Raw genomic sequence first — 144,179 nt, forward strand, 5'->3', positions numbered from 1 at the left:
CAGCAACACCCACAAATCCACACTTCCTTCAAAACAACCACAACCTTGTAGCCATCATGTGCATCAATAGGGCCAGAGCCACTCGCACCACATAGTAGACAATGCTAGCAATAGAAAAGTTGGCATGCCCATATAGACTTATGAGCTGGATCTTGCCTTTAAATAAAGCTTGTTGTGCTAGCTTGAAAACATCACATGGGGGAGTTCACACACCATTGAACTTCATGACCTATGTACATCTCGGTCACATGCCTTCATAATCGCAAAGTACACATGGCATTCACTCATAGGTGGCTGTCATCCACGTGGCCTTCGCAACTGCCCATCACACGTGGCTCTCATCCACGTGGCCTTTGCAAATTGCCCATCACATGTGGTCTTCATGGTGGCATCGTATATGCATGGTAGCCTTTGTTGTACCTTCACAATGTTAGCTGGCTTTCCATGCAAGGAAGGCCATAACGCTCTCTCATGGACGTGGTCCATTGGACTTGTAGCTTCACCATAACGTGGTCTTTGTGCTCCTCCAAGGTGGCCTTCACAACTTTATCCCTTGTAACACATGTAGCAAGTAGAAAATTTCTACTCCAAAAAAAGGGGCAAAGTGCCCTCTAGAAGCCAGAGGGCACTTTGCCCCCCCTTTTGTTTTTTCTCATCACACGTGGTCTTCATGGTGGCATCGTATGTGTGGTGGCCTTTGTTGTACCTTCACAATGCTAGCTGGCTTTCCATGCAAGGAGGGCCATAACGCTCTCACAGACGTGGTCCATTAGACTTTGTAGCTTCACCATAACATGGCCTTTGCACACTCCTCTAAGGTTGCCATCACAACTTCATCCCTTGCAACACACATAGCAAGTAGAATACTGTTGCTCCAAAAAAAAGGGGCAAAATGCCTTCCAAAAGCTAGTGCATGAACTGCCTTTTGGAGGGCAGTTTGCCCCTTTTTTTAGTCTTGTGTTGTATGGACAACACACAAATGGACAAGATATGGTTTGGTCTTGTCTTTAATAGTAGTCATCAAAGACATGGTGTAGCAAGTGTAGAATATTGTCGCTCCAAAAAAAATACTACCACTCCAAAAAGAAAAGGTGTCTCAAGTGTCTCATACATGGTGTAGCAAGTAGCAGACTACCGCTCCAAAAAAAGGGGCAAAGCGCCCTCCGAAAGCCAACGCATGCACTAGCTTTCAAAAGGGAACTTTGTCCCTTTTTTTGTGCTCTTAGTATAGGTAGAAAAAGTCTCCACCAATGAGACATGTTGGCCTTACACAATACAAGTCTAACCGATGCATCATGTCGTTATAGCTTCATGAAAAAAAGCATTGGTGGTGGTGACTCAATGTACTGAATGGCCTCGCTTCTCATGATGATAAGCATTTGTAAGAAATTTAGGGTGGCCTTTTTAGGAGACATTGACTTTGATAAAAAGCTTGCAACTACTATGAGCCTTAGCTTAACAATATCAACCCTCCAAAAAAGGGGCACTTTGCCCCCTTTTTTTATGCCCTTCTTTTTTAGGCCTAACATTTCATCCTGCATATGAGAAATGCCCCGGTGTTGTACAACTGATCTGTTAGTCTTTAGAGTTCTCTATGACTATGGTAGCTTGCATATTCATCCTATATAAGAAAAAATCCCCTGTGTCATGTAGCCAAATTGTTGGACTTTTAGGCCAAATTCTGTACTAATGTCGTGGTGTTATACACTAAAGTATTTTATGAGTATACAATTGCTTCAATGTCTGACTAATCAACATAAAGTTATGGGTTATTTTTTTCCTCTTGGCTATCTTCCATCTTTGCCACTATTTGTTTTTATTATCACTTATTTATGATAAATCAATAGTATGTATGTGGGACCTTGTATGCGTGGTCTGAAGAGTACGTGTGAGAGTATATGTATGTGGTTTTCTATGTATGGGAGAGTACTCACATGTTTGTGACCTTGTATGTGTATCTTGTGACCATTTTTTATGGATGGTTGTTGGCAACCTTTACCAAGAAGGATAACTTAGCGTTTGATATGCTGTGGGATGTGGACGCATGGCAAGAGTGTGGGATGTGGACGCATGGCAAGAGTATGTGACCTTATGATGTGCTTTTGTATGTGTGTCGAAAAACTTAAGGAAATTTATAATAAGTGTCTCGAGAGGGAGATTTAAAGTGGTGACACACATAATCTCAAGAGAAAGAATCGTCCAAGCCTTAGCACAAGCAAACAATTTGGATTGTTAGTCATGTGGATAATATTTTGTTGGGATTGTTAGTCATGTGGATAATGTCTTTTTGGGATTGTTAGTCATAAGGGCATTGTCTTTTTAGGATTGTTAGCTTGGATTCAAGAGATGGGATTGTTATTTTTGGATTGAGATTTTCATTGAATTAAGCAATGATATGTTGTGTTATCAATGTCTATTAAACACACTTCATCTTGAATGAGCTTATCATGCATGTTATGAGAATTCTATGTTATTTTGCTTTTGATTTGTTATACACAAGACTAGTATTATGATTTATGGTTGATCATATTACATTTACACACCATTGTTGATCATATTGCATGAATATTTTAATCATATTACATTTATGGAGCGTTGTTTTTAATAGTGGGAAATTAAATAGTAAGTTGAAATGTAACCATTTATCTAGTTTTGAAATGTAATGATTATAAATAGTCTCCTTGTCATGGTATGTTGTATGCCTTTTACTTTTTATTAGATTTTTTTGTCTCAACTGCTAGTTCACTTATATATTCTTTTGCATACAATGGACTGGGTGCGATGAGATTTTTAAGCACACAACGAGGCATGAAACATCCAAAAGCTTGCCATTTTCAATATATGGTATAGCACACAATGGACATTAGTTCACTACTACTAACTCAAGCATGAAGATGACCTATATATGGTATTGAACACCATTTACATTAGTTCACTACTATTAACTCAAGAAAATGGAGGCTAGAGGTGATGATTTGAGTTGAAGTAATTGAATTTGGTTGGCTAGGGTGGGCTACACTAAGGTTTAACTCATGCATGAGCCACCATGCACTAATGCAACTAAGAGAAGGGAGCTCGATACCACCCATGCTATACCATTTATCAAATACCACTAGCAAATGCCAGTAAAAACCATTTACAAGATTATCAATTACCACTCATCCTTAATCCACTATGGGTTCTAGTAAACCATGATTTTTGGACCTTAACCATTTAATCTTAGACCATTTAATTTATGTGCACACATTAGATCCTTTTGATTAATTATTTCTTTATATTGCTAACCTCATTATTTATGACCGTGCATATGACCTTAGAGTGATTTTTATACTCTCGACATCAACCATTAACGTACTATAATTACATTTTCTCTCATTAAAAAGGAGACATGATTTTGGCATGGTGTAATAAAGTACACGAGGGATCTTACAAAGGGCATTGGAAAAAAGCATCCCAATTCTTAAAAAGAGATTGAAATTTTGAAAACTATAAAGTCCTTACTCAGAGAGATGCAAGGAAAGTTAGAGTTGTAAGGCTATTGAGATAGTGTACCCCTGTGATGATTGAGGAGGTAATTGGATATCCCAGAGCCAATTTGAGAAAGAGAAGAGTAGAAATGGGCTCTTAAATTAATTATTTTTCTCATAAATTTTCTAAACCACCCAATTCTAATTTATACATTTTGCATTGTTTACGTGCACACACATAAGTCTTATATAATTTTTTGTGCATGCAAGCCTTAATATTTAGGGTCAAAACTAATGTTCCCAGTTTAATATAATTTTTTCTAAGGCTTTTACCCTATTAGGAGTAGTTTTTCCATAGGTACATCTTATTTTTTACATTTTCCCTCTCCTTAAAAAAAAAAAGCACAATTTTACCTATTTTAAGCCAAAAATTCATTTCTTAATATTTTTCTTTTATAAGGGCAGGAGGGATCTTATACTTGTATTGATATTATTAGTACTGTAAAAGTAAACTAAAAGTACTTATTTAAGTATTTAACAAGTATACTAAACTTCTAATAATTAGAGCTTGTTTTGATGAAAGCATTTGTGAGAATAAGGACATAACTTGGCAGGCTCTAGGTTAGGGGTGGAGATCAAGGGGTGGCTAGATGTGAAGTCCGCCAAGAGAGATTATTTTGCGTCATTTAATATTTTCATAAGAAAGATATTACATTACAAACTTGATTGTATTTTCACTTGGTGGATCTCATTCCAAAGTAAGGATTTTTTGATTGGGATCCATGAGATACTTATATATTATTCAAAAAATTGTGCATAGATGTAACTTACAAATTAGGAGTAATGACTTGTGTTAGTTCAAATATGTGATAAGTTAAATAAATGAATAATATAATTTCATTACATTGAAACAATTAGTTTTCCTTTATAATTTTACCTCCTTTTTGATACTTTAGTTTGTTGAGACTAGCTAACAAAACTAATGGATAATTTTCTTGTCTTTTTTACATTATTTTTTCCCCATGAAGAAATAGAGATGATTGCACCACTGAATTCGATATTAAAATTTCGAGACAAACAAAAAATCAAACACTTCTACCATTCTTACATATTGTAGTTATTTTCGCAAACCAAGACAAAACACTACAATAATACCTCACATAAAGCCCTTCAGCATTTTTTGAAATTGTCTTAACCACCCCTTCCCATTGATGGACTTACATAGAAGTTTCTTTGCATTGTAGGTGTTGAAGGATATTCCATGAGCCAATGTGACCTTCTCCACACATCTTGGAGGAGGACACCTACATGAAAACACATCTTGGAGGAGGACACCTACATGAAAACACAATTTAAGAGAACCAAAATGGTGGTCCAAATTCGAAGCCGTACATACCTTTTCCAACAAAATCTCTACACTTGTAGCATAGAAAGCCAAAAGAAGTGTTAAAGTCAGTAGGAAGGTTACAATTGTGGATTTGCGAGACGACGAGAAAACCTTTCTTGAAGGGTATCTATTGCCATATTTCATTATTTAAGCACCTTGAGAAAAGGGATCTAAGGGCCTTACACATATGTTTCGCGGAGTTTGGGCTCCCAGTGTGAAAAATGGGTGGGCAAGGAGATGGACGACAGGGACTCCTCGTCCACGAGCATGGGCAGGGGAGATCTCCCCTGATTTCAGGGATCCAATGCACGTTTCCCATGAAAACCCAATTCCACCACATATGTGTAAAGGTAGCTAGCTAGCCCATTATGCAAGAAGTGCATATCCACCACCCATTAAACTGTGTTGTCCATCCTCTTTTTCACACATGTGGGGGTGTTTACACACTTGGCCAGCTGACCATCAACCACCGATGAAAAGGCTTTAATTTTTGTCAAAGGTTTATGTGATTCAAATTAAAATGATCATTTTCCTCCCATATCCTTTGAGAGGATAGCTGCAAGCTATGGCTGTGTTGATCACTTCCCAATGGCAGCTTGCATGCGACCTCAGAGCCCAAGGTGCCAATCACTCTCTTAGTTTTCATACTGCGTGTGGGTTAAGGTCGAACAGTGTGCATTGGGCGGCGGCGGCGGCTCCCAAAACGAGCTATGATGTACTCCGGGCGGAGAGCAAGATGGGCAGGCTGGTGAGCGTGAAGGCCTCCTCTACAGACCTCGCTGGGGCTGCCGACTGGGGCGAGCCCGTCTCCTTGGGCACAGTAAAGCTGCCCTCGGACGTTAACTTGCAGAAACTTGAGGTTTTAATATACCAGGTAAGCAGCAGAGAACCATTAAAATTTTTGTTCTCCCAATGGGGCGTTTGGGCTAGTGAGCCTGTGTGTGTGTGTGAGAGAGAGAGGAGAGAGAGAGAGAGAGAGAGAGAGAGAGATATGAGCCTTTCATTAGCATTATAGCCAAGCCAGCAGACCACATATGATCCATATGATAGCAACGGCCCAGAGAGCTCTCAATTAGGAGCTTGATGCGTGAACTACCAAGCTGAAGAGAAAGAAAGAAAGTAATATTGACATCTCCAAAAGACTCCAAGGGTCTATGAGACCATGACTGATACCACGATACCTGCGGAAATTGGCATCTACAAAAGAGTCTATGAGAGCATGAGTGATACAACGATACCAGGGTTATATACTATACTGAGCCATGGGAAAAGTAACTGAAAGAAAATGAAAAATAACTATTGCTCTAGTGTATATACATGTGATATTGGCATATGACCCTGTGTATGAGGTAAACTAGCCATGATCAACTAATGGTAATGCCTGACTCAACCAATATTGATCCGATGGCCAAGAGAATATCAGGCCAGGCCTCTATGATAGAAGCATTGAGGATGGAGACAAGTACGATATCCCAAGGTGCTAATGAGATTTGAAGTGATATGCCTAGCTGCACAACCAGTCTCTATATCAAGACTACAGGGGTACATAGGCGGCTGTTGATCTCTTCTTTTTCGCTCCAAATACTGAATCTTCCTTGTATCTGCCAAAGAGATTTGAGCTGTGTGTCTCTCCTGGTGTGCTCTCAATAATCCGGGCTTCCTCTGTATTCTATGTGTGTGATGGGTGCAGAACTATGCCTCCTTAGTCTCCTCGATGCTCTGCGAGGCTCCAAGATATTTCCGATGGGTCCTATCATGTGCTAGTTTTGGCTTTGGCGTGGCGGTCTTGAGTGAATGCCATCAGTTTCGTGGTCATTGAGTGACAATATGGATGAGAATTTGCACATTGTTAGTGTAGGTGCATATCTATGAAGGGATAATGAGTATTGAGAGGCAAAAGGCCTATGAAAATGTGAAGGGATAACGGGTGCCAGGAAGCAAAGGTGAATGAAAATGGACCGAGTAATTCTTTTCTGCGGGAAGTAACTTATGGGACATAAAAGCTACTAGATGGCCATTCTGTTCTAAAACAGCTCCAATTGCGATGTTACTTGCATCGGTGATTACTTGGAACGGTTCGTCCCACGAGGCAAGCGCTAGACAAGGAGCTTCTGACTAAGCCACCTTGAGGTTCTTGAATGTCTCCAAAGCTCGTGGAGTCATTCGGATCCGTTGCCTTCTGGTCTCGACTCATGACACCCTTAAGAAGATCTGTAAATCTGTCGAGAGGTCAGAGAATATATGGATGTGGGTGGTTCATGCTTAGTACATGTCCACAAAGGATCGGATATCGCCCACAAAGGATCGGATATCGTAAGTGGTCTGTGGTATCTCCTAATTGACTATCTTGGCCACCTTGGCTGGATCAAGTCGGATGCCCTTGGCATTGATTATGTATCCAAGGTAGTGAACCTTGAACAAATAAAACTCCGTCTTCTTATCATTGATATAGAGCTCGTTGCTTTTCAGTAACTTCAAGACTTTCACCACATCAATGTCATGTTGCCTAACCATAGCTGAAAATACTAGTATGTCGTCCAAAAATATGAACACATACTTTCCAATCAAGTCCTCGAATATCTGCATCATTATGCGATTGAATGTGGCTGGGACATTCGTCAAGTCAAAAGGCATGACCACAAATTCATAGTGGGCCCGTTCCGTACGAAAGGTTGTCTTGGGGATGTCCCCCTCAACAATCCTAACCTGGTGGTATCCACTCTTCAAACCCAGTTTCGAGAACACCTTGGCCCCATTTAGTCTCTTGAGAATGTAATCTATTTGAGGCATCGAGAACTTTGAAGGGAGCTAAAGAAGCTCAGCTGAAACAGTTAGGGTTTCATGTGGGAGACACACACAGAGAAGAAGGGAGAGAGAGAGAGAGAGACGTGTGGGGATAAGTCAACTCACAAAAGTATGAGTGTGTGACTCCCCTATCACACATGTATATTTGCTCTAGTACACATAGTGCACTTAGTACATTAAAAGTACTAAGTGTACTATGTACTATAAAACTTATGGGCTTGTACACACTATAAGGGTGGGCATAATGCCTTTACCCCAACAACCTCCCACTTAAAGGCAAAGTGCCCTTAAATGAAGGAAAAGAAAAATCAGCATGTACATGATAATATACAAGGCCATATCAAGGCTGAAACTGGCCTCATCCAATGCCCATCAAGTGTCTGCAATGAGCAAACCGCTCTGGAGGCAAACTCTTTGTCAACAGATCAACCGGGTTGTCATCCGTATGAATCTTGACAAGCTGAATCAGCTTGTTCTCTATCACCTCTCTGATGAAGTGATACTTCACATCCACATTCTTCGTCTTTGCATGAAAGGCAGGGTTCTTTGCCAACTGGATGGCACTCTGACCGTCACAATGCAACAATGGAATATCCCTTGTATAACCCAAATCAACCACTAACCGAGATAGCCATAATGCCTCCTTGCAAGCCTCTGTGGCTGCAATATACTCGGCCTCTGTAGTAGATAAGGTAGTGCACTTCTGCATCCTGGATATCCATGACACAACACCTCCTGTGAATGTAAACACATAACCGGTAGTAGACTTCTGGTTATCTGGATGACCGGCATAAGCCGAATCCGTGTAACCATGCACTAATGCATCTTGTTTGCCAAAGCAGATGCACATATCCTGTGTGCCCTTCAGGTATCTCATGACACCTTTCACTGCTTCCCAATGCTTCTTGCCAGGGTTGGCCATGTATCTAGTAACCACTCCCACTGCAAATGCAATGTCCGGCCTGGTGGCAACCATGGCATACATGAGACTGCCACCACAAGCTGAAGCATACGGAATCTTGGCCATATCAGCCCTGTCACTATCCGACTGTGGGCTGTCCATAGCACTGAGTTTCACATATGGAGGCAAAGGAGTACTAGTCTTCTTCCCCCCATCCATATTGAACCTCTGCAAAACTTTGCCAATGTATTCCTTCTGAGACAAATACAACACATGCTGATTTCTGTCCCGAAGTATCCGCATACCCAAAATATGATTTGCATCCAAAGCTTAGTGGTGCTTCGAGCCACAACACTTCATGCAAAGATGTATTTCAGCACTTGGTTTATGCCTCAAATGGCCGCACTGTATCATGTGCAGATCATACCACATATCCAGTAAAGGGAATTGGTAATGTCATACTTATTGCAACCAATGGTGCCAATATATGTATGAAAAATGTATTGTATGTTCCAGGGATAAAGAAAAATCTGCTCTCCGTCTCAGCCATAAACGACCAAGGTTTAAAGGTTGAATTTGAGGACGAGAAGTGTTTGGTAAAAGACCCATCAAAGGGTTATGAAATAGTCACTTCTGGAACACGATAAAAAGGCTTGTATAAGCTGGACAGCTATGACAAGCGCACTTATGATGCAAATACAGTGGCTGCCCACACTCCTGCTATGCATGATGCAGAGCTATGGCATGCTCGTTTTGGGCATGTAAATTTTCAGAGTTTGATGCTTTTGCAGAAGCATCATATGGTTGATAATATGCCGCCTCTTGAGTCTCCACCAAGACATGTATGTGAGGGGTGTATTTTGGGAAAGATGCAACGAAAACCATTCCCCAAAGATGGAGCTGTTAGAGCTGAAAGTAAATTACAGCTCATACATAGTGATGTATGTGTGGGAGAGGATTAGGGTTAGAGTAATTCATGTGGGAGACATACACAGAGAGAACAAGGGAGAGAGAGTTGTGGGGATAAGTCAACTCATGGGAATAGCATGAGTGTGTGACTCTCCTATCACACATGTATATTGCACTAGTACACATAGTGCACTTAGTACATTAAAAGTACTAAGTGTACTATGTACTATAACTTATGGGCTTGTACACACTATAAGGGTGGACATTATGCCTTTACCCCAACAACCTCCCACTTAAAGGCAAAGTGCCCTTAAATGAAGGAAAAGAAAAAATCAGCATGTACATGATAATATACAAGGCCATATCAAGGCTGAAACTGGCCTCATCCACACCACAAGTGTCTGCAATGAGCAAACCGCTCCGGAGGCAAACTCTTCGTCAACAGATCAGCCGGGTTGTCATCCGTATGAATCTTAACAAGCTGAATTTGCTTGTTCTCTATCACCTCTCTGATGAAGTGATACTTCACATCCACATGCTTCGTCTTTGCATGAAAGGCAGGGTTCTTTGCCAACTGGATGGCACTCTGACTGTCACAATGCAACAATGGAATATCCCCTGAATAACCCAAATCAACCACTAACCGAGATAGCCGTAATGCCTCCTTGCAAGCCTCTGTGGCTGCAATATACTCGGCCTCTGTAGTAGATAAGGCAGTGCACTTCTGCATCCTGGATATCCATGACACAGCACCTCCTGTGAATGTAAACACATAACCGGTAGTAGACTTCCGGTTATCTGGATGACCGGCATAAGCCGAATCCGTGTAACCATGCACTAATGCATCCTGTTTGCCAAAACAAATGCACATATCCTGTGTGCCCTTTCACTGCTTCCCAATGCTTCTTGCCAGGTTTGGCCATGTATCTAGAAACCACTCCCACTGCAAATGCAATGTCCGGCCTAGTAGCAACCATGGCATACATGTTGTAATGGCTGATTTACAGCCCTTTGTTGTTGTCCATGATGTCCATCATCATCAAAGATGACTCTGCCAGGCTCCTGTTGCCTTGCAGGCTCCTTATACATGCATGTTTCATCAAAAATGACATCATTGCTGCGTATAATCTTTCTATTCACGGGATCCCAAATTTGGTCTATACCCCATTTCACCTCTGTCACCATATCCTAGGAATATGCATTTGTGAGACTTAGGATCAAGTTTGGTGCGCATTTCCCTGCGTATGTGCACGTACGCAATGCAACCAAACACTCTCAAGTGCTTGTATGACGGAGGCTTCCCTGTCCATACTTCTTCTGGCACTTTCCCACCAAGCCTCGTGTTAGGTGACCTGTTTATAAGATGAACGGCTGTCATAACAGCTTCAGCCCAAAAACCATGAGGTAATGCAGCATGTGACAACATAGAACGGACCTTCTCCTGAATGGTCCTGTTCATCCTCTCTGCTGTCCCGTTTTGTGGAGGATCATAAGGAGTAGAGAGCTCCCTCTTGATGCCTTTAGCATCACAAAAGTCCTGAAACTGTTTGGACATGTACTCTCCACCATTGTCGGAACGCAAAGCTTTCAGTGTTTTGCCAGTTTGATTCTCAACAAGAGCAACAAACTTCTCAAACACTGAGAATGTATCACTCTTCAAACGAAGAGGATAAACCCACACCTTGCGTGTGGCATCATCAATAAAAGACACAAAGTATTTTGCCCCTCCCAAAGAAAGCTGAGGCATCTCACATACATCAGTGTGCACAAGCTCTAACTGAGCATCTTTCTGTCCAAGATCTTTCTTGTGGGGGCACTGTAGTTGCCTACCATATATACAATGCTCACAAAACTGAAAACTTGAAAACTTTAGAGAAGGCAAGTAACCCAAACGAGACAATTGCTCCATTCCCTTGACACTCGTGTCCCAACCGGCTATGCCACATAGAAATTTCCGGCAGCTTGGTTGCATTTACATTAGCTTGGTGACAAACACCTGCATGCATGAAGTAAAGAGTGTCCACCTTAGAGCCTCTGGCAACAACCAGTGAGCCCTTACTAATTTTCCACTTTCCACGACCAAATGTGGTAACATAATCAGCATCATCAAGCTGTCCAGTAGAAAGCAGATTCTTCTTGATCTCAGGCACATGCCTGACATCATGGAGCATAAGCTGTGAGCCATCTGAAAACACAAGCCTCACATCACCTCTGCCAAGAATCTTGCATGCATGGTTATCACCCAAATAAACCACTCCTTCATTGCTAGCAGTATACCTGACAAACAAGTCTCTGCAACCTGTGACATGAAAGGAGGCACCTGAATCAATGATCCATGAGTGCATACCATGACCACCTGTAAGAAGTGAATGGGCATCAAGTGAAGACGTAAATAGGACCTCATCCTCACTGTCACCTGCATGTGACACATTGATTTCTTCAATCTTGACTCCACTTTTGCCCTTTGGCTTTACATCTTTGGCTTCATCTTTCTCTTTGTCTTTGCCTTTTCCCTTTTCCTTTTGATCATTTTTCCATTTGTAGCATTGCTTTTTAATGTGTCCCTTCTTGCCACAATAATGGCATTCCAAATCCTTTTTGGAGCGAGACTTGCTCCTTCCCCTTTCTTGGCTTTTTCCCCTTTGTTGGGATCTCCCACGTGCATTCATTGCATTGGACTTTCCAACAGAGTTGTTTTTCCTGTTCATCTCTTCTTGAAGAAGAGCACCCTCAACATCTGCATATGACAGCATAGCATTCGAATTGCTAGTGGCTGTCCTGAATGTGTCCCAACTCTCTGGCAAAGTGCATAACAGAAAAGTGGCTTTGAACTCATCGTCCATTGCCAACTTTTGATTAATGACCTGGCTGACAATACCATTAAACTCATTTAGATGGGCTGTCATAGACGCCCCTTCCTTCATCTGAAGACCTATGAGTTTCTTCAACCAATACACTTTGCTTGAGGCACTTTGTTGGGCATACAAGTCCTGCAATCTCTGCCACATTCCCCAAGCTGTCTTCTCTTCACGAATGCTGAAAAGTAATGAGTCTGACACAGACAACATGATAGTAGATCTTGCCAGCTCATCCATATCTTCCCACTCTTCAGCAGTAAGAGAAGCGGGCATTACACCCCTTTCTTTGATAGGCTTGTGCTGCTTTTTCTGGAGCAACACATTGTAGCACTGGGTTTGCCAAATATCATAGTTATGCGAGCCTTCAAGCTTCTTAATGTGAAGCAATGAAGAGCTCTCACCTGTGGTTGCCATAGCAATATGCAACCTGTCAATGCCTGACTCCCTGCAAAATGTGCAAACACTGCACCAAAAGCACACAAAGTGCTCACAGTTGTTCTCCCAAGCTTTATCTCCCACTGCGGAAGCACAAATGCAACTTTTCTCCCACTGTATGTGATGAAAACACCAAAATCTGGTTGCTGCAGATTTAGGACAGCACCTTAAATGTGCTCTGTTCCCCTTCCAAAGTACTGTACAGCACTACTAAGTGCTCACCAATGATGTACCAAACCTGTACTGGCAAGTACAGCAGCTGAAATCGAGCCTTTTCCTCACTCAAATCAGTGTACAGCCATGCCAAAACTTGTACAAAGCTGTACCAAATCTGTACCAACAGGTACAGTAGCAATAAATGCTCTCCTGGCTGTCCAAATGAGTGAAAATCAGACTTTTACAGTCCCGAACACTGCATACAACAGTCCCGAACAGAAATTGGGCAAAAGCCCCTTGACTGCAAGCTGATTTCTAAGGATTCAAGGCATAAATGTCTTGCCTGCTGCTTTGCCAAGCTCAACAAGCATAAAATCTTGAAAAGCCCCTTGATTTAAGATCAATTTCTGATCATACATGGTACATTGACGCACATGAAGGCATCCAGAGTGTTCACGATGCTTCCCCCTGGCCACATATACATCAAATACATGAAAGCCCCTTGATTTACAGGCACATTGAGTGCTTGTAAGGCATCAACACATTGCCCAAAGCATCAAATGCGATTTGCCTGCATGCAAATCAACCCAATCGGCACAAAAGCCCCTTGATTTGCACTGCAATTTGCTGCAATTTTGCCCAAATGTGCGATTTCTCACATCATACAGCATGTATGAGTGCTTAATTGCACAATTACATCAAAAGCCCCAAATTTTGACATCCAATTTCCTGCAAATTAATCTTGATTGTGACCAATTTCCTGCAAATTGATCCTGATTGTGACCAATGTCACCCAATTTTGCCAATTTTGCTCAAAAATTGAGCAATTTGGCACCTACACCTGCTCAATTGCAAATTGGACACGCAAATTCCAAAAAATTGAAACAAGTACCTCAGGTAATTTTTTGATTTTTCTCTGATTTGCAGGCTGAATTTCTGATGATGCTGTTGCAGAAATCTGATGCAAAAAAAAGGGGGGGGGGCGCTTCTGGTGAATTCAGGCGATTTCTGATTGCAGTGGGGTCGTGATGATGCTGTTGTAGCAGTTCGTGTACGGATGGTTGGCTGCGCTTGGTTGGCTGCTTTGTAGTCGAGCTTCGCAGGCGTGGGGTCGAGCCGGTGCTGCTGCTGGCGACTCAATGTTGCCGCCTCCGTTTAGTGGCTTGCGCTACACGCGTTGGCCCTCACCGAAGCTGGCGCGTTCGATGGATGCCCGCCTCCGACTTCGCCTAGTTCGCTCGCTGCTGAGCGCCACTCGCCGTGTCGAGCTTGCCTTCGCCGTCTCCGCCTAGCCGGCGCTACACGCGACAAGCATGTTTTTATTGACGTCGCCTCTTCGCTCACGCCCAGCAGCCAGCCTACGCCCAACGCTCACGCCCAGCAGAAGCTTGTATGTTCGCCTTCATTGGACACCTGGCTCTGGTACGCAGCCTGTGTTCGCCTGCCTCCCCTTCGCACTAAACGTGTAGACGCCTGGCTGTGTGCAAGGCGATGTTGGGCAGACCAGCGTGGCTGCTGGGCAGCCCACGCTCACACTGACTGGGTCACACCGACAAGCTACTTCAGCCCTCCAGGTTCCATGGAGCTACACACACACAGCCTGCATAGCAGAATTTGAGCCACGCTTTTCTCTTTGATGGCAGGGCGTTTTTGAAGAAACTCAGCTACAGAGGATCAAGACAGCAACCTATGCTCTGATACCAGTTGTGTGGGAGAGGATTAGGGTTAGAGTAATTCATGTGGGAGACATACACAGAGAGAACAAGGGAGAGAGAGTTGTGGGGATAAGTCAACTCATGGGAATAGCATGAGTGTGTGACTCCCCTATCACACATGTATATTGCACTAGTACACATAGTGCACTTAGTACATTAAAAGTACTAAGTGTACTATGTACTATAACTTATGGGCTTGTACACACTATAAGGGTGGGCATTATGCCTTTACCCCAACAATGTATGTGGTCCAATCAGGACACCATCCATAGGGGGGCATCTTTACTTTGTCACATTCATTGATGACTACTCCAGGTTTGCTTGGGCTTACCCTTTGAAAGCGAAAACAGATGTGTTTACATGCTTTCGACACTTTGTAGCAATGGCTGAAAATATGTGTGGATGTAAAGTCCAAACACTCCGCTCAGATAGAGGTGGAGAATACATGTCAAATGCATTCAAGGATTATATGCTTCAAAAGGGCATCAAACACCAATGTACTGTGCCTTATACACCGCAGTAGAATGGTGTAGCTGAACGGAAAAATAGATCTCTCATGGAGATGGCAAGATGCATGGTGAAAGCACAAAAGTTGCCTCACAAATTTTGGATGGAAGCTATAATGTGTGCAACTCATGTGTTGAACAGGTGTCCAACAAAAGCTTTGAAAACCATAACACCATTTGAGGCTTGGTATAGCCGAAAGCCAACAGTGGATTATATGCGTACATTTGGGTGCCAGAACAACTCCGAAGAAAGCTAGATGACAAAGCAATTAAATGCATTTTTGTGGGCTACAGCAATGAAAGCAAAGGATACCGTCTTTATAATCCAACTACACGAAGGATTTTTGTCAGTAGAGATGTGGTATTTGCTGAAAATTCAGAACAGCCCATGTACAGCTTGTATAAAAGCAATGATACAGGCATACAGGACATGTTTGATGGACTTTTACCCATTGCAATTAGGGGAACAGCCAGCCATTCAGCCCCCTTCTATCGAAGAAGTGGAAGATCTTGTCAGGGAAGAGCAAACAGCCATAGACACAGCCAAGTCAGTGCCAAGATGGTTGCTGGAAAGCAAACTTGCAGCTCCACTCACAGGTAGAACAAGGGCTAGTTCCAGCCATGCTTTGAATGTACATAGTGGGGAGTCTGCATTCGCAATGGGTGGTCTCTTTGATTCAGAAGAACCTTCTTCTTATGAAGAAGCACATGAGAATGAGGATTGGTTGCAAGCTATGCAAGCTGAAATTTCTTCTATCATGAAGAACAATACATGGGATCTTGTGGAATTGCCTAAAGGCAAGCATGTAATTGGAACAAAGTGGGTGTACAAAGTCAAAAGAAAGTCTGATGGTACTATTGACAGGTACAAAGCAAGACTTGTGGCTAAAGGCTACTCCCAGAAAAAGGGAATAGATTATGAAGAGACTTTTGCTCCTACTTCGAGAATGACCACAATAAGATCAGTGATTGCATTGGCTGCCCATAAAGGATGGAAAGTGCATCAATTGGACATCAAAACTGCCCATAAAGGATGGAAAGTGCATCAATTGGACATCAAAACTGCATTCTTAAATGGGGATTTACAGGAGGAAGTATATGTAAATCAGCCCATTGGTTTTGTAGTTCCTGGTGAGGAACATAAAGTATGCAGGTTGCACAAAGCATTGTATGGGTTAAAGCAAGCTCCAAGAGCTTGTTATGATAAGATACATGCTTTGTATGTAGATGACATGCACATTACAGGTACTAGCAAAGCACAAATTTCAGATTTTAAATCTGATTTGAAAGCTGAATTTGATATGTCAGATTTGGGGCCTTTACTCTACTATCTCGGCATACAGTTTATGCATACAGATGATGGCATTGTTATGCAACAAACTAAGTACATAAAAAGTTTGCTAAAAAGGTTTCACATGGATGAATGTAAGCCCATTTCTACTCCGGTAGAACCAAATGTACGGCTTACTATACATGATATTGGAGAGCCTTTTGAGGCCGGCATTTATAGCCAGGCAATGGGATGCCTCATTTACTTGTGTAACACGAGGCCAAATATATCTTTTGGGGTGTCTTTGTTGAGCAAATTCATGCATAGCCCAGGCACAAAGCATTGGCAAGCAGTCAAACGCATCTTTCGTTATCTTAATGGTACCCTCGATCTTGGTTTGTTCTATCCCAGGGGGGGGCAGCTTGCAGCTTTATGCATACAGTGATTTAGATTGGGCTGGTGATTATGATACCAGGCAATCCACCAGTGGGAATTGTTTTTTTCTTGGCAGTTCATGCATATCTTGGTTGAGTAAAAAGCAACCCACTGTTGCTACATCTACTTGTGAGGCTGAGTACAGGGCAGTCTTTACAGCTACTGTAGATTGTGTATGGTTGAGGAGACTATTGGCTGATCTTCGTGAGTGTCAGCAGACACCCACCACCATTCTCACTGATAGCCAGAGTGTTATGGCCGTGGCACGAAATCCAGTATTTCATGCACGTACCAAGCACATAGAGATTCATTAGCACTATGTCAGAGAGAGGCTACATGCAGGGGAGATCAGTTTATCTTATTGCCCTACACAGGATATATGGATGTGGCACACATGCAAGGGTTTACTTGCATTTTGTGGATACCACACTTTTGGCTCTCTCTCTCTCTCTCTCTCTCTCTCATTTCTGTGTGTGAGCTTCTCTACCCTGCACCTAACCCTAATGTGCAGGTTTGTGTGAGTCCAACACCCAACACAGTTGCTTTAAGGGTTGTTGCTTTTGGGTTTTTTGATACACAGGTACAGCATTGTGCACATGCATAATGGCAAATCAACAGCAGAGTGATGTGTTCACGTACTTGTCTAAGGAAGACAAGCTGGATGGCATGAATTACTCCTTGTGGAGTTTTATGCTGAGAAATGTGCTCGTGGCAAAAGGTCTTTGGGATTTTGTTAGTGGTGATGAACCACGTCCAGGTCCATTGGCTCCAGAGACTCCTCCCCAAGGGGGTGCTCGTGGAAGAGGACAACAGGCACAGGCACCAGGTCAGCCACTGCCTGTTCAAAGAACAAATGCTCAAAAGACATGGGATGCCAAAGATGCACAAGCCTTATCACTTATTGCATTGTCAGTACAGAGGTCTATTATACCTCATATTCGTTCAGCTGGCTCTTCACGGAATGCATGGGTGACTTTGGAGCAAATGTATGCTGCTCGTAATGAGGCACGGATCTCATTTTTGAAAAGAGAGCTGGAAAATCAGAAGATGCATGAAGGAGATGATATGTCTAGCCACTTGAACAAGCTGCAGGATTTGAGAGAGCAACTCATCAATGTGGATGAGATTATTCTTGAGACACAGCTTGTGTCCACCATCTTAAACTCTTTGCCAAGATCCTACTTGGCTTTCCATACCTCTTTGAACCTTAGCATGAGGAATGCTGTTGAGCCCCTAAAGTATCAGGAACTTGTTGCTCTCTTGTTACAGGAAGAGCAAATCAGGAAGAACATGAACATGAACACAAGTGCTGAACAAGCATTTGTGACAAGTCAAAAAGGGAAAGGCAAGTCTCAACCAAAGAGTTCAAATCAGAATTCAGGTGATGGTGGTTCATCTTAGGATACCAAGAAAGGTGATGACAGCCCAAGAAGAAGGGCAAATGCCATTACTGTAAGAAGCCAGGTTACTACATCACACAGTGTAGGAAGAGGATTGCCAAAGAGAAGGCGAAGGAATCTGGAATGTCTGTAAACGATGCCTCTAAAGCTCCTCCGAAGACTGCTTCCTTTGTTGAAGACAGGGATTACTGTTTCTACACATGCAGTTATGATGCCTCTTGGTCTTCACAGGCACTCAGTGTGACTGAGCATGCATGTACATGGTATTTTGATAGTGGCGCTTCAAAGCATATCACATCTCGCAGGGATTTGTTTTGTAATGTATGCCCTGCCCCTGTTGGCAAAACTGTTCAGTGTGCCAATAATGCTTCATATCTAGTTCGTGGCATTGGGGAGATTCAGCTCACAACCATTGATGGCTCTATTCTTCTCCTTACAGATGCCTTGTATGTACCAGGGATAAAGAAGAATTTGTTGTCCATTTCTTCTTTAGCACAGTGTGGTATGCAAGTCAACTTTGATGATGACAAATGCATGGTCAGAGACAAAGCTAATGCTTTGACCTTGATGCTTACTGGTACATTATGTCATGGACTCTATCAGTTGGATGCATTTCAGCCAGTGGATCAGTCTGCTTATAATGCATTCACTCTTACTCCAGCTATGGCTGATGCGGAGTTATGGCATGCTCGCATGAGGCATGTAAATTTTGGTAGTCTTATGCTTATGCAGCGACATAACATGTTGACAGACCTACCTCTTATGGAGAAGCCTCCAGATCACATATGTGAAGGATATATTTTGGAAAAAATGCATCGGTTTTCCTTTCCACGTGATCAAGCTCTACGAGCAACTGCAAAGTTGCAGCTTATACACAGTGATCTTTGTGGTCCCATGCAGACGAAGTCATTAGGAGGTTGCTTCTACTTTTCTACATTTATTGATGACTTCTCTCGTATATGCTGGGTCTATCCGTTGACACAAAAATCACAGGTATATGATGCATTTTTGGTCTTTGTTGCACTTGCTGAAACAGAGTCAGGATGCAAGGTTAAGACTCTCCGTTCTGACCGAGGGGGGGAATATGTGTCACACATGTTGAATTCCTTTCTTGAGAGTAGAGGTATCAAGCATTAGTATACTACTCCTTATACTCCACAGCAAAATGGGGTTGCAGAAAGGAAGAATCGGTCACTCATGGAGATGGCCAAATGTATCTTATGGCGCCACATATCTTTTGGGTGGAAGCTGTTATGTGTGCTTGTCATATTTTGAATCAATGTCCCACGAAGGCATTGGTTTCCATTACTCCTTTTGAGGCTTGGCATGGCCGCAAGCCTTCGGTATCACATTTTCGTACTTTTGGGTGTCTAGCATATGCACACATACCCAAAGAGTTGAGGAGGAAGTTGGATGTTAAAGCCACAAAATGTATTTTTGTTGGGTATAGCCGTGAGAGCAAGGGCTACTGGTTATATGACCCACTGTCCAAGAAGATATTCACTAGTCGGGATGTGATTTTTGATGAAAAATCAGAAATATCCATGGCTGGTTATGATGTAAATTAGGCTGAAAATGATGTGTTTGAAGGTCTACTACCTATGGAGTTTCATTCCACAGTTGGTGATCCAACCCATGAGGGTGCAGGACAGCCAGCAAATCATGAAGGTGGTGCAGAAATTCAGCAGGAGATTGAGCCAAAAGTTGAGCCAAATTTGGGGCAACAGGCTCCACAAGTCAGACATATACCTAGATGGTATTTGAGGACATTACAAGACAGCCATCTAGAGACTCCTCTTGCTGGCCGTACTCGTAGGGAGACACGGACCAATGAGCATGCACACATCATGGATTTAAATATGGTTATAGTAGCCAGTTTACAGGATGATGATGAGCCTGATTCATTTGTGGATGCACGAGACAATGTGCATTGGAACAAAGCCATGCAGGATGAACTTGATTCTATTAAAAAGAATCAAACATGGGATTTGGTTGATCTGCCCAAAGGCAAGAAAGCCATTGGTACTAAGTGGGTCTATAAGTTGAAAAGACATGCAGATGGATCCATTGACAGGTACAAAGCCCGTCTAGTTGCAAAGGGCTATGCACAGAAGAAGGGCATTGATTATGAGGAGACATTTGCACCTACATCCCGTATGTCGACACTTAGGAGTGTCATTGCATTGGCTGCACATCGTGGTTGGGTTGTTCATCAGTTAGACATCAAGACTGCTTTCCTACATGGGGACCTCGAGGAGGAAGTTTATGTACATCAGCCCATAGGTTTTGCAAAACATGGTCATGAAGGGAAAGTATGCAGGCTGAAAAAGGCCTTGTATGGTTTGAAACAAGCTCCACGAGCTTGGTATGCAAAGATAGATGCTTTCTTGCTCACTCAAGGCTTTGTGAACAGTCCATTAGAAGCCACTTTGTATGTAAAGAAAGAAGAGAAAGATCTGCTGGTCATCAGTCTTTATGTAGATGATCTATTGCTCATGGGATCAAATGATGACAAAATTGCAGCGTTTACAGAGATACTGCAACAGACATTTGACATGTCTGATTTGGGGCTCGTACACCACTATTTGGGCATACAGTTTGTGCAGGATAACAGAGGCATTGTGTCATGGCCCTGTGAAAATGGAGCAGGACAAGTGTGGGCATGGTGGTTGCAGAGTCAGAATATTTTATGATTCACATGGGGGGTGCCCGGACAGTGTTTAAGATGTGTGGACATCCCTAGGTGTGAAGGGGGAAACTAAAAACATTAAGTTTTAATGTTTATTGAAGTTTGCCCCTAGGCCTTAGTGGCCCTAGGAACTTATTAAGTTGGGGCCCTAGGGATTAAATTGGGGAGGAGTTTTCTCTCTCTTCTCTCTCTCTCTTCCCTTTTTGGGGAATCGTGTAGCAAAAGAGGAGTGTTTCCTTCATGCGCTTGAATACTAGCGTGGAAAAGCACAGGAAGAAGGAGGCGGCTGTTTTGCTGTGTGCTGTAGCTGTTTTTCTGAGTAGAATCAGCCGTACAGCACTGTACGGCCAGAACTGGGCAAACACTCTCTCTCTCTTTCTCCTCTGTTGCTGGCTGCGCACAGAACTGCTGCTGGAAACTCTGCGCAGAAGACCTGTACAGGCTGTACAGTCTGTTTTCCAGCAAGTACACATTGTACGGCTGCCGTACAGTGTACGGGCAGCAAGGTACAACAAGTACAGTCGCTGCAGCGGTGCTGACAGGTGGCTGGACAGACCTGAATACACAGATTCAGGCAGGTACAGAAGTGGACAGCAGGCTGTTTATGCAAGTACAACTCCTGGCACGTATCCCGAGGCGGTACAGACGGGTACTGTGCTGATTTTCAGATCTGTATTTTCAAGGACAGCATAGGAGTGAGCATCAGGAGGAGGATACAGGCAAGTGCAAGCACACGTGTGAAGCAGGATTGTGGATTCAAGTGCCTGCAGGCACAGATTGGTGCTGTTGCTTCCTCCAGTGTTGTTTCACGAGCTGAACTTGGTAAGCTCTGTTTCTGTTCATCCATCTCTCTTTCTACTGCTTGATGTCTGCTGCAGGTATGTGTTATCTGGCTCCTTGTGAGAGGAGGGGTATGGCAGATTGACAAGGGATTAAGACAGAGATTGGGCAGCACATGTATGTTTGAGCTGAGAAGATGTATCATGCTCTTGAGTTATGCCAGATGTATGCCCATGGCTGGCCTGCTTTGTGATCTTGGCTGATCAGAGGGAGGCACAGTGTGTTGCTTGAGGACACAGATCTGTGTGCATAGATCCTCTGTGCTGAGAAGGATTTGTGGGCCGTCAGATTGGACTTACAGGTGTAAACTCTTGGCTGGTCTTTGTGTTGTACTCAGCCATACATATTATTTTAATTGAATAAAGAAATACCGCAAGGGGCGCCAAGCTTTGGGGCCAACAGGTGTCGCTGTGTTTTCAGATTTGGGCACTCTAGCCCCAATCTGTGTTTTGTTTCTCATCTAGACTACAAGTGGACGGGTGGTTGCTCCTACCGCACTCTGGTTTTCTATCAGAGGCCGGTTTCAAGGTTCCGTTGCCGGGACCAATCATCAACTTTCTGAAGGGGGTGAGCTCGTGGTTGCTTTGAAGAAAGCCATCGCTGAAAATTCAGCAATCATGTCTGATATAGAGGAAGAGTACTTCTATCAAGAAGAAGAAGAGCAAGAGTCTTCTCCTGAAAGAGATGTATCTGAGGATATTTTTGCAAGAGAACAGGCTGCAGATGTAGAGCCTTATGAGGATGTAACACAGCCAGAAGATGTGCATGGTAAAGAGGATGATGATGCTCGGTTCAAAGATCGCTTGGCTAGTGTTATGGATACTTTTATGCAGCTCACACAGAGTGAGATTTGTTGAATTTTTGAGATCTCGCACAGAACCCCGCACAGAGCCCCAGAAAAAGAAGAAGAAGGTTCGTTCGAAGAATCTTTCTCAAGGTCATAGTGGTACCACTCCACAGGATCCATCTCCTGCACAGTTTCCGAACATGCAGCATGCTTTTGGTGCTAACCCGCAGAGTTCCTTCTATGGACAGCCACCTATTCCTCAGCAGAACATGCATCCAGGGTACTTTGGTGGTGGCTCGGTGTTTCAATCCATGACTGGGGGTTATCCTCAGGGAGGCATGGGTATGTATGGGCCTTTTGGAGCCAATTTTCAGCCTGGCATGCAAGGGAATATGTATGGTGGTATGCAGTCCGGTATGGCTGGAAATATGTTTGCAGGCATGCAACCTGGGATGCAAGGCAATATGTTTGGTGGCATGCAGCCAGGTATGCATAATGGAATGTATGGAAACATGGCTGGGATGTATGGTATGCCTGGTGTTGGAATGGGAAATGTTGACCCAATGATGGGTATGAATGTTGGGGGCAGCAATCTTACGAAACCACTTCCATATGATAATCTAACGCCTATGGGCAAGGCGAAGGATTACAAGGAAGGGGGAGCTGCAGTGAAGTTTGACACTTTCAGTGGGGCCAAGGATAAATTGAAGGCACTTACCTTTTTACAGCAGTTTGATGCTGCTTTTTCTGGTGGGAATTACACAGAGTCCTCAAAGGTGAGGAAAGCTGCCACTTTTCTCAAGGGCAATGCTTTGCAGTGGTGGTCTACTCTTCTTTTGCAGGGCATAGCACCCACCACATGGGTTCAATTCAAACAGGTTTTCTCTTCCGTATGGCTCACATCTACATTTGAGGTGGATGTTATGACTGCATGGCACAAGCTGGATGCTTCAAAGTGTGATAGTTTGGAGGATTATAACAAGAAGTTTTGGGAAGCTCTACTCCCAGTGACTTCTTATCGTGCCGTGCCATTATCTGAGCAGGTTGAGAAATATTGTTGTGGGCTGCCCAAGGAGGTACGAGATTATTGTATAAAGACAAGAGTAACGAACATGTCACAGATGATTGAAAATGCTATGACAGCTAATGCGTTACTCACAGGTGGTTCATCTGGATTTAAGGGCAGTAAGAAATTGAGCAAGAAAGCTGAAAAATTTGGGCATGCTTCTCGTGATGCTAAAGGGTCTACAGAGACAAAGTATAAGAAGTTGCCAATGCCCAAAAGGACTTCTGAGGAAAGACAGGCTTTGAGAGATGCTCAAAAGTGTTTTTACTGTACTGAAGAGGGGCATATGTCATTCAATTGTCCCAAAAGAACGTCCAAGAAGGACCCTGACAATAAAGGAGAGCCCAAGCCAAAGAAACCAAAGCCTTCTGCAGGCTTAGTTCCTGATCTTGTGGGGGAGCAGCTAGGTGGTGAAGCTACAGAGTTGTGCAGGGCATGGGGCAAAGTGAGAGATCAGAATGCTTTGATCTTCTTTGACACAGGTGCTAGAGCCAACTTCATTTCACCAGATTTGGCTGGCCGATTGGGGATTCGCGTAGAGGAGATGGGGCCGTTACATGAGGCAAATATGGCTTGTCCAGGGTATGCAGAACCCGTTACTCCTATTATTGGGAAGCTTCGGCTTCATTTGCAGGGTTATGTGGACAGCGAGGAGTTCTTCATCATGCCTTTGGATGGCTGTGATGTTTTGTTGGGGATGCCATGGTGCCACAGGGTACATGCGGTGGTGGATACTTACAATAGGAAAATTACTCTGACTCATAGAGGGAAAGAGCATGTATTGGATGTAAAACTCAAAGGGGAATCTGTTCCTATTGTATCCGCTTCGGCGATTTCATCAGTAATGAAAAAGCATCTTTCCGCGTACTTGATTTATGTAAAGGATGCACAGGATGATGAGTCTAAGTCTAATTTGTCAATGTTAGATAAGGACAGGGCTGATTTCTTAAGTGGGTTTCAAGACTGTTTTTCCGAGTCATTGCCAGGAGAATTACCTCCTGAGAGGCCAGAAGATCATGCCATAGATCTGATTCCTGGTAGTACTCCAATAGACCGCCGTATCGTGTTAGTGCAGCCCAACAGGAAGAGATTATGAGTCAGGTGCAGGAGCTTTTGAATAAAGGGTTGATTCAGCCTAGCTCATCACCCTTTTGCTCACCTGTGCTCTTAGTGCAGAAGAAGGATGGTTCTTGGCGCATGTGTATAGATTACAGGGCGCTGAATAAGAATACCATCAAGAATCGATTCCCCATACCGAGGATCGATGACATCTTGGACCGCTTACAGGGCTCCACAGTTTTTAGTCGTATTGACTTGAAAAGCGGGTATCATCAGATACGCATTAGACCCGAGGATGTGCATAAGACAGCATTCCGAACCACGTTTGGGTTGTATGAGTTCTTGGTTATGCCCTTTGGTTTAACAAATGCGCCTGCCACATTTAACAGAATGATGGACAGGATTTTCAGGCCTCATAGAGAGTTTGTGGGCACATTCTTTGATGATATGATTGTGCATTCACGAACTGAGGAAGAGCATAGAAGGCATTTGGCCATTGTGTTTGCAGAATTCAGAAACCATAGATTGGTGGTTAATGGCAAGAAGAGTGAGTTTTTCTTGCAGGAGATACATTTCTTGGGGCATATTGTGTCTGGTCATGGAGTCCGTATGGATCCAGCAAAGGTGGAAGCAATACTTAATTGGCCAGCTTTGAGGACCGTGCATGATGTACGCAGCTTTTTAGGATTGTGTTCCTATTACAGGCGTCACATACGGCACTTTGCTGAAATTGCTTCGCCTCTTCATGCTTTGACGAAGAAAGCAACTCCGTTTAGATGGGCTGATCGGGAAATTACAGCATTCAAAAAGCTCAAAGAAAAGCTTACTTCGGACCCAGTATTGGTGTTACCGGACCTCCGAAAGGCTTTTGTTGTCCAGTGTGATGCATGTGGAAGTAGCATTGGTGCAGTTCTCATGCAAGAGGGACATGTCATAGCCTATGAGAGTAGAGTTTTGCAAGATGTCGAGAAGCATTTACAGGTGTATGAGAAAGAGATGTTGGCTGTAATTCACGCTCTTTCTACATGGAAACACTACTTGCTTGGGGCTGATTTCACTGTGCAGACAGATCATCAGACCTTGCGATATTTCCTCACGCAGACTAAGCTTTCAGAGAAGCATATGCGTTGGGCAAACTTTTTATCAATGTTTCACTTCCAGATTGTGCATGTGGAAGGCAAAAAGAATGTAGTGGCAGATGCTTTGTCACGCAAGCCACAGGTCTCTGCAGTTTCACTTGCTTATCATCATGAGCTTGATGAAATGAAAGAGCAGTATGCCCATGATGAGGACTTTGAAAGGTTGTATGATCAGATGTCTGAGGGTCAGTGGCATGAGCATTACACTCTCAGAGATGGGTTTTTATTGATGCATGGCAGACTGTGTGTTACCAGGCCATTGCGATTCAAGGTTATGATTGAAAGTCATACTCCACCGTATGCAGGTCATAGAGGAATTGACGCCACGGTCAAAGCAGTGGAGACTTTCTTTTATTGGCCAACCTTGAGAAGAGATGTTGATGCCTTTGTGAGGCAATGCATCGTATGTCAGAAGGTAAAGTTTGACCGTCAGAAGACACCAGGGTTATTACAACCTTTACCTATTCCGGATAGACCTTGGGAGAGCATTGCCATGGATTTTGTATTTGATCTTCCACGGACATAAACGGGAAATGATGGCATCTGGACTATCATATGCAGGTTCAGTAAGCAGGCACATTTCATTCCCGTACGGAAGACAATTAAAGTGGATCATATGGTGAAGTTGTTCATGGCGAACATCTTCAAGTATCATGGCTTGCCTACGTCTATCATTAGTGACCGTGATCCACGGATGACGAGTTTGTTTTGGAGAGGGTTGTTTGACAACATGGGTACAACTCTCAAGTTTTCATCGTCATTTCATCCACAGACAGATGGTCAGTCAGAAGAGGCTAACTCTACAGTGTTGGATCTTCTCAAGTGTTATGTGTCAGAGCACAAGCAACAATGGGAAAAGTATCTTCCTTTAGTGGAGTTTGCATATAACAACACTGTACATAGCTCGACAGGCAAGGCGCCTTTTGAGATTGTAGAAGGAGGGAAGAAGGTTCCACCCATTTTGCATACAAAGGATAAGATCTTTGAGGCTGATCAGTATGTGGAGAGCTTGGATGAAGCTTATCGGAGAGTTAAGTTGGCCCTCCAGAAAACTCAGCAGAAGCAAAAGAAAGCCGCAGACCGTCACAGACGTGATTTGCAGTTTGCATTGGGTGATTGGGTTCTTTTGCGTTTTGAAAAGGCTAGACTCAAGAAGATGAAGGGTAAAGAGCGCTTATTCCCTAAGTTGAGCATGCGATATTATGGGCCTTTTCAGGTTTTGGAAAAGATTGGTGAGGTAACCTATCGTTTGAAGTTACTAGATCACTGGAGGATTCACAATGCTTTTCACGTGAGTCTTCTTAGACCTTTCCGTGGGGATGTGCCTGAGGATGTATCAGATGAGGCTCAGCCGGAAGTTGAGGAACTTGATGAGGTTCTGACTCCAGAGCAGATACTGGCACATAAAGAAAGGAAGGTACGAGGTAAAGTTTCCCGTCGCTATCTTGTGAAGTTCAAGAACTATTCACCGATGGATGCGAAGTGGATGGAGGAAGGTGACTTAACAGATTCACCTCAGGTTTTGCAGCTTTATCTCGATGCCTTTGAGTTAGAGCCGACTCTTGTTGTGGCTCATTCAGGTTCAGCAGAGCATGGGTCTGGAGCATTACCTGATGCTCAAGAGGGGGGTAGCACCTCCACTCCCTTGATACAGACAGGCTCAGATGACATCTAGAGGTCGCTTGGTGCAGATTTTATCTCATCCGAAGGTACTGAGGCTGACAGTACATCTGTTTATGGGACTTCTATGATATATGTGTACTAGTCACATGGAGCTTTTTGTGGATATGTATGGTTCACAGTGGTATACAACTTGGACTATTACTATGCCATTGGTTTGCAGTGAATGATGATACATGTGTATGGCTCAGAGAGATTGGGACGCTGATCTTGCCATATTGTATATTTCACTTTGGATATTTTGATGCATCACCAGAATGCAATCGAGGACGCTTGCCATCTTTCAAGAGGGGGGTATGTCATGGCCCTGTGAAAATGGAGCAGGACAAGTGTGGGCATGGTGGTTGCAGAGTCAGAATATTTTATGATTCACATGGGGGGTGCCCGGACAGTGTTTAAGATGTGTGGACATCCCTAGGTGTGAAGGGGGAAACTAAAAACATTAAGTTTTAATGTTTATTGAAGTTTGCCCCTAGGCCTTAGTGGCCCTAGGAACTTATTAAGTTGGGGCCCTAGGGATTAAATTGGGGAGGAGTTTTCTCTCTCTTCTCTCTCTCTCTTCCCTTTTTGGGGAATCGTGTAGCAAAAGAGGAGTGTTTCCTTCATGCGCTTGAATACTAGCGTGGAAAAGCACAGGAAGAAGGAGGCGGCTGTTTTGCTGTGTGCTGTAGCTGTTTTTCTGAGTAGAATCAGCCGTACAGCACTGTACGGCCAGAACTGGGCAAACACTCTCTCTCTCTTTCTCCTCTGTTGCTGGCTGCGCACAGAACTGCTGCTGGAAACTCTGCGCAGAAGACCTGTACAGGCTGTACAGTCTGTTTTCCAGCAAGTACACATTGTACGGCTGCCGTACAGTGTACGGGCAGCAAGGTACAACAAGTACAGTCGCTGCAGCGGTGCTGACAGGTGGCTGGACAGACCTGAATACACAGATTCAGGCAGGTACAGAAGTGGACAGCAGGCTGTTTATGCAAGTACAACTCCTGGCACGTATCCCGAGGCGGTACAGACGGGTACTGTGCTGATTTTCAGATCTGTATTTTCAAGGACAGCATAGGAGTGAGCATCAGGAGGAGGATACAGGCAAGTGCAAGCACACGTGTGAAGCAGGATTGTGGATTCAAGTGCCTGCAGGCACAGATTGGTGCTGTTGCTTCCTCCAGTGTTGTTTCACGAGCTGAACTTGGTAAGCTCTGTTTCTGTTCATCCATCTCTTTTTCTACTGCTTGATGTCTGCTGCAGGTATGTGTTATCTGGCTCCTTGTGAGAGGAGGGGTATGGCAGATTGACAAGGGATTAAGACAGAGATTGGGCAGCACATGTATGTTTGAGTTGAGAAGATGTATCATGCTCTTGAGTTATGCCAGATGTATGCCCATGGCTGGCCTGCTTTGTGATCTTGGCTGATCAGAGGGAGGCACAGTGTGTTGCTTGAGGACACAGATCTGTGTGCATAGATCCTCTGTGCTGAGAAGGATTTGTGGGCCGTCAGATTGGACTTACAGGTGTAAACTCTTGGCTGGTCTTTGTGTTGTACTCAGCCATACATATTATTTTAATTGAATAAAGAAATACCGCAAGGGGCGCCAAGCTTTGGGGCCAACAGGTGTCGCTGTGTTTTCAGATTTGGGCACTCTAGCCCCAATCTGTGTTTTGTTTCTCATCTAGACTACAAGTGGACGGGTGGTTGCTCCTACCGCACTCTGGTTTTCTATCAGAGGCCGGTTTCACATTGGGTTGTTGCAATCTCGGTATGTTGCTAAACTTCTGGAGAAGTTTAAATTTCAGGATTGCAAGCCTATCAACACTCCTATGGAGCCTGGGATGAAACTGTCACTACAGGATGACAGTATTTTATTTGATGCCACTACATATGCTCAGGCTATTGGGTGCCTTATTTACTTGTGTACTACACGGCCAGATATTCAGTATGCCGTATCTCAGTTGAGCAGATTCATGCACAGCCCGCGATTGTCACATTGGCAAGCTGTGAAGCGTGTATTTCGGTATTTGCAGGGTACCTTGTCTCTTGGATTGCTTTATCCTGAGGGGGGTGACATGCAGCTATATGCTTACAGATTGGGCTGGTGATTTTGATACGAGACATTCCACTAGTGGAAATTGTTTCTTTCTTGGCTCTTCATGTATTTCTTGGCTAAGCAAGAAGCAGACCACAGTGGCCACTTCGTCTTGTGAGGCAGAGTACAGAGCAGCCTACACTACTACCGTTGAATGTGTCTGGGTGCGTCGTCTTATGAGACTGATATGGATATTTCAGTGGAGGAGCCTACATCTATCTATACTGATAGTCAGAGTGCCATTGCCGTGGCCAGGAATCCTGTGTTTCATGCTCGCACGAAACACATTGAGATTCACTATCACTTTGTTCGGGAGAGACTCCAGGCAGGTGATATCAGTCTGATTTACTGCCCTACAGATCAGAATGTGGCAGACATCTTCACCAAGGCATTACCACGTCCGAAATTCGAAGCATTCCGCACTGCTTTGAATTTGTTTCCTTTTGGTGGATGATGTACAGTGATCACATATCACTCCAGGGGGGTTTGTTGGGTTTTATGCTGTGTATGCACCCAGGGGAGTGCTAGTGATCATCAGTAGGTTACTGGGGGACTTTGTACTTCAGTTAGTGGAGGTTTTTTTTCCCCAGTTTTAGCTTGGTTTCACTTATAAAGGTTTATAAGTGATTTGGTCCACCTGGCACTATTTATGGCCGGACCATGTGAACACACTATTAGGTCACATCCTTTTATGTGGCTATTGTACTTCATTTTATCACAATCAATACATGAGCAGTCGTGTTCCTCTCTGTCACTCTCACGCCTCCTGTTGAAGTACCTTCCAAACCCTAACCCTAACAGCTCAAACCCTTCAACTCTACATAAAAGACTTTGATAAGTCTGGAATAATCAACACTGGTTCTTTGCTAGCATAAAACTTTAATGCTTCAAAGGATTCTTTTTCAGCTTTGGTCCATTGAAATCCCACAGCTTTCTTTGTCAAATCATGTAGTGGACTAGCTACCATGGCAAACCACTTGATGAAATTCGTGTAGTAAGAGCATAAGCTAAGGAAACTTTGAACTACATGCACACTGATGGGGAGAAACAGTTAGGGTTAGAGTTCATTCATGGGAGACATACACAGAGAAGCAAGGGAGAGAGAGAGAGAGAGAGTTGTGGGGATAAGTCAACTCATAAGTATGAGTGTGACACTCCCCTATCACACATGTATATTGCACTAGTACACCTAGTGCACTTAGTACATTAAAAGTACTAAGTGTACTATGTACTATAACTTATGGGCTTGTACACACTATAAGGGTGGGCATAACGCCTTTACCCCAACAACCTCCCACTTAAAGGCAAAGTGCCCTTAAGTAAAGGAAAAGAAAAAATCAGCATGTACATGATAATATACAAGGCCATATCAAGGCTGAAAATGGCCTCATCCAATGCCCATCAAGTGTCTGCAATGAGCAAACCACTCCGGAGGCAAACTCTTCGTCAACAGATCAGCCGGGTTGTCATCCGTATGAATCTTAACAAGCTGAATTTGCTTGTTCTCTATCACCTCTCTGATGAAGTGATACTTCACATCCACATGCTTCGTCTTTGCATGAAAAACAGGGTTCTTTGCCAACTGAATGGCACTCTGACTGTCACAATGCAACAATGGAATATCCCCTGTATAGCCCAAATCAACCACTAACCGAGATAGCCATAATGCCTCCTTGCAAGCCTCTGTGGCTGCAATATACTCGGCCTCTGTAGTAGATAAGGCAGTGCACTTCTGCATCCTGGATATCCATGACACAGCACCTCCTGTGAATGTAAATACATAACTGGTAGTAGACTTCCGGTTATCTGGATGACCGGCATAATCCGAATCCGTGTAACCATACACTAATGCATCCTGTTTGCCAAAGCAAATGCACAAATCCTGTGTGCCCTTCAGGTATCTCATGACACCTTTCACTGCTTCCCAATGCTTCTTGCCAGGGTTGGCCATGTATCTAGAAACCACTCCCACTGCAAATGCAATGTCCGGCCTAGTAGCAACCATGGCATACATGAGACTGCCACAAGCTGAAGCATACGGAATCTTGGCCATATCAGCCCTGTCTCTATCTGACTGTGGGCTGTCCATAGCACTGAGTTTCACATATGGAGGCAAAGGAGTACTAGCTTTCTTCCCCCCGTCCATATTGAACCTCTGCAAAACTTTGCCAATGTATTCCTTCTGAGACAAATACAACACATGCTGATTTCTGTTTCGAAGTATCCGCATACCCAAGATGTGATTTGCATCACCCAAATCCTTCATATCAAAGGTTTGATGCAGCCTCTGCTTCAAGGCATCCATCTCTTTACGAGATTTCCCGGCAATCAACATATCATCAACATACAAAATGAGAATCAAGAGACTGCCATCCAAAGCTTTCTTGGTGTACAAGCAGTGATCTATGTCACTTCTCCTGAATTTCTGAGATTTCATGAATGTATCAAATTTATGATACCATTCTCTTGGTGCCTGTTTTAGCCCATAAAGACTCTTTTTCAGCTTGCATACAAGCTTCTCCTTTCCACTCACTGCATAACCCTCTGGCTGCTGCATATATATCTCTTCATGGAGATCACCGTGAAGAAAAGCAGTCTTCACATCCATCTGAATCAAGTCCAGATCATCATGCGCAACCAAGGCTAACACAGCTCTAAGTGTGGTCATTTTGACCACTGGAGAGAAGATCTCATCAAAGTCCACACCATATTCCTGTTTGAAGCCCTTAGCCACTAACCTGGCTTTGTATCTTGGCTTTGCATCTGGTGCAACTTTGAGCCTGTATACCCACTTGCATGGCAAAACCTTCTTGCCTGCAGGCAAATGCACCAACTTCCATGTTTCATTTTTATGCAGAGAATCCATCTCTGACTTCATGGCACGCTCCCATAGAGCCTTGTCTGCCCTCTGTAAAGCCTCTTTATAACATGAGGGCTCCCCACAGTCAGTGAGCATCAAGTAGTCAACCCCTGGAACAAACCTGTCAGGGGCTCTGGAGGGTCTTGTGGACCTCCGTACCCAATGACCATCATTTGCAGGTTGCTGTCCAGCCTGCATATCACCCATTGGTGGCTCCTGTTCCATGCCATAAGGCTGAAAAATCATGCCCGGTATCTCCTCCAACTGTGGTATATCCATAGGGATATCTTCTGCCATATCTGGCTGTCCATTTGGACCATTTTCAGCACCATTTAAGGGTTGGTTTTCCTGCTGTAATGGCTGATTTACAGCCCTTTGTTGTTGTCCATGATGTCCATCATCATCAAAGATGACTCTGCTAGGCTCCTGTTGCCTTGCAGGCTCCTTATACATGCATGTTTCATCAAAAATGACATCATTGCTGCGTATGATCTTTCTATTCATGGGATCCCAAAGTCTATACCCCATTTCACCTCTGTCACCATATCCTAGGAATATGCATTTATGAGACTTAGGATCAAGTTTGGTGCGCATTTCCCTGCGTATGTGCACGTACGCAACGCAACCAAACACTCTCAAGTGCTTGTATGACGGAGGCTTCCCTGTCCATACTTCTTCTGGCACTTTCCCACCAAGCCTCGTGTTAGGTGACCTGTTTATAAGGTGAACGGCTGTCATAACAGCTTCAGCCCAAAAACCATGAGGTAATGCAGCATGTGACAACATAGAACGGACCTTCTCCTGAATGGTCCTGTTCATCCTCTCTGCTGTCCCGTTTTGTGGAGGATCATAAGGAGTAGAGAGCTCCCTCTTGATGTCTTTAGCATCACAAAAGTCCTGAAACTGTTTGGACGTATACTCTCCACCATTGTCGGAACGCAAAGCCTTCAGTGTTTTGCCAGTTTGATTCTCAACATGAGCAACAAACTTCTGAAACACTGAGAATGTATCACTCTTCAAACGAAGAGGATAAACCCACACCTTGCGTGTGGCATCATCTATAAAAGACACAAAATATTTTGCCCCTCCCAAAGAAAGCTGAGGCATCTCACATACATCTGTATGCACAAGCTCTAACTGAGCATCTTTCTGTCCAAGAGCTTTCTTGTGGGGGCACTGTAGTTGCCTACCATATATACAATGCTTTAGAAGGCAAGTAACCCAAACGAGACAATTGCTCCATTCCCTTGACACTCATGTGTCCCAACCGGCTATGCCACATAGAAATTTCCGGCAGCTCGGTTGCATTTACATTAGCATGGTGACAAACACCTGCATGCATAAAGTAAAGAGTGTCCACCTTAGAGCCTCTGGCAACAACCAGTGAGCCCTTACTAATTTTCCACTTTCCACTACCAAATGTGGTAACATAATCAGCATCATCAAGCTGTCCAGTAGAAAGCAGATTCTTCTTGATCTCAGGCACATGCCTGACATCATGGAGCATAAGCTGTGAGCCATCTGAAAATACAAGCCTCACATCACCTCTGCCAAGAATCTTGCATGCATGGTTATCACCCAAATAAACCACTCCTTCATTGCCAGCAGTATACCTGACAAACAAGTCTGTGCAACCTGTGACATGAAAGGAGGCACCTGAATCAATGATCCATGAGTGCATACCATGACCACCTGTAAGAAGTGAATGGGCATCAAGTGAAGACGTAAAGAGGACCTCATCCTCACTGCCACCTGCATGTGACACATTGATTTCTTCGATCTTGACTCCACTTTTGCCCTTTGGCTTTACATCTTTGGCTTCATCCTTCTCTTTGTCTTTGCCTTTTCCCTTTTCCTTTTGATCATTTTTCCATTTGTAGCATTGCTTTTTGATGTGTCCCTTCTTGCCACAATAATGGCATTCCAAATCCTTTTTGGAGCGAGACTTGCTCCTTCCCCTTTCTTGGCTTTTCCCCCTTTGCTGGGATCTCCCACGTGCATTCATTGCATTGGACTTGCTAACAGAGTTGTTTTTCCTGTTCATCTCTTCTTGAAGAAGAGCACCCTCAACATCTGCATATGACAGCATAGCATTCGAATTGCTAGTGGCTGTCCTGAATGTGTCCCAACTCTCTGGCAAAGTGCATAACAAAAAAGTGGCTTTGAACTCATCGTCCATTGCCAACTTTTGATTAATGACTTGGCTGACAATACCATTAAACTCATTGAGATGGGCTGTCATAGATGCCCCTTCCTTCATCTGAAGACCTATGAGTTTCTTCAACCAATACACTTTGCTTGAGGCACTTTGTTGGGCATACAAGTCCTGCAATCTCTGCCACATTCCCCAAGCTGTCTTCTCTTCACGAATGCTGAAAAGTAATGAGTCTGACACAGACAACATGATAGTAGATCTTGCCAGCTCATCCATATCTTCCCACTCTTCAGCTGTAAGAGAAGCGGGCATCACACCCCTTTCTTTGATAGGCTTGTGCTGCTTTTTCTGGAGCAACACATTGTAGCACTGGGTTTGCCAAATATCATAGTTATGCGAGCCTTCAAGCTTCTTGATGTGAAGCAATGAAGAGCTCTCACCTGTGGTTGCCATAGCAAAATGCAACCTGTCAATGCCTGACTCCCTGCAAATGTGCAAACACTGCACCAAAAGCACACAAAGTGCTCACGGTTATTCTCCCAAGCTTTATCTCCCACTGCGGAAGCAAGAATGCAACTTTTCTCCCACTTTATGTGATGAAAACACCAAAATCTGGTTGCTGCAGATTTTGGACAGCACCTTAAATGTGCTCTTTTGCCCTTCCAAAGTACTGTACAGCAGTACCAAGTGCTCACCAATGATGTACCAAACCTGTACCGGCAATTTCAGCAGCTGAAATTGAACCTTTTGGTCACTCAAAACAGTGTACAGCCATGCCAAAACATGCACAAAGCTGTGCCAAATCTGTACCAGCAGGTACAATAGCAATAAATGCTCTCCTGGCTGTCCAAATGAGTGAAAATCAGACTTTTACAGTCCTGTACACTGCATAAAACAGTCCCGAACAGAAATTGGGCAAAAGCCCCTTGACTGCAAGCTGATTTTTGAGGATTCAAGGCATAAGTGTCTTGCCTGCTGCTTTGCCAAGCTCAACAAGCATACAAACTTGAAAAGCCCCTTGATTTGAGATCAATTTCTGATCATAGATGGTACATTGACGCACATGAAGGCATCCAGAGTGTTCACGATGCTTCCCCCTGGCCACATATACATCAAATACATGAAAGCCCCTTGATTTACAAGCACATTGAGTGCTTGTAAAGCATCAGCACATTATCCACAGCATCAAATGCGATCGCCTGCATGCAAATCAACCAAATCGGCACAAAAGCCCCTTGATTTGCATTGCGATTTGCTGCAATTTGCTGCAATTTTGCCCAAATGTGCGATTTCTCACATCATACAGCATGTATGAGTGCTTAATTGCACAATTACATCAAAAGCCCCAAATTTGACATTCAATTTCCTGCAAATTGATCCTGATTGTGACCAATTTCCTGCAAATTTATCTTGATTGTGACCAATGTCACCCAATTTTGCCAATTTTGCTCAAAAATTGAGCAATTGGGCACCTGTACCTGCTCAATTGATAATTGTACCTGCTCAATTGCAAGTCCCAAAAAAAAATTGAAGCAAAATACCTTTCAAATTTCTGATTTTTTTCTGATTTGCAGGCGGGTTGATGAATTTGGTGCTGAAGATCCTGTTGTTCTGTGTAGGCATTGACAGGTTGCAGGTTAAGGCTTCTCCCACACAGTTGTGTGGGATGATGATGCTGCTGCTGATTAGTAGTTAGGGGCTTGGGCTGGCCGACTACATGCTCCACGAAAGCCCTGCTCAGCAGCCTCCTCTCCAAGCTCCAGCACTTGCAAGCTTTTACGCTGGAAGCTATTCGTGAGGAAGCCTGCTCCGCCTACGATGCGCTGAGCTACTCCATCGCTTGGTGGTTCAACGCTCACTTCGCTCCACGCTGTGATTCACCGCTCAGCCGACGACTATGCCCAGCACTTGTTGACGTATTCGCCTAGCGCCTACACGATTAGAGTCGCTCACGCTTCGCCTGGCTGCTGTGCGCTTCACTCGCCTAGCGCCTTTACGTCCAGCGCTAATGCGCTTTGCAGCCACTGCTGGGAGTTCAGTGCGTCGGCGCTATTTGTTGCACAGAACCCGCCTCTGTGTGATCCTTTCGCACACGCACCCGCTTATGCTGCCTTGGCTCACGCCTGAAGTTGACGGTCTATCCTCTTCGTTTGTTGACGCTTCTGCCAGGTGCTCGTTTCTCACGCTGAAGGAAGGGCCAGCGCTCCGGTAGAACCAAATGTACGGCTTACTATACATGATATTGGAGAGCCTTTTGAGGCCGGCATTTATAGCCAGGCAATGGGATGCCTCATTTACTTGTGTAACACGAGGCCAAATATATCTTTTGGGGTGTCTTTGTTGAGCAAATTCATGCATAGCCCAGGCACAAAGCATTGGCAAGCAGTCAAACGCATCTTTCGTTATCTTAATGGTACCCTCGATCTTGGTTTGTTCTATCCCAGGGGGGGGCAGCTTGCAGCTTTATGCATACAGTGATTTAGATTGGGCTGGTGATTATGATACCAGGCAATCCACCAGTGGGAATTGTTTTTTTCTTGGCAGTTCATGCATATCTTGGTTGAGTAAAAAGCAACCCACTGTTGCTACATCTACTTGTGAGGCTGAGTACAGGGCAGTCTTTACAGCTACTGTAGATTGTGTATGGTTGAGGAGACTATTGGCTGATCTTCGTGAGTGTCAGCAGACACCCACCACCATTCTCACTGATAGCCAGAGTGTTATGGCCGTGGCACGAAATCCAGTATTTCATGCACGTACCAAGCACATAGAGATTCATTAGCACTATGTCAGAGAGAGGCTACATGCAGGGGAGATCAGTTTATCTTATTGCCCTACACAGGATATATGGATGTGGCACACATGCAAGGGTTTACTTGCATTTTGTGGATACCACACTTTTGGCTCTCTCTCTCTCTCTCTCTCTCTCTCATTTCTGTGTGTGAGCTTCTCTACCCTGCACCTAACCCTAATGTGCAGGTTTGTGTGAGTCCAACACCCAACACAGTTGCTTTAAGGGTTGTTGCTTTTGGGTTTTTTGATACACAGGTACAGCATTGTGCACATGCATAATGGCAAATCAACAGCAGAGTGATGTGTTCACGTACTTGTCTAAGGAAGACAAGCTGGATGGCATGAATTACTCCTTGTGGAGTTTTATGCTGAGAAATGTGCTCGTGGCAAAAGGTCTTTGGGATTTTGTTAGTGGTGATGAACCACGTCCAGGTCCATTGGCTCCAGAGACTCCTCCCCAAGGGGGTGCTCGTGGAAGAGGACAACAGGCACAGGCACCAGGTCAGCCACTGCCTGTTCAAAGAACAAATGCTCAAAAGACATGGGATGCCAAAGATGCACAAGCCTTATCACTTATTGCATTGTCAGTACAGAGGTCTATTATACCTCATATTCGTTCAGCTGGCTCTTCACGGAATGCATGGGTGACTTTGGAGCAAATGTATGCTGCTCGTAATGAGGCACGGATCTCATTTTTGAAAAGAGAGCTGGAAAATCAGAAGATGCATGAAGGAGATGATATGTCTAGCCACTTGAACAAGCTGCAGGATTTGAGAGAGCAACTCATCAATGTGGATGAGATTATTCTTGAGACACAGCTTGTGTCCACCATCTTAAACTCTTTGCCAAGATCCTACTTGGCTTTCCATACCTCTTTGAACCTTAGCATGAGGAATGCTGTTGAGCCCCTAAAGTATCAGGAACTTGTTGCTCTCTTGTTACAGGAAGAGCAAATCAGGAAGAACATGAACATGAACACAAGTGCTGAACAAGCATTTGTGACAAGTCAAAAAGGGAAAGGCAAGTCTCAACCAAAGAGTTCAAATCAGAATTCAGGTGATGGTGGTTCATCTTAGGATACCAAGAAAGGTGATGACAGCCCAAGAAGAAGGGCAAATGCCATTACTGTAAGAAGCCAGGTTACTACATCACACAGTGTAGGAAGAGGATTGCCAAAGAGAAGGCGAAGGAATCTGGAATGTCTGTAAACGATGCCTCTAAAGCTCCTCCGAAGACTGCTTCCTTTGTTGAAGACAGGGATTACTGTTTCTACACATGCAGTTATGATGCCTCTTGGTCTTCACAGGCACTCAGTGTGACTGAGCATGCATGTACATGGTATTTTGATAGTGGCGCTTCAAAGCATATCACATCTCGCAGGGATTTGTTTTGTAATGTATGCCCTGCCCCTGTTGGCAAAACTGTTCAGTGTGCCAATAATGCTTCATATCTAGTTCGTGGCATTGGGGAGATTCAGCTCACAACCATTGATGGCTCTATTCTTCTCCTTACAGATGCCTTGTATGTACCAGGGATAAAGAAGAATTTGTTGTCCATTTCTTCTTTAGCACAGTGTGGTATGCAAGTCAACTTTGATGATGACAAATGCATGGTCAGAGACAAAGCTAATGCTTTGACCTTGATGCTTACTGGTACATTATGTCATGGACTCTATCAGTTGGATGCATTTCAGCCAGTGGATCAGTCTGCTTATAATGCATTCACTCTTACTCCAGCTATGGCTGATGCGGAGTTATGGCATGCTCGCATGAGGCATGTAAATTTTGGTAGTCTTATGCTTATGCAGCGACATAACATGTTGACAGACCTACCTCTTATGGAGAAGCCTCCAGATCACATATGTGAAGGATATATTTTGGAAAAAATGCATCGGTTTTCCTTTCCACGTGATCAAGCTCTACGAGCAACTGCAAAGTTGCAGCTTATACACAGTGATCTTTGTGGTCCCATGCAGACGAAGTCATTAGGAGGTTGCTTCTACTTTTCTACATTTATTGATGACTTCTCTCGTATATGCTGGGTCTATCCGTTGACACAAAAATCACAGGTATATGATGCATTTTTGGTCTTTGTTGCACTTGCTGAAACAGAGTCAGGATGCAAGGTTAAGACTCTCCGTTCTGACCGAGGGGGGGAATATGTGTCACACATGTTGAATTCCTTTCTTGAGAGTAGAGGTATCAAGCATTAGTATACTACTCCTTATACTCCACAGCAAAATGGGGTTGCAGAAAGGAAGAATCGGTCACTCATGGAGATGGCCAAATGTATCTTATGGCGCCACATATCTTTTGGGTGGAAGCTGTTATGTGTGCTTGTCATATTTTGAATCAATGTCCCACGAAGGCATTGGTTTCCATTACTCCTTTTGAGGCTTGGCATGGCCGCAAGCCTTCGGTATCACATTTTCGTACTTTTGGGTGTCTAGCATATGCACACATACCCAAAGAGTTGAGGAGGAAGTTGGATGTTAAAGCCACAAAATGTATTTTTGTTGGGTATAGCCGTGAGAGCAAGGGCTACTGGTTATATGACCCACTGTCCAAGAAGATATTCACTAGTCGGGATGTGATTTTTGATGAAAAATCAGAAATATCCATGGCTGGTTATGATGTAAATTAGGCTGAAAATGATGTGTTTGAAGGTCTACTACCTATGGAGTTTCATTCCACAGTTGGTGATCCAACCCATGAGGGTGCAGGACAGCCAGCAAATCATGAAGGTGGTGCAGAAATTCAGCAGGAGATTGAGCCAAAAGTTGAGCCAAATTTGGGGCAACAGGCTCCACAAGTCAGACATATACCTAGATGGTATTTGAGGACATTACAAGACAGCCATCTAGAGACTCCTCTTGCTGGCCGTACTCGTAGGGAGACACGGACCAATGAGCATGCACACATCATGGATTTAAATATGGTTATAGTAGCCAGTTTACAGGATGATGATGAGCCTGATTCATTTGTGGATGCACGAGACAATGTGCATTGGAACAAAGCCATGCAGGATGAACTTGATTCTATTAAAAAGAATCAAACATGGGATTTGGTTGATCTGCCCAAAGGCAAGAAAGCCATTGGTACTAAGTGGGTCTATAAGTTGAAAAGACATGCAGATGGATCCATTGACAGGTACAAAGCCCGTCTAGTTGCAAAGGGCTATGCACAGAAGAAGGGCATTGATTATGAGGAGACATTTGCACCTACATCCCGTATGTCGACACTTAGGAGTGTCATTGCATTGGCTGCACATCGTGGTTGGGTTGTTCATCAGTTAGACATCAAGACTGCTTTCCTACATGGGGACCTCGAGGAGGAAGTTTATGTACATCAGCCCATAGGTTTTGCAAAACATGGTCATGAAGGGAAAGTATGCAGGCTGAAAAAGGCCTTGTATGGTTTGAAACAAGCTCCACGAGCTTGGTATGCAAAGATAGATGCTTTCTTGCTCACTCAAGGCTTTGTGAACAGTCCATTAGAAGCCACTTTGTATGTAAAGAAAGAAGAGAAAGATCTGCTGGTCATCAGTCTTTATGTAGATGATCTATTGCTCATGGGATCAAATGATGACAAAATTGCAGCGTTTACAGAGATACTGCAACAGACATTTGACATGTCTGATTTGGGGCTCGTACACCACTATTTGGGCATACAGTTTGTGCAGGATAACAGAGGCATTGTGTCATGGCCCTGTGAAAATGGAGCAGGACAAGTGTGGGCATGGTGGTTGCAGAGTCAGAATATTTTATGATTCACATGGGGGGTGCCCGGACAGTGTTTAAGATGTGTGGACATCCCTAGGTGTGAAGGGGGAAACTAAAAACATTAAGTTTTAATGTTTATTGAAGTTTGCCCCTAGGCCTTAGTGGCCCTAGGAACTTATTAAGTTGGGGCCCTAGGGATTAAATTGGGGAGGAGTTTTCTCTCTCTTCTCTCTCTCTCTTCCCTTTTTGGGGAATCGTGTAGCAAAAGAGGAGTGTTTCCTTCATGCGCTTGAATACTAGCGTGGAAAAGCACAGGAAGAAGGAGGCGGCTGTTTTGCTGTGTGCTGTAGCTGTTTTTCTGAGTAGAATCAGCCGTACAGCACTGTACGGCCAGAACTGGGCAAACACTCTCTCTCTCTTTCTCCTCTGTTGCTGGCTGCGCACAGAACTGCTGCTGGAAACTCTGCGCAGAAGACCTGTACAGGCTGTACAGTCTGTTTTCCAGCAAGTACACATTGTACGGCTGCCGTACAGTGTACGGGCAGCAAGGTACAACAAGTACAGTCGCTGCAGAGGTGCTGACAGGTGGCTGGACAGACCTGAATACACAGATTCAGGCAGGTACAGAAGTGGACAGCAGGCTGTTTATGCAAGTACAACTCCTGGCACGTATCCCGAGGCTGTACAGACGGGTACTGTGCTGATTTTCAGATCTGTATTTTCAAGGACAGCATAGGAGTGAGCATCAGGAGGAGGATACAGGCAAGTGCAAGCACACGTGTGAAGCAGGATTGTGGATTCAAGTGCCTGCAGGCACAGATTGGTGCTGTTGCTTCCTCCAGTGTTGTTTCACGAGCTGAACTTGGTAAGCTCTGTTTCTGTTCATCCATCTCTCTTTCTACTGCTTGATGTCTGCTGCAGGTATGTGTTATCTGGCTCCTTGTGAGAGGAGGGGTATGGCAGATTGACAAGGGATTAAGACAGAGATTGGGCAGCACATGTATGTTTGAGCTGAGAAGATGTATCATGCTCTTGAGTTATGCCAGATGTATGCCCATGGCTGGCCTGCTTTGTGATCTTGGCTGATCAGAGGGAGGCACAGTGTGTTGCTTGAGGACACAGATCTGTGTGCATAGATCCTCTGTGCTGAGAAGGATTTGTGGGCCGTCAGATTGGACTTACAGGTGTAAACTCTTGGCTGGTCTTTGTGTTGTACTCAGCCATACATATTATTTTAATTGAATAAAGAAATACTGCAAGGGGCGCCAAGCTTTGGGGCCAACAGGTGTCGCTGTGTTTTCAGATTTGGGCACTCTAGCCCCAATCTGTGTTTTGTTTCTCATCTAGACTACAAGTGGACGGGTGGTTGCTCCTACCGCACTCTGGTTTTCTATCAGAGGCCGGTTTCAAGGTTCCGTTGCCGGGACCAATCATCAACTTTCTGAAGGGGGTGAGCTCGTGGTTGCTTTGAAGAAAGCCATCGCTGAAAATTCAGCAATCATGTCTGATACAGAGGAAGAGTACTTCTATCAAGAAGAAGAAGAGCAAGAGTCTTCTCCTGAAAGAGATGTATCTGAGGATATTTTTGCAAGAGAACAGGCTGCAGATGTAGAGCCTTATGAGGATGTAACACAGCCAGAAGATGTGCATGGTAAGAGGATGATGATGCTCGGTTCAAAGATCGCTTGGCTAGTGTTATGGATACTTTTATGCAGCTCACACAGAGTGAGATTTGTTGAATTTTTGAGATCTCGCACAGAACCCCGCACAGAGCCCCAGAAAAAGAAGAAGAAGGTTCGTTCGAAGAATCTTTCTCAAGGTCATAGTGGTACCACTCCACAGGATCCATCTCCTGCACAGTTTCCGAACATGCAGCATGCTTTTGGTGCTAACCCGCAGAGTTCCTTCTATGGACAGCCACCTATTCCTCAGCAGAACATGCATCCAGGGTACTTTGGTGGTGGCTCGGTGTTTCAATCCATGACTGGGGGTTATCCTCAGGGAGGCATGGGTATGTATGGGCCTTTTGGAGCCAATTTTCAGCCTGGCATGCAAGGGAATATGTATGGTGGTATGCAGTCCGGTATGGCTGGAAATATGTTTGCAGGCATGCAACCTGGGATGCAAGGCAATATGTTTGGTGGCATGCAGCCAGGTATGCATAATGGAATGTATGGAAACATGGCTGGGATGTATGGTATGCCTGGTGTTGGAATGGGAAATGTTGACCCAATGATGGGTATGAATGTTGGGGGCAGCAATCTTACGAAACCACTTCCATATGATAATCTAACGCCTATGGGCAAGGCGAAGGATTACAAGGAAGGGGGAGCTGCAGTGAAGTTTGACACTTTCAGTGGGGCCAAGGATAAATTGAAGGCACTTACCTTTTTACAGCAGTTTGATGCTGCTTTTTCTGGTGGGAATTACACAGAGTCCTCAAAGGTGAGGAAAGCTGCCACTTTTCTCAAGGGCAATGCTTTGCAGTGGTGGTCTACTCTTCTTTTGCAGGGCATAGCACCCACCACATGGGTTCAATTCAAACAGGTTTTCTCTTCCGTATGGCTCACATCTACATTTGAGGTGGATGTTATGACTGCATGGCACAAGCTGGATGCTTCAAAGTGTGATAGTTTGGAGGATTATAACAAGAAGTTTTGGGAAGCTCTACTCCCAGTGACTTCTTATCGTGCCGTGCCATTATCTGAGCAGGTTGAGAAATATTGTTGTGGGCTGCCCAAGGAGGTACGAGATTATTGTATAAAGACAAGAGTAACGAACATGTCACAGATGATTGAAAATGCTATGACAGCTAATGCGTTACTCACAGGTGGTTCATCTGGATTTAAGGGCAGTAAGAAATTGAGCAAGAAAGCTGAAAAATTTGGGCATGCTTCTCGTGATGCTAAAGGGTCTACAGAGACAAAGTATAAGAAGTTGCCAATGCCCAAAAGGACTTCTGAGGAAAGACAGGCTTTGAGAGATGCTCAAAAGTGTTTTTACTGTACTGAAGAGGGGCATATGTCATTCAATTGTCCCAAAAGAACGTCCAAGAAGGACCCTGACAATAAAGGAGAGCCCAAGCCAAAGAAACCAAAGCCTTCTGCAGGCTTAGTTCCTGATCTTGTGGGGGAGCAGCTAGGTGGTGAAGCTACAGAGTTGTGCAGGGCATGGGGCAAAGTGAGAGATCAGAATGCTTTGATCTTCTTTGACACAGGTGCTAGAGCCAACTTCATTTCACCAGATTTGGCTGGCCGATTGGGGATTCGCGCAGAGGAGATGGGGCCGTTACATGAGGCAAATATGGCTTGTCCAGGGTATGCAGAACCCGTTACTCCTATTATTGGGAAGCTTCGGCTTCATTTGCAGGGTTATGTGGACAGCGAGGAGTTCTTCATCATGCCTTTGGATGGCTGTGATGTTTTGTTGGGGATGCCATGGTGCCACAGGGTACATGCGGTGGTGGATACTTACAATAGGAAAATTACTCTGACTCATAGAGGGAAAGAGCATGTATTGGATGTAAAACTCAAAGGGGAATCTGTTCCTATTGTATCCGCTTCGGCGATTTCATCAGTAATGAAAAAGCATCTTTCCGCGTACTTGATTTATGTAAAGGATGCACAGGATGATGAGTCTAAGTCTAATTTGTCAATGTTAGATAAGGACAGGGCTGATTTCTTAAGTGGGTTTCAAGACTGTTTTTCCGAGTCATTGCCAGGAGAATTACCTCCTGAGAGGCCAGAAGATCATGCCATAGATCTGATTCCTGGTAGTACTCCACCGAATAGACCGCCGTATCGTGTTAGTGCAGCCCAACAGGAAGAGATTATGAGTCAGGTGCAGGAGCTTTTGAATAAAGGGTTGATTCAGCCTAGCTCATCACCCTTTTGCTCACCTGTGCTCTTAGTGCAGAAGAAGGATGGTTCTTGGCGCATGTGTATAGATTACAGGGCGCTGAATAAGAATACCATCAAGAATCGATTCCCCATACCGAGGATCGATGACATCTTGGACCGCTTACAGGGCTCCACAGTTTTTAGTCGTATTGACTTGAAAAGCGGGTATCATCAGATACGCATTAGACCCGAGGATGTGCATAAGACAGCATTCCGAACCACGTTTGGGTTGTATGAGTTCTTGGTTATGCCCTTTGGTTTAACAAATGCGCCTGCCACATTTAACAGAATGATGGACAGGATTTTCAGGCCTCATAGAGAGTTTGTGGGCACATTCTTTGATGATATGATTGTGCATTCACGAACTGAGGAAGAGCATAGAAGGCATTTGGCCATTGTGTTTGCAGAATTCAGAAACCATAGATTGGTGGTTAATGGCAAGAAGAGTGAGTTTTTCTTGCAGGAGATACATTTCTTGGGGCATATTGTGTCTGGTCATGGAGTCCGTATGGATCCAGCAAAGGTGGAAGCAATACTTAATTGGCCAGCTTTGAGGACCGTGCATGATGTACGCAGCTTTTTAGGATTGTGTTCCTATTACAGGCGTTACATACGGCACTTTGCTGAAATTGCTTCGCCTCTTCATGCTTTGACGAAGAAAGCAACTCTGTTTAGATGGGCTGATCGGGAAATTACAGCATTCAAAAAGCTCAAAGAAAAGCTTACTTCGGACCCAGTATTGGTGTTACCGGACCTCCGAAAGGCTTTTGTTGTCCAGTGTGATGCATGTGGAAGTAGCATTGGTGCAGTTCTCATGCAAGAGGGACATGTCATAGCCTATGAGAGTAGAGTTTTGCAAGATGCCGAGAAGCATTTACAGGTGTATGAGAAAGAGATGTTGGCTGTAATTCACGCTCTTTCTACATGGAAACACTACTTGCTTGGGGCTGATTTCACTGTGCAGACAGATCATCAGACCTTGCGATATTTCCTCACGCAGACTAAGCTTTCAGAGAAGCATATGCGTTGGGCAAACTTTTTATCAATGTTTCACTTCCAGATTGTGCATGTGGAAGGCAAAAAGAATGTAGTGGCAGATGCTTTGTCACGCAAGCCACAGGTCTCTGCAGTTTCACTTGCTTATCATCATGAGCTTGATGAAATGAAAGAGCAGTATGCCCATGATGAGGACTTTGAAAGGTTGTATGATCAGATGTCTGAGGGTCAGTGGCATGAGCATTACACTCTCAGAGATGGGTTTTTATTGATGCATGGCAGACTGTGTGTTACCAGGCCATTGCGATTCAAGGTTATGATTGAAAGTCATACTCCACCGTATGCAGGTCATAGAGGAATTGACGCCACGGTCAAAGCAGTGGAGACTTTCTTTTATTGGCCAACCTTGAGAAGAGATGTTGATGCCTTTGTGAGGCAATGCATCGTATGTCAGAAGGTAAAGTTTGACCGTCAGAAGACACCAGGGTTATTACAACCTTTACCTATTCCGGATAGACCTTGGGAGAGCATTGCCATGGATTTTGTATTTGATCTTCCACGGACACAAACGGGAAATGATGGCATCTGGACTATCATATGCAGGTTCAGTAAGCAGGCACATTTCATTCCCGTACGGAAGACAATTAAAGTGGATCATATGGTGAAGTTGTTCATGGCGAACATCTTCAAGTATCATGGCTTGCCTACGTCTATCATTAGTGACCGTGATCCACGGATGACGAGTTTGTTTTGGAGAGGGTTGTTTGACAACATGGGTACAACTCTCAAGTTTTCATCGTCATTTCATCCACAGACAGATGGTCAGTCAGAAGAGGCTAACTCTACAGTGTTGGAGTTTCTCAAGTGTTATGTGTCAGAGCACAAGCAACAATGGGAAAAGTATCTTCCTTTAGTGGAGTTTGCATATAACAACACTGTACATAGCTCGACAGGCAAGGCGCCTTTTGAGATTGTAGAAGGAGGGAAGAAGGTTCCACCCATTTTGCATACAAAGGATAAGATCTTTGAGGCTGATCAGTATGTGGAGAGCTTGGATGAAGCTTATCGGAGAGTTAAGTTGGCCCTCCAGAAAACTCAGCAGAAGCAAAAGAAAGCCGCAGACCGTCACAGACGTGATTTGCAGTTTGCATTGGGTGATTGGTTTCTTTTGCGTTTTGAAAAGGCTAGACTCAAGAAGATGAAGGGTAAAGAGCGCTTATTCCCTAAGTTGAGCATGCGATATTATGGGCCTTTTCAGGTTTTGGAAAAGATTGGTGAGGTAACCTATCGTTTGAAGTTACCAGATCACTGGAGGATTCACAATGCTTTTCACGTGAGTCTTCTTAGACCTTTCCGTGGGGATGTGCCTGAGGATGTATCAGATGAGGCTCAGCCGGAAGTTGAGGAACTTGATGAGGTTCTGACTCCAGAGCAGATACTGGCACATAAAGAAAGGAAGGTACGAGGTAAAGTTTCCCGTCGCTATCTTGTGAAGTTCAAGAACTATTCACCGATGGATGCGAAGTGGATGGAGGAAGGTGACTTAACAGATTCACCTCAGGTTTTGCAGCTTTATCTCGATGCCTTTGAGTTAGAGCCGACTCTTGTTGTGGCTCATTCAGGTTCAGCAGAGCATGGGTCTGGAGCATTACCTGATGCTCAAGAGGGGGGTAGCACCTCCACTCCCTTGATACAGACAGGCTCAGATGACATCTAGAGGTCGCTTGGTGCAGATTTTATCTCATCCGAAGGTACTGAGGCTGACAGTACATCTGTTTATGGGACTTCTATGATATATGTGTACTAGTCACATGGAGCTTTTTGTGGATATGTATGGTTCACAGTGGTATACAACTTGGACTATTACTATGCCATTGGTTTGCAGTGAATGATGATACATGTGTATGGCTCAGAGAGATTGGGACGCTGATCTTGCCATATTGTATATTTCACTTTGGATATTTTGATGCATCACCAGAATGCAATCGAAGACGCTTGCCATCTTTCAAGAGGGGGGTATGTCATGGCCCTGTGAAAATGGAGCAGGACAAGTGTGGGCATGGTGGTTGCAGAGTCAGAATATTTTATGATTCACATGGGGGGTGCCCGGACAGTGTTTAAGATGTGTGGACATCCCTAGGTGTGAAGGGGGAAACTAAAAACATTAAGTTTTAATGTTTATTGAAGTTTGCCCCTAGGCCTTAGTGGCCCTAGGAACTTATTAAGTTGGGGCCCTAGGGATTAAATTGGGGAGGAGTTTTCTCTCTCTTCTCTCTCTCTCTTCCCTTTTTGGGGAATCGTGTAGCAAAAGAGGAGTGTTTCCTTCATGCGCTTGAATACTAGCGTGGAAAAGCACAGGAAGAAGGAGGCGGCTGTTTTGCTGTGTGCTGTAGCTGTTTTTCTGAGTAGAATCAGCCGTACAGCACTGTACGGCCAGAACTGGGCAAACACTCTCTCTCTCTTTCTCCTCTGTTGCTGGCTGCGCACAGAACTGCTGCTGGAAACTCTGCGCAGAAGACCTGTACAGGCTGTACAGTCTGTTTTCCAGCAAGTACACATTGTACGGCTGCCGTACAGTGTACGGGCAGCAAGGTACAACAAGTACAGTCGCTGCAGCGGTGCTGACAGGTGGCTGGACAGACCTGAATACACAGATTCAGGCAGGTACAGAAGTGGACAGCAGGCTGTTTATGCAAGTACAACTCCTGGCACGTATCCCGAGGCGGTACAGACGGGTACTGTGCTGATTTTCAGATCTGTATTTTCAAGGACAGCATAGGAGTGAGCATCAGGAGGAGGATACAGGCAAGTGCAAGCACACGTGTGAAGCAGGATTGTGGATTCAAGTGCCTGCAGGCACAGATTGGTGCTGTTGCTTCCTCCAGTGTTGTTTCACGAGCTGAACTTGGTAAGCTCTGTTTCTGTTCATCCATCTCTCTTTCTACTGCTTGATGTCTGCTGCAGGTATGTGTTATCTGGCTCCTTGTGAGAGGAGGGGTATGGCAGATTGACAAGGGATTAAGACAGAGATTGGGCAGCACATGTATGTTTGAGTTGAGAAGATGTATCATGCTCTTGAGTTATGCCAGATGTATGCCCATGGCTGGCCTGCTTTGTGATCTTGGCTGATCAGAGGGAGGCACAGTGTGTTGCTTGAGGACACAGATCTGTGTGCATAGATCCTCTGTGCTGAGAAGGATTTGTGGGCCGTCAGATTGGACTTACAGGTGTAAACTCTTGGCTGGTCTTTGTGTTGTACTCAGCCATACATATTATTTTAATTGAATAAAGAAATACCGCAAGGGGCGCCAAGCTTTGGGGCCAACAGGTGTCGCTGTGTTTTCAGATTTGGGCACTCTAGCCCCAATCTGTGTTTTGTTTCTCATCTAGACTACAAGTGGACGGGTGGTTGCTCCTACCGCACTCTGGTTTTCTATCAGAGGCCGGTTTCACATTGGGTTGTTGCAATCTCGGTATGTTGCTAAACTTCTGGAGAAGTTTAAATTTCAGGATTGCAAGCCTATCAACACTCCTATGGAGCCTGGGATGAAACTGTCACTACAGGATGACAGTATTTTATTTGATGCCACTACATATGCTCAGGCTATTGGGTGCCTTATTTACTTGTGTACTACACGGCCAGATATTCAGTATGCCGTATCTCAGTTGAGCAGATTCATGCACAGCCCGCGATTGTCACATTGGCAAGCTGTGAAGCGTGTATTTCGGTATTTGCAGGGTACCTTGTCTCTTGGATTGCTTTATCCTGAGGGGGGTGACATGCAGCTATATGCTTACAGATTGGGCTGGTGATTTTGATACGAGACATTCCACTAGTGGAAATTGTTTCTTTCTTGGCTCTTCATGTATTTCTTGGCTAAGCAAGAAGCAGACCACAGTGGCCACTTCGTCTTGTGAGGCAGAGTACAGAGCAGCCTACACTACTACCGTTGAATGTGTCTGGGTGCGTCATCTTATGAGACTGATATGGATATTTCAGTGGAGGAGCCTACATCTATCTATACTGATAGTCAGAGTGCCATTGCCGTGGCCAGGAATCCTGTGTTTCATGCTCGCACGAAACACATTGAGATTCACTATCACTTTGTTCGGGAGAGACTCCAGGCAGGTGATATCAGTCTGATTTACTGCCCTACAGATCAGAATGTGGCAGACATCTTCACCAAGGCATTACCACGTCCGAAATTCGAAGCATTCCGCACTGCTTTGAATTTGTTTCCTTTTGGTGGATGATGTACAGTGATCACATATCACTCCAGGGGGGTTTGTTGGGTTTTATGCTGTGTATGCACCCAGGGGAGTGCTAGTGATCATCAGTAGGTTACTGGGGGACTTTGTACTTCAGTTAGTGGAGGTTTTTTTCCCCAGTTTTAGCTTGGTTTCACTTATAAAGGTTTATAAGTGATTTGGTCCACCTGGCACTATTTATGGCCGGACCATGTGAACACACTATTAGGTCACATCCTTTTATGTGGCTATTGTACTTCATTTTATCACAATCAATACATGAGCAGTCGTGTTCCTCTCTGTCACTCTCACGCCTCCTGTTGAAGTACCTTCCAAACCCTAACCCTAACAGCTCAAACCCTTCAACTCTACATAAAAGACTTTGATAAGTCTGGAATAATCAACACTGGTCCTTTGCTAGCATAAAACTTTAATGCTTCGAAGGATTCTTTTTCAGCTTTGGTCCATTGAAATCCCACAGCTTTCTTTGTCAAATCATGTAGTGGACTAGCTACCATGGCAAACCACTTGATGAAATTCGTGTAGTAAGAGCATAAGCTAAGGAAACTTTGAACTACATGCACACTGATGGGGAGAAACAGTTAGGGTTAGAGTTCATTCATGGGAGACATACACAGAGAAGCAAGGGAGAGAGAGAGAGAGAGAGTTGTGGGGATAAGTCAACTCATAAGTATGAGTGTGACACTCCCCTATCACACATGTATATTGCACTAGTACACCTAGTGCACTTAGTACATTAAAAGTACTAAGTGTACTATGTACTATAACTTATGGGCTTGTACACACTATAAGGGTGGGCATAACGCCTTTACCCCAACAACCTCCCACTTAAAGGCAAAGTGCCCTTAAGTAAAGGAAAAGAAAAAATCAGCATGTACATGATAATATACAAGGCCATATCAAGGCTGAAAATGGCCTCATCCAATGCCCATCAAGTGTCTGCAATGAGCAAACCACTCCGGAGGCAAACTCTTCGTCAACAGATCAGCCGGGTTGTCATCCGTATGAATCTTAACAAGCTGAATTTGCTTGTTCTCTATCACCTCTCTGATGAAGTGATACTTCACATCCACATGCTTCGTCTTTGCATGAAAAACAGGGTTCTTTGCCAACTGAATGGCACTCTGACTGTCACAATGCAACAATGGAATATCCCCTGTATAGCCCAAATCAACCACTAACCGAGATAGCCATAATGCCTCCTTGCAAGCCTCTGTGGCTGCAATATACTCGGCCTCTGTAGTAGATAAGGCAGTGCACTTCTGCATCCTGGATATCCATGACACAGCACCTCCTGTGAATGTAAATACATAACTGGTAGTAGACTTCCGGTTATCTGGATGACCGGCATAATCCGAATCCGTGTAACCATACACTAATGCATCCTGTTTGCCAAAGCAAATGCACAAATCCTGTGTGCCCTTCAGGTATCTCATGACACCTTTCACTGCTTCCCAATGCTTCTTGCCAGGGTTGGCCATGTATCTAGAAACCACTCCCACTGCAAATGCAATGTCCGGCCTAGTAGCAACCATGGCATACATGAGACTGCCACAAGCTGAAGCATACGGAATCTTGGCCATATCAGCCCTGTCTCTATCTGACTGTGGGCTGTCCATAGCACTGAGTTTCACATATGGAGGCAAAGGAGTACTAGCTTTCTTCCCCCCGTCCATATTGAACCTCTGCAAAACTTTGCCAATGTATTCCTTCTGAGACAAATACAACACATGCTGATTTCTGTTTCGAAGTATCCGCATACCCAAGATGTGATTTGCATCACCCAAATCCTTCATATCAAAGGTTTGATGCAGCCTCTGCTTCAAGGCATCCATCTCTTTACGAGATTTCCCGGCAATCAACATATCATCAACATACAAAATGAGAATCAAGAGACTGCCATCCAAAGCTTTCTTGGTGTACAAGCAGTGATCTATGTCACTTCTCCTGAATTTCTGAGATTTCATGAATGTATCAAATTTATGATACCATTCTCTTGGTGCCTGTTTTAGCCCATAAAGACTCTTTTTCAGCTTGCATACAAGCTTCTCCTTTCCACTCACTGCATAACCCTCTGGCTGCTGCATATATATCTCTTCATGGAGATCACCGTGAAGAAAAGCAGTCTTCACATCCATCTGAATCAAGTCCAGATCATCATGCGCAACCAAGGCTAACACAGCTCTAAGTGTGGTCATTTTGACCACTGGAGAGAAGATCTCATCAAAGTCCACACCATATTCCTGTTTGAAGCCCTTAGCCACTAACCTGGCTTTGTATCTTGGCTTTGCATCTGGTGCAACTTTGAGCCTGTATACCCACTTGCATGGCAAAACCTTCTTGCCTGCAGGCAAATGCACCAACTTCCATGTTTCATTTTTATGCAGAGAATCCATCTCTGACTTCATGGCACGCTCCCATAGAGCCTTGTCTGCCCTCTGTAAAGCCTCTTTATAACATGAGGGCTCCCCACAGTCAGTGAGCATCAAGTAGTCAACCCCTGGAACAAACCTGTCAGGGGCTCTGGAGGGTCTTGTGGACCTCCGTACCCAATGACCATCATTTGCAGGTTGCTGTCCAGCCTGCATATCACCCATTGGTGGCTCCTGTTCCATGCCATAAGGCTGAAAAATCATGCCCGGTATCTCCTCCAACTGTGGTATATCCATAGGGATATCTTCTGCCATATCTGGCTGTCCATTTGGACCATTTTCAGCACCATTTAAGGGCTGGTTTTCCTGCTGTAATGGCTGATTTACAGCCCTTTGTTGTTGTCCATGATGTCCATCATCATCAAAGATGACTCTGCTAGGCTCCTGTTGCCTTGCAGGCTCCTTATACATGCATGTTTCATCAAAAATGACATCATTGCTGCGTATGATCTTTCTATTCATGGGATCCCAAAGTCTATACCCCATTTCACCTCTGTCACCATATCCTAGGAATATGCATTTATGAGACTTAGGATCAAGTTTGGTGCGCATTTCCCTGCGTATGTGCACGTACGCAACGCAACCAAACACTCTCAAGTGCTTGTATGACGGAGGCTTCCCTGTCCATACTTCTTCTGGCACTTTCCCACCAAGCCTCGTGTTAGGTGACCTGTTTATAAGGTGAACGGCTGTCATAACAGCTTCAGCCCAAAAACCATGAGGTAATGCAGCATGTGACAACATAGAACGGACCTTCTCCTGAATGGTCCTGTTCATCCTCTCTGCTGTCCCGTTTTGTGGAGGATCATAAGGAGTAGAGAGCTCCCTCTTGATGCCTTTAGCATCACAAAAGTCCTGAAACTGTTTGGACGTATACTCTCCACCATTGTCGGAACGCAAAGCCTTCAGTGTTTTGCCAGTTTGATTCTCAACATGAGCAACAAACTTCTGAAACACTGAGAATGTATCACTCTTCAAACGAAGAGGATAAACCCACACCTTGCGTGTGGCATCATCTATAAAAGACACAAAATATTTTGCCTCTCCCAAAGAAAGCTGAGGCATCTCACATACATCTGTATGCACAAGCTCTAACTGAGCATCTTTCTGTCCAAGAGCTTTCTTGTGGGGGCACTGTAGTTGCCTACCATATATACAATGCTTTAGAAGGCAAGTAACCCAAACGAGACAATTGCTCCATTCCCTTGACACTCATGTGTCCCAACCGGCTATGCCACATAGAAATTTCCGGCAGCTCGGTTGCATTTACATTAGCATGGTGACAAACACCTGCATGCATAAAGTAAAGAGTGTCCACCTTAGAGCCTCTGGCAACAACCAGTGAGCCCTTACTAATTTTCCACTTTCCACTACCAAATGTGGTAACATAATCAGCATCATCAAGCTGTCCAGTAGAAAGCAGATTCTTCTTGATCTCAGGCACATGCCTGACATCATGGAGCATAAGCTGTGAGCCATCTGAAAATACAAGCCTCACATCACCTCTGCCAAGAATCTTGCATGCATGGTTATCACCCAAATAAACCACTCCTTCATTGCCAGCAGTATACCTGACAAACAAGTCTGTGCAACCTGTGACATGAAAGGAGGCACCTGAATCAATGATCCATGAGTGCATACCATGACCACCTGTAAGAAGTGAATGGGCATCAAGTGAAGACGTAAAGAGGACCTCATCCTCACTGCCACCTGCATGTGACACATTGATTTCTTCGATCTTGACTCCACTTTTGCCCTTTGGCTTTACATCTTTGGCTTCATCCTTCTCTTTGTCTTTGCCTTTTCCCTTTTCCTTTTGATCATTTTTCCATTTGTAGCATTGCTTTTTGATGTGTCCCTTCTTGCCACAATAATGGCATTCCAAATCCTTTTTGGAGCGAGACTTGCTCCTTCCCCTTTCTTGGCTTTTCCCCCTTTGCTGGGATCTCCCACGTGCATTCATTGCATTGGACTTGCTAACAGAGTTGTTTTTCCTGTTCATCTCTTCTTGAAGAAGAGCACCCTCAACATCTGCATATGACAGCATAGCATTCGAATTGCTAGTGGCTGTCCTGAATGTGTCCCAACTCTCTGGCAAAGTGCATAACAAAAAAGTGGCTTTGAACTCATCGTCCATTGCCAACTTTTGATTAATGACTTGGCTGACAATACCATTAAACTCATTGAGATGGGCTGTCATAGATGCCCCTTCCTTCATCTGAAGACCTATGAGTTTCTTCAACCAATACACTTTGCTTGAGGCACTTTGTTGGGCATACAAGTCCTGCAATCTCTGCCACATTCCCCAAGCTGTCTTCTCTTCACGAATGCTGAAAAGTAATGAGTCTGACACAGACAACATGATAGTAGATCTTGCCAGCTCATCCATATCTTCCCACTCTTCAGCTGTAAGAGAAGCGGGCATCACACCCCTTTCTTTGATAGGCTTGTGCTGCTTTTTCTGGAGCAACACATTGTAGCACTGGGTTTGCCAAATATCATAGTTATGCGAGCCTTCAAGCTTCTTGATGTGAAGCAATGAAGAGCTCTCACCTGTGGTTGCCATAGCAAAATGCAACCTGTCAATGCCTGACTCCCTGCAAATGTGCAAACACTGCACCAAAAGCACACAAAGTGCTCACGGTTATTCTCCCAAGCTTTATCTCCCACTGCGGAAGCAAGAATGCAACTTTTCTCCCACTTTATGTGATGAAAACACCAAAATCTGGTTGCTGCAGATTTTGGACAGCACCTTAAATGTGCTCTTTTGCCCTTCCAAAGTACTGTACAGCAGTACCAAGTGCTCACCAATGATGTACCAAACCTGTACCGGCAATTTCAGCAGCTGAAATTGAACCTTTTGGTCACTCAAAACAGTGTACAGCCATGCCAAAACATGCACAAAGCTGTGCCAAATCTGTACCAGCAGGTACAATAGCAATAAATGCTCTCCTGGCTGTCCAAATGAGTGAAAATCAGACTTTTACAGTCCTGTACACTGCATAAAACAGTCCCGAACAGAAATTGGGCAAAAGCCCCTTGACTGCAAGCTGATTTTTGAGGATTCAAGGCATAAGTGTCTTGCCTGCTGCTTTGCCAAGCTCAACAAGCATACAAACTTGAAAAGCCCCTTGATTTGAGATCAATTTCTGATCATAGATGGTACATTGACGCACATGAAGGCATCCAGAGTGTTCACGATGCTTCCCCCTGGCCACATATACATCAAATACATGAAAGCCCCTTGATTTACAGGCACATTGAGTGCTTGTAAAGCATCAGCACATTATCCACAGCATCAAATGCGATCGCCTGCATGCAAATCAACCAAATCGGCACAAAAGCCCCTTGATTTGCATTGCGATTTGCTGCAATTTTGCCCAAATGTGCGATTTCTCACATCATACAGCATGTATGAGTGCTTAATTGCACAATTACATCAAAAGCCCCAAATTTGACATTCAATTTCCTGCAAATTGATCCTGATTGTGACCAATTTCCTGCAAATTTATCTTGATTGTGACCAATGTCACCCAATTTTGCCAATTTTGCTCAAAAATTGAGCAATTGGGCACCTGTACCTGCTCAATTGATAATTGTACCTGCTCAATTGCAAGTCCCAAAAAAAAATTGAAGCAAAATACCTTTCAAATTTCTGATTTTTTTCTGATTTGCAGGCGGGTTGATGAATTTGGTGCTGAAGATCCTGTTGTTCTGTGTAGGCATTGACAGGTTGCAGGTTAAGGCTTCTCCCACACAGTTGTGTGGGATGATGATGCTGCTGCTGATTAGTAGTTAGGGGCTTGGGCTGGCCGACTACATGCTCCACAAAAGCCCTGCTCAGCAGCCTCCTCTCCAAGCTCCAGCACTTGCAAGCTTTTACGCTGGAAGCTATTCGTGAGGAAGCCTGCTCCGCCTACGATGCGCTGAGCTACTCCATCGCTTGGTGGTTCAACGCTCACTTCGCTCCACGCTGTGATTCACCGCTCAGCCGACGACTATGCCCAGCACTTGTTGACGTATTCGCCTAGCGGCTACACGATTAGAGTCGCTCACGCTTCGCCTGGCTGCTGTGCGCTTCACTCGCCTAGCGCCTTTACGTCCAGCGCTAATGCGCTTTGCAGCCACTGCTGGGAGTTCAGTGCGTCGGCGCTATTTGTTGCACAGAACCCGCCTCTGTGTGATCCTTTCGCACACGCACCCGCTTATGCTGCCTTGGCTCACGCCTGAAGTTGACGGTCTATCCTCTTCGTTTGTTGACGCTTCTGCCAGGTGCTCGTTTCTCACGCTGAAGGAAGGGCCAGCGCTACACGTATAATTGGCTATGTGCATTTGCTTTGCTGCTGCCTTCGTTCACGCCCAGCACTCAGTTAACAGAGGTTTCTTTGCTCGATCAAACAGAGAGGACGGGCCTGCTCCAGCTCCAGCTCTGATACCAGTTGATGGGGAGAAACAGTTAGGGTTAGAGTTCATTCATGGGAGACATACACAGAGAAGCAAGGGAGAGAGAGAGAGAGAGAGTTGTGGGGATAAGTCAACTCATAAGTATGAGTGTGTGACTCCCCTATCACACATGTATATTGCACTAGTACACATAGTGCACTTAGTACATTAAAAGTACTAAGTGTACTATGTACTATAACTTATGGGCTTGTACACACTATAAGGGTGGGCATAACGCCTTTACCCCAACACACACTAGTCAACTCTGGCCATTCCATAATAGCCTTGACCTTTTTTGGGTCCATCCTTACTCCTTCCTTGGACATTATATGGCCCAAGTAGTGAATTTCTGACAAAAAGAACTCACTCTTCTTGCCATTCACATATAACTTGTGCTTCCGCAATTCCTGAAATACCATATCCAAGTGCTTTCGATTCTTTGAATGCATAATAATGCCATCAAAGAAAGTAGCTGCAAACTTTTTATGTGCTTGAAATATTCTTCCCATCATTCTGTTGAAAGTAGCCGGGGCATTGGTAAGACCAAAAGGCATCACCAAATACTTGTCCAAGGGTAGGCCTTAATGCGGTCTTGTGAATGTCCTTTGGAACAATCCTGACTTGATGGTAACCACTCTTTAAGTCAATCCTGCTAAAGATAGTGGCTCCATCCACTCTCTACGATGTCATCAATCCGAGGAATAGGAAACCTGTTCTTCACAGTGATCTTATTAAGAGCCCTGTAATCAATGCACATACGCCAAGAACCATCCTTTTTCTGAACCAATAAAACTGGGGAGCAAAAAGGTGATGAGCTAGGTCTAATTAAACCCTTTTTCAATAGCTCGGTCACTTGCTTCATAATCTCCTCTTGTTGAGCTTGACTCACACGATAAGGTCTGTTAGGAGGTGAGCTTCCTGGCATGATGTCAATCTGATGATCTTCCGGTCTCTTAGGAGGTAGCTCTCCTAGAAGAGTATCTGCAAAACAATCTTCATACTTCTTTAGGAAATCTTTTCTTTCATGATCAAGAGTTGGGAGTGACTCATCACTCTCAGATTCCTTTGGATCTCTTACATATATCAAGTACGAGGAAATAGATTGCTTTATTGCTGTAGGAACTAGTACATGACTAATGAGTGGAATGGAATTCCCCTCAACTCCTACATCAAAAGTTTCATTCTTGCTCTTAAAAGGGAACCTAATCTTGTTTCCAGTCCAATCAATGGCTAGGTCTATCTTCTTATGCTAGGGCATACCCAAAATTACATCACAATGTCCTGGAAGCTCTTTTTAGGTGGCTGTCCACCTTTTTGCAGGTTTGGGTCTCTTCGCCCTTGGAACTTTCTTGATCTTGCTTAATTTTAAGCACCAATTGCTCCGTAGCAAGAGCAGATGCTATGAGCTGCTGAAGAGTGTGTTTCGGGTGCAATTCAATGCCCGAACAATAAGCTAGTTGCAATCCGGAGCAAAACTTCCTCTTCCTTTCATCCTCTGAGAGTTGCATGAAGGGAGTTACCTCAAGCAACACTTTCCAAAACTTATTGACATATTGCTGCACACTTTCATTATCTTTTTTCTCAAGTCTATTCCACTTTTGGGTGAGAGTTTGCTCTGCATTAGGAGGCAAAAACTGGGTATAAAATCTGTCCTTAAACTCTTTCCAAGTGCAAATGGGATCTTTGGTGGTCTTTTCAGTGATCCACCAATGGGCAGCTGTCCCCTTCAAGAACATGCTTGCATGACGAATATTGGACTTCTCAGTGAAGTCCTCATCACTAAAAGCAACGTCAAATTGTGCCACAAAAGCTAGCACCTTAGAGACATCATACTCTCCATGAAAGGCATCAAATTTCACGGACTTGTCCGCTGCCTTGAACTCCTTGAGCTTCTTGGGATGTGATACATGTTCTTCTCTTTTTCTCTTCCCCTTATCCAACGGGGCAGCCCTCTCTGCATGGGCTTTATGGGCAATCAAAGATGTTTCAAGAGGCACGGTGGCATGTGCATTATGAATAAGTGGCCCCGATGCATGTGGCCTCCCCAAATGATGCATCGTCTCTCCACGAGACAACTCAATAGGCAAGGTCTTTCAGCTTGCATGCCGACCACTCTCCATGCACAAGGCCATCATGTCGCCCACTAGCTCCAACATGCATATACTTGTTGCCTCCTGTCCCATGAGGAGTAGATGCATGGCGAGAAGTGACTGATACCTCTTCCTTGTGTATAAAAGACCTCAACCGTTGAGATGCTGGGTCTCCCTGCTTCAAACGAGATGAATTCTTGAATACTAGCTCTCCATCCTCTCCTTCCTTGAGATCACCCTTGCGGATGAGATAAGAGAGTGCCAACTCCCTTGGCTTCTTGCCCACTTCACGAGCCATGGACTCAAAGGTCATATCCACCATAGCATCAGCTGTCCTTGCTTCAATGACACTTTGTACATGGGGATCTTCATGCATAAATTTCAGCTCTTGCTCCTTTGCCTGCAAAAGTTTCTTCATGTGCTCCAATTCAGCCCTCAAGGCATTGGGCTCATCCTCATGCATAGGCTCTTTACCACGGGATGGCTGTCCCATGAATGCACTGTCATAACCTCTCTCAAGAGGCTTGTGCCGACCAAGCAATGCATCAGAATCACGTGAAGCACTTAAGTGACCTCTAGAATCTGGCACCACCAAAGGATTGCCTTGGCTGTCCATTGAGTCAAGTGTCCGTACTTGCTTCCGATCTCAAAACTCCGTGTCTTCTCTTGAGAAAGAGAGACGATCGGGCTCTGATACCAATGTAACCGCTCCCTACTGGAGGCCTACAAATCGGAAGACAAAATACACATTTTAGAGCACTTAACTAATACCATCAATGGACATTATTAGCAACATTAATATTGAAAATGACCAATAACACTTGACACGAGCACTGGGGCCGGAAAGGGCCGGCCCTCCTCTCAATACATATGTATTTCTTGGAGTATTTATATATACAAGTGTCACGGGCCAAAAGGCCAGATTTCTCCTCACATGGAGTGAATATAACTCAAACAAATTGGGTAGTTGTCGATGAAGTCTGGACAGTCGAAGAAGTCCAAAATCACAAGCACACTCCCCCCTTCACTGGGTGCACAACTGTCTTTCACTGGTCTTCCGGGACCGTGCACCAACAGGCACGCCCGTACTAACACAGACAAAGGGATACACCGCGGAGGGAACATTGCCTGGTTCTCCCAGATAAGCTTTGCTCCGAGATTCCCTAGTGTGTCTAACCTTCACTGGCTTTCAGAAGTTCTGAGAGCGCGGTTAGCACCACCACAGGGAAAAACTAACCACACTAGAAAAACTTCCTGAGCATGGCTAGCATAAACATGCTTTGTTCCTGCTCTGCACAAAACTTAGAGAAAACTTTGAACTAATTCAGCAAATTTTAAGTTTACACATAAGCAACATGAGGCACTTGGTACAACAAGTAGAGGTCCCGGTACAAGTACAATCTGGTACGAGTACACTCTGGTACAATAGGTACAATTCAAGTACTGTAGGTACAATTCAAGTATAGCAGGTACAATTCAGGTACTACAGGTACAAGGCAGGTTCAACAGGTACTATTTAGCAGGTACAGCACATGTGAAAAGTTCAGCAGGTACAGCAGATTCAGCACATGGGCAGTAGGTACAATTCAGGTACAGCAGGGTACAAGTACTCGGACGCAGGTACAATTCAGGTGGGTACAGATTGGAGGAGGGTACCAGGCGATGGAGAGAGAGGGACAGCAGGCGATGAAGAGAAAAATGAAGCCAGCCACACGTGGGAAAAATACTAAAATGTTTCATGCAAAACCTTTTGTAAAGGTTATAAAACCTTAATGCCTATTTAATACTATGGGCACCCACACTAGAAAATGTCCAGCCCCTCTTTTAAATGTGTGTGAACATATTAGCTTATAAATATTAAAGTTACATAGCTTATGGATTTTACATTTTAAAAGGGGCCAAAATGGTAATACTTACCACCTGTTCACATGCCACACCAATGTGTCAGCAAGCATCACTCCCACGGTACACTGGGGGCATCCTCGTCCAGTGTACTAGCATGGCAAAATAGGCAAACACACGCAAACAAATCATGCGAAAACAAGTTTATGCTTGCAGTCACAAATGCATGTGCACATGTAATGGACGAAATCTCCCTTTCATGAAACTTGTACAGAAAGTTCCTGTTGGGTACAAAACTAGTGCGACAGAAATATGAATATATGTCTTGGTCTTCCTATGGAGTGACAATCCCATAGGTAAGACGCCATCCTGGCCATACACGGGTGGCACCAATAGGCTTTCGTCCATACAACATGAAGCAGGTCACACACGGGGCTAAGTACAAACTCATCTCCATAGAGAGGAGCAAGAATCAAGAAAACTAAAAAGAAGCATATTGAGGTGCAATATCATTGTCGGGGAGAGGCTCCATGCAAGAGGTGTTGGGTGTTGGACTCACACACTCACACACACAAACCTGCACATTAGGGTTAGGTGCAAGGTAGAATAGCTCACACACAGAAATGAGAGAGAGAAAGAAAGAAAGAAAGATTTTATTAACGTCTTCCAAAAGACCGAACTCGGCCTATGAGACAAATCGGAGTACCTGTATGGGGTATCCTCTGTCATCCCAACAAAATGAAAAAAAACTGAACTGAAAAGCTGAATCTGGGTGTGCAATAAGTACAATGAGTGGTGAAGGGGATGGAGCTCTTCTACTAGGAGAATGCAAAGCTATATGCATGGAGTATACAATCATGATATGCAACCTAGCTAGCTCCATCCTGTACCATACCGGGGGTATAAAATGGTATACATCAGTGAAGGGGGTGTCCACAGCTCCCTGAAGAACATGCCTGGGTGTGCTCTGAAGTGAGCCCGTCGCTCCGCCCCCTCTCTGTGAAACTGAGCTCTGATCTCTGTCATCTCTCTCTGGTATAGGCGTGGTGTCCGAAAGCCAGGTGTACTCTGTCTCCTGCGGGCTCTAAGTGTCTCTGCTCTCTGGAGAGTAATTTCCTGCCGTGTAGGGGCTGGGAGGGGGATGGATCTTTGAAAAAATGTAGTAATCTGTGTCTGTCGCCCCCCCCTCTGGAGCTGTCTGAGCCTGTAATAATGTCTCTCTGTGGCGCTGTATGTCTAGAATGAATCTCCCCAGTATGCGCTGGTCTGCTGCCTCAAAGATCTGGCGTAGGGAATGTGGCTCTCTGAATAAAATGGGATATCTCTCTCTGATGGTTGTATATGCTCTGCATCTGCATACATAATGCTCCTCACTCTCCACCTCCTCTCTGCACAATCTGCATACCCTCTCCTCTCGGGAGATCCGTGCTGCTTTGCCAGTCTCAATCTCCAATCGGTGTGATGAAACTCTAAGCTGACCAATAGCCACTCGGGAGCCGTGTGGTAAAAAGCCCTCCATGTATCTAGGCCTCTCTATAAATACATCATCAGTGATACTCATGAAGTGATCTCTGTAGTATAGCATCTTCGGTGGAAGAGGCTGTGTAGGCGATATCCATGTCTCTCGTGTATAGAGCTGCCATAGATCCTGTCTCAATACTCTGTTCCTCTCACTATGAGAGAGACGGATATGTGGTGCATCCCTGTCATACTGGAATGGTGGTAGATGATCCATGTCTAGGCCATGCTGTGAGAACCAATGTGTGACTGTGCATACCATGATCCTCTGTCTCCTGCCTCAGCCAGCTGTCTAGATGCCTCAAAAGCTTTGTATGACAATCTGTCCTGTGGCATCTCTCTGAATCTGTCTAGCAGGCATATAGTCTGAAATATGGCCTCTACCATCATAGGAGGTGCAGCAAACTTTGCTCGGATAATGTCATGAGGTACTGATGGTTTGCTGCGTATCATGCGTGCCATCATGAGGGCCTGTGGTCTCTCTATCTGTGTCCACCAATGGGTAGCAAGGCCTGACGCCTATACCGTTGCTCCATACATCAATGCCGGTGTGACTAATGTGTCAAATAGCCACCCCTTCGTCCGAGGCTCCTGAAAATGCGCCTGGTGGCACTGTCTCTCTAGCATAGCCAATGCTGCATATCCCCGTGTCAATCTAGCTCTGGCTGCTAAACCCCTGGTGAAGCGTGTGGCTGCTGCAGAGAAGGTAACCCCTAGGTACACGTATGATGTCACCACCTCCACCTGGCGTCCTGCGAGAGTGAATGTCAGCTGACTCCTGCCCTGTCTCGATGTATGAAAGACCATAACCTTGGTTTTCCCAAGGTTCAGAGTAAGACCCCTCTGTGTGCAGAAATCATCGAGTGCATGTAGATGCTGCTGTAGACAACCTGGAGACTCAGACACTAATACAATATCATCATCATAGAGCATAATATGTACTGAGGTACCTGCTAAATCAACTCCATCTTCGCCTCCCCGTGTAATGAAGTCAGCCACCTCATCAATGTATAACCCAAATAGCGTGGGGGAAAGTGGGCATCCTTGCTTCACACCAATGGTGCTAGCAATAATCTCGGACATACTTCCTGGACATCTGACTCGCCCAAAAACCTGCTCATATAATGCATAGATGCCCCATGTCATATTTGCTGGTATGTCAAGAGACTGCAGGCGCTAAAATAGCCTCTCTCGTGGTACTGTGTCAAATGCCTTGCGGAAATCCACAAAGCAGCAATAGAGCTTTCTCTTCCTCACTCTGGCCTGAGAGGGGCGAAATGGGCAGAAGGCGGGGAAGCGGGGCGAACAGTGCTGAAGAGGGTGGCGACCAGTGCTGAAGCGACGGGCGAAAGGGGCGAAATGGGCAGGAGAGACCAAAAGTGTGGTATCCACAAAATGCAAGTCAACCCTTGCATGTATGCAACATCCATATATTATAGTCACACGTATTCACAGAGTATACCACACATCTCACACGTGTCACAGCTGGTTGGATTCACTCACAACCAACTAGGGTCACCCTCTAAAAAATCGGATTCACTCTTGATCTTATACCACACTGGACTACCCTCATCAAGAATTAATTCAAAAGAGTTGATTGGATTTACTCACAATCAAACTCACACATTCCTTACATGCGTCACACATGTCACAGTTGATTGGATTCACTCACAACCAACACTGAATTTGTGATAAGTTATCCATCACAGATAAATATCAGTAAGTATTCATCATAGACATATAAAAGAGACATTGTATCAAGGACTTCTATGTGTAATAAATTCTAGTATCCCATACCACTAGAAATTATTCCACACAAATCTAGCGATAAGTATGCATCGGAATACTTTACACAAGATTAATCTTGTGTCCCATACCACAAGACTAATTCATAGTGAAAAATTCATAAAGTATAGTTCAAGATGGAAGGGCCGAGAAGTTCTACTTTTGATGCATAAGAACTCTCCTTGAAATTTGCAAAAGTCTTAAATAAAATTTGATATAGGGATAATCAAATGAATATGTTACTCTAAGAGTCGGAGTAGTCGTTGTGGTAGTCTTGTTCTTCAGCATCATTGAGTCCAAGTGAAATAATAAATATTAAATAAAACTTATGACGTAAAAATAAAATCCAAAAGTAAGAGTCTTATCTTGATGCATTGTTGGCTACAAAATGAAAAGGTTAAGAGAAATACAGAATTTAAAACAATTTGTGAATAACTGAAAACGTAATTATTCGGTAAAGATGAAGACTTATTGTATGTAAGTCGAGATGAAAATTGTTGGAAGCTCTATGGTAGAGATCATTGGTATAACCTGTACATCATGCTTACACTACACATAACAACATGCGTACACTCATGCACAAAGTCAAGACTATTGTATTTATGATTACGACATAAACTGCTTAAGTAATAATCACATAGTCAGATAGTCTAGAATAATGTTAGTTCGGGTTAGGTGTATAATCTGAAAGTCTACCCCAGTCGAGAGTCTTTGTAGAGCTGAGAAAACATTTGAAACCGTTGAATCCAATCAATGACGGTAACAATAATCGTTTTTTTGCTTTCTTTCTTTCTTTCTCTTCTCTCTCTCTCTGTCTCTCTCTGTCTCTCTCTCTTCTCCTCTTCTTCTCTCTTTCTCTCTCCTCCTCCTCTTCTTCTTCTTCTTCCTCTTTCCTCTTCTTCTTCTTCTTCCTCTTTCCTCTTCTCCTTCTTCTCTCTCCACATTTTTCTCTTGATGACTGGAGGAACATCATTGTACTACTTGTTTGTCTCATAGGCCAATTTTGGCCTTTTGCAAACATTAATATATCTTTCTTTCTTTCTTTCTCCTCCTCCTCTTCTTCTTCTTCTCTTTCTTCTGTCTCCTCCTCTTCTTCTTCTTCTTCTCTCTTCTCTCCTTATTCTTCTTCTTCTTTTCCTTCTTCTCTTTCTCTCTCCTCTTCTTCTTCTTTCTCTTTCCCTCGCGGCTCACCACGTGCTGCTACGCAAGTGATTGAATTATCCCATATAGTGTTTTTAAGATCTTTGGCACAGGTTATAAGATAAAAACGAGTGTCTCTTGAGGAGACACCGGTGCCGTGCCCGCTGTTGACGCCGTCCGTTTGTCGGCCGTGTGTCGACAACCATAGTTGTACCCCGCTATTGCTGTGTGCTACCGCGATGCGGTCTTGTTGTCGGTGCGCCGGGCCGTGTGTTAGTTCACTGCTTTGCCGCCGGTGTTGTGCGGGCCGTCCTCTTTGCTGCCGTTCTGACATGCTGCCGTCACATTGGGCTTCGTGCCGCCATTTCTCACCTTCACACAAAGGACCTGATGGTCCCGGGCCGTTTGAGTGTTTGAAAACACACACCTTTTTGTTGGAGCATAGCTAGGGCTTTGCTACCATTGAAACGGGAATACCGAGACCTCGGGAAGCGTGCGCACAGAAAAATATAGAAATGAAAGATAACACCAAATTGGGTCCCAATTGCCCTCCCAAGTGTGTGCTAAAAGCTGTTGGAATGCGCAGCAGAATATGAGACACAACTGAGAGCAAACACGTGCAGGACTCCATGTTGAACAGAGGCCCACGTAGAAGACAAATGCCAGCCTGCAACAAACTAAACTGGGAGTAGAAAGAGAAAAAATGCAGACAAGAGAGTGGCTGGGTATGAACTCTGTATATACACAAGAATCCCGAATGAATGATACAATGGCATGGGGGCTAAAATGGCCCCAAATACCCAGTCGGCCAGGGCTAAAGGCACCCGACTGCCTCACGTCTGGTGTCATCCAGTCAACCAACATGAGTGGGGTACACGACTTGTATAAACCAGTCGGTCAACCTCTATCAAAGGTCACATCCACACGTGTGATAGTCGGCCTAAACCTAGAGCATCCTGCCAGCACAGGGCAGCCACCCAAGCCATGGAAAAATGGGGAAAAATATGGAGAGTGGGGAAAAATGAGAAAACACCTAATAAGGGCGGGTACACCCACAACAGAGGCCCTGGTGTACATGTATAGACAGGAGATGACTTCTAACACCCCCTCTCAGCTCCTGGCTGTGAAACCAACCACAGGGAGCTGGGGTGCCGCCTGAGCGAATCCTGAGATAGCGACTTCGTGAAGAGGTCCACCGTACTGTCCTCCGTCGAACAAAACTTCAGCAAGATATCATCAGAAACGGTCCGTTCACGAACAAAGTGCCTCTGGATGACCATGGGTTCCTCCAGTGGAAGCCCAATCCTGCAATGCAACCTCTGCAACACAAGCAGCATCACAAGCAGCCTGGTACTCTGCCTCTGTCAACGACAAGGCAAAAGATGATTGCCTCTTACTGCTCCAAAAAACTGCTCCTGGGCCTGAAGTAGATCTCCTTGTGTCTTGATCTCCTCCCCAATCTGAGTCACTCCAACCGTGGAGTCGGACTCCATCCATCAATCTCCCTCCTGCGTAAAAGAGTCCATGATCGTTCGCATGCCGCAGAAACCACAGGATACGCAATCCTGCCTCCCAAAGAGTCATCTGCAACCATGAGCTCAACTGCATCATCCGGAAGCTCACGTCCAATCTGGTGTCCATCAACGAAATCAATGAACCATTCTGCTTCCGAGTCAAAGAGGCATCACACTGCTCACAAGGATCAACACCTGTTACGGTGCAAAGCCAAGCCCTGGAAACCTGTTGAAGACCACCCAAGGCCTTCTGAAACCTGTCAACCACCCCCTTTGAATCCGGAACCACAAAGCCTGGAGTATGCACCTCCTTCTGCAAGTAATCAAGTGCCACCTGCCTGGCTTTCCGAAAGGTCCCCGTGGAAAGAACATCCTCATCTACAGGAGTTTCTTTGTCCCGAATACTATGAGACATCAGAGCATAAGTAACCTGTTCAGTTTCCTCAGTTACCTGTTAAGTTTCCTCTGACTGATGAACACAAGAACCACCAACATCAGTACTGGAAAGTTCCTGCCAACTGCTGCCATCAACTGGCAAGCTATCCACCATCTGGTCCCGGAAAGCCTGCACCTGCAGCGTATCCACACTTAAGTGGCCATACGAGACTGCCACTCATCTCAAAACTGAGGACCTGGGACCATGTCCTCTGACGATATCTCCTTCCCAGCCTGAAGAACTTCCTGCTGAAGAGCCTACAGCTTGTTAATATGCTCCCGCATCGTCAACGACTTTGCAGGGCTCATAACCCGCATCTGTACTTCCAAGGAAATCCTCTTCATGGGCGATACCCTGTTGTAAAGAGAAGCCAAATGCTGCCATATATCTCTGGCCAGCGTCATATGCTTTACATGATTGATTGCCTGCGGTGTGCAGTTGAGGAAGATAAATGAACGGACCCTGGCGTTGACACGATCCTAGATCTGTGCTTGTTCCTCCTGGTCCTTTCGGATCGACGGTAACTCCCCTTCCTCTACTTCCGGCCGTGGAACCCCAACAACGATGAAATCAGCGAGGTCGTAAGACTCTAGAACAGATTCCATCATAACCTTCCATATGCCGTAGTTGTTCCCGTCCAACTGACGGTCCACCGAGAACGTGGGGAGTGTAGGGATCTTCACATGCTTAGTAAATCTGCCATTGCGGGGGGTGAACTTTGGTCGTGTGAATGGGGAGGGTGAGTGGGAACAAAACCTGAAGATAAATCTGCACTTGCTGCTCCCTGCTTCACCACGTCCCGAACGGCCCACAAGGGTCCCCAAACAGCACTAAAAACACGAACAGTCTCGCTCCTCCGGGGGGTGAACTTGGTCTTCTGAAGGGAGGCTGGGTGGGAAACACAATGAAGACGAGGCTTGAACTGCTTACTCCTCGCTTCTCCAGGTCCCGCACGGTCCACCGATGCCTTCGATCAGCACCAATCACGAACAGTCCCGAATCTCCAAGTCTCCCGCAAGCTCTTCCAAGGTCTTCAAGGGCTTCAACAGTCCCGCAAGCTCTCCACGTCTCCAAGATCTTCAAGCAGCCTCGTGCTCTGATACCATGTCGGAATGCGCAGCAGAATATGAGACACACAACTGAGAGCAAACACGTGCAGGACTCCACGTTGAACAGAGGCCCACGTAGAAGACAAACGCCAGCATGCAACAAACTGAACTTGGAGCAGAAGGAGAAAAAAAGCAGAAGGAGAAAAAATGCAGACAAGAGAGTGGCTGGGTATGAACTCTGTATATACACAAGAATCCCGAATGAATGATACAATGGCATGGGGCCATGGGGCCATTTTATATGGCCCCAAATACCCAGTCGGCCAGGGCTTAAGGCACCCGACTGCCTCACGACTGGTGTCATCCAGTCGGCCAACATGAGTGGGGTACACGACTTGTGTAAGCCAGTCGGCCAACCTATATCAAAGGTCACATCCACATGTGTGATAGTCGGCCTGAACCTGGAGCATCCTGCCAGCACAGGGCAGACACCCAAGCCATGGAAAAAATGGGGAAAAAATATGGAGAGTGGGGAAAAATGAGAAAACACCTAATAAGAGCAGGCACACCCACAAGAGAGGCCTTGGTGTATATGTATAGATAGGAGATGACTTCTAACAAAAGTATCCCTGCTTGAGTATTTTTATAGTATTTTATTCCATCAAAAATAGATTACATGGCTATTTTAGCCCAAGCTTGCTCTACAAGCTTTCTTTTTACAAAAATTTGATAATAAAATATTTCAAAAATCTCACTCCCGTGACATCACTCCAGGGGGGTTTGTAGATATCTATGTCATGGGCAGTGGTGTGAATACTCTAGCACTAGGCATGACACTTTATCCCTCAATAGGAGGCTTTTTCCCCATGCACAGGAACACACTCTATCTCACTTTTGGGAGAGTGTGTGAAGTGACTTTTGTACTTAAGGTCACTTTGGCCTTTCTTTTGTACTAGCATTGTGGTACACTCAAGTATCATAGAGTATTGTGTCTCCTTGCTCATGATTGCTTCACTGTGTGTGTCTGTGCGCGTTACTCCAAACCCTAACCCTCATCCCAACAAAACTATCACGTTGAAATACAGGGCATTGTTGGAAATGTGGGACACTGTTAGAAATGCAGGGCACTGTTGGACACGTGCATATGGGGAGGGGACACTTTCATATTCTTCCACTTCATCCCCCAATGGAGAAAAACACAGCCTTTCAGCAGCAGAATCAGCCCAGAAAACAGCAAATCAGATTGCTGCTCCATTAGCAGACAAACTCAGCAAACACAGGCCAGAATTGACAGAGAAGGTGATGGAAGGTTGATGAGGTTCCTGGTTTGTTCTTTGCACATAGAATAGAGTGAGGTTTTACAGTTTTCAGCATTGTTTGTACTTTCTATCTTGTATCCGGTTTAGCTTACTGTGGAAAGGGAAGGGAGGGGGGTTGTGGTGCTATTCTCACCAATTGTTCCCGGTTCACCGCGGGGCTTTTGCGTGCGTGCGCAGGATGGTGCTCTGTATGCTGGTGTCTTATGTGGATGAATGTTCAAGTTTCTTGCTGTCTGATCGATTCAAACTTTAACTGCTGATGTTAAATTAAATCGCTTTCGCAAGACTTTCTCACTGTAGGGCCCTACTTACATCTGATCCATTGCAAGGATAAAGACGTGGCCCGTCAGCAAGTATGCCAGCTTATGTGACAAGTGGCTCTGCCTTCCCTGTGCAAGAAGTCCTCTGTAAGAAATGCCTTGGAAAGGACGGTTTACTTGTTGGTTTCTGATCACATGCATTATTGCCAACACCGGTCTTAGTTGCTTTCGATCCTTGGCTTGATCATTCTGATAGGCCTATGCCTCCAGGCATTGCTTGACCCCTCATTTGGCTGCTGGACTTTAGCTTGTACAAAGCCGAATTTCATCTTACAAACTCTCACTGGCCCTGTCCCTGCTCAAGTTTAGCTCGTACAAACCCGAATTTTATCTTACAAACTCTCACTCCAGGGATCAAGGATCTTTCTACTGTACCGTGTTTATGTCTACCCTGTACACAGGGTACCCTTAGGCCTTGTTGAGGCTGAAGACCTTAAGGTCTTTTCTTTATCTTGTTGTGATTCCCAGTTTATGATGAGGAAACCTTTCATGAGCCTGAAGACCTTAAGATCTTTTCTTTATCTTGCTGTGATTCCCAGTTCGTGGCCTAACAAGCATTGATGTATTCAAGGAGTAACAAGCGACATTGTTTTGGCTCATTCCAGAAAAAGGATTGAAAGCAAGAGCAGCTACATTGTTTTGGTTGTCATAACAGATTATTTTTCTGTTTTTTTTTAAATTAAACAACTTAATTGAATAATAAATATCCTGTACTGCCACTAATTGCATTTTCTGTGTTTTTTCAGTGGGGAAGTAATCTTACGCAAAATGCAAATATGCCTTTGCCAGTTCCGATTAAGGTGGGACCTACTTTTCTTTTTCTCTTGTTTTTCTCTTTGTCGCATGTGGTTTCTGGTACGAAATAGTTTCTTGTGTGATAATTATGATTGATATGTTTTCAAGGTCTGTTATGTTCAGGCACCTCAAGTCAGACCATTGTCCTGTAGTTTTGTGCATTGGAGATGTGGGGAGCCAGAACTCTCCTCCCTGAGTATGCATACCAGAGTCTCGTTATTCAGATGCAGAGTTATCATGGCAGGTGATGGATGTTGGAGAGCTTGTGATGCTCTTGACTCTAGGCAAAGAGTTTCTCTTGCCTTAGGGAGTGTCAGTGATCTTTATTACAATGTGGCCCTAGCCAGGAGGCAAGAGATCTTGGATAGAGAGAGCCATCAGGCGTAGATTGTGTGCTTTGCAGAGGAAACTTGAGAAACACCTTGATGCCTGCACCATTAGGGCTGAGTTTCATGACTCCTTTGAGTAGCGTGCAGACTTTCATTAGCATGCATAGGTCCCTTGGTCTTGGCTTTGTAACCTCTTATCTTTAAATGCTTACAAATGACCTTCGACCTCCCTTAGAGGGATTTGATGGCGTTTTCAGGTCATAAAACATCATCAAAAAGGCCATAAAACATGTTCACAGTGTGCCCAACAAGTTTCCCAACCATTGGTGCATGTCCTGGGCACCTCTGGGAGCCTATAGGGCTGTCAGAACTACCCCAATCAGTCCATTCTCTTGCTCGAATCTTGCCCTTGAGGTGGCTGCAAGCAGGAAGCATGTCCACGTGGCACTCCCATGGGTGATGCATGTGACATTCCTTGGGTAATATTGGACATTCAGAATATTTGCATGTCTAGTCGTAATAGCACTACGCGAGAAAGAGACATGGCTCCTTTACCTCATAGCGCATGTAGTTTTGAAACCTTGTTCATTCGACCCATATCTATGGTTGCTGCTGCATGTTGCGTCTGCATACTTCCCTGCCTTGTACTTTTTGTTTTTACTTGTGTTCCTTTGTGAGCAGGTAGACAAAATTGATGGTGGAGTAAGGCTTGGCTACATTCGGCTCGTGAATGGTGCAATAGAGGATCTTGCACATATAGACTGTGTTGTCTATCCAGGTACTCAAGATTCCAATGCAATGTTCCGTGCCGTACGGAGTGGCCGTTTCAAGAATGAAGTCCCACCTGGTGAACCTATCATCATGCAAAGTCTCCTTCAAGCCCTCAAAAAATCCATCGAACTCTCAAGAGTGTGAGGCATATCTATTGCTGTATCATAACCCCAATGTGGGTATGTAATTCTTTTTGGATTTAGCACACAAGTCATAGCTTCTGATGCTATGACCATTGGCTGTTTGTAAATTGCCTGTATTATAATCAGGTCACTCACAATTTAATTGCAAGCAATCAGCTCTTGTATTATAAAGCATTAACCATGGAATGAGCAAAACAGAAAAAAGATGCAGTAATCTTCTTAAAGCATGCCCAAGATTTGTAGTACAGAAAAATCAGAGAAATGTTACTTTGACACATGGAGAGCATGTAAGGGTTTCTTTTGTGTTGTTTGTGGTCATTACTAAAGTGTGAGCATTTTAAGGATTAAGGTGAAGTGAATCCAGGCCTATCCCCAATGCTCATCCACATGTAAGGTCAAGGGTTGGTTAGCCTTGGCTATGGTTTGTTATTAGCAAAGGTGATAGTCTTATTTCCAAGGAAGGGTCATGGTAGAATAATTGGATTAAATTCCTCTTGGAAGAAGCCCATAATGGTTCCTTGGAATGGGCCTAGAAGAGTTCTTATGAAGGAATGGGTCACCTTGGAGGATAAAGAAAGGATCCTTGAAGAACGGTCTTCACACACACACTCATATATATATATATATATATATATATATATATATATATATATGTATGTATATATGTATATATATATATGTATGTATACATATATATGTATATATATGTATGTATGTATGTATGTATACATACATACATACATGTATGTATGCATGCATGTATGTATGTATGTATGTATATACATTACATACATACATATATATATGTATATATATGATATATATATATATATGTATGTATGTATGTATGCATACATACATACATACATACATACATACATACATACATATATATATATATATATATATGTGTGTGTGTGTGTGTGTGTGTGTGTGTGTACATATACATACATACATACATACATATATATATATAAAGCATTTATAATCCTTCTCCCTTCATTCTATTCATCTTGTTCCCAACCTATAGGAATGGAAAAATTTCCTTGAGAGAGAGAGAGAGAGAGATACATACAAGTTGGTTTGGAGTTGTTTCATTACCCACTTCTGAGGTGGTCTAGCCGCCTAAGTTAATTAACCAAGGTAAATGTTGCGAGTTTCACGGTGATATGACAAGGCTACCTTGCTCCTGGGCCCGTTATAGGGTTAGACTCTCAGTCCAAATTTGAGCCCATCGTGCTGTCGAACTACATCGAGAGTCCTCGGCTTTGAACCCTGGTTGATAGCCATTCCGGGTTCCTTGACTCTAATATCGTTTGAATCGTAAATATCATTTTGTGCCTTTGACCCTCACCATGTTTGCTTATATCTGCCTCCCAAGCAGCACTTCTTCTCCAGAAACAATGAAAAATGTAGCCATTCATATTACACCGATGCGATCACGTACGATCGCAGGCTTGGCTTACATTAATGCGATAATGTCCTTATTATTAATGCACTTCTTTCATTAATACTCCTTGTTGTGTCAACGGAATATGCGTTCTTATTGCTATTACTGGTGCGAATTTGTCATGATTCGTGCTATTCGGTCCCATGGTCTTGCCCGTGGCGCGCGCGCGCGCGCGCGCGCGTGTGTGTGTGTGTGTGTGTGTATGTCTCTGTTGGAATTAGGGTTGCAGGAATGCACACACAACTTCAAGAAGATGAGGAAGCTTGAGCACAACACAGTAGTGTATTATGAGTGCCAAAAAAGAAAGATTACTAGCCCTAGAAGATAATGGGCGTATATACAATGCACGGGGGAAAAAACCTCCTAGTGAGGGAAAAAGTGCCCCGGCGGTCCTAAGTGTGTTCACACACATCACTACTATAATATGGTAACAAATCCCCCCTGGAGTGATGCGGTGAACAAGAGCTAGCACTCATGTATAGGGAAGTGTCTAGCTATGTGGACGAATCCACAAAAGGGAGTAAGCCCAAAGCTTTGCGAAAAGCTTCGAACTTCTCACGAGGCAGAGCCTTTGTGAAAAGGTCTGCAAGGTTATCCTGTGTTGGCACATAAGCCAAACTGATCTCTCCTGCAGAGAGTCTCTCCCTGACATAATGGTAGTGCACCTCAATGTGCTTCGTACGAGCATGGAACACTGGGTTCCGCGCAACTGCCAATGCGCTCTGACTGTCAGTGAAGATGGTGGTGGCAGATGGCTGTCCAACACCCAAATCAGCCATAAGGCGTCTGAGCCACACACACTCAACCGTAGCTGTGAAAGCTGCCCTGTACTCAGCTTCACAACTAGAAGTGGCCACAGTAGGCTGCTTCTTGCTCAACCATGATATGCATGAGCTTCCAAGCATGAAGCAAAAACCACTCGTGGACACGCGTGTGTCATAACAACCAGCCCAGTCAGAATCTGAAAAAGCATGTAAATCTGGCGACAATGATCCCCCCTTGGGATAAAACAACCCAAGATGCCGAGTACCACTCAAATAGCGAAAGATACGCTTCACTGCCTGCCAATGCTTAATGCCTGGGCTATGCATAAATCTGCTCACCTGTGAGACTGCAAACTGAATGTCTGGCCTCGTAATGCATACATAAATGAGGCAACCAACAGCTGTCTGATAGAGTGTGACATCAAAGTGATCTCCAGCATCATGAAGACTCAACTTCAAACCTGTCTCCATTGGAGTAGCAATAGGCTTGCAGTCTTCAAGGCCAAATCTCCGCAACAATGTTTCAATATACTTTGTCTGACACAAAGCAATACCTCCATCACACTGCTTAAATTGTATCCCCAAATAATGATGCAAATGCCCCAAATCTGACATCTCAAAAGAGGCATTCAAATCAGCCTTAAAATCAGCAATATGACTCTCATTTGGTCCTGTGAGCAGCATGTCATCGACATAGAGAGCAATGATTAGATGTACACCATCCACACGTTTAGCATACAAAGTGCTTTCTGTTGGACTATTCTGAAACCCATGTGCAGTCAAATATGCATGTATTTTTTCATACCAAGCTCGTGGAGCTTGCTTTAAACCATATAAAGCCTTTTTTAACCTGCACACTTTGTTTTCCTGCCCTCTTTGAACAAAACCACGAGGCTGCGATACATACACCTCCTCATGCAAATCTCCATTTAAGAACGCAGTCTTTATGTCCAGCTGATGTACATTCCAACCATTATGAGCTGCTAATGCACAGATGCTACGAACAGTGGTCATACGACATGTGGGAGCAAAAGTCTCATCAAAATCAATGCCCTTCTCTTGAGCATAACCTTTTGCAACAAGCCTAGCCTTATGGCGATCCACTGTGCCATCAGGCTTACGCTTCAATTTGTATACCCACTTAGTGCCAATGGCCTTCTTGCCAGGGGGCAAGTCACATAAAGACCATGTACCATTCTTCATAATAGCATCGTATTCTGCTTGCATAGCAGCCATCCAATTTTCTGAACTTTGTGCCTCATCAAATGAAACAGGCTCACTTTCATCGCACATACTAGAAACAGCCAATGCATAACAATCTGACGCATAAGAGGCACCATGAGAGCCAGAACGAGTGCGACTAGACAAAGGGGCATCCAACTTGCTGTCACGCAAAGTCTGCACCAGCCATCTAGGCATGTTCCTAGAGCCCTCAATCTCTTGTCTCTCATCCTCAAGTGCATCATGCACATCTGCATCAGATATAGGCTGATCTGTGCCATCATTTAAAACCTGCATAGGCTGAAAAACTGCCTCATGAGGTATTGCACTTGACTGTGCACCACTGAAAAGAGGCAACAATGTATCATAGACATCACGTGAGCTGATATCTGTCTCCTTAGTACATGAAACCAAGGGCTGAACTGCATCTTCCACAAATACAACATCACGGCTAACCAAAATGCGCTTTGTCTGTGGATGATACAAACGATAGCCTTTGCTCTCAGCACTATATCCAACAAAAATACATTTGACAGCTTTGTCATCCAATTTTCTGCGATGTTGCACAGGCACTAATGCATATGCCAGGCAACCAAAAACACGTAAATGGCCAACAGATGGCTTGCGGCCATGCCAAGCCTCATATGGAGTGACAACCTGTAATGCTTTGGTGGGACACCTGTTTAGTACATAAGTGGCACACATGACAGCCTCAAGCCAAAAACCATGTGGTAGACTTTGACTCTTAACCATACATCTTGCCATTTCCATGAGAGACCTGTTTTTTCTCTCAGCCACACCATTTTGCTGTGGTGTATACGGCACTGTACATTGGTGTTTTATCCCACGCTCAGCCAGAAATGCATTAAATTCTGAAGACATATACTCCCCCCCTCGATCTGAACGGAGGGTGCCCATCTTACTTTGTGACACATTTTCAGCCATAACCAAAAACTGTTTGAAGCACAAAAACACTTCGGACTTTGCCTTCAAAGGATATACCCATGCATGCCTGGTAAAATCATCAATGAAAGTCACGAAGTAAAGGTAGTTTCCAAATGATGGAGTTTGCATGGGACCACAAACATCACTGTGAACAAGCTGCAATCTGCGTTCAGCTCTCACTGATCCATCTTTGGGAAAGGAAGCACGCTGCATTTTACCCAATATGCAGCCCTCACAAACATGCTTGACAGGTGCCTCAAGCTTAGGCAAAGAAGACACCATTTCAGATTTCTGCAGGCGCAGCAAACTTGCAAAATTCAGATGACCAAAACGTGCATGCCACAGTTTTGCATTTGAAATAGCCTGCGTATCCATAATAGCACATGCTGAATCCTCTACACATTTGCCATCCATATTGAGCTTATACAGCCCTCGACATAGTGAACCAGATGCTACAATGATGTCACCACAAGAGAGATCATGAACAGTACATCTGTCATCCACAAATTTTATAACCAAACCTGTTTTGGCAAATGCGGAGACTGACAACAGATTCTTTTTGATCCCTGGCACATACAATGCATCAAAAAGTGTAAAGGTGTTGCCATTTGCAACATTCAGCACAATCTGTCCAACTCCTTCAACGGGATAAGAGGAGTTATTGGCACAAGTGACAGTATTCCCTGTGGGAGCAGACTCAAGGAAGGTGAATAAACTGCGCTGCGAGGTGATATGCTTAGTGGCACCACTGTCAAAGTACCATACATCTGAATCTACTGCAGACATACATGTGTCATGCAAAGATGGGTCATAACTGCACTGCGCATTGAATGCCCATTCTGTATCTAGCACAACATTAGCAGATTCATTGTTAGAAGGAGAGGCATCTGCAACAACAGCCATACCAGCCTCTTTCTTCTTAGCCTCTTTCGCAGCCAGCTTAGGACACGCTTTGATGACATGATCATTTCCCTTGCAGTACTTGCAAAATGTCTTTTGTTTGTCACCCTTCTTCTCATCTTTGTCTTCCTTCTTTGGTTGCGCAGCATTTGCAGATTTCTGCTTACTAGAAGAAAAGCCAGCTTTACCTTTCCCGCTTCTCTGACTAGCAACAAAAGCTTGATCTGCGACACGCATAATATTCCTGTTTTGCCTTGACTGGTCTTCTTGCAGCAAAACAGAAACTAACTCCTCAAATGATAAGGCATTGGGATTGCCTTTCATCATCAAGCGAAGAGTGGAAGCAAAACCCTGATAAGAATCTGGTAAACCATTCAAAACAGTCTGCACAAGTGAACTGTCTGACAGGATTTCATCTGCAGAAATGAGCTGCTCTTTGAAATCCTTGATCTTTGTCAAAAAGCTATCCATAGAATCACCTTCGTTCATATGCTCACTCTCCAACTGTTTTCGGAGGTAAGCAACACGAGCCTCATTTCTTGCCTGATACAATGTGGCAAGTACATCCCAAGCATCCTTAGAAGTCCTGCAAGAGCGAATATGTGGGATAATGGTACGTTTGACAGACAGCGCAATCAAGGCATGAGCCTGCGCATCTCTACCATCCCACCGAATCTGCTCTGCTGAAAGTGGTGGTTCTCGAACAGCTGCTACAGCACTTGTGCCTGCACCATCATCAACAGTACCTGTTTCTGATGTGTTTGCAGCATTCCCAGCCACAATAGGACGTGCATCAATACCCTGCACAATATTCCATAACCCCTTTGCTACCAATACATGTCGCATCATATATGCCCACAATGGATAGTTGGTGCCATCCAACTTATCCTCAGCAGCCAACATGCGGAATACATCATTGTTGTCAGCCATGGCCAATGACTGTACTACTAGATGTAAATGCTGTCTGTAAGAGGTAAACCTGTATAAAATCGACCTGTGCTATGTAGCACAGCCCAAAACAGACGAATGGGCACCTGTCCTGCAGATTTTAATCTTGACAGAAAATCTGCACAGTAGGACGATTTTGCCTGCGCAGTACTTGGAATGCAAAAACGGAGGGCGAAATGACCTCAGATCAAAATTCTGAAATGACCGAGCCCTACGGGCTCGCCCACGGCATATACTAACCTGCAGACGCTCGTGAAACCTCGTCGCAATCGGAGGAGATGAAGCGGCAGGTGCCGGTGATGCTGCCTGGGAGGAGGAAGCCTGCTCTGATACCAATTGTTGGAATTAGGGTTGCAGGAATGCACACACAACTTCAAGAAGATGAGGAAGCTTGAGCACAACACAGTAGTGTATTATGAGTGCCAAAAAAGAAAGATTACTAGCCCTAGAAGATAATGGGCGTATATACAATGCACGGGGGAAAAAACCTCCTAGTGAGGGAAAAAGTGCCCCGGCGGTCCTAAGTGTGTTCACACACATCACTACTATAATATGGTAACAGTCTCTCTCTCTCTCTCTCTCTCTCTCTCTCTCTCTCTCTCTCTCTCTCTCTCACTCAAGGGGCTCTTTCCCATTCCTGTGGGTTGGGAACAAGATGAATAGAATGAAGGGAGACGGATTATAAATGCTTTATACAAGCCTTGACTTTGGAAATTCTCTCTTCCACTTTAACGATCTGGGTAAAACAAAGTGAACATCGCGGGAAACCACCAAGGACTTCTTCTCTAGATCCCATAATCTGTAAGCTTGGATTGAGAGCTATAACCAAGGAATTTGCACTTCTTGGATTTGGGATCAAATTTGGACCTAGAAAAATCACGGATATGAGCATAGGCATCGCAGCCGAAAACCCTAAGACGTGAAATTGAAGGTTTTTATGGTGTAAAAGCCTCTTCGAGTGTTAACCACCTTTGTGGAAGAACGGTTGATGATGTAGATAGCAATGGTCACAGCTTCTCCCAGAAAGAGGGAGGAAGATTGGAAGAAGAAAGCATGGTACGAGACATCTCTTGAACAGTCTTGTTTTTGCGTTCAACCACACCATTCTGTTGTGGAGTGTCAAGTGTGGAGAACTGACGACCAATACCTTTCTGGGAACAAAAGTTGTAGAAGGATTTGGAGATGAATTCTCCTCATTGTTTGAATGGACTTGTCGAACCTTTTGTATAGTCACATTCTCGACCAAAGCCACCCACTCTTGTCAAACCTTCTGTGTACTCACATTCTCAACCAAAGCCACCCACTCTTGAAAGCGGGAGAAAGTCTAATCTTTTTTTGCTGCAAGAGGATCCAAACTTTACGTGAGAAATCATCAATAATAAGCATAAAGTACTTGGCACCACCCTTGGTAGTAGTTTGCATGGGACTGCACAAGTTCATATGTATAAGTGTTATGGCTCAACCTCACCCCCCTTGAAACACATCCAACAAGAGATTACTAGGTGAATCGCAACTGTCATGCGGATATTTCCAATGGCCGGGCTCATAACCCTTGAGGTCTCCAAGCTCTACAACTCCTTGAGAAGTAATTCCACCCTAGGAATGGATTAATAATTAGCTCGAGGATGTGAGAAGCTCAATGAGTAGCCTTGTGAGGGAAAGGCTCTCTGTGTTGCTTGTCATGCAAACAAGCCACACAAGTGGAGTGGGAGGGTTTCGGCGGAAAGACGACCATCGTTGAGAAGACCACCGTTGAGAATAGTTTAAGTACTTGTATAGCGATCATGCCACATTGTACCCGCCTGAGCTACCAAGGCATGATGGCTTTGAAGAAGTTGTAAATGAGACTATGACTCATTCAAAAAGCCACCAAAGTCCTTAAACCTGTAAAGACCACCTTCCTGTATACCTATGACAATAATCTGCAAGGTTATGGTGTCAATAATTTCAAAAACTAAACTGTCAAAGTACACGCCCTAACCTTTCTCGACAATCCGAAACATGGCAAGCAGATTGCTAGAGAGCTTGGGAATATAAAGCACATCTCGTATGGCAGAAGGCTGTGGCCAGGAGAAAAGTTAAGTCGCATGTTATCCACACAAGAGGCCTCAAGGTTGGAAGCATCACCAATGGACACCTTCAAAGAGCTAGGTTGAATATCATGCAGAATGGATCTTTCATGAGTCATGTGAGTAGTGCACCCACTGTCAACCACCCAATCTGTAAGACATGAGGTGGCAGGAACAGGTGAGTCTGTGGGAAGCTCCTTAATGCTAATGAAGACAATCTCCTTGGTGGAAGAAGATCCTTGGGATTGGTTAGTAGACAGAGAGGTTTGATTGGTGGGCTTCTTTCTCACAACGGTCAAGTTAAATGTGACCGTTGTGACCAAGATCATTACACACAGATTTAGAGTCAACTTTGTTGCTGGTGGAATCCTTAGACTACCATTTGCCTTTGCCTTTGCCCTAACGAAGGGTTTCGAAAGCACCCTAGCTTGTTTTCTTCCTCATAGATGTATCATAAAGCATGCCAACAATAGTATGTAGATCAAGAGTAGAGGGAAGAAGTGAAATAGTATCACAAAAAGATGAGAAAGTTTTGAGCAATTTGGCAAGGAGCCGATAAACAAAGTCTTCATTAGTAGCCTTGCTCTCCCCAAAGAGATTTTGGAGGTAACAAACTCTATAATGGAATTCATGATGTTGGCAGTGTCGGAGATCTTCAGATTGGCAAGCTGATTCTCCAAGGCAATCTTCTAAGTAGTGTTGGAATTAGGGTTGCAGGAATGCACACACAACTTCAAGAAGATGAGGAAGCTTGAGCACAACACAGTAGTGTATTATGAGTGCCAAAAATGAAAGATAACAAGCCCTAGAAGATAATGGGCGTATATACAATGCACGGGGGAAAAAACCTCCTAGTGAGGGAAAAAGTGCCCCGGCGGTCCTAAGTGTGTTCACACACATCACTACTATAATATGGTAACAAATCCCCCCTGGAGTGATGCGGTGAACAAGAGCTAGCACTCATGTATAGGGAAGTGTCTAGCTATGTGGACGAATCCACAAAAGGGAGTAAGCCCAAAGCTTTGCGAAAAGCTTCGAACTTCTCACGAGGCAGAGCCTTTGTGAAAAGGTCTGCAAGGTTATCCTGTGTTGGCACATAAGCCAAACTGATCTCTCCTGCAGAGAGTCTCTCCCTGACATAATGGTAGTGCACCTCAATGTGCTTCGTACGAGCATGGAACACTGGGTTCCGCGCAACTGCCAATGCGCTCTGACTGTCAGTGAAGATGGTGGTGGCAGATGGCTGCCCAACACCCAAATCAGCCATAAGGCGTCTGAGCCACACACACTCAACCGTAGCTGTGAAAGCTGCCCTGTACTCAGCTTCACAACTAGAAGTGGCCACAGTAGGTTGCTTCTTGCTCAACCATGATATGCATGAGCTTCCAAGCATGAAGCAAAAACCACTCGTGGACACGCGTGTGTCATAACAACCAGCCCAGTCAGAATCTGAAAAAACATGTAAATCTGGCGGCAATGATCCCCCCTTGGGATAAAACAACCCAAGATGCCGAGTACCACTCAAATAGCGAAAGATACGCTTCACTGCCTGCCAATGCTTAATGCCTGGGCTATGCATAAATCTGCTCACCTGTGAGACTGCAAACTGAATGTCTGGCCTCGTAATGCATACATAAATGAGGCAACCAACAGCTGTCTGATAGAGTGTGACATCAAAGTGATCTCCAGCATCATGAAGACTCAACTTCAAACCTGTCTCCATTGGAGTAGCAATAGGCTTGCAGTCTTCAAGGCCAAATCTCCGCAACAATGTTTCAATATACTTTGTCTGACACAAAGCAATACCTCCATCACACTGCTTAAATTGTATCCCCAAATAATGATGCAAATGCCCCAAATCTGACATCTCAAAAGAGGCATTCAAATCAGCCTTAAAATCAGCAATATGACTCTCATTTGGTCCTGTGAGCAGCATGTCATCGACATAGAGAGCAATGATTAGATGTACACCATCCACACGTTTAACATACAAAGTGCTTTCTGTTGGACTATTCTGAAACCCATGTGCAGTCAAATATGCATGTATTTTTTCATACCAAGCTCGTGGAGCTTGCTTTAAACCATATAAAGCCTTTTTTAACCTGCACACTTTGTTTTCCTGCCCTCTTTGAACAAAACCACGAGGCTGCGATACATACACCTCCTCATGCAAATCTCCATTTAAGAACGCAGTCTTTATGTCCAGCTGATGTACATTCCAACCATTATGAGCTGCTAATGCACAGATGCTACGAACAGTGGTCATACGACATGTGGGAGCAAAAGTCTCATCAAAATCAATGCCCTTCTCTTGAGCATAACCTTTTGCAACAAGCCTAGCCTTATGGCGATCCACTGTGCCATCAGGCTTACGCTTCAATTTGTATACCCACTTAGTGCCAATGGCCTTCTTGCCAGGGGGCAAGTCACATAAAGACCATGTACCATTCTTCATAATAGCATCGTATTCTGCTTGCATAGCAGCCATCCAATTTTCTGAACTTTGTGCTTCATCAAATGAAACAGGCTCACTTTCATCGCACATACTAGAAACAGCCAATGCATAACAATCTGACGCATAAGAGGCACCATGAGAGCCAGAACGAGTGCGACTAGACAAAGGGGCATCCAACTTGCTGTCACGCAAAGTCTGCACCAGCCATCTAGGCATATTCCTAGAGCCCTCAATCTCTTGTCTCTCATCCTCAAGTGCATCATGCACATCTGCATCAGATATAGGCTGATCTGTGCCATCATTTAAAACCTGCATAGGCTGAAAAACTGCCTCATGAGGTATTGCACTTGACTGTGCACCACTGAAAAGAGGCAACAATGTATCATAGACATCACGTGAGTTGATATCTGTCTCCTTAGTACATGAAACCAAGGGCTGAACTGCATCTTCCACAAATACAACATCACGGCTAACCAAAATGCGCTTTGTCTGTGGATGATACAAACGATAGCCTTTGCTCTCAGCACTATATCCAACAAAAATACATTTGACAGCTTTGTCATCCAATTTTCTGCGATGTTGCACAGGCACTAATGCATATGCCAGGCAACCAAAAACACGTAAATGGCCAACAGATGGCTTGCGGCTATGCCAAGCCTCATATGGAGTGACAACCTGTAATGCTTTGGTGGGACACCTGTTTAGTACATAAGTGGCACACATGACAGCCTCAAGCCAAAAACCATGTGGTAGACTTTGACTCTTAACCATACATCTTGCCATTTCCATGAGAGACCTGTTTTTTCTCTCAGCCACACCATTTTGCTGTGGTGTATACGGCACTGTACATTGGTGTTTTATCCCACGCTCAGCCAGAAATGCATTAAATTCTGAAGACATATACTCCCCCCCTCGATCTGAACGGAGGGTGCCCATCTTACTTTCTGACACATTTTCAGCCATAACCAAAAACTGCTTGAAGCACAAAAACACTTCGGACTTTGCCTTCAAAGGATATACCCATGCATGCCTGGTAAAATCATCAATGAAAGTCACGAAGTAAAGGTAGTTTCCAAATGATGGAGTTTGCATGGGACCACAAACATCACTGTGAACAAGCTGCAATCTGCGTTCAGCTCTCACTGATCCATCTTTGGGAAAGGAAGCACGCTGCATTTTACCCAATATGCAGCCCTCACAAACATGCTTGACAGGTGCCTCAAGCTTAGGCAAAGAAGACACCATTTCAGATTTCTGCAGGCGCAGCAAACTTGCAAAATTCAGATGACCAAAACGTGCATGCCACAGTTTTGCATTTGAAATAGCCTGCGTATCCATAATAGCACATGCTGAATCCTCTACACATTTGCCATCCATATTGAGCTTATACAGCCCTCGACATAGTGAACCAGATGCTACAATGATGTCACCACAAGAGAGATCATGAACAGTACATCTGTCATCCACAAATTTTACAACCAAACCTGTTTTGGCAAATGCGGAGACTGACAGCAGATTCTTTTTGATCCCTGGCACATACAATGCATCAAAAAGTGTAAAGGTGTTGCCATTTGCAACATTCAGCACAATCTGTCCAACTCCTTTAACGGGATAAGAGGAGTTATTGGCACAAGTGACAGTATTCCCTGTGGGAGCAGACTCAAGGAAAGTGAATAAACTGCGCTGCGAGGTGATATGCTTAGTGGCACCACTGTCAAAGTACCATACATCTGAATCTACTGCAGACATACATGTGTCATGCAAAGATGGGTCATAACTGCACTGCGCATTGAATGCCCATTCTGTATCTAGCACAACATTAGCAGATTCATTGTTAGAAGGAGAGGCATCTGCAACAGCCATACCAGCCTCTTTCTTCTTAGCCTCTTTCGCAGCCAGCTTAGGACACGCTTTGATGACATGATCATTTCCCTTACAGTACTTGCAAAATGTCTTCTGTTTGTCACCCTTCTTCTCATCTTTGTCTTCCTTCTTTGGTTGCGCAGCATTTGCAGATTTCTGCTTACTAGAAGAAAAGCCAGCTTTACCTTTCCCGCTTCTCTGACTAGCAACGAAAGCTTGATCTGCGACACGCATAATATTCCTGTTCTGCCTTGACTGGTCTTCTTGCAGCAAAACAGAAACTAACTCCTCAAATGATAAGGCATTGGGATTGCCTTTCATCATCAAGCGAAGAGTGGAAGCAAAACCCTGATAAGAATCTGGTAGACCATTCAAAACAGTCTGCACAAGTGAACTGTCAGACAGGATTTCATCTGCAGAAATGAGCTGCTCTTTGAAATCCTTGATCTTTGTCAAAAAGCTATCCATAGAATCACCTTCGTTCATATGCTCACTCTCCAACTGTTTTCGGAGATAAGCAACACGAGCCTCATTTCTTGCCTGATACAATGTGGCAAGTACATCCCAAGCATCCTTAGAAGTCCTGCAGGAGCGAATATGTGGGATAATGGTACGTTTGACAGACAGCGCAATCAAGGCATGAGCCTGCGCATCTCTACCATCCCAACGAATCTGCTCTGCTGAAAGTGGTGGTTCTCGAACAGCTGCTACAGCACTTGTGCCTGCACCATCATCAACAGTACCTGTTTCTGATGTGTTTGCAGCATTCCCAGCCACAATAGGACGTGCATCAATACCCTGCACAATGTTCCATAACCCCTTTGCTACCAATACATGTCGCATCATATATGCCCACAATGGATAGTTGGTGCCATCCAACTTATCCTCAGCAGCCAACATGCGGAATACATCATTGTTGTCAGCCATGGCCAATGACTGTACTACTAGATGTAAATGCTGTCTGTAAGAGGAAAACCTGTATAAAATCGACCTGTGCTATGTAGCACAGCCCAAAACAGACGAATGGGCACCTGTCCTGCAGATTTTAATCCTGACAGAAAATCTGCACAGTAGGACGATTTTGCCTGCGCAGTACTTGGAATGCAAAAACGGAGGGCGAAATGACCTCAGATCAAAATTCTGAAACGACCGAGCCCTACGGGCTCACCCACGGCATATACTAACCTGCAGACGCTCGTGAAACCTCGTCGCAATCGGAGGAGATGAAGCGGCAGGTGCCGGTGATGCTGCCCGGGAGGAGGAAGCCTGCTCTGATACCAATTGTTGGAATTAGGGTTGCAGGAATGCACACACAACTTCAAGAAGATGAGGAAGCTTGAGCACAACACAGTAGTGTATTATGAGTGCCAAAAATGAAAGATAACAAGCCCTAGAAGATAATGGGCGTATATACAATGCACGGGGGAAAAAACCTCCTAGTGAGGGAAAAAGTGCCCCGGCGGTCCTAAGTGTGTTCACACACATCACTACTATAATATGGTAACAAGTAGCTCTATGATACCTCCTTTGAATGGAATCCCACAATTCTTATGTGGTCTCATCATCATTGTCATCAAATTGACGAGCAACAGATGGTTAAATGTTGAAGATGATGAATGCATGTCCCTGATCATCCTTATCAAGCCAGGCATCAATCTCACCTTGAGGTAAAGTTGCTGTTAGATTGGTGTCGGCCCCGGTAACAATACCCCACAGCCGATGATACCAGAGTAAAGTCTTCATCTGCAAAGACCAATCAAGGTACTTGGTCCCATCTAAGATGGATTCCTTGGGAAGTTGGGAAATATATGAAGAGATGACAGTCGGTGTAGAAGCCATGGAATCCTCCTCTTGAATCTAAGCGGAAAGGCTGCAAGTAGGTACCCGGGGTGACCACTCCTCCCTAGATGCTAGGTGAGGTGAAAGAAATGTACTCCTTCCGGAGATCAATGCACATAGCTAAAGACGGGAGCTGACCTGATGCGCGATGAAGTAAGGGAGGGAGAGGCTAATGGAGCAAGTGCACAATGCTACCACTAGTCCGAGAGGTAGGGAAACATAATATGTGCTATCACTAGTCTGGGGTAGGGAAACATAATATTTGCGTTTAAAAATATTTGCCTCCTTTGTAGGGAGGGAAGCGGGGTAGGGAAACAAAATATTTGTGTTAAAAAAAATTGCCTCCTCTACAAAGAGGGAGGCAGGGTAGGTAAACAAAATATTTGTGTTAAATTTTTTTGCCTCCTCTACATGGAGGGAGGGTTGGAAAAAAAGAAAATGTGGCTAGTAGTCTTCTTGTAGAGTGTAGAACCAAGGGCCTAAGAACCAAAGGACTTTGATACTATGAGAGAATGGTTGCAGGCAGTAAGTGGAAGCAGAGGAGAGACGGGGCAACCAACAATGATCCAACAATTGAGCAAAATGATGAATGAATTAAATGGCAAAAAGCATGTTCTTATATACATCACAAATAGCCAAGTCGGGGCCATTAGAATAAACCCATGACTAAGTAAAATACATTAGATAAATATGCTGCATAAATGGTGCAATAAATGGGATAAATGTTGGAGATGAACACAGTCTAACACCTTGGTTGTATAATCTATATGTGAAGTGAGTTAAGCATTATGTGATGCAAATTTTTATTAAGCAAGTGATCAAGGACCAAAATGAGGAATTAATTTACCTTTGTGTGATCGGGACTGAATCTTATGGACTTGGCTTCATCAATTGATTGCCTCTACTAGACTTGTTTTTGTGTAACTACTTAGGGCTAGTGTGTAATCTCATGGGTGGGTTTTGTATAAATATAGGATTTTTCTTGTATGCAAAAGCTTTTGGTTAAGCCCTTGTAGATATTTTTAGAAGGTTGAGCTGAATGCATGTGTATTGTTGTTATCTAGCAGCTGTTAAATTAACATGTCAAGGGGTTAAACTTTAAATAAAGATAGAACTTTGGAGTTTGGACTAATCCCCTAAAGTCCCATGCATGTTTGAAATGTGTGATATCCCTAATATCCAATAAAAATGTTTCGTCATCATCGGAAGTTATTTTGACTATTAAATGAACCCATGCATGATGGACCCCATTGAGTAATGATGACTCTCATAATCTCATTAAACAAACAAGAATTCTTCACGGAAATAAATGAGGCAATTAATCTTGAGAGACATTAAAATGGAGTGGTGGTTACCCTAATGCTAAGGTCTTGACATTAAAGAAGGGAGAATTAAAAAAAGAAAGAATTAGGAAAAACCAAAATTGGTACCCTAGCTAGAGTGGTGACACTTGTCACCACCCTTATCTTAGGTTTCCTCACCAAGCTTATGGACCAGACATGGCAAGGCTTATACCACTCTCTTGGCAATCCCAAAGTGCCAAGAAATCAGTGCCAATTGTAGGTTTGCTTCTTCCTAGTGTGTAATGTTTATGGCCAGCCATTAAGACTAATGCTCTTGATTAATCTCATGTCATCAACACTTAGAGAATAACTACAAGTCTAAGGCAATAGAAAAGCCCTTGATTAAACCTTAATCCCTTTAAAGTTTGGCCAAAAATTTGCAGCCCATATCCTTCTTGTGGGAGCTGATCATAGCATGCTTGTCTTGCTCATACTCTTGGCAACTTATCTGGCTATCTGGTCAATGTTTATTAGGAGAATTTAATAGCTTTGAAGCTCTCAAATTAAAGCCCTAAACTCAATAAAAAATCAACAATTCTTGTAAAAAACAACATTAGAGTTGATTAAGGAGAAATCAAGGACCTAATAAAGAGACAAGGTGTGGCAAGAGATAATCTCCATCAAATTCTATAATTTTCTGAGAGGTTGAAGCAGTGTTAGTCTTCTCCAAGCTATCAACTCCAGGTCTCCCCTATTCCGGCTACATCAAGCTCAAGGTGATTAAGGTTCTCTCCTTTAACCCTTTCCTTTTCTTTTGAATAGATATAATTTTTGGAAGCTTAAATTGTAATTCAATTTTATGTTTATCTTAATTGAGATCAATTGAACGGTTAAACTCATGCGTGCATAAAGGAAGGAATGATAGTGAATGATTAAGGGTAGAAAAATGAAATAGTCTTGAGTTATTTATATAATCTAGATGATTAAAGGTAATCTCTTATTGTAGTTGAGTAGTAATTGGGGTTAATTATATTAGCTTATTTGATGGTTATCAAATTTGTATGACTTTGTGCACGTGCATATGGAAACTCACCACCCTTATCCTTCATCATATTTTCAATAAGCCTTATCTTACGCGAATGGTTAATTAAGAGTTGTTTAGACTAAGTCAAGCTTATGCTAGATTTAATCATAATGATTGGTTCCTTCTATGCAAAGTATTCAAGGAGATGTAGCCAATATGTTTGAGTTTTTAGTGTGTTATCATGTCTTGATTTTTAAGAGAATGGAGAAAGTATGAGATTTTGGTCTTGTACATTTTGAAAAAAGAAGGCATGGAGAAATTGCTACTCCATGATTTCCCTACTCTGTATTGTAAATTTAATGAGTGTGTGTGTGTGTGTGTGTGTGTGTGTGTGTGAGAGAGAGAGAGAGAGAGAGAGAGAGAGAGAGAGAGAGAGAGAGAGAGAGAGAGAGAGAGGTTGGAGGAGGTTTCCCTAGCTTGTTTACATTGAAGTGATGATGTTAGATAGGGTATAGTGTCCTTTATGTGGTGTATGCTTTGTCAAGATTATGTTACTTGCTCTAAGGTTTGCTAGATTATGCTTGTTTGCTCTAAGGTTTGTCTAGACCATGCATGCTTATGCTATTTCTTGTCTAGGCTATACATGCTTATGCTCTGCATAACTATAGCTTGCCTAAGCTATGCATGGTTGTGCTAATGTAGTCTAGATCATGCATGTGATGCTAACTTAGATTATGTATGTAATGCTATTATAGTCCAGATTATGCATTTTCTAGATATGCATATCTTGGCTAAGCTATGCATGGTTGTGCTGATGTAGTCTAGATTATGCATGTGATGTTAGAGGATTGTCTAGATATGCATAGCTTGGCTAAGCTATGCATGGTTGTGCTAATGTATTCTAGATTATGCATGTGATGCTAACTTAGATTATGTCTGTAATGCTATTATAGTCTAGATTATGCATGTGATGTTAGAGGATTGTCTAGATATGCATATTGTGGCTTTGCTATGTTAGACCATTCATGTAGTCCAATTAATGTAATGAGATGAAGATTAATCATGTGACTTTGCTTGTGATCTTGGATAAAGTGCAATTGTCTAAGTTATACTTGACTACTAGATTCCTTTGATTTACTTACTTTCCTTGAGATGGAATGCCTAATTTTGGTCATATTCTTAACAAATGAAAGATAGGTTTATCCCTTGAATCTTGGGAATCCAACTTGGACTATAGAATAGAATAAACAAGTGTGTGTGTGTGTGTGTGTGTGTGTGTGTGTGTGTGTGTGCGTGTGTGTGTCTCCTTGAATTATTGATTGAACAAAAAGTAATATCTTTGGGAATCATGTGACAAAGAAGGAACAAGACTTGACATGAGCAATTAGATCCAGGAACCTACTAAGTGATATACAATTGATTCTCAAGTAGAGCAATTGTCTTTTGATTGCACGAGTTTAACAAGGAACATTAGGATCCAAAAAAACCCTAGTTGAATTATTTTTGGAGACTCCAGTTCCTTGGGGATGGAACCACACAAACACATACAAGAGGTGGAAATGACTAAGATTGTTATGGTTGAATTATTTCCTTGAGTTTTTATGTATGATCAATGATTATTGATTTTGGGTGGGGATGGCCTCCCATTTGAGAGAATGAATCTAGATCCTGGTGTTGTGGTTGGATAGTGATCCAACGATTCCATTGTGATGAGCTCAGTAAAGGAAAGTTGAGGAGTAGAGGGACTTTGACCCACCAACCTCCCTTCTCTCGGGTCCCCCACCACTAGGTGAGCTAGATGAGGTCTTGTGGTGCGAACCCCAGAAAGGCTGTGACATGTGACTCCTAGAAGAGTGGGTGACACAGAAATCCCAGGGAATATTTTGGTGTTGGACCCATGGATGTAGTGAGGTTAGAGTAACCGAGGTATTTGGAGATAAATCTGGTATGGGCAACCAATGAACTTGCACAACGATGAAGACCTTACGTCAAGTGTGGGAATTAATTCAAGAATAGAATTTGTGATGTTTGATCGTGTTAATAAAAAATTAAGAAAATAACTTAATTCCATACCTAAGGGTCGAGTGGTAGGGTGGTTGTTGGATTAGGGGGTTTCAACCAAGGATGGATTTGGGCTCGAGTCTCTTTCCCCATTTCCTTGACGAAAGTGGTAGGCTTTAGGACTTAGATGCTTTCATTTCGTTGCTCAATAATTTGACCTAAACTTTGTTAGATCCCCTTGGGTTTCGAGGAAAGAACCATCTGGATCCCAAGTGGGAGGCACCCAATTACCCAACCATGAGGGCGGCCCCAAGGGGGAGGGAACTAGGCAGGGCCTCACAAGTGGTATTAGAGCGTACCTTATTGACTAATTAAGCAAAAACTAACGATTGTGGCTGTCATGTGTGTAGGCCATTAAAGAAGCTATTCCCCAAGGTTGTCACACAGACTCAACCTGATGAGCTAGAATAATTCACTCAAGCTTATCTGCATGGTTTTGGCAAACTAGCGAGTTAGGCTTTTACCCATGGTTTATTCTCTAGAAACCCTGATGGTATACTAAGCTTGGAAGATGTAATGGGATAAATTGTGGAACTCCCTTGACATCGAATGCATATTGTTTCTCCACTTAGGAAATCATTGAGGTTTGTTAGAGAGTCTCTTTTTTATGTAAAAAAATTAATTGGGGGGGGGGCAGTTTCGGCCTATGTCCTAGATAGAATCCCTAATCTCTCCCCAAAGCAGTTAAAGATAAGGTGGACTTTATGTTTCTACACTTACCTAGTAGTAAGATAGTAATTCCCTCTAGGGGTTAGAGAGCATTACCATTGGGATAGAGAGAGATTTACCTCCTTGATATGAGATATGACATATGGTGTTGTGAGAAGTTATTTTGTATATGACATATGGTGTTGTGAGAAGTTATTTTGTATATAAAGTTTCTTGTAAATAAGTCATAAAGTTGGATTTCTCTATGAATGGTTAAAACTAACGAAATAGGTTGTTCATTAACTAGGTTCTTGTTGTCACTTGGGGTTGTTAGTAGAGCAGATGAGCTAGGAGGTGGTGGAGCGTTATGTGTGGAATTCTTGAAGCTATCAACTCTGGGCCTCCCTGATTCTGACTACATCAAGCTCAATGTGATTAATGTTCTCTCCTTTAACCATTTCATTTCTCTTTTGAATAGGTATAACTTCTTGAAGCTTAAATTGAGATTCAATTTTATGTTTATCTTTCTTGAGATCAATTGAATGGTTAAACTCATGCATGCATAAAGGAAGGAATGATAGTGAATGATTAAGGGTAGAAAAATGAAATAGTCTTGAGTTATTCGCGCAATCTAGATGATTAAAGGTAATCTCTTGTTGTGCTTGAGTAGAAATTAAGGTTAATTTTAATTGTATTAGCTTGTTTTATGGCTATCAAATTTGTATAATTTTGTGTAGGAGCATATGGGACCCTCACCACCCTTATGGTTCTCTCGTCCTTCATGGTTAATTCAGAGGCAATTAGGCTAAGCCAAGATTATTTTAGATTTTATCATAATTATTGGTTCCTTGTATGCAAAGTATTCAAGGAGATGTAGCCAATATGTTTGAGTTTGTTTGTGTTATTTTTTATGAGAATGAAGGAAGAGTATGAGATTTTGGTGTATATTCTGAAAAAGGGCATGGATACGTTTCTACTCCATGATTTCCCTCCATATTGTAAATGTAATGAATGAGAGAGAGAGAGAGAGAGAGAGAGAGAGAGAGAGAGAGAGAGAGAGAGAGAGAGAGAGAGAGAGAGAGAGAGAGAGAGAGAGAGAGAGAGAGGAGGTTTCTCTAGCTCGTTTGTAGCGATGATGCTAAATATGATAGTATCTCTTATGTGGTGTATGGTTTGTCAAGATTATGTTACTCTATCTAAGGATTATTAAGATTATGCTTGATTATTCTAAGGTTTGTCTAGACCATGCATGCTTATGCTTTTTGGCTATTTAGACTATGCTTATTTGAACTATGACTTGACTAAGCTATGCATGGTTATGCTAATGTAGTCTAGATTATGCATGTGATGTTAACTTAGATTATTCATGTGATGCTAATATAGTATAGATTATGCATGTAATAGAGGATTGTATAGATATGCATATTGTGGCATTACTATCTTAGACACTGCATATAGTGCAATTAATGTAATGAGATGAAGATTAATCATAAAGTGAAATTGTCTAACTTGTAGTTGATTGCTTAGGTCCTTTTATTTACTTACTTTCCTTGAGATGGGATGCCTACTTTTGATCATTATCTTGACAAATGAAAAGATAGGTTTATACCTTGAATTGTAGGAATCCAACTTGGACTCTAGAGAAGAAATGAATGTGTGTGCGCTTGCGCGCGCGCACGTGTGTGTGTCCTTGAAGGATTCAACATAAAGTAAGACCTTTGGGAATCATGTGAGGAAGAAGGAACAATAATTGACATGAGAAGTTGGATCCAAAAACCTACTAAGTGATATACAACTGTGGATTCTCAAATAGAGCAATCGTCTTTTAATTGACATGAGCAATTAGATCCAAAACCTACTAAGTATTATATGACTGTGGATTCTCAAGTAGAGAAATTGTCTTTTGATTGCATGAGTTTAACAAGGAACATAAGGATTCTAAAAGGAACCTCTTAGTGTATGGAACTGCACAAACACATACAAGAAGTGGAAATGACTAAGAGTGTTATGGTTGAATTGTTTTCTTGAGTTTATATGTATGAGATCAATGATTGTTGATTCCAGGTAGGGATGGCCTCCCATCCGAGAGATGGACTCTAGACCCAGTGATCCAACAATTCCATTAATGAGCTCATTAAAGGAAAGTTTATGAGAGTAGAGGGGCTTTGACCCAACCCCCTTCTCGGGTCCCCACTGGGTGACCCACAAGAAGAGGTCTTGTGAGTGGAACCTAGAAAGGCCGTGACCTGTGACTCCTGGAAGAGTCTGGAAATGGGTAATATTCAAAAATCCTAGGGAACATTTGGACATACCGAGGTCAGAGTAACCAAGGTATCCGGAGATAAATCCAGTATGGGCAACCAATGAACTTGCACAATGATGAGGACCTTGCCTCTCAAGTGTATAAATAAATTCAAGAAGAACAGAATTTGTGATGTTTATTCTCAAATGATCACTGACTTGTGAATAAAAATTAAGGAAATAACTTAATTCCACCCCTAGGGACCAAGTGGCAGGGTGGTGGTGGGATCATGGGGGTTTCAACTAAGGATAGCTCCAAGCTCGAGTCTCCTCCTTCATTTCCCCGACGGAAGTGGTAGGCTTTAGGACTTAGATGCTTTCATTCCACTTCTCAATAAAAAGTTTTAATTTAACGCAAATTGCGGATACTTGTGCATTTTGTATGCTAAGGTTGACTTTGAGAGTGTCTGTCGTTTGATGAAGAGCATGCTTTTAAGTTATCAAACATTTTTAATAATCCAAATTTTGAAATCGCTAGGGTTATATAGACTTCACCCACATAATATAATACCCCTTTTCTTCTCCACAAAGGGGGTAGCTTAAGATGTGACAGTGCATGTTATTGTTGTGCCTACCTATTTCTCTTACCTAGCAACTATGTGCATGATTTGATCAAAGGGAAAGAGATGGAGTTACCCTTACCCGTGTACCACTTCCTTTACTCGCCTCTTACTTGCCTCTTGAGCCCTTCACATGAACCAATGCTCTGATACCATGAGAAGAATGTAAGAAAGAGAGTGAGCTTGAGCTCCTTTCAAGTAAACACACACACACAAGAGTAGACAAGCACACGAGAGCTAAATGGTTGAATTTCTTTCTATTCTCTTCTCTTCTCTACAACCATAACATAAAGATAAGAGGACATACTATAAGGGAAAGAACTCTCCTACTATAACATACAAGGTCGGTTCATAGTGTACTATTCCATAACTCTAGTAAACCAAAATGGTTGTCACAGCCTATAAACTGGTGGCATATCACCCATAATCTCACCAAGCATGCCAATGGTATAAGTGCCGAGCTCTCATCTTAGCATGCCACCCATATGCGGCACTCGTTGAGCTCAATATCTCAATAAGAAGTCCTTGACATCATTGATCTTGCAATATAGAGCAAAGTCATCCTGGACAAGTTGGTAGTTTCTGGTCTACAACCAATGTAGGAACAAATCCTTGAAGAAATTTCCCTTGGGTCAAATCTCCTCTCAACTTCCATCAACAAATGGGCAGCCCTTGGACTCCGGATGTGCAATAATTATTTTTTGTGGCCCTTTGAGAGAGTTTAGTACCTCCTTCACAGATAGATTCACAAGTAGTAGGTTTCAAGTTTGGTGTATACTTCACCCAGCATTGATCTATCCCCCCACCAAGGTGGAGCGAGAGCGCTAGCTGCCTAGAACCCTATTTTTTTCCTGCCCCCTCCAAACACCTATAATTGGGGAACAATCTCCCTTTTACTAGGATAGGTGCACCTTTGGTCCTGCCTAGACTTTGGGAACCTAGAAAATCTTCGATCACCTTCTCAAGCAAACCTAGAAGGAGCCCCTTTCCTTGGAAACCAAGAGTTACCATGCCGCCCATGGCCAACAAATGTGCCCACCACAGTGCTCCCTCCACAATGGCTTTCCTAGGACCGTTGGAGGAACACATGGCCACTTGGGCTTGGGGAGGCTCTGGCATGCTAAGGCAAGTCCGCACTTTGCCTAACAAACCCTCTAGTCTTCCATAAAGACACACTTGGGGGAGTTGAAGATAGGAGGGACCATTTGGGCTATATATACCTAAGGTTTAATCTTCCATATTATCTTTTCTTGTCGGATTTACTTGGGATTCATTTTCCCATCTTGCAATCCCTACTACCCATGAGAGATTTGCACCTCCAACACCCTCTCTGATACTCCAAAGAGATTGTTACGGCACCTCAACCATGTGCCCTTACATTTACTCAACCTCTCCTTGGTCACTTTTTGGAGGTTGGTCTCCACGAGAGCCTAACTCACTCAAGGTAGATATTAGATGGCGCTACCCTACTACCCCCACTCCCCTCTAGAGAGTTTGCATTGTGGGCCTCAAGAGAGGTGGCACATTGATCTCTTAAGGCCATGGGTGTAGCATCCGGGTGCTTATTGGATTTGGGAGAATTAGACCCTTAGTGCATGTCTACTAGAACCACAATAAGTAGAATTGGTGGGCCCCACTGCTCTCTTCCCATAGATTCCCCGCATTTGCTCGGCTAGACTTGGAGTGTAGGATTCTCTTACAATGTACTCCGACTACCTCCCCTCACTGGCAAGCCCAGAGGATCTCAACCACCTTCCTTGAGGATTTCTTCTATGCCTTTTGAGCAGCTTCCACCCCGACAAGTTCTCCTACTTTTAGTTGATGGCTCATGAGAGCCTTGCAGGTAGGCACTAGCTCTTGGTTTTGGGATGGCCTGTAGCCCACCGTAAATGTGACGGCCCTAATGAGTCCCATCGACATTGCCTTTGGGATTTCTCAAAGGTTGGTGATGCATTCTCTGCCTTTTCACCCTTGCCCCTGCCTGCACCATGACTAGGGGGCAATTGTGTGACAGGCAGAGGGCCAACCGAACACTCTCGTATATATGAGTACGACAAAAGAGGTCTAGTTCTTGTGCACTTACACTACTGCATCTCAGTTGCTATAGTGGCCACAACTCCCATCTCACATGGACCCTGTAGACTAGCACATGCCAGTGTTTACATGCACCTATATGAAAGTCCTAACGATGCGAATGAGTATTCAACTCTAATCTACTCACCATGACGGAGCCATCAAAAGATTCAAGGAAGCTAACCAAAGACCAAAATATTTAAAAGTCATCAAATTCAATATTTATAAGGGCGGAAGGAAAGCAGGCACATGCTAAAAGCACCCGAAGTACACATTAACGGAAGGCTCAAACATAGCTAAAGGTAAATGCTCTTTATAGTAGAGAGGTTCATGAAAAGGGGAAAATCATAAGCCCAAACCACCCCCCTAATCAAAAAGTTAGATGAACACCATCAAAGGTCAGCAAGTGAATTGGAAAGCTTGCAAAAGTCAATGGGTAATGCTCAAACAAAAGAAGCAATGATAAGGATTGAGAAGTTACTTATTGATCCATAATCCAATGGACATTGCTTAACAATCTAAAGCATTAGTAAAATGCATTAGAAATTGAGTCCATAAAACATATTTAAGATATTCTTACCTCTTCATAAAGTATGAAAACAATTTAAAGGTGGCGAACTCTTTTCTTCAAGCCAAGTGGTTAGAGTACAATGTAGGATCTCCTTTGCATTCTCCTTTCAAAAGTAAAAAGAGAAACAAATCCTATGCAAGTTGGGTTGCTAGAATTGTACTTTTGACATCTTGAAGTGGTTCAAGCCATAATGCATGTGAATCAAATAGTTTTATAGTCAAGGAAGCCTTTTAGAAGCATTCGGAAAGCTAAGGTAGACACATTGGATAGCCAAGCAAACCACCAAATTTGGAGCTTATTATTAACTTTTCGGGCACACTTCCTGGCATAGAGATTCTTGATGTTGGACAACAATACTTCTTGGCGTAGAGATGCTTGATGTGGGGCATACACACTATTAGGAAGGCACAGCAACACCGAGGCAATGTTGCCCAGTCTGTCATGTGCACAGAGTGTATCTACCGTGCTGCACGCACATAAGACTAGCTTCGAGGCTTGGGGTAGCTAGGAGCTAGGCAGGCTAATTGGCGAGTATGTTATCTGCACAAAGTGTATCTACCATGTGCGGCACACACACAAGACTAGCTTCGAGGCTTGGGGTAGCACGCTAATTGGTGAGTTGTGCTAGGGATGGACTGACAGGCGGGTGCCCATGTGTGGACGCTCCGGTGAGTGGCCAAGAGCCTATAAAAGGGTGGCCCGGGTCAGTCAGTTAGTCAGAGTCTCACGAGGTTATGTGAGAGCTCTACAGTCAGGAGCTTGGATCTAGTGCAGACGTGCACCTGCTTCATGGAGCCGAGGTCGGCAGCAATCTCGAGGCCTGCGAGGGTGGCTCCGTGACGGTATGGGACGTCATGGGGTATAGGTTGGTCGGTACATCTAGCTAGTTAGCTTAGCTCATGGCTCGGTGGGGACAGCGAGGTCTTGTGGGTTTTGCCCACGACTGTCATGGTTGGGTGGTGAGTCAAGCCTGCACCCCCTTCATGGTTTATGGCTTTGTTTTGGAGGTTTCGGGTCTTGTTTCAGGATTTTTCTACGAGGAGACCTTGGGGAGTGACAGTGGTGTCAGAGCATGCCTTGGAGAGCGAGTAAGTTGGTAGGTAAGAAAAGAAAAGAGGTCAAGAAGAGGTATGAGTTCGGCTACACTATTGTTTTTATTGTTTACTTACTGTTTTTTTTAAAGATTTCATTGTGTTTCTTTCTTTAGTTTGCATGGCTGGAACCCGAGTTGGGTTGTGCTCATGGAAAGGGTCGACTTGGGGACAGCATGAAGAGAGTTGGGCAAGGTGAGAAGAAAGCCCAGCTTTTCGACTGTGCGCGTGAGAGAGAGAGCATCAAGGAGGCGACCTGTTTTTTTAAGTTGCTGTTGTTCGCATGTGGCGAGCAATTCGGGTGTGACGTTTTTTTTAAAATGTAGCTAAACAAAAAAAAAACACGACCAACGTAACGTGGCTAAGAAAACATGCTTCCAATGCGTGGTTGTTGAAAAACACAACCAGCATAGTTTTTTTTAAGAAAAAAAACAAAAGCGCATCCACGGTACTCGTTTTTTCTAATCCCGCTTGGGCTTCAAATACGTCCACCTACTAGCAACGTCAGATTGCACAAGAAAAAAAACAGTAGTGTTCGTTTCCATAGAGGTCTTCTCAAGCAACCTTCTTGCCGCCTCTCCTTCTCTCTTTTGTTGGTAGTCGGGATCCCTGCGAACCTCTAAAGCTCTTGTGCTCGGGTTCTCTCTTGGCTTAGGAGCTTTTGTTCTTGAACACTTAGTTGCTCCTCGCCTCTCCTCTTTCGGGATGTTGACCCAAGAATCAGAGATGGAACCTATAACCGAACTCGAAGACCTGCCAGCCACCGAGGCAATCTTTTCGAATATTTCGTGACTAAATCTGATTTTCGGGAGTTTAAAGTTACTTTCGAGGCTTCTTTCGCGGACCATCAAGCATAAATCACCGTGCAAATGTAGACTTTGTAGAATTCCATCTCTCTTTTTACCACTGCTCTGCCTACTCTCTCGGGCATGGATACCTTGGTGTCTGCTTTAGGTCCCAAGATCACTCCAGAGCAGTTCGGGGTTGAGCAAAAGCAACGTACCAAGGAGATTGTGGACATGTGGCTACATAAGTGGTAGGTCCACTTCCAGTTTCATCCATATGGCGATGACAAAAAGATTCAGTTATAGCAGCAGGTTTCCTCTTGGGCAAGGCTTTGCTCTGGTGGAAAGAACTCAGACAACCTAAACCGACAACCTGGGCGCAGTTTGTAGAAGTCTTCAAGAAAGAGTTCCTCAAGAAGGAGAATGACTACGACATAGTTGCTTAGTTTGCTAGTTTGACCATGACCTCGCAGAACCTCACTTATGAGGTCTACCTCCAGAAATTTAGAGACTTGCAGATGAACGCTACGAAGATAGATTCTATTGCTCTATTGGGTTTCTTCGTAGCACGATTACATGTACCATTTATAGGTCGAAAATAACAAGTGTAAAACTTTGGACGAGGCCATTCACTCTGCGCATATTTATGATGATACGATGGTCTCTTCCAAAACCAAAACCGTAACCAAGCAGGGAAACAAGCACAAAAGGAAGTTCTTTGTGCCGATGACTAGCACGACAGAAGGAAAGTCTTCAGACCAACCTTCAAAGAATTTTAACTCGACTCCAGCAAAGAAAAACTGTCTCCTCAAGGCTTTGAAGCTCAAGAAGGAGGGACGTTGATTCATCTACGAAGAAAAAGGACACATGCGTAACAAGTGCCCAAAGAAGAAGGGTGCTAAGACAAACGCAAGACCCAAGACAAAGGCAACCAACCAGTTGTCTTTGACAGGTACTGCAGTCAATGTACTTTCTCACCCTGAAACTCGCGACGGCGGTGCCCGGGGGACTAGGGCCTTTAACACACTTGTTGATACCATCAATGCATATTAAAACATTTAAACATGGCCACAGGCTTAACACATATCCATCATCACTTTGCATAAAACATAAAGCTGGACAAAACATATCCACAAATGCTGAAAATGGAGCTTGCACGTGTGACACTGCATAGAGGCCAGAATGGGCCGACCCCCCCTTGGAGTATTTTATTACCCAAGGAGAATAATATCAGTCTTACTCTCCCCACGGGAGATGCCGGATTATCCATATACAAATGCCATAACACAGCCCAACGCAAGGCAACCAAGCCGCAACATAGGCTGTAGAAATGCCAAGCCAACAATATAATCCATATACCTCCATGTGGGTACTGATTCTTCCCCAAAAACCACGGGTCTTCATGGAATAGAGTTGATACAGCAAGTACCACTCTCCATTCAGCCGGTACAGCAGGTACAATGGCTGGCACAGTGGCTAGTATAGCTGGTACAACTGGTACAGTGGCTGGTACAACCGGTACGATGGCTGGTATAGCCGGTATGGTGGTTGGTATAGCAAGTATAAATGCTGGTACAATAGGTACAGTGGCTGGTACAGCAAGTACAATGGCTGGTACAATCGATACGGTGGCTGGTATAGTAGGTACAGCAAGTACAAATGCTGGTACAACAAGTACAATGGCTAGAAATCATAATAAATGATTGAATACCCTTGCCTTCAGTATTTCTTCGGGATGGAAGCCTCCAAAACAGTCCCCAACAACCGGTATTCTTCATGGGCAGCCTTCAAGTGAGAGAGAAAGAGAGTAGCCATCATTAGGGTAGCCTGTAAACGGTGCTAGAGGCTAGTGTGCAACAAGAGAGCCTCTATTAATGAAGAGAGAGGGCTCCAAGTTATAGATTTGGGCCTCCCATGAGCTAAAATGGCAAGAGATGGCTACGATGACAAGTGGAGAGCCACACAATAGCTGAAGTGACAAGTGTGAGGCCACTTGTCTCACTTTGATCCACTTTCTAACAAGTGTCAGGCCACTTGTCTCACTTTGGTCCACCTCCTTGCCACATGTCCCAATCTAAGAGATGGATCCTTCCATAAACTTTATCTCTAAAAATATCCCAATGGTAGACATTCTGTCATAGGCACTTTGCCAACTCTTGGTATTTGCTCAATTCCAGATGTAATGACGCGAACAGAATTTCCATCGGAGTCGGCCAAAAATAGCAACTCTCCTAAATTTTAGGAGTGTGGTCCTTTGTATTCTAGGATAATCCCCCATTCCCAAATCTTGTACTTTCCAAATATTTAGGCATCCTGGAGTCCACCAAACCCCTTTCATACTGGGAAATATTCAAGCCATATATTTAAGATATAATCATGTCCCATCAAGTGGGCGAGACAAGACAGTCTCAAAAATCCAATATAACTGAAGAATCCATGTCCCAAAGAAATGGGCGAGACTAAATAAGTCTCCATAATACCAATATCAAAATCATGTCCCAAGATAAATGGGTGAGATAAAAAACAGTCCCATAAGTCCAGATATCATAATGATGTCCCAAGTAAATGGGCGAGACAAATCAGTCCCATAAGTCCAGATATCATAATCCATGTCCCAAGATAAATGGGCGAGACAAATCAGTCCCATAAGTCCAGATATCATAATCCATGTCCCAAGTAAATGGGCGAGACAAATCAGTCCAATAAGTCTAGATATCATAATCCATGTCCCAAGATAAATGGGCGAGACAAATCAGTCCCATAAGTCCAGATATCATAATCCATGTCCCAAGTAAATGGGCGAGACAAATCAGTCCCATAAGTCTATATATCATAATCCATGTCCCAAGATAAATGGGCGAGACGAATCAGTCCCATAAGTCCAGATATCATAATCCATGTCCCAAGTAAATGGGCGAGACAAAATAAGTCTCCTGCCAACAAGACATCGGTCCACATGACCCTTGGCATAGACATAAGTCTCGTCATGTCCACTTTACCACTTGCACTCCATGTTGGTACTCTGACCACACACCTTGGATGAGAGGTGGGCTCAAGTAACAAGATAAAACAATCACTCGCAGGCATAGATAACCTGGAGTTCCATAAGCATTTCTGTTACTTGAAAATATTCCACCTGCCATCATAACACACCATGTGTGCATGGCCGGAATCCACACGGGCACCGCCCGAATGTCCACAAATGTCCTGCCATGTCCTTGGACTCATGTGCATCCACTCATATGATCCATACACATGCCCAGGTATAATACATACATGCATCCGCATGTTTCTAGGCCTGACATGCATCCGCATGTCCCTAGATCATAGGGGTTTGTGACATTCCCCCCGGCTTCTAATCAGTTGACCACAACTGAAAAGCCTCCAGATAGGCCTCATCCACTCTGTGCTAACCACACACCTTGGAGAGGCCGGAATGGGCCGACCCCCCCCTTGGAGTATTTTATTACCCAAGGAGAATAATATCATGTACAAGCTTTGAGGGCCTTACTCTCCCCACGGGAGATGCCGGATTATCCATATACCCAAGGAGAATAATATCATGTACAAGCTTTGAGGGCCTTACTCTCCCCACGGGAGATGCCGGATTATCCATATACAAATGCCATAGCACAGTCCAACACAAGGCAACCAAGCCGCAACATAGGCTGTAGAAATGCCGAGCCAACAATATAATCCATATACCTCCATGTGGGTACTTATTCTAACCCAAAAACCACGGGTCTTCATGGAATAGAGTTGGTACAGCAAGTACCACTCTCCATTCAGCCGGTACAGTAGATACAATGGCTGGTACAGTGGCTGGTACAGCTGGTACAATAGGTACAGTGGCTGGTACAATCGATATGATGGCTGGTACAGCAGGTACGATGGTTGGTACAGTAAGTACAAATGCTAGTACAATAGATACAGTGGCTGGTATAGCAAGTACAATGGCTGGTACAATCGATATGATGGTTGGTACAGTAGGTACAGCAAGTACAAATGCTGGTACAACAAGTACAATGGCTAGAAATCATAATAAATGATTGAATACCCTTGCCTTCAGTATTTCTTCGGGATGGAAGCCTCCAAAACAGTCCCCAACAACCGGTATTCTTCATGGGTAGCCTTCAAGTAAGAGAGAAAGAGAGTAGCAATCATTAGGGCAGCCTGAGGCTAGTGTGCAGCAAGAGAGCCTCTATTAATGAAGAGAGAGGGCTCCAATTTATAGATTTGGGCCTCCCATGAGCTAAAATGGCAAGAGATGGCTACGATGACAAGTGGAGAGCCACACAATAGCTGAAGTGACAAGTGTGAGACCACTTGTCTCACTTTGATCCACTTTCTAACAAGTGTCAGGCCACTTGTCTCACTTTGGTCCACCTCCTTGCCACATGTCCCAATCTAAGAGATGGGTCCTTCCATAAACTTTATATCTAAAAATATCCCAACTGGTAGACATTCTGTCATAGGCACTTTGCCAACTCTTGGTATCTGCTCAATTCCAGATGTAATGACGCGAACAGAATTTCCATCGGAGTCGGCCAAAAATAGCAACTCTCCTAAATTTTAGGAGTGTGGTCCTTTGTATTCTAGGATAATCCCCCATTCCCAAAGCTTGTACTTTCCAAATATTTAGGCATCCTGGAGTCCACCAGACCCCTTTCATACTGGGAAATGTCCAGGCTGGTGACATCCTCCCCAACTTCTTAAAAGTTGTCCGCAACTTTAAGCTTCAAGCCATATATTCAAGATATAATCATGTACCATCAAGTGGGCGAGACAAGACAGTCTCAAAAATCCAATATAACTGAAGAATCCATATCCCAAAGAAATGGGCGAGACTAAATAAGTCTCCATAATACCAATATCAAAATCATGTCCCAAGATAAATGGGCGAGATAAAAAACAGTCCCATAAGTCCAGATATCATAATGATGTCCCAAGTAAATGGGCGAGACAAATCAGTCCCATAAGTCCAGATATCATAATCCATGTCCCAAGATAAATGGGCGAGACAAATCAGTCCCATAAGTCCAGATATCATAATCCATGTCCCAAGTAAATGGGCGAGACAAATCAGTCCCATAAGTCCAGATATCATAATCCATGTCCCAAGATAAATGGGCGAGACAAATCAGTCCCATAAGTCCAAATATCATAATCCATGTCCCAAGATAAATGGGCGAGACAAATCAGTCCCATAAGTCTATATATCATAATCCATGTCCCAAGATAAATGGGCAAGACAAATCAGTCCCATAAGTCCAGATATCATAATCCATGTCCCAAGTAAATGGGCGAGACAAAATAAGTCTCCTGCCAACAAGACATCGGTCCACATGACCCTTGGCATAGACATAAGTCCCGTCATGTCTACTTTACCACTTGCACTCCGTGTTGGTACTCTGACCACACACCTTAGATGAGAGGTGGGCTCAAGTAACAAGATAAAACAATCACTCGCAGGCATAGATAACTTGGAGTTCCATAAGCATTTCTGTTACTTGAAAATATTCCGCCTGCCATCATAACACACCATGTGTGCATGGCCGGAATCCACACGGGCACCGCCCGAAAGTCCACAAATGTCCTGCCATGTCCTTGGACTCATATGCATCCACTCATATGATCCATACACATGCCCAGGTATAATACATACATGCATCCGCATGTTTCTAGGCCTGACACGCATCCGCATGTCCCTAGATCATAGGGGTTTGTGACATTCCCCCCGGCTTCTAATCAGTTGACCGCAACTGAAAAGCCTCCAGATAGGCCTCATCCACTCTGTGCTAACCACACACCTTGGAGTAGAGGTGGACTTTATCCATAAAAGCATCATATCCATGAGATATCCAAAGATTTCTTCTCTATAAACTCGGACAGATTCGTCCATAGAAATTGCTTGTGAAGCCCAATATCTATATAAATCTCGTCCAAGAAAGAAATCTCCATAGATATATTCCATCCCAATAAAAGGAGCCATGAAAAGAATTCATCCCATTAAAGGGAGCCATAAACAGTGTTTCCCTGAAACCATCTCAAGGCAAACAACAACACCTTTCTCCTTGCATAGCTATACAAGGGTTAGTGAACATCAAAAACACCTCATAGCAAAAACACTAACTTTGCAAACTCAAAGTATACTTAGCATTTCTTTGCCAGGTTGGTCATGAAGCCAGAAGAAATATCTCGTCACCATATCCTTAAGATATCTTAAGATATATCTCCATATAGCTTGCCTGTAAGCTTGATAATATAATCCACAATATCCATATGGAAAGAGTGCTAAACGTGTGCACATAAAGCCAACTCCATACTTCCAAGATAATTTTGTGAATTCATAAATCCTTAGACCAAGCTGTCTATTGCTCATGCTCTTGCTTCATAGGGTTTGAAGTGGCTAGCCATGCTTAATAGCAATGATGGTAAGTGTGATCCCCACTCGAGATCTTTTCTCTTCCTTATTGATAGAAGGAAGCCTCCGCTTCCAAGAAAGCCTATGCTCTGATACCAATGAAACTCGCGGCGGCGGTGCCCGGGGGACTAGGGCCTTTAACACACTTGTTGATACCATCAATGCATATTAAAACATTTAAACATGGCCACAGCCTTAACACATATCCATCATCACTTTGCATAAAACATAAAGCTGGACAAAACATCCACAAATGCTGAAAATGGAGCTTGCACGTGTGACACCGCATAGAGGCCGGAATGGGCCGACCCCCCCTTGGAGTATTTTATTACCCAAGGAGAATAATATCATGTACAAGCTTTGAGGGCCTTACTCTCCCCACGGGAGATGCCGGATTATCCATATACAAATGCCATAACATAGTCCAACACAAGGCAACCAAGCCGCAACATAGGCTGTAGAAATGCCGAGCCAACAATATAATCCATATACCTCCATGTGGGTACTGATTCTAACCCAAAAACCACGGGTCTTCATGGAATAGAGTTGGTACCACTCTCCATTCAGCCCGGTATATAAGGTACAATGGCTGGTACAGCTGGTACAATAGGTACAGTGGCTGGTACAACCGGTACGATGGCTGACCACACACCTTGGATGAGAGGTGGGCTCAAGTAACAAGATAAAACAATCACTCGCAGGCATAGATAACCTGGAGTTCCATAAGCATTTCTGTTACTTGAAAATATTCCGCCTGCCATCATAACACACCATGTGTGCATGGTCGGAATCCACACGGGCACCGCCCGAAAGTCCACAAATGTCCTGCCATGCCCTTGGACTCATATGCATCCACTCATATGATCCATACACATGCCCAGGTATAATACATACATGCATCCGCATGTTTCTAGGCCTGACACGCATCCGCATGTCCCTAGAATATAGGGGTTTGTGACACACTCTAGTTCATGTTCTGATTGTCTGTTCAACTCTAAGGTTTTAGCTTGCATAGTCTTCTCTAAGTTTATGGAGAAGTGAACGGCCATAGAATACACATTCTTCTGGACCCCGGAAGCTCACGCAACTTTGTCAATTACAAACTTGTGCAAAAATTGAGTCTAGACATGATGCCTAGCAATCATATCTACGAGGTACGCCTACCTGCATGTCGACAAGTGTGGGATCGAAAGGTGGAGAAGCTACCAATTCGGTTTCAAGACTACAGAGATATTCTGGAGTGCTATGTTTTGCACCTAGAGCATGTAGACTTGCTATTAGGGATTAAGTGGTTTAAGACCCTTAAGGTCCAGATAGATTGGTTTAGTCATTCTTTTTCTTTTAAACACAAGAACACCAAGTTTTGCATTCAAGGTGATTGTATATATCTCTCTTAGGGACCTCTTATAAATAAAGTTGATTTTGAAAATATAATGGATTCTTCTTTGTATACTGCTTTCCACTGTGTCTTGATTCCACTTTCGTCATTTCTCGTACCTGGTATGCATGTTAATGAATTAAGTGTGTTGAAAAGCAAAGAATTAAAGAAGTTACTGGACTAGTTTCAAGATGTATTTCCTAAGGAGCTGCCATCGAGTTTACCACCCGAAAGGGCAGTAGATCATCGTATTAATCTAGTCCATGGTGCTCAACTTGTTAGTATTCTGCCTTACAAGATGAGCCAGGCTGAGAAAGATGAGTTGGCCAAACAACTCGCATATTATTTGAGGATGAGCTAGATCCGTCCAAGTAATCACCTTGGGGTGTGCTTGTGTTACTTAGGAGAAAGAAGGATAATACTAGCGAATGTGTGTAGATTATAAGAGACTGAACAAAGTGATAATCAAGAACCGCTATCCTCTCCCAATATCAAATGACCTGATTGACCGTTTAGTGAAAGCGAAGTATTTCACAAAGATAGATTTATGTACTGGCTACCACTAGATACGTATTCATGAAAGGCACGTTGAAAGAACCGCCTTTCAGACTAAGTATGGCAATTACGAGTTTCTCGTATTACCTTTTGGGTTAACCAATGCTCTAGCCACCTTCCAGCAAATGATGAACGATCTTTTCCGTGAACATTTGGGAAAGTTTGTGGTGGTGTTTCTGGATGATATTTTAGTCTACAGTCGTACTCTCAAGGATCATGTTAGACACCTCACGATTATCTTGATTATGTTAAGACAGAATCGGCTGTATTCTAAATTTGGTGAATGTGAGTTTTTTATAACAAAAATCATTTACTTGGGACACAAGATCACACAAGACAGGTTGAGCATTGACTATGACTGAGTGCAGAAGGTTTTGGCTTGGCCTATACCGCAAACGGTGAGACAACTTCGTTCTTTTCTCGATTTTGTTGTTTTTCTTCGAAAATCTATGCAAGAATACTCTCAACGCACACTACCGATGAGACTGACTTGTTGAAAGATTGTGGACGTAAGTCGGATCTGCCTATCCCTTGGAATAACGATTTGGATACGACCTTCAAACTTTTGAAAGATAAAGTCAAGGAAGCACCTACCTTAGCACTGCCCGATCCTAGTCAGCCTTATGTTCTTGAGACCGACACGAGTGACTATGCCATCAGGACTGCTCTATTCCAAGATGGTAGACCTGTTGCTTTCGAGAGTCGAAAGTTGGACGACACTCAATCTCGTTGGCCAACCCTTGAGAAGGAGCTTTACGCTATCATTTACGTCTCAAGGTTTGGAGGTATCATCAGTCAATCAAGTATGTGATGCGGATGATTTGAGAGGACGAAAAGCTAGATGGACAGAGTTAATGCAAGATTTTGAATTTGAAATACGCTACCGCAAGGGGTCCATGAATAGTGTAGCAGATGTGCTTAGTCGGATCAGAGAGATGAATACTTTGTCATTCACCGAGATTTCCACTGACTTATTTCAGTCATTGAGAGAGCTTTGTAAGACTGACAGTTATTTTGGTCCATATTGACAAAGGATCTAGGACAGGAGCTCATTGATTGACCAAGGCTTGGTGACTGAGCAACTTACGATCCAAGTTGCAAGACGCCAGTGGATGATTCGAAATGGCTTACTGTTTCGTAATGACACAATTTGTGTACCACGTCTTGGACATTAGGTCCAAGGTTTTTAAGATGCCCTTTCTGCTGAACACCCCGAGGTATACAGGACATTAGCTTTAGTAAGATACACTTTCTATTGGCCAAAGATGAAAGAGTATGTAAAAGATTATCCTCAAGTGTTAGATTTGTCAAACGAATAAAGTTGAACGCTTTAGACACGCTGGGATGTTGCATCCTTTGCAAATCCCATGTAATAAGTAGGAAAGTATTTCCATGGATTTTATTACCGGATTGCTAAGAACATATCAAAGCCACAATTCTATTTGGGTTGTGGTAGACCGCTTGACAAAGAGGGCTAGATTTTTACCTACACAAAAGACTGTTACAACCACGCAATTAGCAAGACAATTTATCGAGCAATTGTTAGACTGTACGGTTTACCGCAAGACATAGTCAATGATAGGGACTCAAGTTTACAAGTGACTCTAGAACAAAGTGAATCATGAGTAAGGCATCCAAGGCATAAGATAGGGAAAAAAATTTTGAAACCAAGAAAAGAGCTCTTACATAGACATACACTCGATCATTTAAACTAACAAAATCAACAACCAAGCATATCTAGTGTGCACTTTGGACAGCCTGCAAATTGATATGATGCAATCCAATTTACCAAGGGTTATAAGCCCATAAAAGTAATGGGAAAATCCCTGCTGCTTTTGAAATAATGGAGTTTCTACTTTGACAAAATCACCACTTAGAAGTGGTAGAGCTGCCTAAATATCGAAACCCAACTCCTTAATTTTCCAAAAAGTACAGCCATGTACAAATAAGAACAGCTACCTTCAAAGCTTGGAAGGTGAGCTGTAGCAAAGGTGCGACTGTTTGATTCACAGTTGATTCACAAGAGATGGTTGCTTAGAGGTGCAGCTCAATAACCAATAACCATACAGCTGGGGTAAGAAACCCTTTCTTCTTATACTCTCAAGGGATTTAACTGCTTTTGGGTTCTAACTAAATCAAAAGCTATCAATCCTCCTGTTTTGTGACCAAGTATCCCCCGACTATGTGATATGCAAATGCATGAGGATAGACGTGCATGCAGTAGAGGTACCTCTAGTGCAAATGATACGAGAATGTCATCCTCTTGCTCAACTAAGAAAATGAGAGAAGAATAAAATGCCCAAGGTAAAACAAGATCAGCTTTAGACTTGTGAACTGTCCTAACTTGAAGACAGCAATAGGGAAATAAAAATCTGGTTCTACATTCAAAAGCAGGCACTTAAAGCTTGGACCTTTTCTTACAAGCCCAATTAAAACATGTTAACAGGTAGCGAAAGCTAAGGGAAATATACTCTATTCCACAATTAAGGTTGGATGAGTTGTGCATGAGGTGCTGCCACATGTGAGGACCCAAGCAGTGGGTCAGCCCAAGATCACCCACCAACTGCCTCTTTAGCCGCACGAGTTTTTGGAGGGTGACACAACCTCAACATCAAAATTTTTCAAAATCACATTCATGTAAAGCCACCACAATTCAAGAGTGGCTTAAGCAGAAGGATTATGAGAAGCACCTTCACACAGGAGCAATCTTAATTCCAGTCAAGACATAGCCCCCAGTCGCATTCATCTGCATATGTGGGTGTGTTCGTGAAGGAAGAACCTGATACTCCCGGAGCCAAGGCTCAACTATCTCTAATGCCACTGCCATTTTGCTCAACTGCAATTCATGCATGCACTGTGCCAACGGCTGTAGATACCGATGGTATATCACAAATGGGGAGGAGGGACAAAGAAGAGGTAACAATTCCTGAGCTACAGACCAAGGTTCCATTTCCGGTGCACCTATAAGAAGGCTTGTAAACCCGTGCTTTGCCCATCGTGACATATCTGCAGGAGAAGGGTTCCTCCCAGGCCGAATGATTTCATTGGCCTTCGCACCCACTGGCTTCATGTCGCCGCGGGGGCAACGCCTATCTGCTTCAGCTGAAGCCTCGTCTGCAACTACCAAACCCTCATCACCCAACGCTGCACAGCTTTCATTTTCCATGCTTCCAGATGCATTGTCTGCATGTACAACCCCCTCTTTTTCCACATGCAAGTCCCCATCCCCACGATCCATTGACTTCACATCCTTGTTCTCAACTCCCTTGCCTTCATCTTCATGCATGTTGTCTTCAGCCACTGATCCCACATCATTCTTCTCTAAGCCCACACCTTCATTTCCAAGCATGATGATGCCACAGGAATGCACTCCCTTGCAAGCCTTTGCTGGACCCTCACTATGATCCATGTCATCATTAGATGCATCCTTTTTCACAGCTGCAGAAAGCTCCCAAATTGAAGCTCTAAACACTCGGCTGGCCATTGAGTTGCTGAGATTCAAAAGGCCTACAATGTCCAAAGGAGTAGGTTTCTCAGAGCAATAAACGCTACACACTGAGCCAAAACCTCCAGTGCGTTCTGCAGCCGCTGCAGTAAGGAGCCCCCCAAGCATGTCCATGACAAGAACTTCAGCATATGCAGCAACATTGCCAAGGGACATCATGAGGCCCATCATATCCATGCGCAGAAACCCGATCTTCTGCGGAGATTTGCTGAAATAAGCTTCACAGATCCTTCTGGAAGAGGGTCTTCTCAAGACAAAGGAGGGGGCATATTTCTTCTGCTTTTTTCTCTTGTATTTCTGCTGGGAGTAGGCGGTTTTATTCTGGAAAGTGGTACTATTGGCGATGAGGGCATTGACGATGTCCTTACCAGATGCACAATCCATGCGCATACGATGTATGTCATGGGAAGAAAGCTTTTGGGCAGTGTTATCATCTACTAAGCTTCTATTATCACGCTCAGAATGCATGTTAACAACATCAGAATCCATGTTCACATCATCATGGGCATCACAAGGCTCTATGGAGCCTTGGATTTCGTCGGATTGTGTGTTTTTGGCATGTGGGATTTTGGCAAGGAAAGGACCGTTTGGGCCTCTCTGCAGTTCAAAAGTGGAGCCGTAAGGGGAGTCGATGAGGGGGGAGAGGGAGCACCTTGTGTTGCCGATCTTGATGGTTGCAGAGGGATGCAGGCGGGCGAAGGTGAGGCGGTCGCCATTGTTAAGGTCGATGAGCACGTTGGAACCCAACCGAGCCAAGAGCTGCTCAGGATTCTCCATCGCTCGCTCACCTCCGATGTGCTGCTCAGGATTCTCCATCGCTCGCTCACCTCCGATGAGAGCGTCGAAACCTAACAGACTGTGTTTTCTCCGGGTCCATTACACACTTGCAAGCCCACGGGCGGCCGAACTGTGTCATGGGCCGCCTCAATTTGTAATGATGCTAGTTCTCAAGCTCTTTGATCTTTGTGGGAGTAAGGAGTGCATCTATGGTACAAGATTCAAGCCCTTTGCATAGTTACAGATGTGTTTTCTCCGGGTCCTTTACACACTTGCAAGACCACGGGCGACGGGCGAAATGTTTGGTGGCCTAAATTTGTAATGATGCTAGTTCTCAAGCTCTTTGATCTTAAGGAGTGCATCTACCGTACAAGATTGAAGCCCTATGCATAGTTACAAATGTATACACTCAACTGCTCTTGCAAGCCCACAGGCGGGCGAAATGTCTCATGGGTGGCCTAAATTTGTAACGATGCTAGTTCTCAAGCTGTTTGATCTTTGTGGGAGTAAAGAGTGCATCTATGGTACAAGATTGAAGCACCATGCATAGTTATACAAATGTATACATTCAACTGCTCTTTGGTAGTGGATTCTTCCTTCTTGCTTGAAGCCACTTTCTTTAGTAGAGTGAGAACTTGAATAGGAAGTGAGTGGAGATTGTGAGTGAGAAGACACTAGCATACAGAGTAGATTGAGAAGCTATAAAGAGGATGTGCTAGGATTAAATTTAGGGAATGTGAGTCTGCAACAAGAAAGAGTCCCAATGGGAGAGTAATCTCTTGCTGTACTAGGAAAATTAATAGTACCTTGAGGAAACTCCATTTCGGGGGTAGCACCACAAGAACCTACCTGCTCTTGCCCCCCCTCAACTTTGAGCAATAGGTAGAACCACAAGAACCTTTGCCTAGAAAATGACAATATACACAAGAACCTAATTAGCGAGGGGTGCATGTAAAGTTGCCATTGTTGCTTCACAACAGAATATATAAACATACTACTAGACCAAACCAACAAAACCTTAGGAAGGTAGACTTTTATGACATCTAATATGAGCTCACATACATTTTCACCTTTCTAAATGCTTATGCATGAGGACAGGTTCTAGTATGATATAAACTTGTATATACATCTATATTTGGTAAGATACACTAATGTATATTAATGTTCCTTGCAACTTTTTTAATTCCTAAGTTCAATTTTGTGAGATATTAAAAAATTCTAAATCTTCAAATACACAAATGTGTTTCTACAATATTAATTTATAACCAATTGTGTTCCAGCCTTAGAAAACTTAAACTCATTGAAAGAACAAACTAATAAAATACTAGGAAGACATTCCTTTTTTAGGATAATTAAGAAAAATAAGTGCATATACATCCTAAGTTACCCAATGTTCGTGCCTTAATTGAATGCTACATATACATCAGTGATGTATATGTACATATAAAAATAAGTACATAGGCATCCTAAGTTACTCAATGCTTGTGCCTTAACTAAATGCTACATATACATCAGTGTCAGAAAACATTGGTGTAGCCAATGTTTGATCTTATTTTGATGTGCCCCAAAGTAAGGAAAAAATTATACTGAATATGTTTACAAAAAAGATAGGGGTTTTCCCTAACTTCCTCTTTTGAAAATTATGACAAGTACACAAGGTCTAGGCTTTTATGTGGACATCATACGTAGCCCCTTCTCTCTCTAATATTGGTCATGTGAAAGATTGCATCTCATAATAAATAAGAGGCCAATATCATGGTATAAATATAGATAAATTCTTGAATGTATTTTCTACATAAACTTGAAAGAATAGACAAATTTGGGGGAATCTCTAATTTTTTTAATATTATTATTTGGTATAAAATAACCTAATCATGTTTGACGATCCCCTAAAATAACGTTTGGGTGAATATTAGCCCCATGTTTTTCCTTGTGTATAGCACTATTGTGACATTATAATAAGATTAATAGCTTCAAATTTCAACTTTTGTGCAAATGGTTATAGGCTTGTTCAAGAAGTATGGCGCCCACAACATAATGATGGATTGGAAACACAATGGCTTTCTCAACAACTACTTCCTTAACAATAACTTTTTTCTTGATAATGGCTTTCTCAACAATGGCTTCCTTGACAACAACTTTTTTCTTAAATTATTTTGTGTTTCTTAAGGTTTTATTCACACTATGCGATGGGGGGCACACTGTAAATACCACAAGTATGCTCCATAATTCCTTTGGTACGGTTGCTTTATCTAGTGATAGGCATCAATACTTACATGGATCCTTGTATATTTGTAATATTAGCATTTACCATAAAGACCCAAGAGGGTGGCATGTGGAGGAGTGAGTAGAGATACTTGGGCATGTGTAGAGAGAGTATGGAAGGATGCATCTATGTGATCCTCCATCTATGGCCCTTTCTTCTCAAGTCTAATAAAGCCACCACATTAGAGCACCTTGTGTCATTATCATGATATTTCGTTAATTAAGTTTCCATATTCGCCTATACATTTACTAGTAATCTCCTTTCTGTGCAATAGCTCCATTGTAGTATACATCTTATCTTGATTTTTTTTACTTTTAATTATCTCCCAAATCCATTTCCCTTAAAATGAGAAAACCCAAAGGTTGCAAGTGTCTCTAATTTCATAGTTTGTGAATAACCATGAGGTTAGTTCACATCTCAAGTCTTCCCCTTTTTCCCATACTTAAAACTGTCATTTTTTCCTAATTTCATCAATTTATTAGGCCATTATCAGAGTTGTTACCTTAAATGTCAACTTAGTGGAAGATCCCTCAACAAGGGCTCTTAATTATACTTTATATCTCTACTTTAGGTCTTTGGTGGGAGGGCCTCTTGCAAGAGCAAGCATCCCCACAAAAGCATGGAGCAAGAAGGAAGTGTAGTTTGGCAGCTTTACCCCCCTTCACTAAAATGGTAATAACTTTTTACTTGGTGGTCCAATTCTAAAAGGTTTTGATATGGATATAAAGCTCTCTCCATATACTCAATTAAAATCTCAACCCAATGGATTAGAAAGGGAAAAAAAATATTTGTTTCTTGTTGTTTTTAGAGCAATTTTGGTAACTCTACCCCCCTTCACTAAAATGGTAACTTCTTGGTCGGTGGTCCAACCCCAAAACTTTTTATATGGACGTGAAGCTCTTTTTAAGATATATTCATCTACGTAATTTAATAGTAAACCCTAGCATTCATTAAAGAGCATTAATTCTCTATTTTTCTCTATTTTCAGAACAATTTTGATAGTTATTCACTCCTCCACTTTAATGTTCATAAATTTTCACTCCCTTGTTTTATTGTTATATTTTTTATTTGGATGAAAAGCTCTTTCAAATATTTTTCCATCTATGTGATTTAGTATTTAGCCCCATGGTTCAATAAATAGAAAATTTTAGAGTTTTTGTATATTTTCCATGCATGGAAGCTTAAGCATCTCCACACAAAGCAAATGATCTTTTATCTAAATTTGACTTCCATGTTCTCTTCTCCTTATTGAGTGTCCATTAAAATTTGTCTTCCAACCTCTCAATTTTTCCAAAGGAGCTTTATTAATTATCAAGTTTTATCTCCATTCACATAGTCTTGCATAGGAAAATCTTCTCCCAACAAACAACAATTGTCCTTCTCTTTGGAGTTGATAACTTTGATGTGTATATCTTCATTTTTAGCTAGGGAGGGAAGAAAGAGAATAAGAAAAGGGTGATCTTCTGTCACAATACATGTGGTGTTATGTTATCATCATGGTGTGTTTTACAAGAACATGGTGACCTCACATCACAATACATGTGGTGTTGTGTTATCATCATGGTGTGGTTTACAAGAAAATGATTATGTTGTGTCACTTTACAATTGGTGTTTTGTTGCTTCCATTATGTTGTGTTCCAAAATAAGAGGCGACCAAAATAAAACATTTTTATGTTACATTATTTTGCTGGTGTTACATCTTGCTTGTGGAGATGCTAAGATGGGTCAAGAAGCCTTGTATATGTCTTGTTTTCTCACCTAATGATCCTATTCTATATGTATGATGGTGGCTAGCATGGGAAATTTTAAAGCTCATGTATGATATTGGGAAGAATGCTGTTGGAAGAAATTGCAGCACAGCTCTAGGAATCGGAGGATAGTGAAGGAGATATGTAAGAAATGCACATAATTATCATAATCATTTTGTTTATGTTTTCTTTGTGAGCATGCTCTCATGAATCAACATTGACAACAACAGGTATAATGTATAAATGGGACCTAGTCAATGCTTGTTTGCATAGTGTAAGGAGGAGTTGAGATATATGATGACTTTTAATAGTGTCTAGGATACTATTAATTTGTTTTGCTATGCCATTGAGTAAGAACATAATATTCTAAAATTATTATATTGTGAGAAGGGTTCAATTACATATTGCATTCACACACAACAGATTCATGGTGTTGATATGTTAATCACCATGTAGTGGAGGTTTTTGAGAGAGTGATTTCAAGCCATAAATTGCTTTTATTCAACTAACAACATAGAGCCAAAGATTTTGGTATAATGCTCCTTGTCTTGCTTAGCATTATGTTCAACATCCCAGTTTTTCATGTAAGTAAAGGAGAAGATCGGAGATCTCACCTTTGGGAGTTTAATCAAGCATGTTGATTGACAATAATGTCTATGAAGGAGTAGGTTGAAATACTTCTCAATTTATTAAAAGGTATGGTCTTAGCTTGGCATAAGGCTTTGTGCATGAAAGAAAATCAAGAATGATTTGGAAAGTTTGACTAAGGTAATAAAGGAAATAATTGGGACAATGGCATGACCATGCCTTATTGTTACAATTGGATCAAACTTTCCAAAGGGAAGGAGAGTTAGTGTGTCTTCTTTCTCAGTGAGGTATGAGGCTTTATCAACTTGTTGTTTTACACTTCTCGTTCATCTTTCTCAAGGGATACTAAGAGTTCATGGTGATGGAGCATCATAAAATGAGCAAGTTTTTCATGGCCCTAGAGGCTTTCTTGTGAGATAAGGTCTTTGGAAATGACCCTACCAACAACTACCAAGAGGATATTCACATTTCCTTCTTGAAGAAAAAGGTTACTCTACAAATGGAGTTCATATATGCACTTTCTCACCTTGGTAGAAGCTACTTCAACATCTTAAAATACCATCTTCATCATTAGATTATGTGACTGCATAGCTATGGCATAATTTATTGATCATGCAGTGCACTTTGCCAATGGAAGCTACCTAGACCTACAAGGTTGAAGATAAACCTCTAGGGATAGGACTAGTGTCACTTGCTATGAGTGGAAAGAGAGGGGCGTTATCACAATGAAGTTAATAAAAAGGGAGGATAAAAGCTTAGCACTTCCAGAGGATATTTATTCTAAGGAAGCCTAGAAGAAGAAAGGAGGGTAATAGTAATAGGAGTCAAGAAGAAGAAGAAGACAGAGAAGAAGAAGAAGAAGGAGAAGGAGAAGAAGAAAAAGAGAAAGGCTAGAGAAGAGGGAAAACATAAGAAGAAAAAGAATTCATCTAGGAGGAAGATTTTCCTCTGGAATCTCTTAGTTATGACCTTCGAGCAAACCTTAGTTATGGCTTTCTAACAAACCTTAGAGAAAAAACAACCCAAATCACATTTGGTCAACTTCTTACACCTTCTCTAAAGAGCATATGAAAGAATAGGGTAGGTTGGCCATCATTTCATCACAAGAACCAAAGAAGAAGAAGAATAATAAGAATAAGAAGAAGGTTACAATAAAGCTTCTAGCAAAACAGTCAACCTAGCTCCTGATGAGCAAGTGAAAAGGCAACCAGGCTCTTCCCTCCTAGGTTAAAATAGTCAACCTAGGTTGAGTGATCCTTCTTCATGCTGTGCAAAACCTCTAGATGGTGTGCAAAGCTCCGGTAAATCTTATCTATTTATCCCTAATGGTTAAATCCTTATTCTCCCATTTGGTGGTGTAAAAGAGCCTTTTATAAGAGGCTATTCACATAGGCTCTTTTATTTGGGTTTCCTTTTAACTTGTGTAGCATCTACAATAAGTTTCATACGTGAAGCATTGCACTTCTTGCACAAGACATCAAAAAAGACTCCATTCAATCAATCATTGATGTCTCTTATACTGAGACTAGACACTCGCCTTAAGACTTAATCAAGTGCAAAGACCATCCCACTCACCTCATATACACCCCATTTGTAAGTTTAGCAGCGAAGGGTTTCATACATAGCAAGTCAAAGGCAAGTCATACTTAGCATGAAGGTTTTCATACTTAGTAAGTCATACTTACTAATGAAGAATCACTTTGGGGGATTCTTAGTGGGAGAGAGAGGTTCCCTAGAGGATGAAGGTACTGAAAATAACAGTTGATTAATCTAATATAAAAAAGGTATTAGCCATCATTGCATTAGGATTAGGAGATGGATTTATCCATCACTTTGCATTTCAAGATACATTTAAGAGTACTTGGGATAAGCTAGAGAAAATGTTTGGGGAAATAATAAAAGAATTCACAAATAAGTTTAAAAACATAATTATTTGGCTTGGATATCAAAGACAATGAATCTATTTCAACACTTCTTGAAAAACATGACAATAGAGAAGTATAGCCCCTCGGGGGCTACCTTGAGGAACCTCCCAGATCCAACTATTACAGGAGTGAAAGTAAGACTCATAGAATAAGAGAAGTAGAATCAAGAGAAGGTAGCCCAAGCTACATTAAGTGATGAGAAAGCATTCTTCTCGAGAGGACCAAGACCAAGAGTGAGAGAATTACCAACAACAAAGACAAAGATGACATGCCCACTACTATGGAAAGGTAGTGTAATTCTCCTCACATTATAATCTTGAGGACTTGTAAGACTAGTACTTTGATTTTCCACCCAACCATATCCCAAATGGACCCTAAACTCATGGTTATATAGGCCTAAGTGGTGTATGACTTCCCAACTTCAGCCCCTTGACCTTTCATTGCCTAGACATTGCCTTTTCATTAACCAATGCCTCTTCAACTACCCCTAGAAGGGGGTGCCCTCTTCTGTGTCCCTTCGAATTCCATTGTGCACCATTTACTTCCTATTTTACTTTAACTTTAATGCCTATTAATTATTTCTTGGGTATTTCCTATTTGAAATCCCCTAGGCCTTATTTATATACAAACGTTTTACATATAAATAATCTTTCCTAGTTTTACCTTTTAGTGTTTCTTGTCAATCTCATAACATTTCTTCCCCCTTGAAAGAAAAGTTTTCATCCTCAAAAACAAACTTAGGAAACCTTTTCTTCAGTGTCGTCACTATTAACCAAGTTCTTCTTGTGGTCTATCTTTCCACTTTACTAAACATTCTTTAAACACAGAATGTCTAGTTTTCTTTTTTCGATATTCGATAATCTTTTCAGGCTCATGTGAAAGAATAGGTGGTTCTATAAAATCCACTATTGCTTCTTTTCCAATGACATTGTCATTGTTTCCCATCTTGTGTTTCAGTCTACTAGTATGAAAGACATGATGTACTCTGGAACCTTCAGGTAAAGCTACCTTGTAAGCTACACTTCCATTTTTTTAAAGTATTGTATAAGGACCACAATACCTTGGACTTAACTTTGAAACTTTTCCACTTTCTTCTTTTACCTTTCTCATAACTAATAGAACGATCCTGCACTCTCTTAACGTTGCTTTTTTGGCAATGTTAGCATGTCTTGCATGTCTTTGAGAAAGTCTTTTACACTCTGCAATTTTTCTTTATGTAACCAAACTGCTATGGGTGCTCTAGGTTGAAATCCATATATTAACATGAATGGGCTAAAACTAGTAGTAGCAAAATGTTTAACACTATTATAAGCAAATTCTAATCATGGAAGATACTCATCCTAGTTGTTTTGCTTATGATTAACATATGCTCGAAGTATATCTTCTAGGACTTGGTTAACCCTTTCTATCTATCCATCGCTTTGTGGATATTCAAATGTACTCATACTAAGTTTGGTGCCTAATTTTTTGAACACTTCTTTCCAAAATGGCTTGTAAACTTTGTATCTTGGTTGCTTACTATATATGTTGGCAATCCATACAATCTATATACATGATGGTGGATAAACATCCTAGCCAATTCTAGTGTTTTACATCTTTTTTTGTTGGTATAAATTGTACCAACTTGGTTAATATATCCACTACTACCCACACTGAATCATGCCCTCTAGTTTTTCGGGGTAGTCCCACTATGAAATCCATAGGAATACTTTCCCACTTACTTGTAGGTATTAGTAATATTCCACCTACTTTTAGGCGCTCAACTTTATTGACTTGACACTTAGGGAATTTTATAACATAATTATGGACATCCTTCTTTAAACCTACCCAATAAAACTATCTTTTAACAAGTTCATAGTTCTTAAAAATTTTCGAGTGCCCCGCACTTGGATTGTCATGACATTTTAGTAAAATATTATAATGAATATTTTCTTCTTTAGGTACACAAATGTGACCTTTCTCTCACGAATTTTTTTTCCAATGATCTTTTTCACTTATTTACAGTTCTTTAATTAATTCCTTTGAATCGCTATCATTTTATGTGACACCCTTATATCACTAGCTGCATTTTCTTTACTCTCTATGTGAGAGTTATCTTCTTTAATCAAGTTGAGCTAGCAATTCACTTTCTAGTTGAGTAAAACTCTATGTGAGAGTTATCTTCTTTAATCAAGTTGAGCTAGCAATTCACTTTCTAGTTGAGTAAAACTCAACTCATTTATCATGGGTGCTTGACTTAGAGCGTCTGCCATGAAATTAAAATTTCCTTTTCTATATCTGATTTGAAAATCAAACTCTTGTAGGATTTCGGTCCATCTAGCCTTCCTACCTCTTAACTCCTTTCGAGTGTTTAACCATTTAAGACTTTCATGGTTAGATAATACTTCAAAATTAGCACCATATAAATAATGACACCACTTTTTAAGAGCATGCAAAATTGCATTTTTTTAAGAGCATGCAAAATTGCATTTTTTTTTCTCGTAAGTTGAATAGTTACTTTGCCAACTTTTTACTTTCAAATGCAATTGGCCTTCTCTTCTACAATAATATTGCTCCTACAACAAAATTACTAGCATCTGTTTCCAATACAAATGGTCATTTGGATCCACTATTTACAAAATAGGAGCACTATTGCTACTTTCAATTTTTCAAGACTAGTTTGTTAATTATGAGTCCAAGTAAATTGCTACTAGTTTGTTGATTATGAGTCCAAGTAAATTGCTACTAGTTTATTGATCATGAGTCCAACTAGTAGCTATTGCTACTAGTTTGTTGATCATGAGTCCAACTAAATTGTTTTCCTTTTCCTTTAAGTTGATTCGTCATTGAAACAGCTATCCTAGCATAATTCCTTATAAACTTTCACGATAGAACCCTGCAAGTCCTAAAAAGGTTTATAACTCATCTATATTATATTGGGCCTTCCATCTCTATATATCAGGATCCATACAAATCCCTTCCTTGGACACTATGTGTCCAAGATATTGCACTTCTTTTTGAAGAAATCACATTTAGATTTTTTAGCAAATATTTTTTTCCTCAATAATTGAAATACTTTTCTAAGGTGCTCAATATGTTCTTGTTCATTTTGACTAAAGACTAGTATATCATCAATAAAAACTACCATAAATTTCTCTAAATAAGGATAAGGATAGTGTTAATCAAGGTCATAAAAGTAGTGGGAACATTAGTTAGCCCAAAAGGCATAACTAAAAACTCATAGTGCCCAAAAGATGTCCTAAATGTTGTTTTTAGCACATCTTCAATTCTAATTCTTACTTGATGATATCCAGACCTTAAATATATCTTACTAAAATATTTAGCACCTTTGAGTTGATCAAACAACTCATCTATCCTGGGAATAGGAAATTTAATTTTATTGTGATTGCATTCAATCCACAATAATCTATGCACAAGCACACAAATCCATCTTTTTTCTTCACCAATAATATTGGTAAAGCCCAGGGAGACTTACTTGGCCTAATAAAGCCTTGTTCTAAATATTCAGCCAATTTTTTTCAACTTCTTGTCTTTCAGTCAAACTTACTCTATAAGGTGGCTTACTAATTGGCTTTGAATCCTTTAAAACTTCTATAGGATGATTTATCCCTCTATGCGGAGGTGAACCTTTTGGCAATGTTTCTAGAAAAACATCTTTAAATTCTTTTAATAAATTAGTCAAAGAATAGTTAACTACTTCACAAATACTTGAATCAAACTTTTCACAATGCTTTTTAAATTGAGGCATTGCATAACTCAAAAACATTTTTTCTATTTCATTATCTTGATGAAGATTTTGGAGCTCAATTGCATTATAAGCTTGAGAACCACCCAACCATATCCCAAATGGGCCGTAAACTCATGGTTATATAGGCCTAAGTGATGAATGACCTTCCAACTTCAACCCCTTGACCTTTCATTGGCTAGACATTGCCTTTTCATTAACCAATGCCTCTTCAACTACCCCTATAAGGGGGTGCCCCTTGGACTTCCATTGTGCACCATTTACTTCCTATTTTACTTTAACTTTAATGTCTATTAACCATTGCTTACGTATTTCTTATTTGAAACCCCCTGAACCTTATTTATATGCAAATCTCCTAGTCTTACCTTTTAGTGTTTCTTATCATTCTCATAACAGGTAGGTCATATGGCAAAGGGTTTGGTAACATAATTACCACACTCACAAACTTACCAACTCCAAAGTTGGTAGATGTGGAAGCATCTTTGGTCAAACAAAGGCAAGGAATCATTAAGGGGCTTTCTTTAACAAAGGAGGGTTTTTAGAATTCAAGATCAAAAGCATCATCCTTCAAAGGATCTTATGAGAAAAAGGACTTTCCAGCAATTTCTATGGGAAATCCAATCATGAAGAGGAGGAGTGTTTTCTATCGAAACAAAGCTAAGAAGGTTAAGCTAACTCAAGTGAAGAAGAAGCAAAGAAGAGGCCTCAACTCACGTCAATTTCATTAAAGATAATTGGGCTTTTTAGACCAGCGAGGATTTTCCTGACGTGTTATTCATCCATGAATATATGTGTAGATAAATCTAAAGTTTTAGAAAATGGGGCGAATGTTTTATAAAAATGCCATGAAATGTTTAAAATTGGGCAAATATTTTCTAAAACCTTTGAAAACGGCCAAAATTTGGGCAAATGTTGTAAGATGTCGATCGAATGTTTTTGGGGAGAAACCCCAAAAAAAAGCCAATTGGCGAAGATTAGCCCCTATTTTTTTCCTTGATCTCTTGGTGACATTCCTACAAGGAGTTGCCTCAACCAGGACATCACAAGTCAAAATCTCAATCACATGTCTCTTGCACACAAGAACTCTCAAACTAGCATGTCTTCTAGAAAGCAATAAAAATAAAGAAGAAGCAACCATGCAATGTTAGCGCAAGCAACCCAAGTGCCTTTAACACACAAAGAGAAGATTAAACCAAACATGCCTAAAACATCCTAAACTCTATAAACACTTTAGACTCACACATCAGCTCATAAATCAGGGCGAGGTGCTCATAGAGGATATGGCACATAATGCTGCTTTGTTGGTGTGACTTCAGAGTAGGCTTTTGGCATAATCTGTCGAGTTGGTTCAAAGGGTGTTACTTGCATGAGCACCTTGAAAGGGTGTTACTTGCATGAGCACCTTGAACATCAACTTGGTCTTTACTAGAGGATTGCCAGTGCGAATGAAGCCCTCATATTCTACACCAGACAATGATTCCAAAATTGTATCGTCAGTGAAAGCTTCAATATTGTCTTGGGGAATAGGATATTGTACCTCCTGAGGTTGTCGTTGGGGAGACGGGTGAGGTGCTACTATCTCCTCAGGGGTGAGAGGATTAGTGGGAAAATCTATCTGCTGAGGAGTGAAAGTAGAGAATATGCAGTCGGCCTGAGATGTGTTAGTAGGTGGGGTATTAGGATAGGGATTAAGGAGTTTACTAGCAACATTAGAATAGATGGGGTAAGTGGACATTGAAGATGAAGATGAGGTTTCTTCCTGACCATGACCTATGGTAGGGGGTGGGTGGCTAGGCTTGTGAGAATTTATAAACTCTTGTAGGTCAGGGATATCCTCAGGATTTATTGTAGGATATTCAATATGGGTGGCATCAAAATTGTACTGTACATTGGTTAACATGGATTTTAAGTGTTTGTAGATATTAGAGTATAGCTTTATAATTCCAAAAAGATGATACAAGGTAGACTCACATAAGTTAAGATGTTGGTGAGTATTATAAACTTCGAGCCACCCATGACTTATAATCCACTGATAGCTATGTGCTACCATCTCATAGTTATGTGCTACCACTTCATAGTTGGCCGGTGTCTCGAGAATGTCATCTGGAACAAACAGGTCTAATTTTTTGACACTGTTGTCTAGAATTTCAGAATTTTGGAGTACCCGACACCAACTATGAAGGTTTAACACAATTGGATGTAATGGGTAAAAGAAGATATCTTGTGGATTAGTTAAGACTATGTCCCCCCGTAAAATTCCCATTATTATTGTAGGGTCAGCATCGCGTTCAATATTCTGCTTTTTAATGAGGGTTAGTTCACCTAGGCCTAGGTCTTCAAATAGATTTATATCGTATTGAAGTAAAGAGAGGGTTAGTGTAGACAAAAATAGAGTGAGAGTTTGAGGAGGGGCCTGAGGAGTTACTAGCAATTGACCCAACTTTGAGGCACTCTCAAGGAGTAGGCGTAGGTCATCTGTAGGCTTCAGTTGTAGACTTCGGTCTTGTATCACCAACTAGCATTCCAACTCTTGTAGATGAGAGCCATTGTTACTGAGGAGCTTTGATATGGCAGTTTCACGAACCATCCTTTGCAGCATCCAATTCCTCGAATCTCTGGGTTGCTTCCTCTTGGACATGCCTAGCTGTTGCTTCACTTTCTTAAGCTTCTGGGATTCTTTGGAGCCTTTCGGTAGCCAACCTCTGACTATCTTATAGTTGCTACATAATTTGTGCCATTGCTTCTTAGTGAGCTAATTCCATCCTTTGCATTTCGACTTGACTAGCACTGATGGTGTTGTTAAGTGTTCTTATTTTCTTTGCATGTGCCTTGTTCGATTGTTTTCTCTCTTGCTATAAGTGAGTGGCTTTGTCCTATGCTACTTTCAGATTGGAGAATAGCTGTTGGAGCTCCTCTTCTTTGGCCATGGAATTGTGCTGGAGTTCTTGTAATTGTTGGGCAGCATGAAGGGCTGTGAGCTCATGGGTGTGGGTGACCTCCTTCTAGAGTTGCTCTTTAGATTGTTCTAGCTTTTCCTTGAGGTCTGTATTTTCTTTGATCCTTTATACAATGGTTTGACTAAGGACCACATTATTTCTCTCCAATGCCTTGTATCTAGTCTCTTGCTCCTCTGTGGCCTTCAAGCTTTTCATTATGACACCCCGATGTGTGTCCTCTACTGCTACCAAGTGGTCCTTTAACGTGGGCACTTGTGTGTTTAACTCCTTAACCTGCTTCCAAAGGGCAGTGTTATGATCATAGAGCATGTGTGTTGTGAGGAGGTGGAAACGCTAGACTTTCTGCTCCTGCTCTCATGGTGCACTTGTGCTTGCGCTTTCTTCTAGTCCCGCATGTGGCAGGTTTAACAATTCATCCAAACCTTCCATTGTTTCTTGCATGAATTATTCATAGTCGACGTTTTGTAGGAAGGCCAGCGGGGGTATTCTTTCCTCATCTTCCAACCGCCTTCTTTTTCTTGGGATTGAACTCTTCTTTAGTATTGCTTCCAGAGGCGTTTTGTTGAATGCGTAGGCATGGACTGTTGGTGGGAGCTGCCAAGCGTCACGAATAAGTTCTTCGGTGATTAGGAGCTGCTCTGTTGTGCCGTCAACCTTCATGATAGTGCCATGTTTGGTGCCTTTGTCATAGGTCTTGATATACTCGGCATAGAGCTCTGTGTCGATGCTCCTTGGAAGCATTTGCGCCATTCTCCCTAAGCCCACTTTCTCCGACTTCTCCTTGACATCTCTCTTTTCCAAGATTTGGAGGCACTTTGGGCTGTAGTAGTAATGCAGTGCGACCTTTCCATGGGCCATAAGGGTTTCCTTGCTGATGATGGCCCCATGGAAGGCTTGGGCATATGGGCCCAAATAATTCAGTTTGGGTACCCACACTGGTTTCTTCTTCTCACTTGTTGGGAATCTATAGTGCTGACTTGAGTGGCTGCTGGGGTCTCTACAGCTTCTGTTTTCGAGGCCGACATCTGCACATAAAAAGTACATCAGGGTACCATTTCTCTCTTTTTTCTTATTTTTCTCTTGGTTAATGGGAAATCAATTAGCTGAAATGAGAAGTGTGTTAGTGTAGGAGTAATAACAAGGTGTGTTAATTGATAGGTGAATGTTGTGGCGTAGAGGTGCAGGGTCTTAGTAGTCCTGTGAACCTGTAGGTCGTGAGAAGTTGTCCTATGAAAGGTGGTTTTGTGAAATGAGGTTCTGTGAAAAGTGATTACGTGAAAGGAAGTTTCGTGAGATGGAATACCATGAGATGTGGTTTCGTGAATTGAAGTTCCGTGAAAGGTGGTTTTGTGAGATGTGGTTTTGTGAAAAGGAGTTTTGTGAAACTATAATGGTTTTGTTGAAAGGTGGTTTCGTGAGATGTGGTTTCGTGAACTGAAGTTCCGTGAAAGGTGTTTTCGTGAAAGGGAGTTCCGTGAGACAGAATCCCATGAGATGTGGTTTTGTGAAATGTGGTTTCATGAACTGAAGTCCCATGAAAGGTGGTTTCATGAGATGTGGTTTTGTGAAAGGGAGTTTCGTGAAACTACAGTGGTTTCATGAAAGGTGGTTTCGTGAGATGTAGTTTTGTGAATTGAAGTTCCATGAAAGGTGGTTTCGTGAGATGTGGTTTCGTGACACAGAATCCCGTGAGATGTGGTTTTGTGAAATTAGGCCATGAGACTACAGTGGTTTCAAGAAAATTGTGGGTTTATGTAGTCCCGTGAAACTTTAGTGAAGTGTGAAGGTGGTTTCGTGAAATCGCATGTTTGTGTAGTTTCGTGAAACTTCACTAAAGCGTGAAGGTGTAGATTTTTGTTATTGTATCATTTTTCATTTTTTTGTTATCAAAGAATGTGATGCATGCAAGTGATGATACCGCAAGGAATTATTTAGAATAACCACCAAATCGGGTGATACTTATGTACAAGATTGTTAACGAGAAGATATTGATTGAACATAATATTCAAAATCAAAATAAAAAAGGAAAAAGAATACGAAAAAGGAAATAAGAAATGGACCAAGATCCCAGGAAAATCCGAGGAAGACGATGCACGATGATTGGAAGCAGGAGCTTAAGCGAGTAGCGATGGACACACGATGCAAAATGACGAGAAAGGAAAGAAATTTTGATTTTATAATGCAATCATCAGACAGGGCGGCTACCTTAATGAAGAAAGCCACGTGGCATATTTTGATTGGCCCATGAGAAATGACCGTTTCATGGCATGTTCTTTTTTGAACCAGTTCACGAGGCGTGAACTTTTTAGAGTTGGCTCACGGTGTGAACCGTTTTGAACCAATTCATGGCATGAACATTTTTGGATCAGTTCATGGCGTGAACTTTTTTAGATTATGAATGTGCAAGATTGATACCTTCTATTTTTCCCTTCATGCTCAGTCATTTAGACATGCACTAAATGAGTGAATGATACCCAGTTTTCCTTGTACCCATTGTCTTGTACCCATTGTGCAACAAGTGGATACCTTCATTTTTTATTGCCATGAAAACCAAGGTGACACCTTGGCACTTCTGGGTAAGTGTTGCTGTTGTTGCAGGCGTTTTAGCTCCATGTGGAGTTTTTTATTCTTCCTTCCACCCAATTGAACAATGTTATTACTGGGTCCTATGGTTGTTGTTGGGAGCTTTTATCTGTGTCCCTTTGCTAAACTTCTTTGTTTCTACCTTTAGGGTCCTTGTTCAATTCTATGACCGAAGTGGTTATTGACATTGCTTTGGCAATTCCCAATCCATTTTGTTGAGTTGTCTTCTTCCTCTCCACACCAATGTTGGTGCAGTTCTAGCATTGGTTGGGAGTTGATGCTGTATGCTTTTACTACTCTTTCCTTTGTTACTGGAACTGCTTGTGATGGTGGCCACTAAGTGGGGTTTGGGTACCCATACTGCTGTATTGCCTTGGTAGTATCCTTGTGCTCCTAGTAAGTCTTTTCGGACCCATTGCTTATGAAAGCCTTGTGGGCTATTGGTATGTCTGGAGTCCTGTCAATTTGTTTGTGTAAGCCAAGTCTAACTTTTGATTCCTTTGTGGAATTTTCTTATTATCCCCATATTATTCTTCTTCTCCTTCTTGTGGGGTTGGTTTTTGAGTTGAACCTTGGGCACCCACTTCTGTGTACCATGTTGTTGCAATTTTGGGTATTGTTTGTGTAGGCTTTGTGGAACTGATGCTTGTTCTATTTTATGAGTTGATGTCACTGTATTTTTGTTAATCATGTTATGTTTCCCTCTGTTTGTCAAGCTCCATAAGGGTATGGACATGACCTTGTCGCCCTCGTTCAGTAGCGCTGTCCTCTTCTCCCATTGGATATTGCATTTGCTGGCACAAATCTAGGATCGTCCTAGAATCATTTCCTCTTCCATGGAACCTGCAGGCATGACAAACACTTTCCCAACCGAGGAATTATTTCTGATGGAAATGTTAACACTTAAAAACCCCTCAGCTTTCATAGTTATCAAGTGTACACTACGTACTTGTGCATCAGTGAGTTCAAGGTGGGTTCTATCAGTGGGTTCAAGGTGGGTTATATCTAAGGCTTCCCATGTCTCATATGAGATCAAATTATGACTTGATACTGTATCTATTAGTGCAATGCTTGTTGCATGGCCTTTAGCTGTAGTTCCACCCTAATGTTCAGTTCCTCTTCATCCGAGAGAGTCAAGGAAGCCATGTTGACATGTAACATCCTCTTCTGGAGTAATTGTTTTACTTTGGCCTCCCTTGCCTTAGCCTCTTCTTGAGATTGCTGGATTTTTTGCATTTCGAGCTATTTTTGTTGTTTTAATAGATGTTCTTGCAAGAGCATCTCTTGGGTCAGTGGTCCATAATATTTTTTGAGTTTGCTTCCGAGTTTGCTTCCATTGACGTAACCCTCCATCTGTATGCCATCAATTGTCTCAATTCTAATCGACCCCTGAGGTGTGATCTCAGACACCCGCCGGGGAAGGGTCCTAGGCCTCTGTATTTGAGTTTCTTTTTCCTGGTGCTTCCTACACCATACATGAGGACAAGGTCCCCCGTTTCCAATTCTTTTTGTTTCAAATTTTTGTCGAACCAATGCTTCCTACGTAGTTTCTCGACCATGAGTCCATGTGATTCTATTAGTTTGGTGTCTCACCAAGCTTCTCTAAGTCAATTAGCCTTTCAGCTAATGCATTCTTTGTCAGACATTCTTGCACTGCAATCCTTAGGCTCGAAACTAGGTATTCCATAGGCATTACTGCCTCAACACCATAATTTAGACGGAAGGGAGTGCATCCCGTCGCTACCTTATAAGATGTTTGATATGCCCATAGGGCTCAGCTTATGTTCCCAATCTGTCCGACTTGCTTCCAAGGTTTTTGTCAAGATAGTACACAAAATTTTGTTTATACTCTTTGCTTGACCATTAGCCTATCGATAATAAGGTGATGATTTTTGATGGACCACTAAGAATCCCACAAGTAAATGATTGATCACCTCATTGATAAAATGTGAGCCGTGATCACTAAAACTAATTCTTATGGGCAGCTGAACCTCGAGGTAATCTACTCATATAAGAATTTTGCTGTTGTTCATGCATTAGCTCGCTTCAAGGCTCTGGCTTCTGCCCATTTGGTAAAATAGTCCATGGCCACGATCACATATCGGGCTTGGGTGTGCCATGGGACTAATAGGTCCAACAAAATCTACTTACCATTTTTTGAAGGGTTTTCTTACAATAATAGGGGTGAGCGGCATCTTGTCCCTTTGTTGTGGGATAGCGAAACGCTAACATTCTTCACACCTTTTGACAAATTCTATGGCATCTCCAAATAACGTAGGCCACCATAATCTTGCTTGAAGTACTGTGACATGAAAAATTAATATCTTTCATTTTCAATTTTATGCATATTTTGATGGTTTCTCAATGGTAATAAGGTGGAAGCTTGTCCAAGAAGATTGCGGCGCCTACAATGGAATAACGGCGTGGTGATGCGGCGGCTTGGCGGCTACCCCGATAATAGCATTCTATCTTCAAATATAATGGTTTTACTTGATTTAGGGTGCACATTATAAATGCCACAAGTATGCTTGATAAATACTTTGGTATGGTAGATAGGCTAGTGATGTGGAAAATAAAAGTGGGCCTTCATGCTCACATGGATTTTAATTGTATTATTAATATGGTATTCACCATAAGGCTACAAGTTGGGGAGTGTGGAAGGCATGTGGAGGAGTGTGTGTAGGTGCATAATTGGGAAAGATTCTTCTAGAATGCCTACATGGAAGAGGAGAATTCCGCCATGTGTAAGTGGGATCTCCACCTACATGCCACTTAGACTTGGCTATTATCTCATCACACTCTCAAAGTCAAAAAGTCTTCAATTTAATAATCAATAGAAGACAGCCTAAGAGGACAATTGATAGTGACATCTACCCTCATGTCACTGAAGGGTTGAAGATTTTTATGTTGTAATTTGTAACAATGGAAGAGAGGGGTGATTCTCCATCTATAAAAGGAGCTCTCCTCTCCCTTTCAAATCAAGGCAATGAGCCTCCTCAATTGAGCATTTTATGTCATTGCCATTCTCTCATCTTTCAAACCCCTATTCAAACACTCTCTTTACATGTGAATGTCTCATTTAGCATTAGCTCCTCATGCTTAACCCAATTTTGGACCTCTTTGATGATTCATGATAAGTGGGATAAGGAGTTATTATCTTGGTGAGCCTGTGACTTCTCAAGGTAGCCCTTGCCTTTATGATTATCCGCTGAGCAATGTTAACCCTTACCCTCTAGCTTGAATCATGGAGATGAAAGGCAAGAGGCTATGTGAAAATTGAGGTTTCATGCAAAGAGAGGGAAGTGCAGTTTTTGTGGTCCAATACCCAATTTTCAATCGATGATTACTGATCACTCGGGTGTTGGTTTCTTAAATTGATCATATGGCTAGGAAGCTCTTTATATGCTCTTTCTACTCATGTAACTAATTTCTAAATCCCTTACTTCATTGATGATCAGAATTTCTCCCAAAGTTGCTAACTTTTAGGTGAATTTTGGCAGTTTTATAGTCTTGTAGTAAAATGCTCATAACTTTTCGCTCGGTTGTCCGTTTTTGAAAGTTTTTATATGGGCGCGAAGCTCTCTTCAAGATCTACGCATGTATGTTATCCTCTTTTGCATAGCCTATATGGATTTAAAACTGCAATTATCTGTGTATCTCTATTTTTTAACTTTTGGCCATTCTTTCTTCTCAATCATGATTAATTCCTCTTAATCTCTTATCAAAAGGCCAATCCCATGTGTCTTATCCTCTTGTAAGTGATTGCTATATTCATTTGCTTTAATATGTTCCGACCAAATCATCCAATTTGAATGGATGAACCTTACCAATATTCTCCGTATGTTTCCGTTCACATAATCCTGAGTCGGAAGATTTTCTTCCAACAAAGAATCGCCCTCTTGTTTGGAGCTGCAAGACTAGCTGAAATTCTTGCTTCTCCGGAGCCTTTCATCTTTCCTTTCATGAATTATGATCTCACCTTTGATGTGTATATCTTTATCTTAACCTAGGGAGAGAAAGGGAGGTGAAGAGGCTGTGAGGTTTTATACAAGTGTGTTTTGATTCTGAGAAGTGACCGAAGTCCAAACCCCAACTTCGTGTCACATCTTTTGGTGGAGACGGCGGGCAGGTTTTACTTAGAATTATTCTATTTTAACCTTAAGGTCCCGCATGATTAAAGAAAAGTTATTTTGGAACAAGTAAATTTTCCTTATTGTTGCTACTCATCTTTTGGTGCAAGATGTTCAACATTTCGGTATTCTAAGGATCGGAAAGAGAAGACCCGGGGAGTTATCTCCGAGAGTTTAACAGAGTATGCCGCTTGACGGGTTGGTTTATGAAGGAGAGGGCAGAAATACTTCCAGATTTCTTGGAGGGTGTGGCCTTAACTTGGCATGAGGCTTTGCCAGAGGAGTCCAAGAATGATTAGGAAAGGTTGACCAAAGCAATGAAGGAGAGATTTGGGACTGTGGAGTCACCAAATGCTTTACTATTGCAATTGGATCAAATTTTCCAAAAGGAAGGAGAGTCAGTTTCTGCCTTTTCAGTGAGGTATGAAGTCTTATTCATCAAGTATCAACAAGCTGCTTTACATGTTGTTGCTTCTTCTTCTTCACCTTCTATGGAAGATTCAAAGAGTTCTTTAGCAATGGAGCACCTTAAGATGAGCAAGTTTATCAGGGCTTTGGATCCTCGCTTGCATGGAAAAGTTCTTAGCAAAGATCCTACTAATTTTAAAGAGACTCTTTGTATTGCTTTGAAGAAGGAGGCCACTCTTCATATTGAGTCCACATTCCAATCTTCTCCGAGTGTGCCAACCCCACCACGAGTAGAGATAGCCTCAATATCTCAGGTACAAGCTCCATCCTTGGATCATAACATTGCACAACTGATGCCAGAATTCGCTGATTTGAAGTTACACTTGGTCAATGCAAGGCCACCTAGGGTTCCACGAGCTGAGGATAAACCTAGGGATAGAAGTAGTGTCACATGCTATGAATGTCAAGAGAAGGGGCACTATCGCACTGAGTGTCCAAAATTAAGGAAAAGAGAGGATAAAAGTTTAGCACTTTTAGAGGAAACATGCTCAAAAGAAGAAGAGGAAACATTGATGCCATTGATGGCTAAAAGGGGTTGTAAAACTAGGAGTCGGGAAGAAGAACAAGAAGATAAATCTGAAGAAGAGGAGAAAAATAAGAAGAAGAAGAAGTCGTCTAGGAGAAAAATTGGACAATCTGACTTTCCTCTTGGACAAGGATCTCTTAGTTATGACCTCTTAACAGATCTTAGGGAGAAAACGGCACAAATCACATTTGGACAGCTTTTGGCACTCTCTCCAAAGCTTAGAAAGGAATGGGGTAAGCTGGCTAGCACAAGGGAATCTAAGAAAAAGAAGAAGAGGGATAATGGGACTCCTATCGTTCAAAAGGTGGATATTGATGTAGGAGATGATGTGCTTGTGATTGATATCATTGAGGGGCAAACAATTTCTAATGCATACATTGATGGAGGTGAGTCAATCAATGTCATGAGTTAAAAAAAATGAAAGATGCTGATTTAAAGTTGTCTTCTACCAACTCTCCCTATCGCATCAAACTTGCTGATAATACTAGGGTGAAAACCTTAAGAATTGTCAAGAATTTGGGATTGGATGTATGTGGTATTTCTGTGCCTACAACTTTCCAGGTCATGGGTAGGGCTTACCCATTGATATTGGGTAGGCCATGCCTTCGCCAAGTGAAGGCAATTCAAAAGTGGGAGACAGGTGATCTTATTCTACAAGGTAAGAATAAGAAGGTCCACTACAACATCAAGAGTCATCGCAAGAAAGTGGTAAGAGGTGAACCTTCAACTTCCAAAAGTTCAGAGTCAGAGTCATCCGATGAAGAGGAGACAAGTGGTAGCTCCGAGGATTCCATCTCAGAAAGGGAGGTGGAGGGAGTTGCATTTGGTCTTTCCCTGGGAAGGGATCGAGGGGATGTTGAAGACAATGGAGCCTTGGAAGGGGAAGCTTCTTCAACCATGTGCAAGAAAGGAGATGTGGACCTCACTAGTCTTCACCAACAAAATGAACTTCTTCTTGATGAATCCATAGCAGGTACTAAAAGGGAGAATTACTTAAAAATGTTGGATGGATTTCCTAACCTTTTTGCAAACAGCTACCCACAAGTATACCAAGTTACCCTAGTAGAGCACAAGATTGATCTCAAGCCCCAAAGTAAGCCAGTAGTACAGCGACTAAGGCATTTGGGAGTAGTGCAAGCAGAGGTGCTTAAGAAGGAGGTAACTAATTTGCTTGAAGCTGGATTTATTTTTCCAGTAGAGAATTCAGAGTGGATTTCCCCAGTTGTAGTCACTCCCAAAAAGGGTGGAAAATGGCGTGTGTGTGTGTGGACTTTCGCCCTCTGAATGCATGCACAAAGAGGGATTATTATCCTCTACCCTTTCAGGATGAGATTTTGGATCAAGTTGCAGGTCATGAGTTGTATTCAGTGTGTGATGGATACTTTGGATACTTCCAAATCTGGATTTGTGAAGAAGATCAAAGGAAAACCTCATTTATCACCCCTTGGGGAGTGTATGCCTATAGGGTGATGCCATTTGGCTTGACCAATGCACCAGCAACTTTTCAACGCTTCATGAGTCAGGTATTTGCACCTTACTTGGGGAAGTTTATAAGGGTCTTTCTGCATGATTTTTGCATTTATTCAAGCCGCATGGATCACTTGGAAAAGTTGAGGTTGGCCTTGCAAAGTATTGATGATGCAAAAGGGTGTCTTAATCATCCTGGAAAATGCCGCTTGGCATGAAGGAAGGTGGTTCTCTTGGGACATGTTATCTCAGAAGAAGGCATAGAGATGGATCCTGAGAAGGTGCAGGCAATTGTGGCCCTCCCACCACCTACCAATGTAAGGGAGGTAAGGAGGATTTTGGGTAAAACAAAGTATTACCAACGCTTTGTTGACATGTTCTCTGAGAAGATGTATCCTATAAATCTGTTAATAAAGAAGAATGTTTCTTTCCAATGGGGCCCCGATCAAATTCAATCTTTTTGTTTGCTCAAGGAATGCATGAGTCAAAGTCCCATTGTGCAGCCTCCCAGGTGGGGGGAGGACTTTTATGTGAACCCAAGTGTCTCATCACATTTAGTGGATGCTATACTCTTACAAAAGGGAGAGCAAGGGCGTATGCAACCAGTGTATTATGCAAGCCGACAATTCACTGATGCCGAGGAGAGGTATGGTGAAATGGAGAAAGGTGGTTTGTCTCTTGTTTTTGCAGTACAGAATTTCAGGTCATACTTGTTACCTCGCCCTTTTTTCTTCCTCACATCTCAACCTTCTTTACAATTCTTGGTCCGTAAACCCAATCCTGCAGGAGGGAAGTTTGTAAAGTGGATTTGTGAGCTTCAAGAATTCTCTTTCACTTTTATTACAGAAAACACCACTAGGGCCTCTCTTGCAGATTTGTTTACCACAGGAAGGAAGAGGAAGAAGGAACAGGAGCAAAGGAAGAAGTGTATGAAGATTTGGAGACACCACCAACTACTTTCACTATGGATTTTGATGGAGCCTTTAGCCCTTCCAGGCAATGTGGGACTGGGGGGATAGTTTTATTTGATCCAGGAGGAAAAGAGGTATGATGGCCGTGTGGAGAAACGGCTAGATAAGAAGCCTTTTCGATGCTAGGAAGGCCCCTTCAAAAGTTCAAAAATAACACATCTTCTAGACGATGCAAGTGGCCAGGAGGTTCTCGGACGTGCTAATGAGTACCGATGGTGGCGGCTAAAGATATTTTACCCGTAAGCACCATGGCCCGCAGATCCCCAAGGCAAGCATGGAGGATCTGCTGGGGGGGGGGAAAGATGTGACATGAAAAATTGATATCTTTCATTTTCAATTTTGTGCATATTTTGATGGTTTCTCAATGGTAATAAGGTGGAAGCTTGTCCAAGAAGATTGCGGCGCCCACAATGGAATAACGGCGTGGTGATGCGACGGCTTGGCGGCTACCCCGATAACAGCATTCTATCTTCAAATATAATAGTTTTACTTGATTTAGGGTGCACACATTGTAAATGCCACAAGTATGCTTGATAAATACTTTGGTATGGTAGATAGGCTAGTGATGTGGAAAATAAAAGTGGGCCTTCATGCTTACATGGATTTTAATTGTATTATTAATATCATATTCACCATAAGGCTACAAGTTGGGGAGTGTGGAAGGCATGTGGAGGAGTGTGTGTAGGTGTATAATTGGAAAAGATTCTTCTAGAATGCCTACATGGAAGAGGAGAATTCCGCCATGTGTAAGTGGGATCTCCACCTACATGCCACTTAGACTTGGCTACTATTTCATCACACTCTCAAAGTCAAAAAGTCTTCAATTTAATAATCAATAGAAGACTTAGCCTAAGAGGACAATTGATGGTGACATCTACCCTTATGTCATTGAAGGGTTGAAGATTTTTATGTTGTAATTTGTAACAATGGAAGAGAGGGTGATTCTCCACCTATAAAAGGAGCCCTTCTCTCCTTTTCAAATCAAGGGAATGAGCCTCCTCAATTGAGCATTTTGTGTCATTGCCATTCTCTTATCTTTCAAACCCCTATTCAAACACTCTCTTTACATGTGAATGTCTCATTTAGCATTAGCTCCTCATGCTTAACCCAATTTTGGACCTCTTTGATGATTCATGATAAGTGGGATAAGGAGTTATTATCTTGGTGGGCCTGTGACTTCTTAAGGTAGCCCTTGCCTTATTGCCGCCCTCCTTTGGAGGTACCAATGGTTTTAGCGGTAATGAGCATGCAGAAAGACTTTGAGGACCATAGGTAAATCTTTATGATTGTCCGCTGAGCAATGTTAACCCTTATCCTCTAGCTTGAATCATGAAGGAGATAAAAGGCAAGAGGCTATGTGAAAATTGAGGTTTCATGCAAAGAGAGGGAAGTGCAGTTTTTGTGGCTCATGTAACTAATTTCTAAATCCCTTACTTCATTGATGATCAGAATTTCTCCCAAAGTTGCTAACTTTCAGGCGAATTTTGGCAGTTTTATAGTCTTATAGTAAAATGCTCATAACTTTTCGCTCGGTTGGTCCATTTTTGAAAGTTTTTATATGGGCGCGAAGCTCTCTTCAAACTCTACGCATCTATGTAATCCTCTTTTACACAGCCTATATGGATTTAAAACTACAATTCTCTGTGTATCTCTGTTTTTTTAACTTTTGGCCATTCTTTCTTCTTAATCATGATTAATTCCTCTTAATCTCTTATCAAAAGGCCAATCCCATGTGTCTTATCCTCTTGTAAGTGATTGCTATATTCATTTGCTTTAATATGTTCCGACCAAATCGTCCAATTCGAACGGATGAACCTTACCAATATTCTCCGTATGTTTCCATTCACATAATCCCGAGTCGGAAGATTTTCTTCCAACAAAGAATTGCCCTCTTGTTTGGAGCTGCAAGACTGGCTGAAATTCTTGCTTCTCCGGAGCCTTTCATCTTTCCTTCCATGAATTATGATCTCACCTCTCACCTTTGATGTGTATATCTTTATCTTAACCTAGGGAGAGAAAGGGAGGTGAGGAGGCTGTGAGGTTTCATACAAGTGTGTTTTGATTCTGAGAAGTGACCGAATTCCAAACCCCAACTTCATGTCACAGTACCTTGTGAGCCGTGATCTCTCCAGCAAAATGCCCGCCTGCTATCGCTGAATGAGGTTCATCCAATATCGTGACAAATTCATCTTCTCTCACACATCTTCTTAGCACATTATCTTTACCTAGTTTATATAGTTCTTCTGCAATCAATTAATAAGGTGCAGCAAGCTTGATAAGCCACCACATTTTATCTTTGTTCAAGGGTATTTCCTATGGAAAACCATTAGCTAGATAATCGATATCTCCTCGCTCCATTCGGGTGCCATGTCTAGTTTGAATAAACAAGCATCAGGGAGATTATATTCGACACCAGTTGTGCTGGTTCCCCATTTGGAATTCTTGACATATGATCGGCTAACACATGATATGTCCCTTTTCTTACCGTAATTGTAAAGTCGAATTCCAACAATAATAGCAACCATCGTGTGATTCTTCCTGTGGTGCAAGGCTTATTCACTAAGTACAATAAGGCTTGATGGTCCACGAAGAATACGAATTTGTTGGCCAATAGGTAATGTCGATACTTCTTGACAATGAAAACCATGGCTAATTCTTCTCTCTCTGTGGTGGTGTAGTTCACCTCTGCATCATTTCATTGACGACTAGCAAAGCAGACTGGGGATAGTCTAATTTAAGCTCACTAGGCTAGGCTAGTACGGATCCAATAGCAAAGTTTGATGCATCAATATGCACATGAAATATGAGGTTTCAATTGGGGGATCGTAGAATTGGCATGCTAGCAAACGCCTGCTTCATTCAATCATATGCTTCTTGGCATTCCTCAGTCCATTTAAAGACAATGAGTAGCTTGTACAATGGCCTAGAGATTTTGGCATAGAAAATTATGAAGCAGCAGTAATACCCCACGTGGCCCATAAATCTTTGCACAACTTTGTAATTATTGGGAGGTGGCAGATCCAATATCAACTTAACCTTGCTATCATCCGTGGATATACCATTCTTTGAGACAATGTGTCTCAATATCATACCATGTTTGACCCAAAATTGACACTTTAAAGGGTTCAGGGATATACGATATAATCGACATCGCTCGAACACCTTCCTTAAGCAAGCCAGATGGTCTACCCATCGAGAGTGTGCACACAGATCATCAATGAATACCTCCAACCACTTCTGCAAGTAGTCTTTGAAGGTTGTACACATCAATTGTTGGAATGTTGCTGGGGCATTGGTGAGACCGAAGGCCATAACCTTGTATGCAAATGTCCCCCACATTGTATTGAAAGCTGTCTTATGCTCGTCTTTTGGTGCTAGGGACACCTAATTGTAGCCGGAGAATCCATCCAAGAAGCTGTAAGCTTCTTCACCAGCCACTCTCTCCAAAACATGGGTAATGGATAATGGTCCTTCCTAGTAGCTGCGTTGACCTTTTTAAGATAACACTTAACCTAAGTTTTCCATTCCTTTTTGGCACTATTACGATTGGTGACAACAACCAATCCGTGTGTTCTATCTCATAGATGAAATCCGCATCAATGAGCTTGTCTATTTCCTCCTTTACAATTGCCTCATACTTAGGATTCATTTGGTATGGTCTCTGCCTGGTTGGTCTTGATCCTTCCATGATTGGAATCGTATGCTACACTACCTTAGGTGGTACACCCTTCATCTCCTTGTAATTCCAGGTGAAAGAGTCCTTAAATTCCTTGAGGGCAACGAGCTCATCTTCTTTAGCCGAAGTCAATTCCTTAGCAATGTATACGGGTCTAGCTTCCTCCCCTAGTCTCGCAATGTCAACTTCCTTGACTTCCGCCTGGCCATCGTATGATGATGTGGATAGCCCATCCTCCTTAACCCTTGTTGCCGTCAGTCGGACCACTTTCCGTTTGTCTCAACAATGTAGGTTTTAAAGTGCTCTGGCATTGAGAGCAAGTCTGCTTTATCCTCATTTTCACTTTTTGTTTTAGCCATGACTTTTTTAGCCTACATCACGTTGTGTGGACAAAAACAGAGACCGATGATGTGTATATACTGTGCAGAGTACTAAAAGTTTCGCGAATATGTAATCAGTTTTTGAGTCAGTTTTGAGTTTTGGTTGAGATAAATTCAATGTGTACAGGAGAGAGAAAGTAAAGAGAGAAAAATAAAAAGGTTTTGGCAGAATTTCCAAGGTTTTTGAAGAGTCAGCTTCTGCCAAAGCTTTATTGCGTTTTCGATGCCCAACTTTTGTAAGCTTAGGTGTTTCTGGCTCTTGAAGGGTGACTATCCCCTTGTGTCTTCCCTCCAGTGATATCTTACTCAACTCATCAACCCAATCCTTAGAAAACTCATCGTGTACCTTAGTGGCTTCGAGGTATCTCAGGCCACTGGGCATTTGTGGGTTTTCTTCATAATAGGGAATTTTGTTGGGTGATATATCATTTTTGTTTTCACCATCTTTTGAGGCATTGAGCATTGGTACAGCCTTGTGTTACGGTCCCTTCTATGCTAGAGGCTTCTTTTTCTAATTCTTCATCAATGGTTTTCCACTTAACCATACAGAAAGAGGTTGTTAGGGACATTCTAGATTCCACATACTGGGCTCCCTTGGGTTGCATCATATCTATGGTAGCTAGCACATGCATCCAATTTTCACTAAAGTCCGGAGAAGGAAGTGATGCATACATTTTTGTTTCTTCTTCTTCCTTGGAATTTTTCACTATGGTTTGGCATATTTGTACGGATGTGGTCCGCTCTGTTGTGACCGAATCATTACCAAACAATTGCCCTTCCATGGGATGTGCTTTCCATGTTCTCAGATCTATCCTTAAAATTTTCAAATTCTTATATACATACACATGATCTAATGCCCCATCATGCACCAATTGGGATTCCCTCATAAAGGGTCTCCCAAATATTATGTCATATGAGTCAGGTCGGCGCAAGGAAGTCCATTACCACAAATGTATGATGGTAGAAAAATGTAAAGAGTTTGAGTTTCACATTCTCTAGAAGTCCAATGGGCCTTGAATATGTTCCGTCATCCATTTTAATGATTAGATCTGTCCTTTTTAGATCGGGTTTTCCCCAATTCTCCCAGCAATGCTTGGTGATGATGCTAACTCCCGCCCCACCATCCAAGATAGCCAGTGCCTCGTATCTGCCATGATGAATCGGGATTGTAGCATTTGTATCGTCGCTTTCGTAATAACGTCCCAATTAATTAACTGGTATCTTGACGACTCGGGTTTTCCTTGTGTGTCTTAAGGTTTTTTTTGCCCCAGAGGTAGCAGAACCTTCTCTATAGTATCGGCTGGATTTAATCCACCTTCTACCCATTCCTTCATGTCCATCCATAGGGTTGGTAAAGTGCATAATAGTTGCCCCAATGGCATTTGTACAGGCATAGACAGTATAGCCGTGAGACTTCCGATATCTCTAGGTTGTCTGGAGATTGAGGATTCATCCCAGGTGTGTGTCTTGTAATCATCCATAGGGAAGGAATGGATGGACTCACCCAATGCATTTTCCTCAAGTATTCAGGATATCATATTTGCTTGAGATCCCTCTTCTGTTACTTTTTAAATAGGAGTAGGTACGTCCAATTCCCTTTCCCTTGTTGGCTCGTTTCGTGGATACATTGTACCCCTGACCCAGTTAGCCCTTAGCTTAGCTTCATGAAGCCGTTGACATTCTTCTACTAAGGCCTTAGTGTCTTCGAGCTTCCTTATCTCCTCATCGGCATTGGGATACTCACCAACTCCTTTCGGAGTTGAGGGTCACTCTCTTTGCTCCTCTAGGTCCGGCTCTTTGTGGTTGATCCTTTGATCCCCTTCTTCTCTCGAATGGGGGTGGATCTAGTGTCGATCGTATCTTCTTCGGACCCATCTTGGATTGTGACCCTTGTGTCACTCTTACCCACTTTTTTCACTCTTCTCCTGCGGCCAATTCTAAAAATGGTCGAATCTGCTCAGTTCTTCCCCTTATCCCCTAATTGGGCTTGGGCTCGGGCTCATGTCCGAACATTGAGTGGTGTGATATTTCCAGGCTACACAATAATGGTTTGGATGGTGGCCTGATTACCAATGGAAGTCGAACCACTTGCGCGATATGGACAATCCTTGATCAAATGATCAATACCACATTTACTACAAGTGAGTGTTGGCATGTCATTGGGCATAGTAGTCACTTGTTGGGGTTGGTGCATATGAACCATATTCTTGTTTGGACACTTAGCAATTCGATACGGCCCTCTACAGCCAAAACATTGTAGCGGTCCTCTCCTCATGTTCGAGTTCATGTCGTTGCCCTTCCATTGTACCGTGGTTTGAAACATAGGCACTGGCATGTTATTTTGTAGGACGTAGAATCTAGGCATGACCTCTACAATTTCCTCATATTACTCTCCACTAAGTTCTACTTCACGCACCATATCAACATCTTATAATGGCTCTTCAATCAAAACTTGGTTGATTTTAGCCTGCGGTGGTAGAACTGGTGGGGGTAGAGGTGAAGCGTCTTGTACTCGGAGCATCCCCCTAGGTAAATAGGAAGAGTTGGGTTATTTTGCAGCAGCACAACAGTGATCTGTCTAGGTGGCGCTGGTAAAGCCAATGGAGCTCTAGGTGGTGCTGGTAGTTGTGCAATATTTTGGAATCTTGGATATCTACACATTGAAGTGTCATGATTTCTGAATTTTACACAATGTGCACAATAGAGTAATGGCCTTGCTCTTAATTGTGGACATTCGGTGGTGTGTGATTCAATCTGCACATAGAGCTCCACACCAATTCCCTACAGGGGTAAAGATGGTTATGTCCATGCCCAGATATTTCTCTTCCTCCCTCCTTTATCTTCAATTTCTCTAGTATTGCAATACTGTTGCAATACTGAGCTCGCCGTCACAGTCATGTTTCCGACTTGCTTGCTCCGAGTTCCAATTTCTTGATGACTCGAGACACGAGAAGTTGTAGTTGTTGAAGATATTCTAACATCTTCCGATTGCGATAATTCTAGCATATTATCTTCATATTCAATTGCCAATTTGCAACATGCATCTAGAGTGGTTGGTTGAGCTAGTACCAAATAATCATGCATCTTGTGGTCTCTAACCCCTCTCCAGAAGTAAGGTAATAACTGATTTGTCATGAACCTCTCCCGTAGTTTTCACCTTGAAACATAGTCTTTCATTGACTCCATTTTCTTTTGTTTAATATTATGCAGTTGTGCCACCGGGCTCCATCGGTCATCACCACTTCTAGCAAAGTTGGGTACAAACACATTCTTGAGTCATGTGAAGTTAACCTTATCCTCGGGTTTGAGGGTTCGGAACCACCGATGCGCTTCCCCTTCTAGGGTCAATGAGAAAGCATGAATCATTGTCATATCACTGATAGGTCCGTAGGTTTTGCATGTGGATTCAAAAATCTCTACATGTTAGATAGGGTCTCCATCCCCAGAGAAATTTTGGACGAGTTTGGAAATGATATGTGGCTTCATATGGGAGGGTCGGGATTTTAGAGTGGTGCCTAGTTCCCTGACCATTCCTCAGCCCATCTCTGCAGCCATATTCAACAGATCCGTCCTTGTGGTTACATTAAGGTCAATGGTTGGATCCACCCTTGGTCTATAAGGAATTGCTCCCCCCTTCCTAGACCTTGTCCTCTTCCTGTGTTGGCTCTTCTAGGTATCTCCGGTCCATGGGATGATCCTGCCACACTGCACCTTGGAGTGGCTCATCATTAGTTACCTCTGTACACCTTTGCAGAATTAAAAGTTCCATGTCCTGTAGGAATGTAGGAATGTTGATCATCTACTTAATATCTTTTTTTGGTGTACAGAGACGGTCCTCCACTTCACCCGCTGTTCTTGCTAGATTATCTTCTTCTAGGGTTACAAACCCCTCCTCAACTCTGGTCTCTTCATTTATGGGTTCTAAGTTTGGAATTCCTCCCTCACTTCTTCCCATGACTAATTTCGGCTCTTACCCTGTGATTGGAGTAAGTTTAAACCTCCCATCTCCTTCAATTTAGCTCTCGTCCTTTGAGTGTCGAGCTCTTGTTTCCTTAAGCTCAACTCTTGTAATAACTGTTGTTCCACCTCGATCCTTCTTAGATCTAACTCAACTTCCTCTGAGGTGGGGAAGAATACTTGATCCGTTCTGGCTGCACTTTCTATGTCCCATCTCATTTGGGGAGTGCCGGTGTTCGACAGCCTTGAATTTGACGTTTGGATGGACACTTCTTGTTTTGGACCAAGTCCAGCATTGGTTGACAAACCATTTGGTTGGGGAGGGTGGTTTCTCCTCTTCCCCAAACTCAGAGTACCTCAACGCTTCTTCCATGGACTCTTTCACTATACTAGTTTCAACGGTGGTCAGGTTCCTTAAGACCCTCAAGTGAGTGCTTATTACTGAGTGACCTGAACCCACACTTTTTTGATAGGAAGATCCTGGGTGATTCGATGCACTATCGTCAAGTGTAAGATCGTCTCCGATGAGCTTTCCAGATCTTAAGTGCATGTATGTATGATTTGATACGCTACTTTGATGACCCAGTTTAGTTTTGATCAGATTCTGTTGATCTGTTTCTGAGGCCGTGAGATTGGAGAGTACAGTTCACGCAGCGTGAAGTGTCAAAAAATAGTTCACGTCGTGAACGTTTTTCTTCACTTTCACGTGTTCAAATTTTTTTGCTCTTGGGGTCAGAATTCGTTGTCCTTGTTTTAGGTGTCAATCCTTTCCAGACCTTCATAGCCTTAACCTGACTATACCAAACTCGTACATTGGATTGGACTAAACTATGAGTTTGCAGGAAAAAGTTCACATCGTGAACAAAAAATGGTTCACGTCGTGAGGAGTTCTGAAATAGTTCACGTCGTGAATGAATTTTTACACCTTCACGATTCTTGATTTTGTCCGACCTTGTGGCGTCAGGATAAGGTTACCTATTTTTGGCAAGGTAATCCTATGATTTGTAGCGTTAATCGCAACGCTGATGTCGAGAGCGGTTCACGACATGAAGTTACAGAAAATGATTCACGGCATGAACATTTTCCTGTAGTTTCACGTGG

The 144,179-nt window shown here is 42.9% G+C and overlaps 2 protein-coding genes across 3 annotated transcripts; one reads left to right on the plus strand and one right to left on the minus strand.

Annotated features, from left to right (window-relative positions):
* Window positions 1–5,353: 5,353 nt before the first annotated feature.
* Window positions 5,354–72,425, plus strand: LOC147606394 (uncharacterized). The gene is made up of 3 exons (XM_086792148.1): window positions 5,354–5,728; window positions 70,910–70,963; window positions 71,969–72,425. Exons 1-3 carry the CDS (start codon window positions 5,420–5,422, stop codon window positions 72,200–72,202), a joined length of 597 nt encoding a protein of 198 aa, XP_086648274.1. The 5' UTR covers window positions 5,354–5,419; the 3' UTR covers window positions 72,203–72,425.
* A 37,247-nt stretch (window positions 72,426–109,672) lies between these two features.
* On the minus strand, window positions 109,673–111,830 carry LOC147606395 (eukaryotic initiation factor 3 gamma subunit family protein). Of its 2 annotated transcripts, XM_086792030.1 has the most exons (2): window positions 111,742–111,830; window positions 109,673–111,702 (listed from the first exon to the last, which is right to left on the minus strand). In XM_086792030.1, the coding sequence occupies exon 2, from the start codon at window positions 111,689–111,691 to the stop codon at window positions 110,102–110,104; it is 1,590 nt and encodes a 529-aa protein (XP_086648156.1). In that variant the 5' UTR covers window positions 111,692–111,702; window positions 111,742–111,830; the 3' UTR covers window positions 109,673–110,101. The 2 variants fall into 2 exon arrangements, with proteins under 2 accessions (XP_086648156.1, XP_086648155.1); XM_086792029.1 differs by having other exon boundaries at window positions 109,673–111,790.
* Window positions 111,831–144,179: the final 32,349 nt, after the last annotated feature.

The sequence above is a fragment of the Cibotium barometz genome, chromosome 57 (genome assembly GCF_041138505.1).
Source record: "Cibotium barometz isolate CiBa-2024 chromosome 57, ASM4113850v1, whole genome shotgun sequence".
NCBI lineage: Eukaryota > Viridiplantae > Streptophyta > Polypodiopsida > Cyatheales > Cibotiaceae > Cibotium > Cibotium barometz.

Bases quoted from the DNA above. Each gene is read 5' to 3' on its own strand.
- LOC147606394 (XM_086792148.1), top strand. From the start codon at position 5,420: ATGGCTGTGTTGATCACTTCCCAATGGCAGCTTGCATGCGACCTCAGA. The intron at 5,729-70,909 runs GTAAGCAGCAGA...GTGTTTTTTCAG, and splicing joins TTGAGGTTTTAATATACCAG to TGGGGAAGTAATCTTACGCA. The intron at 70,964-71,968 runs GTGGGACCTACT...CTTTGTGAGCAG, and splicing joins CTTTGCCAGTTCCGATTAAG to GTAGACAAAATTGATGGTGG.
- LOC147606395 (XM_086792029.1), bottom strand. From the start codon at position 111,730: ATGGAGAATCCTGAGCAGCACATCGGAGGTGAGCGAGCGATGGAGAAT.